General features: G+C 51.6%; 1 protein-coding gene across 3 annotated transcripts; it reads right to left on the bottom strand.

Annotated features, from left to right (window-relative positions):
- Nucleotides 1-26,778: 26,778 nt before the first annotated feature.
- TIAM1 (TIAM Rac1 associated GEF 1) lies at nt 26,779-128,167 on the bottom strand. Of its 3 annotated transcripts, XM_041400146.1 has the most exons (26): nt 128,093-128,167; nt 98,107-99,089; nt 85,797-86,244; nt 82,258-82,430; nt 78,446-78,670; nt 77,004-77,189; nt 74,492-74,638; nt 72,104-72,178; nt 71,482-71,652; nt 66,229-66,333; nt 64,120-64,201; nt 60,275-60,361; nt 56,757-56,978; nt 50,630-50,733; nt 40,329-40,508; nt 39,856-39,924; nt 39,507-39,632; nt 37,604-37,712; nt 34,690-34,869; nt 34,459-34,577; nt 33,615-33,723; nt 32,851-32,909; nt 31,105-31,207; nt 30,883-30,970; nt 29,912-30,084; nt 26,779-27,460 (listed from the first exon to the last, which is right to left on the bottom strand). In XM_041400146.1, the coding sequence occupies exons 1-26, from the start codon at nt 128,115-128,117 to the stop codon at nt 26,997-26,999; spliced, it is 4,812 nt and encodes a 1,603-aa protein (XP_041256080.1). In that variant the 5' UTR covers nt 128,118-128,167; the 3' UTR covers nt 26,779-26,996. The 3 variants fall into 3 exon arrangements, with proteins under 3 accessions (XP_041256080.1, XP_041256081.1, XP_041256082.1); XM_041400147.1 differs by lacking the exons at nt 50,630-50,733; nt 56,757-56,978; nt 60,275-60,361; ... (9 more) ...; nt 98,107-99,089; nt 128,093-128,167 and adding an exon at nt 44,088-44,300; XM_041400148.1 differs by lacking the exons at nt 50,630-50,733; nt 56,757-56,978; nt 60,275-60,361; ... (9 more) ...; nt 98,107-99,089; nt 128,093-128,167 and adding an exon at nt 44,088-44,300 and having other exon boundaries at nt 40,329-40,433.
- Nucleotides 128,168-142,518: the final 14,351 nt, after the last annotated feature.

The raw sequence follows: 142,518 nt of genomic DNA, 5'->3' as shown, positions 1-142,518 counted from the left end.
CTGAGCCAAAGGAGCATCCCTCTCCTCTGGGCTTGCAGGGTGTGCATCCCTGTCCCCAGGTCACCTGGAAGGGCTCCCCTTCCATGGGGTGCCCAGAGTGTGGGGCAGAGCCCCTTGGATCAGCCCTGGAAGCAACACTGCTCATTCCCCACATCAATCCTCTTGTCCCTGAGCAGGAGAAAAGGGTTTCAACTTCCAATGAAACACTTAAAACAGTCAGTCAGACTCTAGAGCAGGAGTGCTGTGCTCCACTAGACACCACAAACTGGGTTATGTTCCCACTTCAGCCAAAGGCAAAATCCCATTGATTTCTCTGGGGCTGGAGTTGCACTTTATTAATTGGTTGCAAAATTCTATTAAAATATTGCTGCTATTGATTGGTTTGGGTCATTCATTAAATCAGTTTGGCTGGAATTACTCATTTTTTACTCAGCTTTGTTTCTTTACATCATTGCTTATCACGGCCACATGATCTTAATGGGAATAATATAATTTAGCCTGTTTTAATGGGAACTGTGAGCAAATACTGTGGTTGTTGATATTCCTTATGCCTGTAAATGGTGCTGGTGTGAGTGGGCCTCAGCAAAAATCTCGGCCTGATTGTACAGAAGATCCCTGTATATAAAAAAAAATTAAAATACTAATAAATAAAATATTTATATATATACACCACAAGAGCCCTGTGGCAAGCAAGCAGTGTTTGTGGTGTGTGCAATGCTGGAAAAGAAATGCTGTAAGGCACGAGTGTGCTGCCTCTGAAAAAAGGTTGTGAATGAGTTTGACCTAAATGGGCTACAAAGGAAATATTAACTTCCCCTGAAAGGAGGATAATTAGGATGTACATAGAGAGCTGTGTTTATTCTCTGAAATAAGGGATATTTTTCCATGTATTTCAGCTTACCTTCCTTTGCTGGATCAACTCTTCAGGCAACCCTCCATTAAGCCTACAGTAAATCAATCCCTCAGTGAATGCTTTTCTTTTAAACCATTATTATCTTGTCTTTATTCACTGTTATCCCTTCTTTCCCAGGCAGAAAAAAAAAAAAAAAAACACCCAAAAAACCCCTCAGCTGCTTAACTCAGCTCTTCATTGCAACAGGCCAGAATTTCATACCATGGTGTAATCCCAGGCCCTTTGCTCCTGTTTGGCACACAAAATGTACCCCAAAGCAAGAGCAGAGCCTCACCACCCAAAAGCTATTCCAAAGGACTACAAAATAACCCAGGGTGCTATCAAAATGGCACAAAACATTACCAAAATAACCCAAAACATTGCCAAAATAACCCAGGGTGCTACCAAAATAACACAAATCATTACCAAAATAACCCAGGGTGCTATCAAAATAGCACAAAACATTACCAAAATAACCCAAACTACTACAAAAATAACCCAGGGTACTACCAAAATAACCAAAATTACTCTCAACCCAAGTTACTACCAAAATAACCAAAGTCACTATCAAAATAACACAAAACATTACCAAAATAACCCGAAGTTACTATCAAAATAACCCAAAGTACTACCAAAATAACTGAAGTTACTGTCAGAATAAACCAAGGCACTATCAAAATAAGCCAAGTTACTACCAAAATAACCCAGGGTATTATAAAAATAATCCAAGTTATTATCAAAATAACTCAGGGTACTATCAAAATAACCCAAGTTATTATCAAAACAACCAAAGTTACTACGAAAATAACCCAAGTTATTATCAAAATAACCCAGGGTACTATCAAAATAACCCAAGTTATTATCAAAACAACCAAAGTTACTACGAAAATAACCCAAGTTATTATCAAAATAACCCAGGGTACTATCAAAATAACCCAAGTTATTATCAAAACAACCAAAGTTACTATGAAAATAACCCAAGTTATTATCAAAATAACCCAGGGTACTATCAAAACAACCTAAGTTACTATCAAAATAACCCAGGGTACTATCAAAATAACACAAAGCACTACCAAACTAACACAAGGCACTGCCAAAATAACACAAACTACTACCAAAATAACACAAGGCACTACCCAAAATAACACAAACTATTACCAAAATAACACAAAGCACTACCAAAATAACCCAAACTACTACCAAAATAACACAAGGCACTACCAAAATAACACAAAGCACTACCAAAATAACACAAACTACTACCAAAATAACACAAGGCACTACCGAAAATAACACAAGGCACTACCCAAAATAACACAAACTATTACCAAAATAACACAAAGCACTGCCAAAATGACACAAAACACTACCAAAATAACATTCCCCAGAGCCCCCAGCCACAGCAGAGATTTGCCAGAGGCCGAGGCAGGTTGTCACTGCCCTGTTCTGGAAGAGCTGGAAGCAGCCAGAGCCACCTGGGACAAATGTCCCTTCTGAGGCAAATGCTCTGCATTGAAGTCATTTATTTAAAAAACAGCCATAAAAAGCCCCAAGCCCTGCCCTTGACGGGGCTGTGCTCATGCTGAGGGAGGGGAAGCCCTGCTGAGTCCCTGGGGTGTGCTGAAATCAGGAATATTCCACCTCAGCTCAGTGCCAGAGTGCCAGAGGCAGCTCCCTGCCATGGGGCCTCTGCTCCCAAAGCACTTGGGCTCTGATGCTCTGGGGACAGCCCTGCAGAGCCAGGGACAAAGCAAAACCTGCAGGACACAAAGGAGCTGAGCCCAAACCTGAAACAGCTCTGCAGGGGAAAAACAAAGCTGCAGAAGAGGGAGAAGGGAGTCCCAAAGCTGCCAATACCTCTCTGTGTGTGTGTATATATATATATATATATATACACACACCTGCAGACATTCCTGTGCTGCACATGGAGCTGTGGAACGAGCAGGGTTCCAGAGACACCCACGTGCTCAAAGGGCTGCACATTCAGCTCCTCAGAGTGGCATTTTGGCCACGTAGCAAATTGTTTTCCTCTGCAGAAATCAGCCATTTGCCTGGGATGGGAGTGCAGTGGGAGCATCGCTGCCCCAGGAGCTGAGAGAGCCAGACCTGCACCAAGAGTTTAGAGAAACACCACTTCTATTTAGGGAAAAAAAAACCAAAAACCCTTTAGATTTATGGCAAGAAGGTGAACTGCCCATTGAAGGGTCCTTGTCTTTCTTTTTTTCTTTCCTGGAAAATGCCAGGTGAAGATATTTGTGAAAACCAGAACAGAAACCATGGGTAAAAATCTAATAAAAAAACCCAAACAGGGAACAGTAAATCCTCTTTACAAATTCTTATAGCTATGAATGCATGCATGAAATATTCAGCCTAATCTCTGAATGTGCCCCAGCATGGGAAATAAAAACCCAGGCATAAACTAGGATACTTTTGTGGCAAAATTGAACTCCATATGTTGAGAGAAAACCTAATTTGTTCCACGGTAAGAGAACAATTTAGGGTATAACTAGCTGGATATTGAAATACAAGCCTGCTGCTATTCATCTGAACTCTCTTGCCTCCAGTTTTTCCCTTGCCATTTATCTCTCTTCAGAAGCACCAAGCAAATGCACAAGTGGTAAATGTGCCAGCTCGTTGGCATGTCAGGGATGGAAAGGGACAGAAGTGCCCTTTCCAGGGAGTATTTCCTGCTGCCCAGGTGTGTTGGTGTGAGTAAAACCATGGTTAGGAGGGGAGCCAAAGTGAGAAGCATTCTGCCAACCTCTCCACGTTCAGTTTGTCTTCCTTATCCAGCGACTCACCCCCCCTCTGCAGCCGGCTGCTGCCCATAAAAACGTGGAAAATGGGAAGGCAGGGATCCTGTCCTGCTGCTTCTGGCCCTTGTTGAGCCCTGGTTTGTCCTTTTGGCTTTCTGCTGCTTTGCCTGCTGCGATCGCTGCCGGGCGTCTGGCGCAGGACTTCAGGAAAACTGAGTGGGGAACACCTCTTGGATAGCCAGATTCCTGGAATCACAGAATAACTCAGGTCAGAAGGAGCCCCTGAACATCGTCTCCTCCACCCCACGCTGGGAGCCGTGCCCTTCAAATTCACCCTTTAGTCAGGGTCCATTCCCAGCATCCAAAATATCCCAGGGTTTCCTGGGGGGTTAAATCCTGCTCCTCCCAAGGAGGGCTCTGAGGAGAGCCTAGAAATGCACAGCATTTCCCTGCTGGAATGGATTTGGCAGGGTCAACACAGGAAAAAAAATGGAATTCTCATTGCAGGGCTCCACGGTCGCCACTCAAACAGCAAAGGAAAAGCTCCCAGCCCAGGAGAGCAAACAAACACTTCAATAATACACCAGGAGCATTTGTGTAACACTAACAGGGCACAAACAGCAGGGCTGGTCTCTCCCAGGGACTGATGGAGTTCTAATTCACAGGACACGGAAAATAATTAGCTGAGCAAATATAATTTAACCATGTTATTGATTAATTTACAGAGGCATTAAGCTTCCGCATAAATTAATGGTAAGATTGTGTCTGCATCAAGCATTCAGTATTTGTGCATTCTTGGAAGGATTAAATTTAAGTGCCTTATCTTGCTCAAAAAGGAAACGTGGGGAAATCTTATTTAATGTCATGAATTGCATCTGCTGGTTTGTAATTAAAACACAGGAAAGGGGCAAGTCAGGAATCTCATTAGTTGTTCTTCTCTGTATTCAGACAGGTCATTTCATCATGGGGAAACATCAAAAATGCCTGTGAGTGGCTAATTATGGCTCACTGTCAGCCACAGGATCCTGTTGGTGTGGTAGCAAACACTTATGTGGGAGCATCATTTCACTTTTCCTTTTTTCTCCCATTCCCACTAAATTAGGGAATGAATACCCCTGAAGTCAGTTCCCAACTTTTCTGTACACCCTGTGGCTTTTCCTGCTTGGAGCTCCCAGCTCTGCCCTCCTCCCCTTCCTCCTCTCCAGAGAGGGCACTTTTATTCTGTGTATTTGGACCTAAAATGTCCTAAAATGATGGGCCTGAAACATTTTCCAGGCTAGGAACAGGGACACATCTCCAAAACAGGATTTCTGCAGTGGCTGAAGAGCTTCAGAGGCTCAACTCCCTGAAGTCTGTGGCTCAGGGAGAGCTGAACCCTCAGGTGAATATTGCCTAAGCTGATGTGATTAAAAGTTTCCCATCTCTGCACAAACCCTGTCATTTGTGGCCCTTCTGCTCCAACCCACTGGAGGTCACACCAGCATATTACATTTCATTTTCTCTTCTAGCAGGTCCCCAGGCTTTTGTGTGCAGCATTCCTGACATTCTTGCTGTGCAGCTCTGCCCATCCCGGCTGACAGCGCTTCCAGCAGTGTGGCAGGGCAGATAAAAACCACTGCTTTGGCTTTTGTCCAAAGCCTGGGCTCCTGCTCCAGCCCAGCTGCCTCCCTCAGCGCCTGCAGAGAGATTTCACAGGTGGGAACGAGAGCAAAACTTCAGATTTACCTGCTTGCCTGAGAGTTCAGCAGGGAAAACCCAGGCAGGGCAGAGAATTCATGGAGAGCCCAGGTGAGAGCCCTGGGGACACAGCAGCAGCACCTGGAGCTGCTGGAGAGATCCAGAGGATGCCGTGGGGATGCTCTGAGGCTGCTGCAGGCTGGGAGAGCTGGGGGGGCTCACCTGGAGAGGAGAAGGTGCCAAGGAGAGCCTGAAGGGGCTCCAGGAGATCTGGAGAGGGACTGGGGACAGGGCATGGAGGGACAGGGCATGGAGGAGGATGGAGAAGGGCTGCAGAGGGCTGCAGAGGGATGCAGAGGGATGCAGAGGGATGCAGAGGGATGCACACCCGCAGTGGGGTGGTGTGGCACAGGCTGTGGCCCAGAGCAGCCACTCTCCCCTGTGCCAGCCCTCCTGGCAGGGCAGGGATGGCTGCAGGGGCTGACAGGAGGGAGCTCTGCTGTCACCGAGAGCCCCCGGCGAGGGCACACCTGCAGCAGGGAGCACGGCAAGCCCCGAGTGCCCTCCAGAGCCTGGCGGGGCTCACACAGCTGTTCCAGCTGTTCCTGCATCCCACCGAGCCCCCATGCCCAGGGAATACCCCGGGCTGGAAGAGCCACAAGGGTCACAGGTCCGGCTCAGGGTCACCTCTTCTGGCAATGCCAGCAAACCCCACGGCAATTATTTCAATAACTGCCTCCCTGAGAATCACTTTCCTCGGCAGATTTGGAAAAAAAGAATTCCCTTTTGGTCAAATGTCTTGGGCAAAGTCAATAGTGTTGGCTTCTATCACGAAATTAAAGATTAAGTGGGAAACAGGTTCACACCCATGGCAACTCTCATCTGTCTTGGTTTTGCATTTCTACATTTATATAAAAAAATATTTTTTAAATTTTATTCTATAAAACATGTACATAAATAATATATAAGTATATAAAATATTTTCTATAGATGCATATTTTAGATATATAATACATATATTACATGTTATATATAATAATTTATATGCTATATCATAGATAAATATATAATAATAAATATCTTTATTTATATATAAATAAATATATATGGAATATTTGTCTGCTTATTATTTATTTGTAAATAAATAAATAAATAAATAAATCTGTGGCACAGGACAACAACCAAAGGGAGGTGCTGGAGAGGGTGGAGGGGATGAGGAATGTGGGGAGGAAAAGCAGAGCCCTCAACTTCCCACCCCTTCTCTTCCCTCCCCTGCAGTGTCCCACATAATCCTTATCTAAATATTTTGTTCTGAGGCTGTGTTGCCTCTTATCTTCTTACCAAGGTTTTGTATTTGATCTTAATCATCCTCTGTTTAGCTTGTACCAGCCTCTGGCCTTTTCACATTTAAGGATTTTCTGTCTGCAGAAATTTCCCATTAGGAGTAGGAGGGGGGGAAATGTTTCTGTGATAAATTATCACATAGGATCCAACATTATATGTAGGGGAAAAAAAAAAAAAAAAAAAAGATAATGCCATTTTAGCATGAAATCACTTTCCTCAAGCTTAAAGACAAAGCAGATCGTTTCTTTTCTGAGGGATGCAGTTGGGATGGAGGCAGTGGAATGACACCAAGTGCAGCTCAGCAGGCTCCAGGCTCCCACCAGCAGCTCTGGGGGCTCGGGAGGGAACACCCACTCCAGGATTTCACCACAAACTGGAGAGGCAGCAGCAGCTCCCCCCTCACCAAAGCAGCTGTGAAAGAACATTATCATCACAGATCTCAAACCAGCCTTGTTTTTGTGGGCTGTTACAAATCCCCATGTAAGACTCTTGACGAATATTAATTCTCATTATCCCAGAACACCACAGATTGTGCAGTTAGTAATGAATTCCTCAGAAAGATAATCGGGATTTCATAGCTGCAGGGACCCACAAGAAAAATGGAGAGAGGATTTTGCAAGGGCTTGGAGTAGCAGGACACAGGGTACGGCTACAAAAGGAAAGAGAGTGGGTTTGGATGGGATTTTGGGGAGGAATTCACCTGGCAGGGTGGGCAGGCCCTGCACAGGGTGCCCAGAGCAGCTGTGGCTGCCCCTGGATCCCTGGAAATATCCCAGACCAGCTTGGAGCACCCTGAGGTAGAGGAAAACATCCCTGCCCACGGCAGGGCTGGAATGGGATGAGCTTCAAGGTCCCTTCCAGCCCAAACCAATTTCTGTCTCAGCAGAGGTAGCAATTCCTGCACTGAAATACTTACAAAAATCCACTGTGCAAAAGATTTACCGTGAATGCTGAGTCCCTGTGCTTCTACTCCCAGGAATTTGGCCTCGGCTTTCCTGGCTTCACCATCTTCCAGAGACCTCCTCCTTCCCAGCAGCCTGCCCCAGCTCCTGCCAACCCACTGGGAGAGGAAAAAAGATCAAAAAATCATTAAACCCCTCAGCCACCCTGGGGCTGAGCTCTGTGCCACATCCTCACTGCTCCTGGGGGGACGTGGAGCACCCTGGCACATCCTGGGAGCAGCTCCTTTGGTTTGGCTTTCCTGCAGGAAAAACGGACAGGGAAACCTCAGCAAGAGGGGATGGCTGCAGCCAGGGGGGTAAGGGCTGCTACTTTGGGAATTCCCTCTGGGAACCATCCTTTAGAGGCTGCTGCTTTGGGAATTCCCTCTGGGAACCATCCTTTAGAGGCTGCTGCTTTGGGAATTCTCTCTGGGAACCATCCTTTAGAGGCTGCTGCTTTGGGAATTCTCTCTGGGAACCATCCTTCCCTAACTGCTGCTTTGGGAATTCTCTCTGAGAACCATCTTTTAGAGGCTGCTGCTTTGGGACTTCTCTCTGGGAACCATCCTGTAGAGGCTGCTGCTTGGGAAATTCCTCTGGAAACCATCCTTTAGAGGCTGCTGCTTTGGGAATTCTCTCTGAGAACCATCCTTTAGAGGCTGCTGCTTTGGGAATTCTTTCTGGGAACCATCTTTTAGAGGCTGCTGCTTTGGGACTTCTCTCTGGGAACCATCCTGTAGAGGCTGCTCCTTGGGAAATTCCTCTGGAAACCATCCTTTAGAGGCTGCTGCTTTGGGAATTCTCTCTGAGAACCATCCTTTAGAGGCTGCTGCTTTGGGAAACCCTCTGGAAACCATCCCTTCCCTAAGAAGGAGATTCCCAAAGTGTCCCAAGAGAGGCAGCAGCTCTGTTTGCTCGTCCTGGCCAGGTTCCTCAGGGAGCCCTTGGGGATGCAGCTGGCTCCTGGTGGCAGTGCTGGCTGTCCTCCTGATCCCCAAAGCACCAATTATCCCCTCCCTGCTCTGCTCTGCATAGAGGAAAAAGGAAATTTTCAGCACACGGAAAGAGGAATTCCCACCCCGGTCATCAAAGAGCTGCACCAGGAGCTCCTGTCCCCAGCACCCAAATTGTCACCTCTTACTGTCATTGTCACTCCAGCGCTTTGTGCCCTTTCTGTATTCATGTTTTAATTGGTTGTGCTCGTATTTCACAGAGCCTCACACTGAGAAAAGCTTTTCCAGCCCAAGGCAGGAGTGTCTCCCGTACAAACTCCTCGGTTTTCTCCCCTGGGGTGTGACTGCAATGATATTGAAGTGAAAGGCAGCTCAGTGAGGGCAATTGCCATCTGTGTGTGTCACAAATTCCCACGCAGCACCTCACGGGAGGCTGCTGCATGGTCCTGGCTCTGCACCACGCCAGATATTGCTGGATTTGCTTCAGGGAAATCACTGCATTTTTTTATTGATGCAGTGTTAGCAAAACATGATGGAAGATTAGCTACATGATCACTGATGCCTTGGCCAACGCTGTGATTTTTGGTTTTTAATAAAGTCTGTTTTGATTAATCGATGCCAGCAACAAACCTCTCTCTGCATTTCAGGATTTATCTCCCAGAGCTTTGCACGGTGAGCACTCCCAGCTCCCTGCCAGTTCTGCCCTGCTCATTTTCACATGCAAGCCAGCTGGGCAGGGGGACCCTGGAGCCAGAGAATCATGGAACATCAGAGAATAATTGGGCTGGGAGGGACATTAAAGCCACCCAGTGCCACCCCTGCCGTGGCAGGGACAGCTCCCACTGTCCCAGGCTGCTCCCAGCCCTGTCCAGCCCGGCCTGGGACACTTCAGGGAGCCTGTGCCACCCTCCCAGGCAGGAATTCCTTCCCAAATCCCATCCATCCCTGCCCTCTTGCCCTGGGCAGCGGGAGCAGACCCCTCTGCCCTGCCTGTGCCCCCTGCCCAGGCTGACAGGAGCTCACACTGGGGACAGGGGACAGCAGGACAGTCCCCTCTGCAGCTCCATCCTGCCCCAGCAGTGCCTCCCCTCCCGCTTCTCCTGACAGGGGAGCCACCAGAAGGAAAATTCCTCCCTCTGGAGCTCCAGGGACCCTCATGAGGCAAAGCCTGGCAGCTGTGGGAGGCTGTGCTGGGCTCAGGGGTGTCCGTGGGCTCTGCAGGCAGCTCCCAGCCCAGGGATGCTCTCCTGGAGCCCCCGGGAAGCAGGAGGAGCGTGCTGGACCTGCTCCCTGGCTGATCAGCAGCCACCAAGCCCTGCCGGGCTCCCGGGAGCAGCCCAGCCCAGCAAACAGCTCCGGTGCTTGTTGCTGGTACGTCCCAGGGACGGGAACGAAAGGTGCCAGGCGTTTGCTGCTCTCCTCGCTCCTGCCAAAAGCAGCTCTGAGCCGTTCCTCACCACAAATTCATCACAGCCAAGAGGCAAAGCCCAGTGAGAGCCCCACGTCTCCCCCCGGGGAAGCACGACCCATTTCCAGCCCTTTTTTATTCTTAATTCTGCTTTTCTGCAGCCAGCCAGGCTGGGGTGGAGCTGTTCAGAGAGCCCCAGGTGAGGTTCCCTGCTCCCTGTGCACAGAGAGGGAAAGGGGGGAATCCCACAAAGGATGGACCATGGGCTCCCTAAGTGTGGAGCTCAAAAATAATAATTAGCAGAGGATGGGAATGGAGCCTCTTTCAGAGTGATGGCCTGGCTGGAGAGGCTAAAGGGGGTTGGGAATGAGAGGGAGCAGGGAGGATGCACACAGGGCAATTTCATCAGCCCCGGGGTGGAGGGGGCACGGCAGCTCCAGGCAGGGCAGTGCAATCCAAACCTGGCATTAAAATACCACCCGGGAAGCCAGAACACACCTGGGCACTTCGTCACCTGTTTCTCCAGACTGCTGGGTGCCACCAGCCCAAAAGCTGAGCCTCCCACTCACCTGGGAGGGGCAAAGAAGCACAAACACCTCGTCCATGTGCTGGAGACACAGGGGGCCTCGAGTCCTGCAGGAGGTGACAGGTTACCCCAAAATTCCCCGTCCTGGGCAGGGGGAGGCACACACGGGGCAGCCTCTGTGCCTGCAACAGGAAAAAAAACCAAAAAAACACTAAAAACCCTGTAAAAACAAAAACTGAAACAAGAAAAAACAAACTAAAACCGAAACGAGCAAAACAAAACAAAAACTGAAACAAGCAAAACAAAAACTGAAACGAGCAAAGCAAAACAAAAAATGAAACAAGAAAAACAAAACAAAAACCGAAAAGAGCAAAACAAAACAAAAACTGAAACAAGCAAAACAAAAACTGAAACAAGCAAAGCAAAAACTGAAACAAGCAAAGCAAAAACTGAAACTGAAACAAGAAAAACCAAACAAAAACCGAAACAAGCAAAATAAAACAAAAACTGAAACAAGAAAAAACAAACAAAAACCAAAACGAGCAAAACAAAACAAAATCTGAAACAAGAAAAGCCAAACAAAAATGGAAACAAGCAAAACAAAACAAAAACCGAAAAGAGCAAAACAAAACAAAAACTGAAACAAGCAAAGCAAAACTAACAAAAACGGAAACAAGCAAAACAAAAGAAAAACTGCAACGAGCAAAGCAAAACAAAAACTGAAACAAGTAAAACAAAACTGAAACAAGGAAAACGAAACAAAAACTGAAACAAGAAAAAAACAAACAAAAACAGAATCAAGCAAAATAAAACAAAAACTGAAAAAAGAAAAGCAAAACAAAAACTGAAACAAGCAAAACAAAAACTGAAACATGCAAAACAAAAACTGAAACAAGCAAAGCAAAACAAAAACTGAAACGAGCAAAACAAAACAAAAACTGAAAGAAGCAAAGCAAAACTGAAACAAGGAAAACGAAACAAAAACTGAAACAAGAAAAAAAACAAACAAAAATTGAAACAAGCAAAATAAAACAAAAACCAAAACAAGCAAAACTAACAAAAACTGAAACAAGCAATGTCCCACCAGGGAATGTCCGTGTCCAACCAGGGAATGTCCATGTCCCACCAGGGGACGTCCATGTCCCAGCAGGGAATGTCCATGTCCCAGCAGGGGATGTCCATGTCCCACCAGGGGATGTCACACCAGGGAATGTCCCACCAGGGAATGTCCCACCAGGGAATGTCCATGTCCCAGCAGGGGATGTCCCACCAGGGAATGTCCATGTTCCACCAGGGGATGTCCATGTCCCAGCAGGGGACGTCAATGTCCCACCAGGGGATGTCCATGTCCCAGCAGGGTGGGGGACAGAGGGTCATTCCTGGCTGGAAAGGGGCATGAGGAGCCACCCTCAGCTGCAGAGGGGCAGCACTGCACTGCCAGCTGCCGTGAGGAAGGCTGAGCTCCCTGCTGCACAGTGCCACTCACACTTCCACCTGGATAGCGCCCTGGATTTCCCCCAGGTGCCTCCAACCCCTCCTGGCAGTCGCTGGGAGCTGGCCTGACCTCCTGCCAGTGCCACCAGCTGTCCCCCACACACCAAAGAGCTGGCTCTGAACTTCAGAGCCGGGCAGCTTCGTGCCAGGGCTCCTGCAGGACAAAGAGGAGCTGTGACTTTTGCTCCCAGGGTTTTAAACCCAGGAGCTCGCAAGTGCAGGGGCCCAGCTCGTAGCCATTCCATCTTTTGGATGCTCTCTGGCAGCTTTTTGTTCTGCTTTTATTGTGCTGCCCAAAGCTGCACCCAGCTTTTGCAGCAAGTGACAGCAGGCAAGTGAATGAACCCGACAGAAAAAGCAGGAGAAATGTTTTTCTGTGCTTATCTCAGGCCTGAGAACAATTCAAAATTATTCTGGCTTCAAAGAAGCGCTGCGCAAGAGCAGCGGAGGAGGTGCCTTGACATGGAGCCCTCCCAGGGCAGTTCTCCAACCTCCTGCCCCTCCAGCACGGAATTTCAATATTTTATCTCTTTCCTGCCCTCAGGATTATGCATTAAGAGAAGGAAGGATCTGGAAGATTGTTTTCCTGTGTCCTTGCTAAGCTCCTCTCTCTCCAGCCTGATGCCCATATGGCCTGTTAATAAAGCAGCACCATGATTGAACAGTTTGCCTTCAGATAAATCCCAAAGTGAGATTGGCTGGGATAATGCTCCCTTCATTGGACGTGCCTGGCCCAGAGGGGCCAAGCAGCAAAACAAACAAATGTGGAAAGGTGGGAGAAAAATGCCCTTATAGACTTCTATAATAATAATAATAATAATAGCAATAATACTACTACTAACAATAGTTAAGAGCACAGGCAGCCTGAAAAGAGATTTAAAAAATTCAAGGTGCAAATAGGCAGTGGGGTCAGTTTGAGTTCCTGCTGGAGGGGAAAAAGTCTTTCCCCCACATCAAATGGCAAGGGTAAGGAAATTTGCCCTTTTTGCCCATTTTTTTGGGAATTACACTCCAGGAGTGCCATAAGAGGGATGGAGAGAGCCCAGGGCAGCTTCATGAGGAAACAGCAAAGGAGCTGGCTGCTGATTCTGAATTCAGAATTTTTACATTCTAAATTATTTTCCTTCTTTTTAAATTTTTTTTCTATTTTTTTCTTAATTTAGAATTTTTTTAATTTGCTGGTTTAAATTTATATTTATATAGACACAGCACAGGTGTGTTTGCTAAGAATACAACTGCAGCTCACTGGAGCAGCCCTGCAGCCCCAGCCTGGGCTCTCAGGAATGCCAGGAGCTGCTCCCATCCCTCTGGAGCAGCCCTGCAGCCCCAGCCTGGCTCTCAGGAATGCCAGGAGCTGCTCCCATCCCTCTGGAGCAGCCCTTCAGCCCCAGCCTGGCTCTCAGGAATGCCAGGAGCTGCTCCCATCCCTCTGGAGCAGCCCTGCAGCTCCTGGTGCACATTTGCTGTATTGATTACACAGCAGCCTATGGCAAAGCTCCATTAGCCAGCCACAGAGAGGCTTAGATTTTGGCTAAGGATTAATTTAAGAGTTTTTGTGTGATGCAGGCAAATCTACTTTGGCTTTGCAAGGCTCCAACATTCCCGGGTTGGAGGGAATTTACTGCACCAAAATCCGCTTTTCCCCACGCCCGGAGCGGGCACAAGAACATTATAAAGCATAATTCTCCATGATCTACTCCATGATCTGCCCCACTTCCAGCAGTGCTGGGCATTTAACCTCCCAGTTCTGCCACTGCCCATGCTTCTGTTTATTGCTGTTTCCAGCTTGCCTAAAAAGGATTCCCCGAGTTTTTTGTTGTTTTTTCGCAGTTCCATCTAAAAGAAGAAATGGCAACGCTGATGGCCAGAGAGGGATGCTGCCCATGGGGTCCCACAGAGGATTTCCACCCCTGCTGACTTGTCAGATCTTACATTTATGGGATATTTTAACCTGCAGAACCAGAAGGGCTTTGATACAGAGACTGATATTTCTGGCCAAAAACAACAATGGGATATTTTAAAAGTACCTGCAGTGGGAGCTTTCTTAGCCAGTCATGTTATGGCACACAAACCCAAGTGCTGCACTCCCAACTCCTTGATTACCTCTGGAACTACTTTTATTTTTCTATATCTTAAACTCTAAAACTCTAAACTTTCCTTTCCTTAGCTCCACATGTCTCTGCTTTAAACCACAAATCCACATTCTCCCTTCCAGCACCTCAGTTTGGGAGCCTTTTCCAGGGCCTCAGACCAAATCCTGCCTTTAATTCTGAGCTTTGGCTCACAGTCCCAAAGTTCTGAGAGTTCCCTGCATTTCAGACTCCATCACAGTCCCAATGTTCTGAGAGTTCCCTGCATTTCAGATTCCCTGTGGGAATTCCTGGGACCTTCCTCCCTGCACCCTGCTTGGGACACTTCTCCCAGGAATGGGAGCAGTTAGTTTGGGAAGTTTTAGTCAGTTTAGAGAACATTTTTAGCAAGGGTGTCTGAGAGATGTTTTGTCAGCCACCTTTGTGTGCCTTCAGCGTGGGGCTTTGCTCACCCTTTCCACGGAGTGCACCCAGACCTGGGCCCTGGCACCTGATGCCCTTGGCTGCTGCTGAGTTCTGGGGCCAGGCTGGCACCAGCCCCCCAAACTCCACGTGCTGTGGGTACCCAGTGCCAGCTCTGGGTGTTTTAGCACATCCCTGCTGGAGACAGCAGCACCAGTGTGTCACAGCCACATTTTCTGAAAAATCCCTTTGCCTGGGGTTTTTCTCCTGGGAAGCTGAGAAGCCTCAGAGAAAAAGGAAAACAATAATTACCTCATTTGCTTTTCCTCAGTTTTGCTCCTTTGGAATGTGTTTGGAGGTTGTTTACCCACAGTGATTGTTCCATTGGATTCTGCTGAGCTGTTTTCACCCTTTGGCCAACCAGTGCCCAGCTGTGGAAAGAGTCACGAGTTTCATTATTGTCTTTTAGCATTCTGTAAGCATCCTCTCTGCATTCTTTAGCACAGTTTAGTATAGCCTTCTTTAATATAATACAGTATCATAAATAATAAATCACCCTTCTGAGAACACAAAGCCAGGTTCATCCTTCCTCCCTGCCACGAGTCACCCCACAAACACGACAGCAGTGTGACACCCCAGCTGTCCTGCCTCTGCATCCCTGAGCTGCATCCCAGAGCTGCCTTCCCTCGTGCCCCACAGCTCCTTTCCCCAGCCCCATGGCCAGGGAGGAGCTGCAGACCCCCCCAGGAAGGGCAGGTGGGTTTTTCTCTGCTCACAGGTCTGTTCCCAGCACAGCAGCCTCCTTCTGTCCGTGCTCAGCTTCCCCCTCTGCTCCCTAACCCCCCTGGGAAGGGTTGGCTTCTGGGAGGTGCCACGCTCTCCCCAAAAAGACAGCAGCATTCTCCTCGCAGTAAATGGGGTTTCCAGGGAAAAAATTGTCCCCAAAACTGGGATTGAAGAGGGCTGAAGTGGATCCAGTGAACTGCATTGTGCTCTGCCCGAGCAGAACTTTGCCTCGAAAGATCATCTGGAAATTAATTCCGGTCCATACACTCAGTGGGAGCAAGAGCCAGGAGAGTCAGCCTTTGGAAATTGTGAGGGCCTCCATCAAATCATTTATTCCTGCCAAATGCACAGAGCAACTTCATTAAGGTTAAAAAAAGGGGCCATCACAGGCAATCGGGATCCCATTATTAACAGAGAAACGCATTATTCCAGTGACCCTACACCTTTCAGAAGACACAAAATTGTTTCTGCAGGCAGATGGGAAAGTAGCCTTTAATGAGTCACCTTTCGGCAACAAAGAGGGAAACCTAGCTGGATTTCAAGAATTCTGAAAGTTTTTTGGTTTTTTTTTTAATGTTGTAGTTTAAGAGAGTTTAAGACTTAGACAAGTCAGGGGTCTGAGGGACCCCCCTACAGCTGCTCAGCGCTGCTGCTTTGCTCCACTGATGCTTTCAGTTTTTGATGTTATTTTCTCCAGATTCTGTGCTGCATTCATATATAATTTTGAACTCCGTATAAAGCGTTAGCAAGCTCTCCTCACACTTCAGTCAGACAAAACAATCCTTTTCCAGCCCCAGAAGCAAGGACACCGCTGCAGCTTCAGCCCCAAAAAGCGTGAAAAATGGCAAATTGAAGAGAGCAAACTGGGAGGATGGGACTGCACCACCTGGAGCTGCAACTGGACAATGATCCCCAGTATGGAAATGGACCAAAACTTATAAAAGTTTTGAAAAATTCATGCTTGGTTGTCCATTTTGGGACCATTTTGGTTCATCTTGGGTGCAGCCCTGGCTGGGCTCTCGTGCTGCCCAAGGTGCATCCTTTGAAGCCATTTTAATAAATCCCTGCTCTATTCTGTAACTGTGCCCAGCCTCTGCTCCAGGCTCTGGGCTCCCCTTCAGGCTGTGTTTTACACCAGTGGCACTTTATCGGGCTGATCATTCAGCTTTATAAGAATCCCCTGGTATCAGAGTTAGGTTTGTCAAGTCCCTTATCCTCCTCGTGAAAGCAGACAGGCATTTCGTTGAAACAACAAATCCGTTATGTCAACACAATTAATTCTGTTCTCTGCCTAAAACATCCTGCAGAGGAACAAAAGGCATTAACTTAATATCTTTATCTAGTTGACAAAAAGCAAATTAGTTCAGAGGCTTTGATGTCGCCCGCGGTTTGCGCCAAGGAAAATCCTTCTTGTCGAAAATCCCGTTTTATCATCATTCTGAGAGGGGTCCAGCCCCTCCTTGTGCCTCCTGAGCAGGCACAACTCTGGCTGGGGATGTGCTGTTCATTCGAGAGGCTGCTCTGCCCCTGGGCCAGGGACCCTCTGGGCAAAAAAAAAGATGTTTGCTTTTACAAAAAAACTTTAGGTTTGCTGATAAATGAACTTAGACATTGAAAGACAAAAGAAACAATGGGGAAGAAAATCCCCTAAATTCCATAAGAATGAAAAATTAAAAGGGAGGGTTATGCATTAGAGGGGAAATCTTTGGCATTCTGGGAAGTTTGTACCTCTCAAGTACCGCAGACAGTGGGGAAAGAGAGAAGGGAAATGCAGCAGGGAAATTGGGATAAAAAGGAGGCTGCACCACCAAAAATTGGAGAGACCCCAGGGGAACGCCCCACGGCCTCTCCCTTTACTGGAATAAAGTGAAAGGACTCCTGTGCCTCCTCCTTGGACATAAAGCCCTGGTGTTGGTTTGGTGGGTCGCTTTTCCCAGCAGGTGGGATCCCTCCCTGCTCCTGCAGCCCGGGCCGGCCTTCTCCTGCCAACGTTGGATTCCAAATCCCTGCTGGGCAGGGGGCTCCGGGTTCCTGAAGGAGCCCAGCTCCCCATGCCCTGGGAAAGGCTCTCTCCTCTCATGGATGGGATTTTCCTGCAGCCAGCAGAGAGCAGAGGCTCAGACTGCACGGGATTTCTCTGGGGAATCACCCCAAGGTTCCCTGCAGCTCTGGGCTGCACCTGCACAGGGAAAGGGATTCATGTTCCTTCTTCTCCCTTTTCTCCTCAGCTCCTCCTGGCCCCGGGACAGGGTTTGTGCAGCTCCAGCCCCCATTTGGCCAAATCAAATCAGGAATTGCTCCGTGCATCCCCCGAGGAAAGGCTGCCCCAAAGCTGCCCCTCTGAGCCTCAGCTCTGCTGTGCAAGGCTCAGGGCTGGCTTCTGCTCCATGCTCAGCTCTGGCCCAGCCTGGTCAGGTCTGAGGCTCAGCAAGGCCGAGCTCAACCCCTGGGTTTCCTTCCCGGGAAAGGGAGGGACCACAGCAGCACCCCTTCTCCTCAGAGTGGGGACAGAGATCTCTCGTGAGGGAGACGAGCTTGGGAAGTGCAGAAATCTGGCAGCAGAACTAAGAGGTTCATTTCAAAAGGGAAAAAAACCCAAACCAACAAAAAAAAAAAAAAAAAAAAAAAAAAAAAAAAAAAAAAAAAAAAAAAAAAAAAAAAAAAAAAAACCCAAAAAAAAAAAAAAAAAAAACACAAAAAAAAAAATCCCAAAAAAAAACAAACCCCAGGAATTAAAAAGGTGCTTACAGTAAACACCCAAGGAAAAGTCTCCGACTCTACCTCCTCCTGCCTCCTCCTGCCTCCTTTCCCAGCGGTTTTCCCTGCTCTGAAGGCAGCTCCAGGCAATGCAGACGGATGATTGTGGATTATGAGGCCATCAATGCACTCCTGATGAGTCGTTTCTCTTCCATTTGTGACTGAGGAAAACCCAGCTGTTTCTCTCATTTTTTCCAAACCCTTTTTTGCCGATTTCCCCCGTCCTGCTGCTGTGTCAGGCTGGCCTGTGCTGTGCTGTGGGCACACACGGAGCCAGGGGGGCTGTGAGCACAGCAGGGCTCCTGGGCTTTCCCGGGATGCTGCGGGATCAGTTCCTGCGGTCAGGGTTGGTGGATCAAGCCTTTTTGTGACCCAGGGATGGGGCAAACGAGAGCTGTTTGAAAAGCTTTGGTTCCACGTTGGGTCTCGTGTGAAGGGTGGGACAACACAGATGTCATGATCCACACCACCACAATCAAACCCCAACTATTCCCTAATTACAGTGCACTGTGAGCATTTCTCGGCCTCTCAGCTTTTGCTGAATTCTCAGAACTTGGAGAACTCTCCACCAGCTCACTTCCCACACAGGCTCCCCAAAGCTGAGCTCCTGGTGGATGGTTCTGGATGGTTCTGCCCTCCTTGGGCTGCTGGCAGCTTCAATCCCCCAGCCAGCCTCCTTCATTCCCCTGCTGTCCCTATAAATATATTTGCTGTGAGTTGTTGTCCCCACACTCCCAAGGCACCAAATCCTCTTCTCACAGCCCCTGGCACTGCCAGCCGGTCAGGCTTGACTTTATTCCTGGCCAGGGTTTCTGTGTGTGGCTGACACAATCCCAGCCTCCACACGCAGGCTGATACACAACTCTCCCACTTATTTAGACATTCTCAGCAAAAAAGAAGAAATTCATGCTCATTGGCTCTAAATGACATCATTCTCTTTCGTTAATTAGTATTCTCTCCTCTATTGGTTGTTATTTCTCGCTCCTCATGTTAATGAATGTGTATTTTTAGTACCTTTTCCCTCCAAATTCCAGGATGTAGTGAGTCTCTTTTAGCATCTTCTTTACCTTTCTGCAAAGTGTCCTTGTGGGCTGTAAATTCCATTTTCCAGGTGTCCAATCCACCTTCCTCTGCCAGGCTTTGGAGCACATCAGAGTTAGTTCATCAAAAGTTAAAGTTTCAGTCATTCTGCCCATCTCTCATCTCTCTAAAGTAGTTTGTGACAACTCTGCTGAGAGTAATCTCAGGATAACACACAATTTATACATACGTTGGTTATGATTAATTAAAGCAACAGTTTTAAAAGGTAATTAAACCCATCACCTCCAATTATTTTTTCAAATAATTTTTGAAATTGGCACAGCAGATCACACCTTGAGAAATTCATTCTGCTGCTCAGAGATGGGTCAAAGGCCAGAAGAAAATGGGAAAGGGGGCAAAAAAAAAAAAAAAAGGGGGTGTGTGTGTGACTTTTTTATAACTTATTTATCATTGGAAGGCAAACTGCTCAGGGGTGACATTTGACTGTGGAATCCATTGTCACACAGTCCCCAGCAGTCCCCTCCTCTGTTCCTGAGGAGCAGGGATGGGGGTTCTCCTGTTTTTCTGGGGATCAGGGGGCTCTCCTCCTCTGCTCCTGTGCACCTGCAGCTCACAGAGCCAGGGTGCCACCAGGAGCATGGATGTGGAATGGCCTCTGCCAGAGCAGACAGGGAATTCCACGGGGTGAGAGCTGCTGGGCACATCCAGCCCCTTCTGTGGGGATGGCAGGGCACAAACACACTCCACAGTCCAATTCCTTTCCTAGGGAATGGCAGGACACAAACACACTCCACAGTCCAATTCCTTTCCTAGGGAATGGCTGGACACAAACACACTCCACAGCCCAATTCCTTTCCTAGGGAATGGCAGGACACAAACTCCACAGCCCAATTCCCTTCCTAGAGAATGGCAGGGCACAAACACACTCCACAGCCCAATTCCTTTCCTAGGGAATGGCAGGACACAAACACACTCCTCACTTTGTCTGAGAGCACAACGTGTCCCCCCAGGCTGAGCTGCACTGCCCTGGTTCCTCTGTGCCCACTGGCTTTTCTCTGCAAAAATCCCAGGACTGGGATACAGGAATTGGTGGCAGTGAAATCAGTGACTTCCCAAAGTGCCAAGCCAAACAAAATCCCCTGCCACGCTGGAGAAAAGGTGGATTTGTTGGAATGTATCTCACACAAACTGTACCTCTTTCTGTGTTTTGTCTTTAGAGGAGAAATCAAAGCTGTTTGCCCTCTGCAGATCCCAGTCCCAGGCAGGTGAGCAGCTTCTCCTTCCAGCAGGATAAATTTACCTGTGCTCCCTGTGAAGGCTGAGTGGGAAGAGCTTTCCCCAGCCACGGGCAGGCAAACTGAGCCACCAGCATCCTTTGGTTTGCATTTACTGCTGTTCCAATCAGGCTGTCAAGGAAACACTGAGCCTTCTGCCTTTTGTGGTGCTCCCCACTCCTGCCTCGATGCTCCGACAGCAGTTTTCACAGGAACTGGTGCCAGACCTCCTCATCCCCTTAAATCCACTGCAGCTCCTGGAAGGGCCCTTCTGCTGGCACCAAAACGAGAGAGCCACCAGCAGAAATTGTCCCGGTGGGTTTCACCAGCCTGAGCCCTGGGTGTGTGCCTGCATCCCTCACTTTCTGTGTGCTAACAGTCCCCCCAGGCCCAAACTCAGCTGCATTTCAACAAAGGGACAAAGTGACACTGTGCAAACACACACAACGTCCCCAGGATGTGCCACCAACAACCTGCAGGCACGGCTGGCTCTGGCTGCTGGAGGAGCCCTAGGGAGAAAATCCCAGGACTGGGATACAGGAATTGGTGGCAAACCTGACACCACAGGGAGTGATGCAGCCTCAGCTTGGTGGAACTGTCACTGCTACCTCCAAACACCCCCAGCTCCTCAGGAGACAGAGAAAAGCCCTTTCCCTCCTGTAAAAGATAAAAAAGTAGTGAAAGTGGGGACAGCCCTTCCTCGTCTCTTTTTGATTTCCTTGCCTTCAGGACCAGAGAGCAGGAATCCAAGAGGAAGTTTAATTGGTGTGCTGTGCTTCCCCAAAAAGATCTGCTCCACTCTCCAGGTGTAACTGCTGTTATTGGCAGCAGGAGGATGTCTGGCAGCTAAATATCCTAAATAAAACAGCCCTAACTGAATAAAACTGCTATTTCATCTTACCTTTAACAACAGCGCTTTCTCTGTTCTTTACACAGGAGACAGGCAAAGAAGGGTCGTTTAAAAATCTCTTCATTACCAGCTGCTCGTTTTCTCACGTCTCCTGAGGGTTAGAGGGAGCAGAGGATTGGGTTTTCTTATCTTTTCAAGTAACTTTCTTTTAATCTCCTTTTCCTGGAGTATTCCAGTGTATAATTCAGCTAATAGTCTGGTATTGCAGTGACCTCGAAGAGAGCTGATGCTCTCGCTCTGCTCGAGTCTTTTAATTTCATATTGGAGATCTGAAGGGCTTTTTTGGTGCTCTCCCAGAGCCTGTGGCAGGGGACAGAGCAGACTCTCTTAAAGTGCATTTCACCCAAGCTTTGTTCCACCTCCAGCACTGAGCTCATTCCGAGCCTCACCACCCCGACACAACCACAGAGCTCCTCGGCTCTCGAATGCCCCTTGAGGAGTTAATTAGAGGGGTTTAATCTCTGCTGAGATGAAGAGAAGCCGAACCCATCCCTGGAAATGACTTTCCCTAATGGAATGAGGCACAAAGCCACCGGAGGGATGGCACGGGCCGGTTCTGCAGCGCCAGCAAAGCGGGGGATGCTGCTGAACGCTGCCTGCCAGTCACCCGCTGATCTTGGGTTTCCTTGAGAGAGGAAAGCTCTCGGATTTCCCGGGAGCCGGGCGCGGTTTGCGGGGCAAGGGGGACGCCCTCCGGCCGCGGCTGGAACGGAGCGGGAGCGGCGGAGAATCCCGGATGTACCCGGGACAGGGACAGAGGGAGAGCATCGGCCCCGAGCGGGAGCGGCGGAGAATCCCGGGTTTTCCCGGGACAGGGACAGAGGGAGAGCATCGGCCCCGAGCGGGAGCGGCGGAGAATCCCGGGTTTTCCCGGGACAGGGACAGAGGGAGAGCATCGGCCCCGAGCGGGAGCGGCGGAGAATCCCGGGTTTTCCCGGGACAGGGACAGAGGGAGAGCATCGGCCCCGAGCGGGAGCGGCGGAGAATCCCGGGTTTTCCCGGGACAGGGACAGAGGGAGAGCATCGGCCCCGAGCGGGAGCGGCGGAGAATCCCGGGTTTTCCCGGGACAGGGACAGAGGGAGAGCATCGGCCCCGAGCGGGAGCGGCGGAGAATCCCGGGTTTTCCCGGGACAGGGACAGAGGGAGAGCATCGGCCCCGAGCGGGAGCGGCGGAGAATCCCGGGTTTTCCCGGGACAGGGACAGAGGGAGAGCATCGGCCCCGAGCGGGAGCGGCGGAGAATCCCGGGTTTTCCCGGGACAGGGACAGAGGGAGAGCATCGGCCCCGAGCGGGAGCGGCGGAGAATCCCGGGTTTTCCCGGGACAGGGACAGAGGGAGAGCATCGGCCCCGAGCGGGAGCGGCGGAGAATCCCGGGTTTTCCCGGGACAGGGACAGAGGGAGAGCATCGGCCCCGAGCGGGAGCGGCGGAGAATCCCGGGTTTTCCCGGGACAGGGACAGAGGGAGAGCATCGGCCCCGAGCGGGAGCGGCGGAGAATCCCGGGTTTTCCCGGGACAGGGACAGAGGGAGAGCATCGGCCCCGAGCGGGAGCGGCGGAGAATCCCGGGTTTTCCCGGGACAGGGACAGAGGGAGAGCATCGGCCCCGAGCGGGAGCGGCGGAGAATCCCGGGTTTTCCCGGGACAGGGACAGAGGGAGAGCATCGGCCCCGAGCGGGAGCGGCGGAGAATCCCGGATTTACCTGGGGCAGGGAGAGAGGGAGAGCATCGGCACCGAGCGGGAGCAGCGGAGAATTCCGGATTTACCTGGGACAGGGATACAGGGAGAGCATCGGCACCGAGCGGGAGCGGTGGAGAATCCGGGATTTCCCTGGGACAGGGATACAGGGAGAGCAGAGCACCGAGCGGGAGCGGCCACTCCGGTCCTGGCAGCGAACATGGGAATGGTCACTGCTGTTCTGGCTGCGGCCATGGGAATGGTCACTCCTATTCTGGCTGTGGCCATGGGAATGGTCACTCTGGTCCCGGCAGTGGTCACTGCACTCACGGGCACAGCAAGGACTGAGCCAGCCCAGCAGGAATCACTGGGATCACTCAGGAATGCCGGGGTGCCAGCTCTGATGAGCAAGGAAAAGCCTTCAGCACATCTGGGGGGAGCACACAGGGCTGCCTGACCCTAATCCTTACACTAACCCTTGCCCTAACCCCAATCCAAACCCTTACCCTAACCCCAATCCAAACCCTTGCCCTAACCCCAATCCTAACCCTTGCCCTAACCCCAATCCCAACTCCAACCCCATGCAGCCAGAGGAGCCTCCAGGCTCCCACGGAGGAAACCTAAGGAGCAACAATTCCTGCTGGACCAACCCAGAAGGCAGCAGAGCAGGTTTTTGTCCAGGAACTGAAGGAAAAAGCTGCCGGAACCAGAGCTGGGCAGTTGGGTTTAAAAGGCAGCGCCAGAGGCTCCCGGGCCCTGGGCACAGCTGATCAGAAGAGCCCGTGTCCCTCTCTGGGGGTCCCTCCATCTCCCCAGCACTGAGGCCATGGGCAAAATGCCCTCTCCTGCCACACTCTGAGCACCCCAGGCACTGACTCAGAGCCTGCCCTCCATCCATGGACAGCCTAGAACACATTTAGCATTCCATTCACACCTCTCTGCAGCTTTATGGATCCCAGTTTCTGCCTTTGATCTGTTTCCTGCAACGTTAATTAATTTCAAGCCCTCCTTATTTTTCAGCGTGGTATTTCTAATGGTTTCCTTGGGTTAGCAGTTTTGTTTCAAACAGTGTTTTCCCCAGAAGCAGCCCCCTTGGCTGCTGGGCCAAGGTGTGATGGCAGAGAGGTCATCTGCACCCTGCCAGCTGGGCATCTGGCACAGCTCTGCCGCAGGGCACACCCGGCTCTGGCCTGGCACAGAAACAAGGCACTGCTGCTCACCTCTCCAAACTGCCCAGGGAATTAACTGCAGGAGGATTTTCCCTCTGTGGTCCTCTGCTCCTGGCTGGTGGCAGCACAGAGCTTTAAAGTCAAAGCGTTCCAGCTGTGGAGCTGGCATCCCGGTGTCACTTGTCACCACTCGTGTGCTGCTTTCCTCTTGATGCCCTCACTCTGTCTTCTTCTCACCATTTCCCCGACTTCCTGAGGATCTGGATTAGCTTGACAAGCCAAAGACAATCCTGCCTGAAGCAGCAAACACTGCATTGCTGCAGGAAGTGCTGCACACACCCCAGCCCGTTTTAATGCCACTTCCCTTGTGTCATTTTTGTCATCCCCCAGAGAGTGCCGCCCCAGCTCCGTCTGTGGGTGCCCGTGCTCTCCCAGTGCTGTGCCCACACCAACCCCCAGCACACTCCCCCAGTCTGGGACTGGCCAAGGAACTGGCCATGGACAGACTGGGGAGCTCCTCCAAAGCAATGGGAATTCTCCTGGAATTTGCTGCTTTTTATCTCATTTTTGGAAACACTCAATTGAAGGATCCTTGTGACCAGCCTGGAAAAGCAGCAGGAATGGCTGGATGTGGGTGCCAGAAGGGAAATGTGTGTTGTCCCCTCACCAAAGCCTTATCCTGAGGGCTCCTTCCCGAGGTGGAAAAGCAGCAGGAATGGCTGGATATGGGTGCCATAAGGGAAATGTGTGTTGTCCCCTCACCAGAGCCTTACCTGAGGGCTCCTTCCTGAGGTGGAAAAGCAGCAGGAATGGCTGGATATGGGTGCCATAAGGGAAATGTGTGTTGTCCCCTCACCAAAACACTAGCAGAGCCTTACCTGAGGGCTCCTTCCCGAGCTGCCCCAGCTGGGAATGCAGGACCTCCTCCCTGGCATCACCCTTCCCACCTCACAGCCCTCCTGTGACAGGCTCCACATCACCCGTGGCCTCCACACACCACTCTCTGCAGTTTTTTGTTTTGTTTGTTTTGTTTTTTTTTTTCCTCCAGTATTTTATTTCCGACAGGCATTTACAACGTTCCATTCATAGAACTAAAAACATAAAAATAGACCTTCTTTCAGCTTATAAAAGAAATATATAAGAACCTTTGACATAGACATGTCATGACGTTATGTACAAGAGCCACGGTACCTTCCCAGTACCAGCCTTCCAGTATTTGAGTGCTGGCTGCATGCTCTGGGAGCAGCCCAGGACAGCCAAACCCTCCAGCACGCGGGACACCGACAGGTGATGGTACAAAAACAACCATGTGGTCATACAAAGGGGGTAGAAACTCCTCTAAAGCTCTTACGAAAAGAAACCAGGAGATAGCAAAAAAGTTACTAGAGAAAGCTTTCATAAGTCAAGTATAGTGCACCAGAAACCAGGGGAGGGAGGGAGGGAGGGGAGGATGCCAGCTGGGACACACAGACAGTGATGGATGTTTTGGGGAGAGGGGATAATTTTTGTTATGTTTTAAAATATAGTCAGAGTGGATTTTATAAAATATAATCCTAAGGCTATTATAAAATTTCAGGTTCTCAAAGTACCCAGTGATGTGTCAAACATCAATAGATACCAACAAAACAAAACAAAATTTCATATAATCTTCCTTTTTTTTTTTTTTTTTTTCTTTTAGGGGAGACTGCAATGGGGAAAGCTATATAAATCCTTTAAAAAAAAAAAAAGTGCTATTTTGTGTTTCGCATCTGGAAGTCTACTTAAAAACCACGAGATTTTAGTCACATTTTACCCTGTTTTAGATGTTTAAATGAAAGATTTAAAATGTTAAAGAAGTTTACCTGTGTAGAACTTTTTTCATCCTCTATTGCAGTGGAAAAGCTTTTATAAAGGAATTAAAATACACTAGTTTCACCCACGGTAGGAGAGTGGGCGAGGTCAGTTTTTTGGCCATGAATTCCCTGTCCCCTAAGCCCAAACTCTGCCAGAGAGAGAGGGGCAAAGGGATCTGTGGCTTGGGCACACCACAGATCCCTTTGCTCCACTGCAATTCAGTCACGTCATTTTATTTATTATTCTTTTTATTAGCTAACTAAACTCCAGTCTCAAACATATACAATAAACCTTTTCCTGAAGAAAGTTATACCTAAATAAGAGTTTCCAGTTCATATTTTAATATAAAACCACCGTTCCTAACCCTCTGCAAAAAGCTAGCCTCGTATCCTAGACGTGGAGCTACCCTAAATCTCTTACCCCTCTGTGCCCCTGCATCTCAGGTAAAATACAAAAAAATATTTCTTCAAGTGTTAAATTTGGATCTCTTTCAAGAGAGTTTGGCATCTTTACAAGAGTATGTAAAACTAGAGCTTCCAACATTGACATTAAATTAGACCAGCCACAGACCAAGAGGACTGAACACGACATAAATCCCAAACCTTTCCTCACACGTTCCTAAAATACATGGATATTCTCTTACATTTAGAGAGGGAAAGGGAGTCGGAACACTGCGACTGTACAGGTTAAAAAGGCAGTTTCCTCGTGAAGGAGATGAGCCTACGACCGCCGGCTTTCACGGCCACCAACCCCTGTCCTCGCGCTCCTGCCGGAGCCCATCGCCGCACAGAGGTTAAGACACCCAGAGTAACTCGTTTTCCAGTGATTACCTTCTCCCCGTGCTCAATTTCAGCCCCTGATTGTTTTAGAATAAATAAAATAGTGTGAAAGCCCTTGGTTAACGCAAGGCAGGACCTCAAGCTCGTTCGGTTCCCGGTTTTTGAGCGCTCGACGGTTGCCTGAAGCGCGGCCGCGCGGCTCGGGGACCGGCTGAGCTGCCGCAACGGCGCGTGCAAGTGTGCAATCCGCGGGGTCACGGGGGGGACCGAGGCCTTCGGGGGCCGCTTCAGAGCTCGGTGTTGAGCTTCCCGCCGGGCGCAAAGTCCTCCCGCCGCACCCAGATGACCTCCTCGCCGTGGGCCTCGGCGGCGCCGTTGACGGCGGGCAGGGCCGCCTGCTTCCTCAGCTGGGCCATCCTGGCGGCGTGCGCGTCGCCGGGCGGGCAGGGCCGCTCGGGCCGCCGGCCGCCCGCCAGGGACGTGGCCTGCAGCCGCTCCCGGAGCTCGCGCTGCGCCCCGCGCGCCGCCTCGCAGAAGTCGTCGTCGTCGCTCAGGATGTCGGTCTCCTTGATGTCCTCCTGCTCCTCGTACTGCGCCAGGTCGAACTGCTCCTCGACCCAGCGGTCAGTGTCCCCTCCCTGCGCGGGCTCTTTCTCGGGGCTGCTGCCGTGGACGGCCTCCGAGTCAATGGTAAACCTGTTTCGGGCCAGCCGCCGCCTCCTCCTCCCCAGAGACTTGCTCGGGGCTGACACTGCACACACAAAGATAAAACCCCACAGGTGTTTTACACACACACGGCACAACCCTGGCACAAAGCTAAGTCCTGTCTGGCACGCCGGGCACCGGGCGGGCAGGGCCCGGTCACTCCCGTCTCCCTGCGGCCACGGCTCCTCGGCTCGAGGCCTCTGCGGCCACACGAGGAGTTCCTGCTGCTCAGATCCACCCTGCCACAAATCATGGCCTCTGGACCAACCACGCCACAGATCACGGCTCTGGATCCACCCTGCCACAAATCATGGCCTTTGGATCTACCCTGCCACAGATCATGGCCTCTGGACCAACCACGCCACAGATCATGGCTCTGGCTCCACCGTGCCACAGATCACGGCTCTGGATCCACCCTGCCACAAATCATGGCCTTTGGATCTACCCTGCCACAGATCATGGCCTCTGGACCAACCACGCCACAGATCATGGCTCTGGCTCCACCGTGCCACAGATCACGGCTCTGGATCCACCCTGCCACAAATCATGGCCTTTGGATCTACCCTGCCACAGATCATGGCCTCTGGACCAAGCCTCTGGACCAACCATGCCACAAATCATGGCCTCTGGACCAACCACGCCACAGATCACGGCTCTGGATCCACCCTGCCACAAATCATGGCCTTTGGATCTACCCTGCCACAGATCATGGCCTCTGGACCAACCACGCCACAGATCATGGCTCTGGCTCCACCGTGCCACAGATCACGGCTCTGGATCCACCGTGCCACAGATCATGGCTCTGGATCCACCGTGCCACAGATCACGGCTCTGGATCCACCGTGCCACAGATCATGGCTCTGGATCCACCGTGCCACAGATCATGGCTCTGGATCCACCGTGCCACAGATCACAGCTCTGGATCCACCCTGCCACAGATCACGGCTTGGATCCACCCTGCCACAGATCACGGCTCTGGATCCACCCTGCCACAGATCACGGCTCTGGATCCACCATGCCACAGATCACGGCCCTCAACTGCTCCTCCTGAGCAGCGGGCAGCCAGCCAGCACCAAGGGCATCTGCTCAGCTCAGCTTCCCACTCGCAGCCCCTGCTGCCAGCACACCATAAAATCCAGCAGCTTCACACCTTGCAGGGGGACATTTGGGCCCAGAGCAGCTTTCCTACAGCTTTCCCAGGGGATACCTCAGTGCTGAAGATGCTGTGTTATTTACAGGGAATTACGTTCCCTGTCCAGGCTCTGCTGCTCTCTTCCTCATTTCCTCCTTACTGGGCAAGGACAAAACCAATCCCCCAACCCAGAAGAGCTGTCAGAAGTTCCTTCCTCAGCATCTACTCAGCAGCTGGCCCAATTAGCAAATTCCCATTCTCTGTGCCAGAACATCTTCCCAAGCAGGGGCAAATCCTGCAGGCACCACGGTGCCTCAGGGACACACACAGAGCTCTGAGGTTGGAGTTAGTTCCCCTGCACTGAGCAGCACCTCAGCACTGCAGGATGAGTTTATCCAGCTCTGCCCTGGACTTGAGGTCACATTTCAACATCCCTGAGCCTCACAAGGTGCATTAATTACAATTGCTCAGCAGCTGCAAATTTTATCTGTAGGGAGAGGTCTGGACTCCAAGGTGGGATTTTAATCCCTGCAGAATTCATCACACAAATGCCCCACGGAGCCAAACTGAAGAGGTCTGGCATCTCCAGCAGCACCTGACTGAGAAGCTGGGCTCAGCTGGTGCTGGTCTGGCCTGCCCTGGTCAGAGGAGGAGCAGAAAGCCTGGCTGTCTACAGTGCTGGATCTACTGAGCAGAACAAGAACAACAGACCAGAACAAAACACGCAGCGCTGCCGTGTACTCTGGGGTTGGAAGCAAATGTTTCTTCCCTCCAGCATCTACAGTTCTGAAAATGAAAACCTGCTTTGCCCTGAAGTCAACTGCAAAGGAAAATCCATGGTTTAGGACAGGCCATTACAAAAATAGGAGTACCAAGTGCATGCTTCTCCAAATGTGGGAAGGAGGAGCACGTGCCCTTTAGCAGTTGAGCTGGAAAGGCTCAGGTGGAGGACACCCACAGCTGCCCCTTCAAACCAAGCTCAGGGGAGCTGTTTTTCCTTGTGCATTTTAGTTCCAAAGTGCTCGGGTTATCTCAAAATTCTGTACATGCTCTTAAGGATCACACAGCTTCTGCTCTGTTCAGCTGAGCCCCAGTTCAGAGCCAGAGTGCACAGCCAATCGGTGCTGCCAGGAATCCCATCTCCCTTCCAGGCCACAAGCACTGCTCTGAAGCTGAGCCTCGAGTGCAAAGCAAGGTAAATAGAGGCAATTTAAGGCTCTCAAGGAAGTGAAGCATGGAAAACCAGCAGTTTTTACACACACAGGAGAGAATGCTAATCCTAATATACAAGTGACAGACACAACCGTGTGTCCTACAGCGCTGCTGGGGTTACTGGGATCTTGAAAGTCTGTAGCCCTACAGTACCTGCCCTGTTCATGGCTGGCCTTGCACCTTTTAGAGCACACAATCTTTTTCCACCAAAAGGAACATATTGCTGGGAGGAGGGCAAACTTTCGGTTTTAAGGAGCTGTCTTCTGTGTTTGTCCCGCAGGATGGAGTGCACTGCCTTCAGAAAGTCCTTCCTGTGCTCTGGAGAGCTGAAAAAGAGGTGGGAATACAAAAGGCAGAGTTACCCCTTGGGAACTGCTAAAAGCTGGCTGTAAATGAGGCAAATAAGGGCCAATTCTGTGATTTAAGACAGTGCAAATTGACTGGCAGGCGCTTCCCCAAAGAACTCTCCCCTGAAGTCAGTATTTTCAAAGCAAAGCTAAATCCATGGTCACTGCAGTGGGCATCCAAGGAAACCAACAGCCGGGTCATTAATAAAACACTCAGCCTTTCAGCCCTCTCGAGGTTTCCTTTCCCTGCAGTGCCACCCACACGTGGCTGTGTGCAGCACACATCCAGTGACCTGTGGTGCTCAGTCCATCTGTCCCTGCAAACACACCCCACAGCTGCACAGCTCCTGCAGCTCTTCCTAGAAGTAGGAATTGGCTTGGCACCAGCTCTGTTGGATACTCATGAACTTGTGTTCCGAGTTCTTCCTTGAACCCTAAACACACCACCACCACAACAATGGGTGTTCATTTGGGTGCAGAGGCTGGGACCTGGTGCCATGAAAGGAACCAGATGAACACAACACCTGCCATAAAGATCTAATGCTGCAGTTTAACTGGAAAATAGCAATAAAGCTTTTCCCATAAAGGTGCAAAGCCGATCAAGTTATTTTCAGAGGCTGTACAAAATTCTACCTTCCAGAAGTTACGTTTGAACACCCTCTCCCCACTCTCCCTAAGTGGCTGTTCCCAGATAGCCTCGAAGGACACACACAGGCAAGCAGGGGTGCAGAGATGCAGCTGTGAAGGAAAAAACAGAAAACAGGGAATCCCACTTACCTACAGCAGAGATGAAACGTCCTTTCTGGCCTGCCCTCAGACTCAGATTTGACGTGGACAATCTCACACACAGAATTGGTCTCCGCATCTAGAGGGAAACCAAGCAGAACTTGATGCGTGCCTTCACGGGTAACTGCAGAGCACTTACTGCAGCTGCATTTAGTGCCCAGTGAGGTGCAGGGCACGCTGCAGGCCTGGCAGACTGCGGCTGGGGGACATTACCTGCGCTGGCCAGCGCCCGCACCTGCAGCGCTTCCAGAGGGATCATGTGGCGGAACCGGAACGGATCCCAGTCTTCATAAATGGAGGCTCGGTGGGATCCTCCCTGCAAGGATTTCAAACACCGTCAGGAAAGGAGACGCCCTGGGGCAGGCAGACAGTGCTGTGCTCTGTGCTGAGGGCTCCCAGCCACAGACTGCTGCAATCCTGCTTTTCCCACCCCACACCTCCCTCGGGGGCCTCTCTGTGGGGACCTTGCTGGAACCTGGACTAAAGCAGCCCCTAAGGCCCATCAGCTCCCAGCAAGGCTCTCCAGAGTCACCCAGCCCAGCCCTGGGTGCACACACACTGGGGAATACATCAGAGTTCTGCTTTTCTTCCAGCCCTGGGTGCACACACACTCAGGAATACATCACAGTTCTGCTTTTCTCCCAGCCCTGGGTGCACACACACTCAGGAATACATCAGAGTTCTGCTTTTCTCCCAGCCCTGGGTGCACACACACTCGGGAATACATCAGAGTTTTGCTCTTCTCCCAGCCCTGGGTGCACACACACACTCAGGAATACATCAGAGTTTTGCTCTTCTCCCAGCCCTGGGTGCACACACACTCAGGAATACATCAGAGTTCTGCTTTTCTCCCAGCCCTGGGTGCACACACACTCAGGAACACATCAGAGCTCTGCTTTTCTCCCAGCCCTGGGTGCACACACACTCAGGAATACATCAGAGTTCTGCTTTTCTCTCAGCCCTGGGTGCACACACACTCGGGAATACATCAGAGTTCTGCTTTTCTCCCAGCCCTGGGTGCACACACACTGGGGAATACATCACAGTTCTGCTTTTCTCCCAGCCCTGGGTGCACACACACTCAGGAATACATCAGAGTTCTGCTTTTCTCCCAGCCCTGGGTGCACACACTCTGGGGAATACATCAGAGTTTTGCTCTTCTCCCAGCCCTGGGTGCACACACACTCGGGAATACATCAGAGTTTTGCTCTTCTCCCAGCCCTGGGTGCACACACACACTCAGGAATACATCAGAGTTTTGCTCTTCTCCCAGCCCTGGGTGCACACACACTCAGGAATACATCAGAGTTCTGCTTTTCTCCCAGCCCTGGGTGCACACACACTCAGGAACACATCAGAGCTCTGCTTTTCTCCCAGCCCTGGGTGCACACACACTCAGGAATACATCAGAGTTCTGCTTTTCTCTCTGAAGTCACTGTGCCAGCTGCCTTTCCCCACGCTGGCACCTCCAACCCCCCTCTGCTTTATGCCACGAGCAGGGATCACCAGTTTCCCTGTATCACTCCAGACTGTGCCCCCGTGGTAGCACTGCCAAGCCCAGCTTTAACTTGGAATCCCAAACTCCAGTGGGATCCCTGAGCCACTCCTGATGTAGCTGAGAGCAGCCAGCACTTGCTTGGTGGCACACAACAGCCAGGGCACTGTGTGAGGTGACAGACATTAATTAGCTTGCAGACACTCACACTGACCAAAGAATCTAAGCCAAGAGACACACTCACAGTGACATCTTCATCCAGGGCAATCCCACAGCAGGGAATGGATGTGACAAGCGTGGCAACAAAGGATAAAGCAATGCTTGCTGTGCTCACCCAGCTCCTCAGACAGCAGGGACCACACATGCCAGAGCACATTCCAGCTCCATGGCTTTGTGGGAAGCAGAACTCCACCACAGCCCCAGAAATGCCCACGGCATCACCCAAACAGTCCCTGCACACTTACCAGTTTCTTCTTCTGTTTGGAACCATCCTTGTACACGAGGACCACGGCAGTTTTGAACACTGGAGGAGAAAGTTAGAGACAAGAGCTATGGAGTCACAGAATCCAAGAATTCCAGGACAGCTGGGGTTGGAAGGGACCTCTGGAGATCACCCAGTCCAACCCCCCCACCAAGGCAGGGTCACCCAGAGCAGGTGACACAGGAATTTGGGGTTTTGGGATGTCCCCAGAGATGGAGACTCCAGGCCCTCCCTGGGCAGCTGTTCCAGGGCTCTGCCCCCTCCATGGACAGAAGTTCTTCCTCAGGCTGAGGTGGAACTCGTTGTGTTTCAGTTCATGGCCACTGCTGCTCATCCTGGCACTGGCACCACTGAGCAGAGCGTGGCACCATCCTGTGACAGCCCCTGGGGGTATTTGTGTGCATTGATGGAATATTTGTATGGATTGATTGGTGGGATATTTGTGTGGGTTGATGGATCCCCTCCCAGCCTTTCCCTGCCAAGAGGGACCAGGCCCAGCTCCCACAGCCTGTCCTCAAGAGCATCCATAAGGCTTGGGATGGGTCTCCTCTACTCCCAAGCACACAAACCTTTCACCTGAGCCAGGAAAACTACCAGAGAGCAGAGCTGAGCCCTGCAGCAAAGAGACAAGCCCACGTTTAAATTCCAGCCAGCCCTGGGAAGGCGATGCTCGGATACTTTCCACATCTGCCAAGGCACAGCTGCCAGTCTCCAAGGCATGTGAAATGAAAGTCCTGGGATACAAACCGAAGGCTGCCAGCTCAGGTTCCTTCTTCCACTTGCCCAGGGAAGCAGGAGGGTTCAGCCATATCACTGTGTTATGCAAGAGCAAGTCCCCCATGGAAAGGTCGGCCACCTGCCAACACCAACACATGCACAAAGACAAGGGTTGTGATCAGCTCAAGGAATCTGATGGCAGTTTGCAGCTCAAGGAAACTTGTATGAAGTCTAGTCCTGAACAAAATTCCCCCCAGCAAACTTCGGGAGTATTTCATCAGCTCACTGCAGACAGATGCATGCAAACCCTTAATTAATGAGCATACATTAGGGTAAGTTAAACTCAAGAGTCCAGCTCTTGGAACTCAGGGTCAAAACAAAACTTTTTGTTGCCTTTTGTTCCCCTTTGTCCATTTTTCTCCCTACCAGTTTCTTTGTGTTTTGCTGGAATATTTAAGCACATATTCAGTTTGGGGTGAAGTTTAGAGACTGCATCAGATGCAGTGGCCAAAGCAGCCCCTCCCCACAGCTGCTATGGCTCTTGACCTTGCCCCAAGGCTCCTCTTTGGACACCACATTGCTGGGAACACAAAAAGAAAGGAGTTGCCAGCTGCTGGGAGGTGCAGCAACCAGACCTTTGTCCTTACGGTGCTCAGAGTGACAAACTGAGGGCCATCCCCAGTTCAGGGGATGTTATCCCATCCTTCTACCCTCCACTCAGTGAAGTCTTAATTCACTTCAGTTCAGGTCTTCAGCTGAGCTGGGATTTATCTGTTTGCATCAGGATTTACTTCAGTGGCACAGCAGGAAAGGAAATTGGATCCAGTTTAACAGGCACCAAAATAACCCATTCCCCTCTAAATCTGATTGTTACCTCTTTTTTCTCCCCTGTTTGCTCCGCTATGAGTTGGTCAAACACTGCCCCATATTCTTCATGGATTTTCTGCATTTCATTAATGTGGCTGGCAACTTTGTTCATGGTTTTGATGGCCACTGGAAGAGAGACAGGGGATGAGCAAAAAGGAGTTTTCACCCTCTGAGAGGAAGGGATGGGGGCAGGCTCAAGAACAAGGTGAGCCAGAGGAAAGCGTGGTTAAGTCCTTACCATCAAGGTGATAATGCTCTTCACTGTCCACGTCAGTGAGAGCAAAGAGCTCCTTGAGCAGGAGGGGGTATTTGAGTATCCTCTGGATGGGTTTGATGAGGTAAGACTCCAGGGTGGAGGAGTGCTGCCGGCGCGGGTTCTGGGCGTCCAGGAACGCCTTGAAAGCAGTGTCTGTCTTGGCTGCCAGATTCAAAGGAAGCCATTGAGCAATGACAAACCATTACTGCTGCCCTGAGAAAGCAACTTTTCCAGGTTTAAATTGGTTTATCCGGAGACATTGTGTGAGGAAGCGCAGATTTATTGGGCCTGCAGAATTTGATTTACGCCCTCCAGGATTTGAGTCACTGCCACTCTCCCCGGATGTGCTATTTAGGATTTCACAGCAGGCATCCACCTCCAGCACGGGCAAGTTTAATTGCACTATCCATGACAGAATCTCCTGAGTGGGAAGGGCCCCACAAGGATTATCCAGTGCAACCCCTGGCCCTGCACAGACACCCCAACAATCCCCCCTGGGCATCCCTGGGAGCTCCTGGAGCTCTGTGGGGCCGTGCCCGTTCCCTGGGGAGCCTGGGCAGTGCCAGCACCTCTGGGGAAGAACCTTTCCCTAAAATCCAACCTAACCCTACCCTAGCACAGCTCCAGCTGTTCCCTGGGTCCTGTCCCTGGTCACAGGGAGCAGAGCCCGGGGCTGCCTCTCAGGAGGAGCAGGAGGAACTTCTGGCCTGGCAGCTATTTTAGAGCAGCACAAACTGTTTTAATCATCTCTTCCCTTTAAGCAAAGTCTCACTTTGGACATTCGTGAGAAGTCACTGCTTCTAAGCCATGGTGCACCCACAACATTGGCAAGTCTGGCTCTTGTTACCTCATTAAACCTCAAACTGCAGCACTGAGTCACAACAACCGCAGGAGCTGGTGAGAGGCAGGAGCAGAAATTGAGGCTAATGCACCAGATTTTGGGAGCACAGGCAGACTGGACACCTGACTGCCATCATCTTTTCTACTTGACTGCTATGAATTTACAAAATTGCCATTTTCTCTGTTGCTCCCTCCACTGGAGCACAAGGATGGAAGGAAGGAGGAGGTGGTATTTATAGACATACAAATTATTCAGTGCAGGAGCAATTCCACACAATTGCTTTTATTGGAGTCATGTCCCCTGCTGGGGTTGGGGGTTTTTTGCAGGCAGTCACCTGATTTACATAAAGTAACTTGAGTTTCAAATGCAAAAGCCACCTGCACCTCAGCTGAGGACACCCAAGTGACACCTGAAATACACTCCCAGGCTGTCGAAGAGATTTACCTCTGGAACAGAATTTTAAGTTCTGTTTATGCCATAATTCAAGCACAACACTTTCTCATTTACAAATACAGTCAGCAATGGAAAAGAAAAGCAAAATAACCAGATCTACCTGGTTTACAGCTTTAACATTAGGGTCCAATAAAATAATGCCAAAAGAAAGCATGGATGTGACTAGCAGCAAATAATTTATTTATGTATTCCACAGAGCTGCCAAGTATTCTTTGCAGCACAGGGAATAAAAGTTTACAAGCAGAAATGAAAAAAGGAAAAGTGCACAGAAAAAACCCAAAACCCAAATCAACCAAGAAAGAAAAAACCTCAACATTTTTGACTGCCAGACATGCAGATGTTGTTTGAAAAACCAGAGTTCCTCCCTCAATGGCATTGCTGCTACAACTAGAACCATTTGTTTAATGTCTTGGCCAAAAAGGAATGGCAGGAAGCCCTGGTAGCTCCCTGAGATTTACACTTCCACAAGGGAAAACATCCCTGCGAGGCAAGCTGGCCCAGCAGCCAGACCACAGGGCTTTCATCTCCAAACCAGCAAGCCAAGCTCTGCTAGGAATCCTGCCATGGAAGCTTCTCAGGCAAATTGGAGTGAAGGCAAGAGGAAGGAGAGAGGGCTGAAATATTTTGCCAGCTTCCATTCTCCCAGGCTGATCCACTCACTGGCTGCCAGTGTTCCACCACACTGGCTTCCAGGGATTGCCACCAGCAAGGATTCCTGGCACGACCTCCAGGAGGATGCAGAGGTCACTACAGAGCCAGCACTCCTGGTTCCAGAGCACACAGTGACCCCTCAGCACAGAGCCAGAGCCACGATGTGATTCCTGCTCAGGAAACCTTCCCAGTGCCTGGAAACAAACCCAACGCAGCAAGGGAGAGCAAGCAAGGGTGGGGAGAGAAAAACTGCAAGCAGGGTGAGCCAGCTCTTGAAATGAGCTGCTCAGGTGTCACCATGGGGTGCTCCCACAGCACAGAGCCCTCCAGGAGCCTCTCCAGACTGAATTCCCTGCTCCAAAGGCTGCTGGAGAGCAGCCAGGAACGGGTGTGCCCCATTCCTGCCCTCAGAGCTTTGGGGTGCAGTGACCAAAACCAGCACGTGGCTGTGACAACTTGTTGGATTAAGCCCTTTTCTGACCCAGAGATGGGGCAGCTGAGAGGCCTTTTAAAATCTTTGATTCCATGTTCAGTCTCACGTGAAGGGTGAGACAATACACATGTTATAATTCAGGCCATCACAATCAGAAGCCACCTGTTTCCTAATTACAATACACTGTAATGTTTCTTGGCCTCTCAGCTTTTGTCACACCACACTGTAAATACTTTAAAGCCTATTATCTAAAATTACCCCTCGTGAGTCCTACTACAATGCATCTTTCATAGTTCTTTTTCTCTAAAATATCCAGTCTTATTTACAACCTCATCCTTTAAAACTCATTTCTAGCTCCATTTCTCTCTCAACACGGTCTGTCCCATTCCATGGCATTTCTAAGTCAGCATTTCTTATCTCAAAGTTTACAGACACCTGTATACTATGTGAGCCTTCTGTCAGGTTTGAGAATTCTCTACAAATCCACTTCCCACAGCAACTCTGAAAGGGGCTCTTACCTTTCACCAGGACTTTGGGGACTTTCGTGTGGCTGGCACAGAAGGCACTGTACAGCTTGAACCTGTCAGCATAGTACAGGAAGGATCCACCCAGGGAGAACAACACTTTCTGGGATCAAAAGAAAAAAAAAAAAAAATTAGTAAAAAGGCATTTAGTTACTTTGCCTTCAGCCAGGTCATCTGAAGCTTTCATGCAGCTTTTGGAGGACAGGAGAATGCAGTTGTAGTGTGCTTGCACACCAAGACATCACTGCTGGAGTGAGCCCAGGGGAGGCACCAGGATGATCAGAGGGATGGAGCAGCTCTGCTGGGAGGAAAGGCTGAGAGAATTGGGATTGTTCAGCCTGGAAAAGAGAAGCTTTGGGGTGACCTCACTGTGGCCTTCCAGTGCCTGAAGGGATCCAGCAAGGAAGATGGAGAGAGACTCTTTATAAGGGGCTGGAGTGACAGGGCAAGGGGGAATGGTTTCAAACTGAAAGAATAGTAGGTTTAGGAAGGAATTCTGCCTTGTAAGGGTGGGGATGCCCTGGCACAGGGTGCCCAGAGCAGCTGTGGCTGCCCCTGGATCCCTGGCAGTGCCCAAGGCCAGGCTGGACAGGGTTTGGAGCAGCCTGGGGCAGTGGAAAGGGTGGAACCAGGGGATCTTGCAGGTTCCTGCCACCCAAACCATTCTGTGACTCCATGATTCACCCACCAGGAAACAGGCCCAGCCCTGGTGTGTGGATCCAGCCTCTGTAATCAGCATCATCAGCCAAGCCCCAGCCTGGAGGCAGCACTGACTGCACCTAAAACCTCAGCAATGGCCAGAGGCCACAGGAGGACTGGATATGTCTGACCCTGCAGTGGACCAGGGCACTGAGGAGCTGCAGGCAACACTCATCCCTCACAAACACACCCAGGGCTTCACCTGGAAATGAGGTGGTGTTCAGGGTCAACCACAATCCCAAAACATCCTGGGAACCAGACAGCACCTGCTGAGGGCTGGGAGCACACGTGGGCAGCTGGGGACAGTGAGGGGGAGAGGGGAAGCAAACTGCAGAACTGAAAGCACAGAAGCCCAGACTTCATTCACACCCAGCTGCTTTCACACAGGGCCCAGGGCAGAACTGAAAGTGAGCTCGGTGCAGGTTTGTGGGAAGAGCTGGGAGCAGCAGCACTCAGGAGATGGAGTTTTCTCTGGAAGGACCTTCACTGGCACTCCTCTCTTACAGCTCAGAGCACGCAGGGGCCAGAGGAACTATTATTATTATTACTACTCATCCTGTCCTTTACCAAGGTGAGTGGTGCTCAGAGCCAGAATTCCCCAAAGGAAAAACATTCCGTCATCTCCTTGCTGTGCCTCCACCACCAGTACCACTGCGTTAGACACAAAATGAAATCTGGCTCCACATCCCCCTGGGTTTTAAATGAAGTTCACAGAGCTGCAGTTGCCATTTCTACCTGTGGAGATGCACACCTGCTGAAAGGCAGAAGTGTTTGCCACCGTGCACTGAAAGAGGAAATACAAAATTCCATGTATTGCTCTGATCTGTAGCCCCAGAAGGCTTCTGAACATGAGACTTGTCAGGACAAGGATTTTATGTAACTTTCCATTTCTAGCGTTTCCTGACAGCTGAAGGCAAGAAATCTGGCAGAAGGGCAAGAATAGAACCAAAAAGCACATGGTTTCTTGTGCTCTATATGGCTAAATGTAGCATAAACTACAATTGCAGCAGGATGATTTTTCAGCAGCACCAGCATCAGTTGAAAATTAATCTTAAATAGAAGAAGATGCAGGTTTTTACATGAACAGTGGCAATAGCCAGGAAAATATGATGCAGAGTGTTAAAGGTTTCCTCAAAATCTAAACAATGAGATAATGCAAATAATGTGGTTTTAATATATGGAAGTGAACAATTATTACCTTAAATTGCTCAACTTTTTCAAGCTTTTCCAGGTCTGGAACCAGCCTTACTCCATCCTCCAGAGTTTTCAGGAACTCTACCTGGAATGCTACCATTTCAGTCAGGTTCCCAAAGAGAACATCCAGCTAATAAAAGGAGAAAAAAAGCAGAATGCTGAAAATATCACTTTGAGGCTAAACTGTGTTTTCTAGAACTGCAGCAATTCTCAGTGCAATTGTAAAACAACGTGATGTCAGAAAAAACAAGCTGCAGCCATTACTGAGCAGCACCTTGATGCTCCACTCAATCCATTATGGAAAGAAATGGAATTCAGTGAAATTGATTTCAGACAAACAAGGGTCAACATACCTCATCTGGTGTGAGGAAGGTTTCTTTCTGTAGAGGCTTCAGGTATCTCTCCATCAGACAATTTAAATCCTAAAAATTCAGAGAAAGATTCCCACGTTGGTCCCTCAGACTGCCTCTGGGTATTTACTGAGGTGGCAAACGATGCTCACCTGATCTGAGGACTTTCCCTTTTTACACACAACACGAAATTTGGATTTCACACAACGTAAGACAGGAAAAGGAAACATTCACACACTTCTGGCTACAAAAGCAGACCTCAGCAAGCAGTGACTGCACACCAGCTAAGCCTGAGAGCCGAGCCCTTGGAAACGCCTTATCTCCGTGGTCTGAGTGACATTTTAGGAGCAATATATTTAATACACAAAATACATTTCTGTCACAGAACTGGTTGCAAGTTCCCCAAGAGCTGCAGACATCAAGCCCAGCCAGAGAGCAGGAGAGCCTTGCAGGAGAGCTGAGGCTGAAGCCCTCACCTTGACGTAGGTGCGCTCGGTCTCCAGGAGCTCACAGATGACCTTCCTCAGCTTGTCTGCGTCCGTGAGCTGCCTCATGGTGCTCAGCTGGGGCCCTGCACAGTCCTGGGGGGGAGCACTGCAGTCAGAGGGGTTCATTTCATGCAGGCTGCGACAGAAAGCTGCGACCTGCTCTGTGCTCTTTGGAGAGAAGGGAGAGGAAAGAGCAGTGGTAATATTGGAAGTAAGAGCCAGAGGAACAAAGGGGCTGAGGAGGGTTTGCAGCTCAGCAGTTGCAGCTTGGGGACTTCTCAACAGGCACCACAAGTGTCTACTGTGTCTCTCTATGACTGAGGATAAAGAAAAAAAAAAAGGAGTTGCAGAACTCCTTTAATTAACTGAAGTGCTGTTCAACTCCATTCCCGGTCTCAGACACACGTGAATTTTAATTAAAACAGGCTCACTCAGCACTTGAGATTGACAAACTCACAGAGAGGCCCAAGAATTGGGAACCAAAAATGCCTGTGCAAACAAAACTCACACCCCAGCCGCTGGCAGTTCCCCAGCCGGGGCTGCAGCAGTGCTGGGAACAGTTCTGCTCACAAACCACTCAGGCTGGGCTGTGGGGAAGCACAGCCTCCCAGCTAAAGCCCCTCCAGGCTCCAGGCAGAAGCTCTCTGGGCAAGCAGCTGTGTCTGGAAATGTGCCTGGCAGGGTGAACTTCTTCCCCTCAGTGCCATTTCCCAGAGCTGCTCCACCTCCCTGCTTCCTTTAATATTTAATCAGCTGCCTATATAAAAAGCCAGTTATCCTCACTTCACCCCCTCGTGTTAGATCATTTCCTCCCATCTTTCATTGCACTTGAAGAGTTTGGAGCAGGAATAGTCTGTGGTGTCAGTGACGACAGCCCCAGGCTTCCAGGATTGCCAAGGCAGCCGTGGGCTGGCCCCATCCCTCCTGGAGACCTGGAGGGAAAGAGCTGCTCCAGGGACCACAGCTGATCATCCTGCCACAGGACCTCCAGCCAGGCTCAGTGATTCCCCAGCTCTGCCTCCACAGCCCCCCAAGTTCAGGAATTTCCCCATGGAAAGGGTGGCAGGGGCTCCCAGGCAGGTTTGGAGTGCCCATCCCTGGAGGTGCCCAAGGAATTCCTGGGTGTGGCACTCAGAGCTCTGGGCTGGGTGACAAGGTGGGAATTTGGCACAGTTTGGACTCCGTGGTCTCAGAGGTGTTCTCCAACATGGCTAATTCTGTAATTCTGTGGAACAACTGACCCAAAATCAGGCAAGAGAGCAGAGGAGAAAAAAACTAACAAAAATATTTTAAAGAGAGAGAGAGAGGGAGAAAATAAAAGTGCACATCTTCACCTTCAGTTTGGAGACAAAGCTCTGCCCCTGGGACATCACTTCACTCCCACCCACTGGTAGCTGTGATCTCCATGTTTTTTAAGCCATGCAGTCTGCTCACACAGGGCTATTTCCTCTCCATGCACCTACAATCCATGTTAGGACAAGGAAAGATTTCCACCCCGTGCCCTTAGAGGTCTCTTGGGGCTGCAAATGCTCCCCTGAGCTCCCAGTGCACAGCACATGAGGAAAGATGGTCTTTACACAAAGGATCATTTTCTTCAGGACAGTCAGGTAAGCCAGGAACTCATTGTAACTGGCTGTCTACACAAAAATGCCTTTTGGACACGCTTCATTCCAGGGAAAACATTCACCTTCAGTTTCTGAGGTTTAACTCAGATGTGGAAGAAAGGAAAGACATGGCAAGTTGAAGGCAGGAGGAAGCAGTGAGTTGGACCAGTCCACCTCCAGCTCACTCTGCTCCTGGCATGTGTCACTGAGATTTGAGATTTATTAATCTTAATTAGCCAGTAATTCCTGTTGTTTCTCAGCAAGGTTCCACCTACACTTAACGTGCTTCTAAGTATAAAGCCCACCCAAACTCTTGGATTAGATCTGCATCAGATTTCAGCAGGTGTGACCTTGAGCCCAACAGCCCCAAACCCAGCAAGGGCAGTGGGTGAAAGCCTGGCTGCAGCCCAGGTTAAAACACCTTCCCAAGCCCCCTGCTCTGCTGGAAGGCACAGAGAGCTGACAGCTCAGATGTGACCATCTGAGCCTGCAGAGACCCAGCACAGGCAGGCTTTTGCTCAGCAATGTCTGGCTTTGCTAGCACTCCTTGAGGCACACGTGTCCAGTGGTGTTTAATATCCAAATGTACAAATAAATCCAGTTCTAATGAACAGAGCACGATCTGGAATCAAACACCAAAATAAACCCAGTGTTTAAGCGGTTCCTGCCTGCCCCTCTGCAGATCCCCCCATCCTGTGCAGGCTCCTGCAGGGAAAGATGGGTCACCCAGAAAGAGAGAGCGAAAATCCGCTCGGGGCGTGAAACACCAGCTCAGCACTGAAGCTGAAATAACTCCCCGAGGCGTGTGCCGTGCCCCAGCAGGAGCAGAGACACCCATATGGCAGGAAGGAAGTGTGGAGGGCTTCCCAAAGCCTTATCTCCACTTGTGCACGCTCAATAAACCGCTGGAGGGCTGCAGCCACGGCCAGCACCGCCCTGCCCCACACCCCCAGCACAGCCACATCCACAAACCTGTGCTCCTGCTGCTCCGCTGACCAAACTGTGTGAGCACACCTGAGTGGGAAGGGGTCTCCTCAAGCCTGGGGGCTCCTGGCCACCGCAGAGCCCTGGCAAGCGAGCATGACGTGCTGAACTTTGTATCTCAGCAAGGGATGTAAGGCACTGGCTGTGCGTGTATAATCCTTCAGACATAAACCACTGACCAAGCCTGGGACTGGAGCAGATCCAGCTGCACCTAAACCCCTCTAATTTAGCAACTCAGAGGGTCCTTTCTGACCCTCATCCCTCAGTGGGAGGCTGCAGTAAACAACCAAGTGAGCCTCACCACCAAGCCTTGTTAAACCACCATCATATTGACCAGCAAACTTGGTTACCTCATCAGCCCATATCAATAAAAATATTGTGGTTTCTCTCCTAGAACTGGAATGTATGACTCCACCTGCAACAACTGCTGCGCTTCATCCCTGAGCACAATGCTCTCTACCCGGTATTCCCTTTAAAAAATCCATTTCCAGACACAAAGCAGGCACACACTGCACACGGGGGCTTCGGGGCACGGCTATTTTGGTGAAAACTCTCAAGCAGATTTCACAAAAACCTCTCTGTCCCCATTTTCCCAGAGATAGTGGATAAGCAGGGAAGGTCTGGAAGAGAAACATCCTTTTATCTCCCTGCACCAGCTCTGCCAGCAGTGACAATGACAGCACTAAACCAGGATTTCTCATGGGGAATTACGGCATCACACTTTAGGCACAATCCCGCAGGCAATCCCTTCAAAAAGCTGAAAATGAGTCTGAGGGCTGCCACAACTGGAAAGTGGAGTTCACAGACATTAACCCCTCCTCGGGAAGGGGCTCAGCAGAGGAGCCAAGCTCCAATGCTCCCCACGGAGGAGGATCAAGGACAGCCACAACCATGGGCTGCTGCCCGCAGAGGCAGCGCTGAAAGCCATTTCCTCCCGTGTTTGCCCTGCAGAGACACCCAGGTGCCGGGACATCAGCAGTGCACCCCTGGTACACCCTCCGAGCAGCAGTGCCCGCCCGAACAAAGCCCACCGAAGCGCATCCTTCCAGCAGCGCTGCCAGCGCCGCGCACGGCAGCCAGCAGCCTCCGCAGGGAGCGATCAAGCGCACGGCAAAGCCCCGGGCACCGCCGCCGAGCCCATCCCCTCGGAGCCGCTCACCAGGTACAGCATTCGGAACAGGGAGTCCCCGTCCCTGCCGGCGCTCTCGCTCCGCACCCTTCGGCTCCCCCTCCGCAGCGCCGACATCGCGGAGAGGCAGCGGGGCTGTCACCGGGCGGGCAGCGCGGCCCCGGGCCGCACATCCCCGGCGGCTCTCCCGCTGCTCCCGGGCTGCTCCGGCTCCTCCCAGGCACCCCGGGCTGTTCTCCTGCCCCTCCCAGGCACCCCGTGTTCTCCCGCTGCTCCCGGGCTGCTCCGGCTCCTCCCAGGCACCCCGGGCTGTTCTCCTGCCCCTCCCAGGCACCCCGTGTTCTCCTGCTCCTCCCGGGCTGCTCCTGCTCCTCCCAGGCACCCCGAGATGTTCCCGCCCCTCCCAGGCACCCCGAGATGCTCTCCTGCCCCTCCCAGGCACCCCGAGCTGTGCTCCTGCCCCTCCCAGGCACCCCGAGCTGTTCTCCTGCCCCTCCCAGGCACCTCGAGCTGTTCTCCTGCCCCTCCCAGGCACCCCGGGCTGCTCCTGCCCCTCCCAGGCACCCCGAGATGCTCTCCTGCCCCTCCCAGGCACCCCGGGCTGTCCCTCCCGGTGTGAGCGGGCAGGGCAGCGCCCAGGCGGCCCCGGCAGCCCCGGTTCCCTCCCGCGCCATCCGCTCACCGCGTCCGCGGGGTCCGAGCCGGGCCGGGCCAGAGCCGGGCGGTGCTGGGGAGGCAGCTCCGGCAGAGGGGCTGGGATGCGGAGGGCAGCCGGGGAATAGCGGGAATATCGGGAATATCTGGAATAGCGGCGTGCGCTGCCGGCGGCCCGGCACAGCTCGGCACGGCCCGCTGCCTGCCAGCCGCACGGCTCGGGAATACCAAGCAGCGCAAGGGACACGGCACGGAATGAAAGGAACTTGGAAGAGCCGGTTCTGCCGCTGGGAAAGCGACCCCGCAAATCCCCCTTTTAATCCTGTCACGTCTACTGCAGCACACTGGAGGTTTGGAGACTTACGCTGGTCTCGAGTAATGCTGCAGAGAGCAGCCGACCTACTTTTCTTGGAAAAAAATCCCTCCAAGAGGCAGGGCCTGCACACACAGAGCCCACCGACCACACTCCCCAAGCAGCACTGCTGCCAGGTAATGGGCCTTTACTGGCACAGGTCTGCAATTAGGAACAGGGAGAAACCAGTGTCCTGCAGCAATTTTACTGCTGACACTTCTCACAACACGTCCCCAGGTACATTCAAAGGACCACAACAGGAAAAGAAAATACACAAAGACTGATTTTGAGATTCGGTACAGCACCTGTTTTAGCCTTTGGCAAGCTGCAACATCATCTACAACCTGCAATTCATATACTCGGTTTTCTGGGTCCTCAATATTGAAAAGCCAAAATAATCAGGTCACCACCAGGGCAAGTAACCACTGAAGAAATTCCTCTGGTGTGAAATGTTTCTGATGTTCTGTTGAATAGAGGCTGGCAGAGGGGTATGCCCCCCCGTTTTACAAACAGCCTGAAATTCGGTGCTAGATGAAAATAAGCCAGAAAAGGTGGCAGAGAGCAAGCAGGCTGTTCTTTCCCCCACTCTTCTCCCTCCCAGCTCTCTCCTCTCCTTGGCTCCTACATGAAATGGGGACAGAAAGGAAAGGCAGAAGTCCACCCAAAAAAACAAAGTTGTAGAAAACCTCAGGCCAGGGCCAGCTGCCTGGTTTAAGGACAAGGGCCACACCTGGAAAGCGCCTTGCTTGCCACCCTTCACTGAGATGTCACCCAAGAGATAAGAGGTGAAATTAGATAGGGAGTGAGTCCAGAGAGCAGCAGCTATCCCACACCACTGACACCCCAGCCAGCCTTGGAGAAGCGTTTCCACTATTTTACCAGAACAGACACTCATCTTTCCTCATTCTATACAATGGAATCATTGCTTCGACAACAGCGACGGAGAAGAAAGCTCTGCATTACCAGGCCTTTAGGATATACAGAAGACAAGTTTCTCAGAAAAAGGGAGGGCTCCTGCTGCACCTCCAAATCCTTCAGCACCACCACAGCTCGGAGGCTTTTGCAGATTAAGAAGCAAAAGCAGCACTCCTAAGGAAACACACACCCACGTGCACACATGCTGGGCTGGGGGAAGGGACAGAGGCAGCTACAGACACCAGGAGGAGGAGGAGGAAGGACACATTCCAGTGCCTCCTGTGCCACACAACCCCCTGGCAAAGGCAGAAGGGCCCAAGGCCAGCTTTTGGTGGGATTTCCCCCCACTTACCTTCACACAAAGCCTGTGCTACGAGAGCAGGGGAAGGAGGCTGCGAGCACCTCGCTCCTCTCCTCTTCCCATCAATCATTAATGTGCCCTAGGATCTCTTTGCTGCCTGGAGAGCTTCCTGGGGAAGCTGTCCCTGTCTGCAGGGCTCCCTGGGCAGGGATGGAGCCCAGAGGACACCCAGAGGCTGCTCTGGGATCCCCAGCTCCTAACGCTGCCTCTGTGCTGGAAGGAGGGGAGCTCTGTGTTTACCTGGGGAGCTCTGGGGCTGGTGAAATGGGAACATTCCCCTGTGACCAGCAGCGAATGGATGGGAGTGCTCCTGCCCTGCTGAACCCAAAAAGGACAGAAAAATAAGGGAAGTCTCCCCTGAGCTCCACCATGCACAGCTGGGAGCAGGATGGGATAAAGGGGAAGGTGGCACGAGGGCAGAGCCTTCCCCTTGCCATGTACAGAAATAACTAACCCCTGTGGAACAGCCCTGAGGACACCACCTTAATCTTCTGTGCCATAATCCCAGGAGCATGGAAAGGTGTGGGAGTGCATGGGCAGGAAAACATCTTTCTTTTCCTCCTTGGCTTCCCATGGGAAAACACACACTGCAAGAATCCTTCCTTCCCATGCACATCAGCGTTCCCAAGCACACAGAAAAGCCAAGGGATTAGGAAAACCCTCAGCTGAGCTTCTTTTCTTCCCCACTAGCATACACTGGAATTTTCTACAGGCATTGCAGGATAATTTGGGAGTTTCTACAGTCAGCAAGGAAGGCACTGAGTACAGAGCAGGGACAGCAGCATCCCTGAGACTGCCAGACTAAGGATATTAGATGTATTCCATAGGTACTTGTGTCCTTCATTTGTGGTAGAACATTCAAGCAGATTGAAACAGAGGGAAAAACAAACAAAAAAAAGCCTCACTCCCCTTCACCCCCCACAAATACAGAGACATATTTCTGTATCCCAAAAGGGATAAAATTAACATTTCACAGCCAGAGAGACAGGAGCTCCTCCCGTTGGAAACCAGGGCTCCTTAGAGTCGGGAGTGACTCCTCCAGGATGGAATATTAAGCATTAAAGCTGCTAACACCCATTTCTCAGTTTGACTAAATCTGCTGAGCTGCAGAGCTAATCGGGTAATCCTCACGCCTTGTGCAGGCAATTCCAGCTCTGAGCACCCAGGAGCCAAGGGGCAAACTCAGCCTGTGGCACAGCTCAGGGCAGAAAGGCCTGGAAAAGCCAGGGAGAGCCCTGGCTCCCCAGAGCCACAGCCTCCTCTGCCAGAACACACTCTGCTCAGAGCACGGGAAAATCCCACGTGTTTACAGTCAGACACCCCAAATACCAACAAACACCTCCACTGGCTGGAGGAATTTACAGTTAAAAATCACAAACTATCAACAAACACCTCCAATTACTGGAGAAGAAATTCAGTTAAAAATCACAAACTATCAACAAACATCTCCACTGACTGAAGAAGAAATTTACAGGTAAGAATCCCAAAGACTCCACAAAGACTTCCACCTACTGGAGAAGAAATTCACAGTTAAAAATCCCAAACTATCAAGAAACATCTCCACTTACTAAAGAAGAAATTCACAGGTAACAATTACAAAGTATCAACAAGCAGGGCCACTGACTGAAGAAGAAATTTACAGTTAAAAATCAAAAAGTATCAACAAACATCTCCACTTAATGGAGAAGAAATTCACAGTTGAAAATCACGAAGTATCAACAAACATCTCCACTTAATGGAGAAGAAATTTACAGGTAACAATCCCAAAGTAGCAACAAATACTTCCACTTACTGGAGAAGAAATCATAAAGAATCATAAAGTATCATAAAGTATCAACAAACATCTCCACTTACTAAAGAAGAAATTTACAGGTAATAATCACAAACTATCAACAAGCACGACCAGTGACTGAAGAAGAAATTTACAGTTAAAAATCCCCAAATATCAACAAACACTTCCACTTAATGGAAAAGAAATTTACAGTTGAAAATCACAAAGTATCAACAAACATCTCCACTTTGGAGAAGAAATTTACAGACAAAAATCCCAAACTATCAACAAACATCTCCACTTACAGGAGAAGAAATTTACAGACAAAAATCCCAAACTATCAACAAACATCTCCAATTACTAAAGAAGAAATTCACAGTTGAAAATCCCAAAGTATCAACAAACATCTCCACTTACAGGAGAAGAAATTCACAGTTAAAAATCCCAAAGTATCAACAAACATGGCCACTGACTGAAGAAGGAATTGTTTGTACTTACAAGAAGAAGCTCCTCAATAAAAGCTAGAAACAAGCTGTAATCCCCTTCCCTGAGCATTTCATGTTTCCCTTCCGCGGTGTGGCTGTCAAGGACACAAGTCCAGGCTGGAGTGCCACAAGGGATCAGGAAACAAGAGGCCAAGGTCTTTTCCTTCCTTTCTCTGCAGTGGAGCAGCAAGGGACCAGCCCAGAGCTCACTGGTTAAAACAGGAGAGAAAACAGGCACCGAGGGGAAACCCCAACAAATCGAGATCTAACTCTTATTAACTGTGGAGAAAACCAGCTGTAAGCTCTCAGCATCACCTATATCACCAATACCTCAAGGCAATCAAGATAATCTCCTGGATTGTGCCTCAGAGCCACCAATCATCACCTGCTGTCACCACCAACCGCTGTGGAAAATCGATGGCAATTAGCAAGTCATTTGCACAAGCTCTTAGCTGTAGCTGGAGAGTTTTGCTTCAGTTCGAGGTGGATTGGCTGTGATTAGTTTGCAGTTAGAAGCCTGCGTGTGAGGATGCTACTGCTGTAAGGAAATACAGCTTAATTCACATTTGTACTAAGCCTACAAATCAAGAAAGAACAAGAAATCCTAACAATCCACGTGGTTGAGAGGAGCTGCTCTGGGGATGGAGGTGATAAACCAGCCCTTCTACAAACTGTGGGAAACAGTATCCCAGGTACTGGAGATGTGAACCCACCCTGGGAAAAGGGCATGGATCTGGCTGAAGAGGCAGCAGCTGATGCGCCATGACCAAAGCTGTGGCTTGTTCCATCCTGGATCATCCACAGACCCCTTCACAGATCCCATCCGGGATCACCCATAGACCCCTTCACAGATCCCATCCGGGATCACCCATAGACCCCTTCACAGATCCCATCCGGGATCACCCATAGACCCCTTCACAGATCCCATCCGGGATCACCCATAGACCCCTTCACAGATCCCATCCGGGATCACCCATAGACCCCTTCACAGATCCCATCCGGGATCACCCATAGACCCCTTCACAGATCCCATCCGGGATCACCCATAGACCCCTTCACAGATCCCATCCGGGATCACCCATAGACCCCTTCACAGATCCCATCCGGGATCACCCATAGACCCCTTCACAGATCCCATCCGGGATCACCCATAGACCCCTTCACAGATCCCATCCGGGATCACCCATAGACCCCTTCACAGATCCCATCCGGGATCACCCATAGACCCCTTCACAGATCCCATCCGGGATCACCCATAGACCCCTTCACAGATCCCATCCGGGATCACCCATAGACCCCTTCACAGATCCCATCCGGGATCACCCATAGACCCCTTCACAGATCCCATCCGGGATCACCCATAGACCCCTTCACAGATCCCATCCGGGATCACCCATAGACCCCTTCACAGATCCCATCCGGGATCACCCATAGACCCCTTCACAGATCCCATCCGGGATCACCCATAGACCCCTTCACAGATCCCATCCGGGATCACCCATAGACCCCTTCACAGATCCCATCCGGGATCACCCATAGACCCCTTCACAGATCCCATCCGGGATCACCCATAGACCCCTTCACAGATCCCATCCGGGATCACCCATAGACCCCTTCACAGATCCCATCCGGGATCACCCATAGACCCCTTCACAGATCCCATCCGGGATCACCCATAGACCCCTTCACAGATCCCATCCGGGATCACCCATAGACCCCTTCACAGATCCCATCCGGGATCACCCATAGACCCCTTCACAGATCCCATCCGGGATCACCCATAGACCCCTTCACAGATCCCATCCGGGATCACCCATAGACCCCTTCACAGATCCCATCCGGGATCACCCATAGACCCCTTCACAGATCCCATCCGGGATCACCCATAGACCCCTTCACAGATCCCATCCGGGATCACCCATAGACCCCTTCACAGATCCCATCCGGGATCACCCATAGACCCCTTCACAGATCCCACCTGGGATCTCCTTCACAGTTTTCCCAGGAAAGGTGGAAATTGAACCTCCTCCTCACCTTGCTCATCTTCTCGGCCTCGTCGGATGACTCCAGGTCCTGCGCTTCCGCCTCCTCCGGAGCTGTCTCAGCTGAGCTGTCGGGGTCACTGCAGAGGGAGTGCCCTGCCAGAGTAACACAGGTGTGAAAACACGGCCAGAGCTCCCCGAAATCCCCAGGAACAGCTGCTGCAGCCCTGGAGCTCCCATGGAACACCAACGCCCAGAGGCAGCCAAGGAGGGCTTGCAGACAGGTGTAAAAACAAACAGGTTACGACCACACATCACTTCCCTGGCAGCTACAGATTCAGAGATAAGGCTAAAATGTCACATTCACGTCCTGACATCCAGCTTGCACTGCCTGGCTGGTGAGCAGTGCCAAGGACCTTTCCAGCCCAGTGGTTTCACGTGGAAACTGGGAGAATGCAGTTCTTGGTGCCGGCCAGCCTGCCCTGCCCACGTGCGACGTGGTGATTGCACTGCCTGCATTTCTGGCCTGACACAGTCACTTGCTGAGGAAACAAACCCAGTTTTAGACCTTTTTAGGAGTCAGGAGCCAACGTTCAGCTGCTGTTCAGGCAAGCTTTTCGACCCCATTATTAAAAATGAATTGCACGACTGTGCAAGATTTCCTACTTTGTTATGTCCAGAGGTAATCTGGAAAAGCCAGAGTTCAGAAATTTGGAAGTAACTTCAGAACAAATTCTGATGGAGCCAAGTTGGGCATTGATGAAATGGAAAGGACATAAAAGGTAGCTCAGAGCTCAGGCCCTCTTCCAAAAAGGGAGGGCCTACCTTGGAAAAAGATGTGCCTGGAGGGGTTGTTTGGCATCACAGAATCTATCTGAAGAAGTGTTTTTTCTCTAAGAAGTTTGGTTTTCTGAGCCTTGCCCAGATTTTATCAAATCTCACTATCAGCTTTCTGCTCTCCCTATTAACTTGTGAAAAAGAATGTTCAAGGTGTCCATTTAAAAAAAAAAAAAACCAGAGAAAATAAGTGTGCCTTAATCTGTGTGGGGCAGACTGTGTTTTTTCACTGCAATTAATTTCCCTCCTCCAGCAGTGTGAAATGCACCTTGCAGCTGTTTCTCAGCCCAAACCAAGGTAATAATATTTGTTCAGTTTACTTTTAAGCCACCCCTTTTCCTTTTCCTGCCTGCCAAAGCCCCATTTAACCCGTTTCCTGCACTTCCAGCCAGCAGACAGGGATCTCTCACAGGAGCAGACACACAGCACGTGTGCTCAGGCTGTTGCTGATGCCTTTGGCCAGCAGGGACCTGAGCAGGTTTATCTGCTGCTCGTTAAATGCAGCCAGAACAATAAAGCTGCACGTTCCTGCCCCACTTCTGTCAGGATCGTTCCATCACCTGCTTTTTGCCTGGGGATCCTTATTTAGCTCTGCCAGGAGAGTGAGCGGGCTGCTTTCCTTCCTGCTGGGCCACTGCCATTTGCTGCCTTCACGGGACATTCAGGAATTGGAAGGGGAAATCCAAAAAAGCAGCAGGAAAAGGGGGTCAAGCCCTGTGTGTGGCCCCAGCACAGGGGGAGGTCACAGGAGCCCCTCAGCAGTGCCACACCTGTGACAGTGTGACCAATGCCCATTAAACAACTCCAGCTGTGGCTACAACCAGCACAATGGAAGGAAGTTTTCCATCACTGGAGCAAAGGTGCTGGGGCTTAAAGGTCTGGAAAATCGTGGAAAGCTTCAGCACCAGCCCAGCACTTGGCTAGAATTTTCCACATTTTGCAGGGCTGGCGTAACTCAAGGTTTTAATGAGAATTCCACAATGTGTGCTACCTCTCTTAAAGCCTCCTTCTCGCTGCCAGTCTATATATTTATTTCTTATTATCTATACATTTATTTCAGTGCCATGGGAATAAATATCCCGAGCCAAGCTCTGCCAGCTGCAGCACAAAGCTCCAAGTGTGCACCCTGCTAACACAAAATGCACACCAGGAATCCTGCACCTCAGTGCCTAAGCTTCAAAAAACCCTAATATCATCTATTTGGGCAGTGTAAGAGCAGCTTCCTTAATCCAAATGCTGCCAGGGAGGAATGGCCCTGTAATGACAAGAGAGTGCCTCACTGAAGAGACTCTGTCATTAAATGCACCATTTTTGACAGGACTTGTTAGGGAATGGCGTCATGGATTAAATTTTTATTTAAGATGGCATTTCACCTATAAATCTGCAATAAAATAGGAGTGTGTCCTTTTTTCTTCCTTGCAGAAGAATTCTGGTTAGCTCTGAAACACTGAGCTATGAAAGGAGCGCCCTGGGATGCTGGGGATGGGATTTATTTCCATGGGGAAATCGGGAACGCCAGCCTTGCCTCCTGTGCAGGACCAGAGGCCGCCAGAGGGCGAGGCAGCACCGCAGCAATTTGGGGAACTGGGGATGAAAAATGAAATTTTATCCCGAAGCCCTCCGGTGGCTGCTGCAGGAAGTGCCCCGGAATTGATACATCAAGAACAAGAAATGTGCTACAAGAAGCCTGAAATCAGCCCCGTGAAAATAACCCTGAAGAAATGAGGGTCACTGGTGGCCTCAGCTGGTTCCGAAATCCAAATTACTCAGCCAAAGGGGGGCTGTGAATGGAATGAAACGAGTGGAACGAGGATGGAATGAAAACCAGTGGCTGTTCTTACAGTGCAGCAGGAGTTGGTTTCAGTTTTACAGCATGGATTTAGCCTGTGTGTCAGCAGCTCCAGCCTCTCTGAGCTGCTGCTCTCTGATCCCCAAAACAACAAACTCCCTAAAACACCCAGCTGTTCCTATCCAGTAGACTGAAACACCCTTTTCACCTTTTATCCATTCTGCATGGTGATTTATGAGCTTCACTTGACCCCCATGCTAAAGATCTCCAAAATCCAGGGGCAGGCAAAGCCTAAACCCCAGGGACTGCCCCACACTGAAAGAAGGGAGTGAAACAAATAAATGTGGGTGCTATTCCCATTCCCAAATCCCCTTCCAAGAGCAGAGTACCTTCCTGATGGCCTGGGCAGGTCCAAGGCTGTGCTCCCAGCTTTCAGCTCTCATTCCCTGCACACAGGGGAGCAGAACGCTCCTCGTGGGGAGGGCAGACAGACCCCAGTGACCCTTTCAGGCCATCAGGAAAACCTGCTGTGGGGCTCCAGACACAACCAGAGCTAATCCTCCTCAGCCAAATTTATGCAGGCTGTGTTACAGGAGAGCACCAGAGCCAGGAAGAGCAGTAACAGACGAAAGGAGCAAAACCTGTGGCTCTGCAAAGGCAGTGCAGCTCCACAGGGAAAGCATCCATCGTGCCCAGGAGGGCAGCTCTCACATCAAGCACAGCCACAAAAGCCAAGGGCACTTCCAGAACAACCTGCCAAGCCAGCACAGCGAGGAAACCACGGCCACAGAGCTGTTTGCACTTCCAGCCCCCAGCTCAGCACGGGCAAGGGAGCTCCAGGGGATGGAAGAGCTGTGAGAGATGGCAGATGTAGCAGGAGCTCTGGCAGCTCCCAGAAACACAGCCCTGCTTTGCTCCTCTACACCTCCCATCGAGCAGCAAAGCACCTTTAAAAAAAAAAAAGGTGACACTTATATTTTGAAAATAAACAATATCATTTGCCTCACACAAGAAATAAAATCTATCCTTTGCTGCCTTCACAGCTGAAGGAAGCAGATAATCCAGCATAGAGCAGTGCTGGATTCCTGGAGAAGGGACGTGCCCACAGGTGCTGGGTGCCCGCTGGCACTGCCACCCTGCACAGGGGGGCTGCAGTGCCTCGGCCACAGCCTGAATCTGTGTCCTAGAAACAAAAAAAGCACTCAGCAGAAATCATGGAGCTCATCTGCCTGGCCAGGCAGGCTGCCTGCAACCAACAAGGACACGAATAAATAGGTCAGTGGGTATTTCATACTTGACTGCTCTCTGCAAGAAGCTGTGGAGCCAAGAACAAGAATCCAAGATGAACAAAAATCCAAGGTAACACCACAATATCCCAAATACCTTTTTAAATGTCATGTAGGTAATGGATCCCTGACAAAGCACAGGAGCAGGAAAAGCAAGGCTTCAGTAAAACACAGCAGGAAATGGGTGGGGAAGATCAGCTGCCTCCCAGTCACACACTTGGGTGCAGAGCCTTGATTTCACTCCCACCTCGGGCTCAGCCATCCCAAATTATTTCATGTGGCAGCTACAGAAGCTGCCAGGGACACCTGCACTCCTCCTGCTGGCTAGAAGAAATATTCCCCTCCTTTTGAGGGGGACAGAGGCAGATCCCAGCCCGTTCCCTGTGTTCAGAAGGGATGTGAGTGCTGGGAGAGCTCTGAATACAGAAATGCCAGCTCCCAACCCTCTGCTCCTCAGGGAAAAGCTCAGCTACAAGCCCCAGCACTCAGTGACAAATCACAAGAGGCTGGTGAGAAGCTGCTGCTGAGCAGCAAATGGGGGCATCTTGTGGCCAGCTGTGAAAATGTACAAGACTACCTGGATTTTCCAGCACAAAAGCCTAACTGGGAAGGCTTCCATGAAAATTAAAAGGAGAAAATTTCATGAAAATGTTGAATTTTAATTTCCTGTGTAGGTTTAGTCCACGTCTTACACGAGGCTGCCTTTAGCAGTCCCCTCAGAAGGATTTGCAATAATTTTGTGTGGAAGCTTTTCCTGCTCCCTCTTTTCCACTTGCTGTGAATATCACACTCCCCAAAGCCAGCCTCAGCTCAGAACAGCTTTGATTACCCAGAAACTACTTCATCCTGGCAATCCCACTGATTTTTCCTGTATTTTAAGTGATCCCAAAAAACTGAAGCAAGAGGTACCACCAGTGTCCTCTTCTGCTGTCAGACCTAGAGGAGCCCAGAGAAATTCAGGAGCCAAACTTGTGGCAAACAATTCCCAGTTGCTATGGATTGATCTCCTGCCAGCTGGGCAGTGTGGTGAGCAGGAATGTCCCTCCCCAAGGCACTGTGCTCTGGGGTCACCTGCATATGTCAGGCTGTAATGTCAACCCCTAGGTTCTGGTGGTTTAAAACATCCCTGCGAGTTATTTGTGCATCTCACCAAACACACAGAGCCCCTGTGCTGCTGGCTGACCCCAGAGAGGTGACTCACAGAGCCACAGAATGTCCTGAGCTGGAAGGGCCCCACAAGGATCATCCAGCCCTGCCCTGCACATTCACACCAACAATCCCACCTGGAATCCCTGGAGCAGTGTCCAAACGCTCCTGGAGCTCTGTGGGGCTGTGCCCATGCCCTGGGGAGCCTGGGCAGTGCCAGCACCCTCCAACATCCAACACAAACCTCCCTGGCACAGCTCCAGCCCTTCCTGCCACTGTCCCAGGGGCAGAGACTGGAGCTGCCCCTCTGGAGGAAGCTGCAGACCCCAGTGAGATTCCCTCAGTCTCCTCTCCTCCAGCTGAACATTCCAGGAGCCCCCAGCTGCTCCTCATGTGGCCCCTCCAGACCCTTCCCCACCCTCGTGCCCCTCCTTGGGGCACTCTCCAACAGCTTGAGACCTATTTTATGTTGTGGTGTCCTAAACTGCACACAGAATGCTTTAACTCTTCCTCCCCTTGCCACACGTAGATCCTGTGGGCAAATCCAGAGGAAAAAGCACCTCCTGAGCTGCCCAGATGGGAGCTCTTGGTTCTGGGACTGTCCTGGGCCCAGCCCCAGGACGTGGGGTGCCTGTGGTGATGACACAGGTGTCACAGGCTGATGGCACAGCCATCCTTCCCCCTCACTCACTGCCTGGCTGCAGCTGCCAGGGAGAAAATAATTTATAAAAACAGTGGGTGCAGGCAGAGAGAGAGAAGGCAGAGAAAGGAAAGGGAACTCCCTGAAGACAGAAGTCTGTGCCTGCTGCCAATCCCAATGGCAATAATGGCCATCAAGCACAGGCTCACACCTCTCTGCTGTGTGCCAGGACTTTAGTCACAGAGCCAAAAACACTGACCCTGGCACCTGCTCCTCTGTAAGCAGAAAGTGACACAGCCTGGCCAAGAGCTGGGAGCCCGATAACCTTTACACAGTAAGCCCAGCTTGGTGCTGGTATTTTAAAGGTCTTTGCCAGGGTAAAGGGCACCCCTGCGAGCCCCCGGGACCCCGTGCCCAGCCCGGGCTGTGGCTCCCCTCCCTCCCAGCAGGGAACGGGCACCCAGCAGTGCTTGGGCCGTACCTTGGCTGCCCGCAGGGAAGGGCAGGGCGCCGTCCCCGGGCTCCGGGGGGTTCTCTGGGCGCCGCGGGGGCTGGCCCAGCCTCTGGGGCTCCTCGGGCTCGGGGTGGGTGCGCACGGCGAGGCTCAGCGAGGGCTGCAGCAGCGCGTCCTTCAGCAGCGCTGAGTCCAGCTCCTCCGCAGCTCGCTGGTTGATCTGCAGCACCTCGTCGCCAGCCTTCAGGCCTGTGACAGACACAGAGCAACGGGTCGCACTCGCACGGACATCAGGGAGCTCCCAGGGTGTCTGTGCCTGGATGGAATCGTGAACGACTGCAGTGACGCTGAGACGGCACGGACATGGTGAGATCTGCTGCCTGGCTGCTCCTCCGGTGCCACCCCAAGGGCAGAGTGACAAGTCCCTTGTCCTGGATTGCTAACAAATTGTATTCTGTTTGCCATCCGTGTGGCAGCTGTCTTCTGTTCAGTGGGCAGTTTTCCTTATCTCTTGCACAATCACTCCTCCCTCTGGGGGGACATCTGCTGATAACATGGTAACAGGCCATGGAATGTCACTGTGTGGCTGATAAGAACTACAGCATCCACTGGGAGATGTGAGCCCAGGGGGAGGAGCCAAGCATTCCTACCTGGATATAATCTGGAGATTTTGGAACACCAGCACGGCTTCTCCACTGGATTTCCCAGAGGAGCAGCTGCCTCTTCCACTGGATCTTCAGAGGAAGACTACACCTTTCTGCAGGATCCCTGCTCCAGTAAAACCACACCTGACACTCCAGGAGGGCTGCAGCCACCATTCCAATTGGACTGCTGCCAGCACCCTGACCCACAGGGTGTCAGGTTGTGTTCTGACTCTGTCAGTGTTGTTTTGGTTCACTGCGTTGTTTATTTTATCCTTTTCTTTTCTTCCCTAATAAAGAACTGTTATTCCTGCCCTATATTTGTTGCCTGAGGGCCCTCTTAATTTAAAATTTATAGCAATTCGGAGGGAGGGGCTTTACATTTTCCATTTCAGGGGAGGCTCCTGCTTTCCTTAGCAGACACCTGTCTTTCCAAACCAAGACATCCCTCACAACGTGCCAGCAACAACTGATCCCTTTTCCTCATGGCACAGCACTGTGCACACTGCACCCCCAGCACAGCGACCCTTCCTGAGCGCCATGGCAGCACAGGGCTCCTCAGAAGGCAGAGCTGAGCCCTGCTCAGCCACTCATGGCTTTTTCAGCTGCTTCCAGCAGTTATTTATAGCAGCAGCGCCCCAGGGAGAAGGGGATGTGCAGGGAAGCAGCTGACTCCCCGGGATGCTGAGGGCAGCGTGCAGCCCTGCCAGGTGACACGGCAGTCCTGATCTTCCCTGAGGTGACACAGCAATCCTGCCCTTCCCCGAGGTGACATGGCAATCCTGACCTTCCCTGAGGTGACACAGCAATCCTGACCTTCCCTGTGGTGACACAGCAATCCTGACCTCCCCAAGGTGACAGAGCAGTCCTGCCCTTCCCTGAGGTGACAGGCAATCCTGACCTCCCCGAGGTGACACAGCAATCCTGACCTCCCCGAGGTGACACAGCAATCCTGCCCTTCCCCAGGCCCAGCTGGGCCCTCCCTGAGCAGCAGCAGCGAGCTGCAGAGGGGTTTAATCCCAAATAACCAGGGGCAGGCAGGCAGCAGCACAGCAGCGACAGAGCCCGGCAGCTGGAGCATCCCCATCTCCATCCTTGCCTTCACAGGGATGACAGCTGGAATTCACAGCAGCCACAGAACAGGGGTGACCATCCCTGACGTGTGCTGGCACCCTGAAAGCTGCACAAACCCTCCAGGAGACAGAGTGCTGACCCACACTGCAGGATGGAGCTCCCTTAGGAAAATGGAGATCTCCCAAAATCGTGTAATTGTGCCCAGAAACTCCAGTGTGGTGTGCAGTTTCAGGGAGAATCAAATGAACTAGATAGAGTAGCTACAGAGTAAATGGACTGTAAAATCATAGCTGAAAGAAGGACAAAACAAGGCAAGTCGAGCATTCTGCATTATTTAATTTATTCTACTTAGTGATTCTGTGGCATTATAGTAGCACACTAATAGGCCTGCAACCATAAACACTGGATCTGGGCTTAATTTACTCTTTGCAGTCTTTGTTTTGGATCATTTGGGATAAAGCCTCACATCTATCTCAGTGCAACCAAGGTGCTCCCATTCCAATAGGGAATGCCTGCCCTGCTAAGGCAGCCCAACAGAAAAAAACAAAAGGATAAATCACAAAAATTACCAGGAGGAAATAAAAGTCTTCTAATTGGAGGAAAGACTGAAAATGAAATGCAGCATCTCATCTGAAGGAGGGCAATGCATGTAAACAATGGGAGGCACAGAGGGTTTTCCTGCCTTCCCGCTGCTGCCCCAGGGAATCTTGTCCCAGTGTCCTGCTCATACAGAAGTGCCTTTCCAGGTCATCCCTGGGCAGCCATGCAGCCGTGAGGTGCCTGTGCTTGCACTGCAGCCCCGCAGGAGGCACTCTGTGCTCACACATCCATCCCAGCTGCTCTGCCAGCAGGCACCAACAGCAGCCGGGGCAGCCCTGAAACCCCCAGCCACTCTCTCCCAAACCCACTTTGCTGCACACAGGAGCCCACAGGGTGTCCCTTCCCTGTGGCAGCCTGGCACGGAGCCCCCCCAGCCCTGCCCTGGGCTTTTGGCAGGATATCTCTGCTGTTAACCAGGGAATGCTGAGGGGCTGAGGGACAGCAAGAGTCTTTTCACGTCCAACACACACCCCAGTGGGTTTCTGAGGCTGGGGTGCACCTCCAGGCTGTGCCCCATTCCCTGACCACGGTTCCTGCCTGCACTGTGCCCCTTGGGCCCCTCATGACAACCATCCTGGCCAGCCCCAGCAGCCCGGGTCACAGAGCTGCCAGGGCAGCTCTCCATCAGCTGGGCTGGCTCAGCATGGTGCCAGGGTCAGCACCAGGCCAAGGGCTGCAGCAGCCTGGGGACAGCAGCCTTGGGAACAGCTTTTGGCAAGGGCCAGCTGCTGAATAAGCTCTGCAAGGCCGTGTGAACCTGGCCAAGAGAGCTCCTGAGGACTCTGCGCACACCAGTGGCTCTGCAGAGATGAGGATTTCTCACCCCTCGTGGTCCCCATGCTGCAGCTCACAGTGTGGGTGGGCTCCAGCTGCCTGTGCAGCAGGGAGGCAGTGCATGGGAGATGCAGTGCTGCGCAGCACAGGTGAGATGCAGTGCTGTGCAGCACAGGGGAGATGCAGTGCTGTGCAGCACAGGGGAGATGCAGTGCTGCGCAGCACAGGGGAGATGCAGTGCTGTGCAGCACAGGGGAGATGCAGTGCTGCGCAGCACAGGGGAGATGCAGTGCTGCGCTGGCCTCAGCTGGGAGAAGCTGCACTGCAGCAGACCCTGCTCTGCCTTGGGACAGGCTGGCTGTCCCTGCTGCCCAGCTGAGGGCAGGAGCACTGAGATGTTTTCAGTGGATTTATGTGGCAGTGGCTGAGCTGGGAGGGCTCTGGGCAGCGTTTTACCTTTCTTGAAAGCCAGGCCCGTCTCCTTGACGCCGTTCACGTAGAGCCGGCGGATCCCCTCCTCTTCCACCGAGGACAGAGAGAAACCTGGGGAGACAGCACGAGTGCTCAGAGGGAGCCAGCCCCTTCCAGGCTGTCCCAGGCACCTGCCCTGCAGCCCGGGCTGTGCTGTGAGCAGGCAGGAATCCCTCCCCTCTCCCTCCCCTCAAGCCTTTACAAACACAAAGGCAAGCTCAGCAAGGAAAGTGGCTCCAACAAAAACCTGAGCTGAATTTCTGAGTGCATACACCAGTTATCTGCAGACATATTTGAGGACACCACAGCTGCAAAGCCTTGGAACAGACCTCCAGCTCTCTTGCCATCAAAGGTCACTCCAGGAGGTTCTGCTGTTTGCAGACCAAAGCTGCAGAGCCGTGGTTTGGGTCAAAGCTGGGAATCCCAGAGGCACGGCTGATGTGCCACCCCAAACTCAGGCAGGGCACAACACCCCTGCTAGAACAGAGTGCTGACCTCTGCTTTTTGAGATTCCTGTCTGTAGAAACACCCCTTTTCCTTTGCCCCCTCTGCTGGCACACCCTGCCATGTGCCAAGTCTCTGGCACACGTTTCATGCTCACCAGAGACCTGCAGAGCACTCCTGGAGTGGAAGTGCTGCCACAGCCTCATGCTAAACACTGCAAATGGGACTGGGAGCTTTGGCCTGGGGGATTTGGGGATTTTCCTGCCATTTGTGGGTGACACAGTAAGATAACAACTGAAAAGGAAACACGACTGTCAAGTGAAATGCAGGTTGTTTATTTACTGTGGAGAGTTATCTAAAGCAGAACATTTGCCTTTCTGAAACTTCATTACTCCCCAAATGAGTGCAGGCAACCATTTGCTCTCTCTTTTTCTAGAGGCTAGAAAAACATTTACAAACCTCTGGGGGGAGCCGTTTGTTTTGACATGGAACCAGCCACCAGCCAGGCGGTGCAGATGTGCTGGGAGCCTATCCTGACTTTAGGACTCCTTTCAAACTGATCCTTATGGCTGAGAGTTATTTTTTCGTCCATGATTTAAAAATAAAATTTAAAAAAAGGAAGAAGAAAAGAGGGGGAAGAACGTGGCAGCTCAGAAGTGAGAAGCATATGGCCTTTCATGACTTACTGAGCTACTTGGAAACTGCCTGCGAGCTACTGGGGCTGAACCAAGTGAAATTGGTGAAGCTCACTCCACACTCCAGCTCTGGCACAGAGAAGAACCCTCCACTAAAAGAGCAGCTGTAAAACAGAGCAGTTATTGGCTGTCATCACCACAGAGCCTACCTGGAAAACCCTGGAAGAACAGCAGAGTGTGCCCAAGGCTGCAGTTTGAGTCAGCACAAAGCACCAGCTCCTAAGAGCCCTTTTCCACTGAAATGCTGTTTTGGGCCAAACTCCACACATTAAAAGCAGGCTGAGGGGCAGCTCAGGCTCTCACTGGGGAGAGATCAGCGTGCCCAAGCAGCCCAAGCTCCATCTCTCCTACAAGGAAAGGCTGAGAGAACTGGGGTTCTTCAGCCAGGGGAAGAGAAGCTTTGGGAATGCAGCTTTCCTGGAGGGAGCCCACAGGAAGGATGGAGAGACACTTATGACAAGAAGTGACAGGATGAGGGGGAATGGCTCAAACTGAAAGAGTGGGCTTAGATGGGATTTTGGGAAGGAATTCCCTGGGAGGGGGGTGAGGCCCTGGCACAGGGTGCCCAGAGCAGCTGTGGCTGCCCCTGGATCCCTGGCAGTGCCCAAGGCCAGGATGGACAGGGCTTGGAGCAGCCTGGGACAGTGGAAGGTGTCCCTGCCATGGCAGGGATGAGCTTTAGGGTCCCTTCCAACCCACAAAATTCTGGGATTCTGGATTCCTCCATGAGAAAACCTCTGCCTCCTTCAATCCATCAGGCCTGAATGCACACATAGTTGCTTCTCAATTCATCCTTCAGCCATACCCATAAATCCTGCACAAATTCTGCACAGACAGCAGGATCTCCACAGCTGTGACAGTGGCTGGACCTGGAGTGCCAGTGCTCTCCCTGCCACGCACCCAGGTGAGAAACACCTCAGCCTGGTGGCTGTGCAGTGCACACCCATGGGACAGCAGGGATTGCACTTCCATCTGCCTGCCTTCCACAGGGGCTCCACACAAGACAGGAAGGGCAGCAGTGGGTGGCAGCCACAGTGATTGCATAACCTGGCACTGCTGCCAAAAACATTACCATCAAACTGTGCAGGGACTCTGGAACACGGGTGGGAAGGGATGGGTGCCGACCCAGGCACAGCCTTCTCTTCACTGCAAAGTTCTGGTGGCAGGAGAACAAAAATCTGCATCTCTGAGTGCACGTGGCCTTGAACAAATCCACCTCCAGGTAATCCCTCAGCCCCATGGCTGGTGAACATGCCAGCACCTTCCTGATACACCCACCAGCTGGAAGCCAAGGACTCTTACTGATTTCTGCCCTCACAGCCCTGGCAAAGAGAAGAGTACCACCAAGAGGTGAGAACATCTGTGCTCAGGCATCAGCAAAGAGAGATCCAGCACTGGCCAGACCCTCCAGGAGTGCCTCTCACTGCCCCAGACACACTGCTGGGAGCAGAAACTCCACAGAGTGCTCCCAGGTGAGCTCTCCCTGAATGTGGTGCTGGAATGAGGTGATCTTTAAGGCCCTGTCCAGCCCAAAGTGCCCCAGGACTGTGTGATTTCAGCACGCACTCGTCACTGGATGAGCACACAAGGAGACACATACAGACCACAGAAATCCTTCTGAACCACACTTGGCTGTTTTCCCTCAATGAGAGAAAGGTCAGCTTTTTTTGGGGTGCTTTGAGCAGTCCCTGCTGCAGGGTCAGAGCACTGCCCAGCTCCATAACACACCTCACAAGCTGATCTCATCTCACAGAACATCACAGTGCATTTCACTTTTTTTTTTTCCCATTTATCCCTTAGAAAAAAAAAGAAGAAAAAGAAAAAAACAGGAGAGCCCCAATTCTTGCAGTGCTTTCAGGCACTGCATAAATATGAACCCTGAACCACCACTGGGCTGGTGAATATTTCTTTCTTAGGCCTTCAGTATTCCAGCCCCAGCCAGTGCCACTGCTTTGCAGCACAGCTCAATATTCCAACGGCCTGCAGCTGTATAATAAACAGTTTGGGGATGCAGAATTATTCTAGTCATTAAAGCAGAATATTTAGATAAACGGCAAAAAGATGCAGATTGGCCTCCTGTGGGGGGTTGCACAGATAGCTCTAACATCCACTCCAGACTGTAATTGCCAGGCCAAAGGGCCAACTCACCAGGCTGGGGGGCTGGAACCTGGAATACCTGAAAGCTGACAGTATGAGCTGCACAGAAATGAGGGATTCTGCTGAAATCACACGGGGGGCTCTCCCCTGCTCGGTGTTTCACACAGCTCTGCCACGTGTCAGGTCCTGGCTCAGGTGTCACATCCTCGAGGGCTGGAGCATCCCTGGGACACCCTCGGGCCCTGGAGCCCACCTTGGGTGCCCCTGGCAGTGAGAAGAAGCCCAGCAGCCTCTCTGGAGCTGCCTGGCCACAGGACTCAGTGCCTTGTGCCCCCAGCGATGCTCCAGAGGAGGGGGCAAGGAGGAAGCAGTGAGGAGGAGGAGGAGGAGGAGGGGAGCTGCAGGGCCCTGCAGGCTGTGGGCAGCCCAGCACAGCCCCCAGCAGGGCAGCTGAAGGCTCCTGTGAGATGTGGCTCAGGAATCAGGAGTGCTTTTCTCACTGCTCAAGAGACCTTTCAGGTGCATGAGCAAACAGCAGGAACCTGCTAGAACTGACTGGGGAGAAACAGCCAAACAAGGCAGGGAGCAACTCACCATAAATATCAGAGGATGCATCAGACTTCTCCATCTGAATGTGCTGGGTAATTTTCTGACAGATTTCTATTTCCTTGTACAGCTGAATAGAGGGGGGAAAAAAAACAAACACAAAAACATGTTACTGTGGGAGGACACGTCCATTGTAATGGTTTGGAACAGATTTTTGTTTTTTAATTACAGGCAGAAGAGAGGGACTGTGGTCATTATTTACCAAACAGTTTCTCTCCACCTGTGTAAGAGGCATTAGCAGTGTCACTCAGCTCTGCTGTTAGAACACAGCTAGAGAGGAGGATGCAGTGTTTTCCCACCCCCACCACAAAACAGAGCACGCAGCTATTTCCCTCAGTCAACAACATCCTGAGAAACACAGCTTCTGTTCCTGTTTTCCTGATTTACAGGTAGCAATAGCTTAATGTTTTATATTATTTTAATGAAGACATTCTAGGAATTCAATTATTCAACAGCATTAAAATCACAAGGAGTGTGATTTTGTTTCTTAAATACATTTCTTCATTATCAGACTATCAGATTTGCTGTACCTCAGCCTGACATTTCACCTTTAACACCCCGATGTTTATTTGCACCAAGGAAAGCCCCCAAGTCTTTGAAATGGTCATTAACATCCTTCCTGGGAGACCGGCACAAATTCACACCTAGGCATCAGCCCAGAAGTCCCTCCATGCAGCTGCAAATCCCTCAGCCTTTCAGCACTGGAGTAACAAACCAGCCTTTGTCTTCGGAAAAAATCACAGCCTCAGGTGAAGGAGAGCCCACAGGTGAATATTAATTCTGTTTACGTGCTGCTGTGAGCGAGTAATAATGCAATTCGCAATAATTAACATTTTGAAACTCAGTGTTTGGACTGCAGTATTGACTATTCCTTTAGAAAAGAAGAGGAACTCGTTTGCAAAAGGTTTTCCTGATAAAAATGTAATTTTATCTCCTGCTTCTATCAGCACTGCAAAAATCAGTATTACAGAACAGCTACAGCCCCACAGAAGAAACTCCATGCTCTCCCCAAACAAGCCCACAGAGAGGAGCAAACACAGCAAGTTTTCTGATTTAATATCCCCACACCAGACACCATCCTGCAGCACCCATCTCTACCATTCCCTGCACAGTCCCACTGACAGAGTTTTGGGTTAATTACAGCTTTTCAGAATAAACAGTAAGTGATCACTGTCAATCCAACACCCTCTCAACACAAGACAAGTCCCCAAAGTCCTTCCAGACAACGACAGCTAAAAGCTGTCTCCTCTGAGCTTTAATTTTCCCCAACTCTTTCACACTTCCCAGTCCTAGCACTCCTCTAGCACTTTCTCACTATTTTTTGTTGTTGTTGTTGTTGACAGCATTAATGGAAAATCCTAGAAGTCCTTTGCTAAACGAGCAAAACCTCCATAAGTAGCGAAGTTTTAAGTTTTATAAGTAAACCAGCCACCAATGAAAATGACCTTAAAAAGGTTTACAGCACGCCTGTGTAAAATCACAGAGTTAAAGCATGACACTAATCCTGTTTGGTCTTTTTTTTTCTAATCTGTCATGGCAAAATTCCTTTGAAGTCTGCTTTCGAGATGAGCGAGATGAAAACAGCCAGCTGAGGCAATTAGGGAAGAATATTCTCACACATAACTCCAGACCTTCCTGACCTCAATCTTTACCTTACCATCAGGAAAAGAAACCAAGAAACACCCAATAACTTGTGTATTTTCCCCCTCTTGAAAACTCAGACAGAATCTTTAAAACCTCCGTGGGCTTTCCCCTTCTTGAAAACTCAGACAGAATCTTTAAAACCTCCATGGGCAACACGAACAGGAAAAGACAACTTGGAGGGAAGTTAAGCTTCAATGTACCTCAGAGTGACTTCCACACGCTGCCTGTGGCCATCCCTCCTCCCTCCCCCAGACACATCCAGGCACAAATGTGAGCTAAACACCAACACGGGATGAAAGGTTCGGAGAGATCCCTGTGCTGAAGGCCAATTTGCTATGGTCTGCAAAGCGCCACAATCGCAAAGTGAAAAGCATAACTCTGCGTGCTGCAGAAGGTCAGATAAACACTAATTAACAGCGTCCTAGCCTTCATTAGCCCAGTGGGCAGCATTACCAGCTCATAGATCTCCTCCTCTGGCTTTGGCACGTAGAAGTGGATCTGGTTGTCCAGCAGGAACTTCAGGCGCAGGTAGTGAGCGGAGCAGTCCAGCTGGTGTGTCTGCAAGAGAAGGCAGCCTTCAGACACAGCAGCACCCCTCCCTCACAGCAGACCTTCCCCACCACCTCTGCCTGAAAGCTGAGCAAGCCTGGTGCTCCTGCTCTCCCCCAGGAATAAGATCCGTGCACCCAGCGAGGGCACTCCGCTGGCCGGGCATTCTGCTCCCTCCCAAGGCATTCCAGAAATAAGCCCATGCTGGAACAGAAACCTCAGAGCACACCTCTGGACAGAAGGGTATCTAACTAAATGCTCTGCTAACAGAGCAGAATAGAGAGGTGTTCTCTGTTTGGCTTTTTTTAGCATCTTCATAATTTAGCACGTAAATATGATGTGGCAGATTTCAAAAGCAAGGTTAATAAACACCAAAAAAAAAATCAGTTTGTCCTCTAAATTCCAAGCAGCTCAGGTTACAGTGGCTGGAAGAAGCCAAGAGTTGCATCCTGGATTGCATCCCAGTGGAAACAGGTCACACCATTTTAATGAATTAGTTATAATTAGCTGAGGATACAGCATTTGGTCTGGGAGATGTTAACGACCTTTTCTCAGCATGATTAATAAGGTTGATTTAAGCAGAGGTTAATGCAGTGTGTAATCAAAACACATTACAAGTATGATAAACACAAAGGATATCATCCAGAAGTTACTTTCAAAGTTCCTAAACTGAACCTAATGAGAAACCCCGAAGTGATTCACAGATACAAGAGGTAAATTCTCCTCACTGTCACTTCTAAAATCCCACTATTAAAGGCTTTTATACCTCAGCCTTTTCATTTTACCCCAGCAAATTACCAAGGTTTCTCAGGCTGTGCTGAAAACAATGGCTTATCTGAAAATTCATGCAAAAGCATCCTTATTCCCTGTTTGTCCTGTTTTCTAAAGCCTGGCTTTTCCTGTTCCAGCACTGAGGTGATGAGCAATGTACCTGTGGAGAACTTCCCACCCTAATCCTCCAGCAAACACATGGAGAACAGGAAACGCTCTGGAAAGTCTGGATTAGCCCAGGAGTAAAAAAAGCTACCAACAATAAGAGGGAAAACCAAAACAGATCTACTGCTGCACTCTGCACAGTGCTCTGTTCAAAAATGTCCAACCCAAAAATCAAATTATCCTTGGATGAAATGAAGTACCTGAAATGGAACAACCTCTGTAATGCAGGCAAATTCCCAGTTAATTAAATAATGACTGAAATCTACCAGGGGCCAAAAAAAAACAGCTGAATGTTGGAGATATCCTTGCTCCCTCACTTTTATTTTCTGGACAGCTTCTTGCTTGCTTTTCTCACTGATTACTGCTGTTTTCAGTAGCTCTGTCTTTACAGACACTCATACAAACTCCTCACAAACTAGAGGGAAGCAGAATTGCCATTAAAGGTTCAGAAATGACACAGAGGAGTCCTGGGTCACTTTCTGGCCAGCTTAGTTAACTGTCCCTGGACACAGAAGTGTCTTAAACAAAAACACAGAGAGGAGACCTGAACCCACGGAGTGCATCCATCCCCCATGTCTGGGGTGTCCAGGGCAGGGAATGGAGCTGAGAAGGGGCTGGAGCCCCAGGAGGGGCTGAGGGAGCTGGGAAGGAGCTCAGCCTCGAGAAAAGGAGGCTCAGGGGGGACCTGGTGGCTCTGCACAGCTCCTGACAGGAGGGGAAAACAAGGACAGGAGGAGAGGGAATGGCCTCAGCCTCTGCCAGGGCAGGCTCAGGGTGGGCACCAGCAGGAATTTCCCCATGGAAAGGGTGCTCAGGCCTTGGAACTGCCCAGGGAGGTTTGGAGTGCCCATCCTGGAGGTGTCCAGGGAAGGCTGGGACATGGCACTCAGTGCTCTGGGTGGGGACAAGGTGGGCACTGGGCACAGCCTGGACTCCATGGTCTCGTGGCTCTTTTCCAACCTGAAGCATTCTGTGATCCTGTGAAAAAGGAGCCTGGCAGCCTCCTCCCCCTGCCCCCAGAGGATCTCCTCCCTGTGTCCTGTGCCCGAGGTGCTGTGCTCATGCTGCTGCTCAGGGTGGGCGACAGTGCCAGCTGTGCTGCCCAGCCCCATGCCACCACCAAAGCCCAGGGCTGGCACAGAGACCCATCCACAGCCCACCAACGTCCTGCCCTTGGGGAAGAGACCCAAGGGATGCTTTCCAGCCTGCCCAGGCAGGCAGAAATCACCACCTGTGATGGATTTATCCAGTCTGGGGCCTCAGGCAATGGGCAGAGCATCAGCTGAAGACAAAACTGGGTAAAACAGTTGTATTTAGAGCCAAGCATTTCTTCCAACAAACCCCATCAGCCCAAGTGGATGCCATCAATCCAGTACACTGTGATCCCATCCAGGTCAGGAATGAGAGTCCCAACCACAGTGCACCCCATTTAGCTAATTAACATCCTACAGCTGCCCCAGGGCTGTGTCTACCTCAAAATCTGACACTGGTTAAAGTGTTTCAAATAGGGCCATGATGTTCTACTGAAGTGAAAGGAAAAGGTCCCTGGAATGTGGACACAGCCAGGCTGCCCTAAAAGCCAAACCATTAACCCACTTTTTGTTGCTGGGAGCTGCATCCATGTGTGGGAGGTGGGAGCAGAAACAGGGCAGCTTTAATATGAATATCCTTTCAAGACCACCCAAAATACCTTTCAGCCGTCCAAATCAGCTTCTTGGTTTATTTATTTCTCTCCTAATAACTCTGGCTAGGTCTGGACTAAATTAAGCAGCTAACCCCATTTAGAGCACAACCCGACAGCTTAACCAAGGTGCTCAACAAGAAGAATTTACAGCCGGGCTGGGATCCCATCCAAGAGTCTCCAAGTGCCACGGCGGGCTGGCACACAAGCCCAGCTCCTTTCTGGCCAAGGACAGGGCCTGGCACGTTCTCCCAGCTTGCTGGGGGAGACCTTTGTGGCAGCACCACAGGAACGTGGCCATCCCACCGCTCCTGCGTGGCCCCAGCTCTCCCAGCAGGAGAACACCAGCCCAAAAGCAAGGTAAGCCCCCAGAGCATCAGGCTTAACTTCTCAGAGGCTCTGAGCACAACCCCAGAGACCTTGGGCTATCTGCTCCTTGCCCCTCACGCAGGTCCCTTTGAAAAATGTAAATGGTGAGGGGAGAAAAACACCCAAACCATTCTTGTCTCACTCTTTATGCAGTCAGAAGACAAAATGCCACGTAGTCATGTGGGCTTGTTTTTCACTGCTATTATCTCCATATTGGGATTTGGTGTTATTATCTCCACACTGGCTCTGCCTAAATCCGTATACAGAGTGTGATTTCCTCCTCCATTTTAAGACATACCATTATGCAAATGTTAGTAATGCATATACATTTGTTCACACTGAGCAGTGTCATCACAGAATCACAGGATGGTTAAGATTGGAAGGGACCAACTATTTCCTATCAGCCACAGAAAGCAATTTAATGCACATACACTGAGTTTTCCTGCCTTGCAAGTGATGTTGCTAGTTACATCTGAGGAGAAATCTTTGAGAAACCACTTTAAAAATGCTTTAAACACTCCTCCCACCAATCTTGAATCATAAAAGTGTCACAAAGCATCCTCCAAAGCCTAACTCGCTGTATAATAACAAGCAGCAATGTTAGCATAGGAACACATTTTCCACAATGACTTTAGTGCATTGAACGTTCTCCAACAGAAGAATCAAGCTCAGTTTAGCAGCACAGATTTAACCACATCTACAAACATGAGGAGGCTGATATGAAATGTAGAGCTTGAAATGTTTACTGTACCAGAACTTGACTGGTTCTCAGATGGCAGATGGCAAACTGATGTGAAATGATGTGGATCGGATATTAAAGGGGGGAAAATGAGCTGAATGCAAGAGACAGAAGAAAGAGATTGATTATTAAATGCTACAGAAAAAAGGCATCTCGACAGTGTTTTTCAGGCTGAAAACTCTTACAGAAAGGAAAGAAACAGATAGTAGCTCTTGAAAAAACACTCACCAACCTCCCCTTCTCCCTAAACACCCCCACCCAGTGAGAGACCAGACCCTCAGCAGGCACCTGCTGAAGCCACGGAGCTGACTCCAGCCAAGGATTCAGTCCAGCGAGTTAACCATCCTCCCCCAAAGGAGAACATCATTCCTAAAAATAAATCATTGCTAATAATGTGTCACCCAGCTTCCCTGTTATGACTCTCTCCAAAAATGTCATCCTTTGCTGAAGACAAAGCAGAGCTTTCACAAGCTGCAGCGCACCTGGCAGAGCGATGAGCGCACCGTACAATTACTGGAAACAAATGCCTTTCTCTCACCTTCCCTCTCTTCAAAAGCACATGCAACAAGCTCTGAAAGTCCCCAAAGTTAAGCTCTCAACAGTAATAAATGTTTTCTTTCCTCCTGCTGTTGTTGTTGTACAAAGCAGCCTCACTTTTCAGAGCGGCACGTGACAGGAGTTGGGTCTCGCTCGCTCAGCAAACACACATTATGCAGCTGCCAGAGCTGAAAGCCTGTGTTTAATTCGTCAAAGTTTCCAACTCTTTAGAGATGTAACTCTTTTTAATGGCCCAACATCTCTGATACTTCATCTGGCAAAGAGATCCAGGTGGTTTTCCTTCCCCCCCACTCCAATGCAGATAAAAGCTTCCCCCTGTCCCCTCTGCCACCCACGCCAGGCTGGGTCTGGCTCTGCACTGCAAGCAGCAAACACAGGCACCTTCCCCCCTTCCTGGGGCTGCTGCTCTCCCAGTGCCAGCCCGAGGGCAGGGAAGGAGGGATGGCTCCTGGGAAGGTCACCTCAGCTGCCTGGCTGCGGGAGGGATGCAGAGCTGGGGACACCAGGGGGGCTGCACCACCACAGTGTGGGGCACCCGGGGGCTGGGAGAGGGGTCCCACACTCAGCTTGGTGCCACTGCAGGGACAGGGGATGGCTGGCCCTGGGAAAGGCAGCAGCAGGGGCACAGCCAGCGTGTGAAGGCACTTCCAGGCTCGTGCTCAGCAGCCAGAGGGGGGGAAGGCAAACCCCAGCCTGCTGCCTGTCCCTGCAGTTAGCTCCAGCTGCAGGGAATTCTCTGCTGCGCTCCCGGCCTCAACACCGCAGTGGAATTTGTGGTTTTCACCCAAAACACCGCTGGTGTCCCAGTGCAGGGCGGTCCAAGCAGTGGCACACGAGGCTGCAGTGATTTCCAGCTGCCCCAGGGCACGTTTACCTTGCAGATCATCTCCAGCACGTCCCTGGAGGTGTCCCCAGGCCGGATGACTGTCAGGGCAGGCTGGTTGTTGGGCAGGCAGAACCACGAGGGCGTGAAGTACTCGTGGACCCAAATGTCACAGTCGGGGTTGTGCTGGTGGACGCTGCTCAGGGCCACTTCTTTCTCCCTCTAAACAGACAAAATCCATCATGACAATGCCAGCCCAACACGGCTCCCTCTCCATCAGTAACTAGTGCATTACGTGCTGCACCAGAGCTCTTAGAGAGAAGATATTTTGCTCCTAAGCACAGGCTGAAGGCTTGTCAGGACAGGAAGCTGCAGTTTTCCCTGTGCAGGGTGGAGTGTGCCTCCTGTGCCACCCACACAGCTACACTGCTGCAGTGTGCTTCTCCTGGGCTTTCACCCTATGGCTACTGGGAATGCTAGGAATGCAACAACAAAATAGTAGGGATGAAAGCAGATTTGAATTTAAAACCGAAATGTGCAGGGTTTCTGGGCAAACCACAACAAAACTGTCGTGGGTACTCCAATGCTTAGAAATGGCAAAATAGTAAATATTTGTATTTATTCTGAATTTACTGGCTGCAAATGTGGGGGAAGGAGGCAGCTGGGGTTTTACCTTGCCATCCGGGACTGTGTCATCAAAGATCCCTTCGAGAGATTTCTTCACTGAATCCACTCCTTCTCCAAAAACCTGAGGAACAAGAGAGGGGATCTGCTTTAAACACCAACGTGACTCCCTGTGCATAGCACATGCCACGGGCAGAACAGCCTGTCTCACATCCAACATTCAAACTGAGAAATACAAACAGCCATCTCCAAACACACTGCTTGCAGAAATGTCTCATTCTTGTAGAAATTTGGGATGGGGAAAACCTTCTTCAGGGTGGGTAAGTCACATCCAGCAGCCCCTCTAACCTCTTTCTGCTCGAGCCTGTCATCCAAAACAAGAGCAAGGAGGTGTTTTCAGCAGAGAGGGGATCCCAAACACCAGGTCAGCTCACTCCAGGTGCCATTCCCTAAATACAGGAAGCGCTGTCCTGTGTCCCCCACCCCCATTCCTCACCAGGACCACTCCTCCTGAGCACAGGTGTGGCTTTACTGACACAGACACACCTTTGCACCACTCTGTCCAGACCTGGGCCCTCCACCAAGGCTTGCATGGCAGAGACCTGTGGGACCTCTCCAACAGTCCCTGCCCCTCTGCTGCAGATGCACTGGAGAAAAGGAAAATAGCAGCCTGATGGAAGAGAGGGTGAGAGGAAAAACAAGCTGGTACAGGAAGATTAGAGGCCACTTCTGCTTGGAGGTCTGTCCTGATTTCTTTGGTGGAGCTGGACTGATTTTATTTCTCTTTCTGCTGCTTTTCTCCACAGTAAAAGTGGGAAATGAACACTTCCCCACCCCTGCCAGCGCTGAGGACTCAGAAGGGCTCTGCTTCTGGCTGGATTTGAAATGACCCTGCTGCCAAAACGTACTCAGCAAACACTGAGGCACAAGGCAGTGTAACCCATCTCTAATGAAACAGGAGCTGGTAACCCAGCACGAGCAAGAGAGCCAAAACCAACAGGATTCCATGCAGGAGGAATGACCAGACAGGAATATTTGCAGCATCCACCCCAAACCAGCACAGGGCTGCATCAGAAGGGCAGGCAGGGTTGGTGCTGCAGCAGAACCCAGTAATGAGAACTGAAAAGTTCAGTTTTATAGCTCCACACCAGCACAGCTCTAGGATCAAGCTGCTGGGCTGTTAATTATTGCCTGGCTAAAATGAAGCAGGGACCAGGCAGGATGGAAAAGGTCTCTGCCTTTTGGGGATTTACAGCTGGTGGCTCCCAATAGGCAACACTTTGCACAAGTGAGGAAAATGTGTTCAGGCACTGCATTTAGACACTCTGCTGCTTCCTGAAAACCTGAAATTTTTACAACTCTTTCCACAATTACTTTCCTGTAACCTGGAACAGAATCCCTCTCCTCGCCTGTGCTGGGGAGGAGTGAGGGGGGCAGGAGCAGGGGAGGCAGCGTGAAGAATGCAATTATCTCCACTGAAAGGAAAAACAAAAGTGGGGGGAAAAAACAGGTCTGAAAACACAGCACAGGCAGGATCCCAGCTCAGACAAGGGATTTGGGGCAAGTAAATACAAAGCAACGGCATCAGCACAAGGAACTGGGAACGTGCTCTTGGAGCTGCATTCCAGCCAAGCCCTGGGCTTCTGCTCAGCCTCTAAATATCAGGTGAACTTTCAGTGTCTCGCTCCAAACAGGCTCATCATCCTCTGCTGAGCAAAACAAAACACCCGCTGCTGCTGGAACAGACAGCACAAGAAATCACAGGGCACAGAACAGCGTGTGTCCCCAGCCTTCCTCCCCACAAGAAGCGAGAGAAGAGAAAGAAAGGCAGAGCCTACATTTCCTGCAATTAGATGAGGTATGGCTCTCAAAAAGTGAAAGCTGCAATTAGGGATGTTTGGAAAGAATAACAAGGAAGCACCTTCCTACCACACTGGAGCACGTTTTCTAGAGAAAGATCTGGGCAGTGACTGGGTGGAAACTGCACAACTTCTGCTTTCTTAAAAATCTGGAGCAGAACAGGGAGTGTCCCAACTAAATGCAAAGCTTCTTGTCACTTCAGGAAGTTTCCACCAAACTCAGCTACGTTTAAATCATTGTACACTCATCATTTTAAATTAAAAATAACCAAACAAGTCTGGATTGCTTTGGGGTTTTTTCTCTCCAAAGCTGTGTCTGTTTTACACTGCTGCTTTGTTGCTCCTGAGATTAGGGAGGCCACCTGCAGGAAAAGCAGAAGGAGCAGAAATACAACAACAGAATTCAGCTAAAGAAAAGGGCAAATTCCAAGCCTTTGGTAGGAGCTGCTGTGCCCTGATGTGCAGCTGCAGTCCCTGGTTTTGGAGGGGATGAGGAATGCCATGACTCTGCGCCGGTGCGAGCTGCGTTCAGCCCGCTACCAAACCACCCTGCGAAGAACACCTCCCCAAACTCTTACCTGGTTAATGCTGGGCCTCCCCTGCTTCTTCTTCGAGGTAGTGTCCAGCCCCCAGAGAGAAGAAAACCTGCTCCTCCTCTTGCTGGCAGACCTGGACATGGCCTGTGTCCTCCTCCTCACTCCCGACTCCCCGGTGCGCGCCGCCACCTGTCAATGGCACGCGGCTTCAGCCCCAGAGCTGCAGCCCCCCAGCACACAGCCCTCCCCGCTGGGGGTCTGGGAGAAAAGGCAAATCCCATGGCAGCCCGGGTTCTCACTGCTGGCACAGCGGGGATGCTGCCAGGCTGCTGCCTTCTCACTGCAAATCAACTCATTTCTGCCAACATCCAGTGCCAAATATTGAAATGGATGGTGCACACCACCTCCGTCATTTTTGGTATTTAATGGAACATATTTTGAAGGAGCCTAACCATCATCAAGCAAAACCTCAACACCAGTGAAGGGTTTGGGGTTTTTCTTTTCTTTTCTTTTTCTTTTCCTAGAAAGGTTTCAAAGCTGGACATGTGAAATCTGAGATTTCCAAACTTATCTGTTGCTTCCCAAAAACCCGGTCTTCCTCTTTGCCCTTTCCTGTGGAAACACTCTGGGCATCCTGGTGCTGACTCAGGAGTGCAGCAAGGCCAGATAAAGGCTTGCAGGGAGCTCATGGCATTTAAGCCTGCACTTCCTTAAAGATAAGTGACATCTGAAGGATTGAGCAAGGCACAGGAAGGGGAAAAGTGAGCTGAAATGACCCTTCCCATCAGAGCAGTGTCAGCTGCTCTGCAACAAAATGCCCCGTGGCAACAAGAGACATTGCCTTGACTGAGCCCAGCTATCTGGGGAGCTCTGGAGGAGAGCAGTGGGACATCACTCAGGGCTGAAGAGTTCAGGCCCAAAAAAACAATCTGTCAAAGCAGATTTCCCACGTGGAGGTGGCCTGGGGAGAGGAGCTCCTCTCCTGCCAAAAAGGGAGCGGTAGGGAATGGCAGGGCACAGACAGACAGACAGACCCACCCTGCTGACTGCACCTCCTGGAACACCTCAGGGCTGCATTCCCAGAGCAGCAGAATGGCCCTGGGAACAGCCACGTCCCTGAGGGATGTCCCCAGCTGAGGAACTGGAGGATGCAGCACGTCCAAAACTACAGTGGGATGGACAGAGGGAGCTGTGTGAGGAATGGGGGCTCTCCTTGGGAAACGGGGGGAAACCCAGCAAAAGGAGAACTTCACCACCACAGCAACACCTCCATGTCCGCAGCCTGGACTGCGAGAGGCTCCACAGCTGTACCTGGACATTCATGCAGAGCCACCTGGGCAACTCAGCACATCCTTGGATGAATGTACAGAGCAACACCTTCAGGGGACTTGGGCCATGGAATCACAGAATCATTTGGGATGGAGGGGACCTTAAAGCCCATCCCAGTCCACCCCTGCCACGGCAGGGACACCTTCCACTGTCCCAGGCTGCTCCAAGCCCCATCCACCCTGGCCTGGGACACTTCCAGGCATCCAGGGGCAGCTTCTCTGGGTAAATTCCCTTCCTGAAACTTGAGTTAAGGCTCCTAACATGAGGCTGCATTTCCTCACGTTCCTGGGGGCAAAGGAGGACATGAGAGTTTGCTGAGAGGAGAAGAAAACACGTGTCTCTTCCAACACAACATTTTCCAAACATATTTTTTCCCTTGGCTCTCCAGAGACACCAGCATGAAGAGGCAGACTGTTTTTCAGGCTAACGCTCAGTGCTTTGCTTGATGTGAAAAAAAAAAAAAAAAAGCATAAATGCAAATTACAGCCCGCCACTTAAAAAATATAATAAATCCACCAGCAATTAGCAGGATGATGACGCTAATCTTTTCATATAGGAAAGAATAAAAACGCCCCTGACTGAATTACAGCTCTGCATTCAACTGAAGGCTACAGCTGACATCTACGAGACAACAGTGGAGCTCAGCTATTTCTGTGAACCTCCAGGAGCCCAAGCCGAGACTACAAGAACTTGATTCAAATTCGTTAAGACCCCACCGCTTTGCAAAACATTTCTCTGTACTTTTAAGAGCTGAGTTGTTACAGTACTTAAATTTAAACGATCATGACTTTTAAGAGCTGGGCTGTTACAGTACTTAAATTTAAACAATCATGACTTGTAAGAGCTGGGCTGTTACAGTACTTAAATTTAAACAACCATTATTTGCCACACCATAGGCAGCACATTTGTGGAACATCAAGTGCTGATGACCAGAGACCAACTGGTCGGTAGCTGGAATAATTGGAATAAAGTCAGAAATGCCCAAGAAGGTCTCAGCCAGCACATGCTGAGGGCTTCAGAATGGCTCCCACTGACTTCGTGGGATGTGTGGATCACTCCTGAGTCTGCGGACACTTGAGATGAGCCTAGATGTGTTTCTGGCGGAAATCCCAAATGACACATCTAGGACAGACACAGCTCTTCCCCAAGGCCGTGGCAGCAAGCAGCTGTTCCCTCAGCCAGCAGCATCTCCTGCAGGCCAGCTGGCAGAGCCCTGCCCACTCACCAGGGCGTGGAAGGAGGACACGGAGAAGATGCCCAGGCGGCCCATGGCCACCTTGGTGGGGCGGCTGGCGAAGGCCAGCAGGCGCTTGGGGTTGGGCAGCTCCCCGCCCTGCAGGCTGGCCAGGTAACAGCGGTACCGGAACAGGTCCATCTGGAACTGCTCCAGGTTCTGCTCCCACACGAAGATCTGCAGGGGAGAACAGGGAGAACAGGCTGCTAAGAGCATTGGAAAAACTCCCGGTGACACACCGGTGCTGATCTCACCCAACAAACCCCGACTGCTGATTTTCCCCATTCCCAACCCACCAAAGGATGCAAATAGCTAAAAGAGTTTTGATTAGATGGAAAACAACTTTTTCTACGTTTGTGGCAAAAGTCTCCTCCTGGGACAGCTGCCTCTTTGATACAATGCTAATTAACAGGATTCAATTTTCATTTTTAATTTTCTTTGTATTTCCAGGATTCTCTGCTCAGCAGTCCCTTAAGAGGCTTCTTTCATGCATCAAGAGCATCTGAGGAACCACAAGAGCAAACCTCACCAAACTCCAGGCACAGGGCATCCTAAATCAGCAGCCACAGCAGCAGCAGCTTTGCTGTGAGCAACAACAGAGCTTGAAAAAGTGCCATGCACTGGGGATAATTAATCTGATCAGTGGAAGAGTGCTGTAATCAGCCTATGGAAGGACTTATTTAAATAATTCAAATAGCTTATAGGAAACAGTTTCAAAGCATGCAGACAAACTCAGTTACATAAAGAGAGAGACTGCTCTGCCCTCTCACTGTGACTGACAGCTTTGAGTGCAGCTCTTTAGCCTCTCCCTCCCTTTTCTCCCCCATTTCCCCTTCTCACGGGCTTCCAGGGGGTACAAACCCCTTTAGCTGAGCCCCAGCCACTTCCCCCCATGCTTTGATTACAGGCACACTTGACAGCCGTGGTAGGAGAGCTCCAAATGAGGGAAGCAGCAGCCGTATGTTAAGTTTCCCAAAATAAGGTGCTGCTGCAGCAGCGGGGGAGACATCTGCTCGAGGCTCTCTCCTCCTGAAACCCAGCCATGCTGTCCACTTGAAGGCAGCAGCAGCAGGCCCAGGGGAGCCAGGGATGCAGCCACGGGGTCAAGGCAGGCCCTTGTGACAAGAAGAAACCAGGCATGGCTTCTTCAGCCCAGCTGCCAGCAGAAGCAGCAGCCTCTGGCACAGTGAAAGCAGCAGCAGTGTTTGTTGGTGTGTGAACAGCTGCTCCCCAAGGCATCCTCCATCCATGGCCTGGCAGCCTCCTGCTATCCAAATCTCCTGGAGGCCAGCAGAAGACAGCCCGTGCTGGACCTTAGTGGAGCAATGGTGCAGCTAAGGCAGCAGCACAGCTCCCCTGCTCCCACCTGCTCCACGGAGCTTGGATCAACCTCTCAAAGGCCTTAAACCCTCGCTAGGGACTTTTGAGCCTACCTGATCCAGTATGGTCTTCTTCTTCTTGGAGTCTGTCACGGAGGACAGCTGCATTTCCCCCATTTTCTTCATCTTCTCGTCCATGTCGATCTTCTGCTCCAGCTTTTTGATCTCAGTCTTGAGCAGCTTGAGCGTGTCCTCCTTGTGGTGCTGCCGTGCCACGGCGGTGGCGCAGGCTGAGTGGATCGCCGTGATCCAGTTCTCCAGCTCCGTCTGGCTGCACGTCTGCAAGGGGCACAGCAGCTCAGCATCCTCCTCCAAACCCACTGCAGATTAAACTCCAAGGAGGTTCCTCTCCCTTTCATCTCGAGATTCAAAGCCTTAAATCCACTTATATATACCCCCATCATCCCTAAGCAGGACATGTTTAACTTGGCACCAAGCACTTGGAAGGACACCTCTATGCGTGCTTTGCAGCTGGGGGTGCTTCCCAGCAAGGCCTCAGCAATGACCTCCCTGGCCATCATTTCCAGCTTGGCATTTAACCGTGGTTTTAAACTGCAGCTCCTCAAGGCAGGGAATGCACCAGCGCTGTGCTCTTCCCAGGATGGAGAGCTTTCCTGGCATGCAGAGTTAACAGTAAATTAATGGCAGCAAACGTGACCATGAGTATCAGTGGCTTTACTGGGGTGCACAGACAAACAAGCTTTCTGTTTCTGAAGGTCCCAAAGCACTCTCTGAAGACACCCCTGTTACCACTAAAGGCAGGCTCATCCTCGCTTCCACAGCTCTGCACTGTCCCTTCCCAAGCATGGATATGGCAGTTTGGGAAAAGGGAACATTTCTCCTTGTTGAAAGTGCCCAAGGCCAGGCTGGACAGGCCTTGGAGCAACCTGGGACAGTGGAAGGTGTCCCTGCCCATGGCAGGGTGTGGAACTGGATAATCTTTAATGTCCCTTCCAGCCCAAACCAGTCCATGAGACACCAGGCTGGAGCACAGGACACCAGTACTACTTTCTGGAAGAGAACTACTCTGATTAGAGGCTTTTGACACAAAAAGAAGAATCTTTCCAGATTCTTCTTTCCAGATTTTTGAATAAAGGCAACATTCTTAGGCCTTTTACTGACCTCCATTCCTTTTTACAGCAGGTCATGAAACAAACTTTGCAGCCAGCTCAGGGTTGCAGAGGACTTTGTGTGAGCGTCAGCCTGTGGCAATAATCACACTGGTATTTGGCTGGAAAAGCAGCAAGGTGCCAAACCACCTCGTTCTAATTAAACTTTCTGATGATGCCTGATCTATTAATAGACAGCCCAGCACGACTTCTCCATTTGCTGGAGAAGATGAGGAAGGTCATCTTCGCTGAGGTCACAACCAGCAGCCAAGGATGAAGCTAAGGAGGGCTTTCCCAGAGAGGCCCAGCTGGGCTTCACACTGCTGCTCCCCAAACTCTGGGACACAAATGTGTCCCAGAAAGACACCACTTTCCTCACTCAGGCTAGAAACAGGATCTACTGCAGAAGGACTGAACTCCTCCTTCCCAAAGCCCTTGCCTCCAGCTGGCACTGCCCCCAGGATGTGGCTGAGAGTGGCCAGGCTCTCTGCCCAGGCTGCAGCACCTGCAAGCTCCCATTGCACTGCTGAGGGCACTGGAACCCCCCTTGCTGAGGAATGTCTGCTGGAAACACAGGAATTATTTGCCATAACAGCAGACATTTTGCCCAGTCAGGTGCTGAAACCTCATCCCCAGCACAGAAGAGATCAGCGCTGGACTTAGAATGAGCTTTGTTAACTCCTAGCAAAATCCTAACAGCGTTTGTTATCTTATTAAATTTCAAAGTATTATCTGCATACCATTAGATTCATTTTTCTTTTTTGATTCCTGGGAAGAGGGAGGGAAAAAAGGGTCTGGAGTGGATTTTACCCCCCTTGAGTTGAGCAGGGATGGGAATGGCTGCCCTTCCCGAGGGGAAGGACACACCACCAAGCTGCGAACACCTCGTGGTGCCACAAGCTGCTGTGAGCTGCTGGCACACGCGTGTGCCATGTGCCAGGGTTTGTGTGGGCACAGCCAGAGCTGCCTGAGCCACGTGGGAGGGATGGGATGTCTCTGGCTGCAGTGCCCAGGGTGTGTGGGATCCCTGCTTTCCCTCGCACAGCACACAAACAGCCCCTGCAGGGCTGTGCCTCCCCTTGCCAACCCCTGCTGCAGCTCTGGGCTGGCTGTGGGGCACAGCAGCCACTGCTCGGAGCATCCCCTCCTCCTGCCCTGCTTCCCTGGCAGAAGGCACACATCACACAACGTTTCTGCCAACAGAAATGACTGGGTTTTGCTTGAAAAGGCTCCGTTTTGCTTCCTCCCTACACAAACACCTTCCTGAGGCACAATGACAGCGGGGTCTGGGGGAATAAGCTTTGGGGTGAGTCCGGGAGCCCACAGAAAAAACACAGAGGGATTCTTTGTAAGGACATGCAGGGACGGGACACAGGGAGTGGCTTCTCACTGCCAGAGGGATTTTGGGAAGGGATTCCTCCCTGTGAGGGTGGGCAGGCACTGGCACAGGGTGCCCAGAGCAGCTGTGGCTGCCCCTGGGTCCCTGGAAGACTCCAAGGCCAGGCTGGACAGGGCTTGGATTAACATGGGACAGTGGAAGGTGTCCCTGCCATGGCAGGGGTGGAACAAGGTGATCTTTAATGTCCCCTCCAACCCAGGCCATTCTGTGGCTCTATGATTCCCTCTCACCTGGAGGAAGGTCTCCAGGTGCCAAAATACTCATCCCCTTCCCAGGGAAAACGTGAAGGAGAGAGGGACAGGGCAGTACTACAGAAGGAAAAATCCTGTTGAGGTGGCAGAGAAGTTAGTCCACAAAAAAAGATGTTTTTTTTCAATCAGACACCCAATCCCTCCAGGAATCAGAAGGGCTTTTCTTTTTGCACCACTTTGAGAACCCAGCCCTTTGCAAGGACCTACAATACAGTATAAATTTAGTTTTTTGCTCTGGAATAGAGGAGAGTGTTGATGTGGGGACACATCCTGCCCCAGAGTAGCTTCTGGCTTAAGAAGGAAAGAAACTCCATTGGAAAGAGAAATGAAGGAATTCCTCCATGAAGAAAACTGAATCACAAGTGGAGGAAATGCACTCAACCTCAGCACGTGCTGCCAATTGCAAATAACAGAATGTCCCACCCCACTTAGTGACAACTTGACATAAGAAAGGGGATGGCAACCTAAAAATCACTCAGGGAAGCAGTGGTTACCAAATGACAGAAATCTTTTCAAGTGAAACACATCAGCTAATCTATGGTCTTTGATGAAAGTCCTGGGATTTAATTTTTTCTAAATGTACCTAGCGAAATTGAGACATTTCTATTTCCTGATTTAAAACCAAAGCCTGCACTTCCAGTATCCTCTGGGGCAGCAGCAAGGTGTGTGAACAAAGGGCTGCTGGATTTTGCAGCCCCTCCAGACATCCCCTTGCACTTCCAGCTGCTCCTGCTCTTGTCAGCCCCCCGAGCCTCCCTGCAAGGCCCTCCTTTGACACAGAGAGTGGCACAGCACTTTTAGTGCCCAGCTGCATGTCCTGTGGGGTGACTGGCTTGGTCTATGTGTTCCAATCGTGCTGCCCAACCACTTTTTGCAGGGATGCAAGAGCATTTCTCCATTCTTTGCTCCAGCCATCCACACAAGAGGGGTCCAGCCAGTTATTAAAAAAGCAGATTTGACACCGATCACGTTCACCTCACGTCCTTCCTCTAGTGCTGCCAAAGAAAACCCCAAACCTCCTGCAGCCAGCAGTACTTCCCACCCACCTCAGCCACAGCTAGATGCCCTCCTCGCTGGGAGGCAGAAAGAAACTTTGCAGGAGCCAACCTGGAAGAGGAAAGCGTCGCCAAGGGAGTTGCTGAGGCAGAAGACAAAGTCCTTCTTGGGGTGCTCGGGCACGGCCTGCACGATGCTGTTCTCCACCCAGACGGCGTGCTTGGGGATGCTGTTGTGGTCGATGCCAGACCTGCCGTCCGTCTCGTAGAAGAACAACGTGCAGCCTGCAGGAGACAGCGAGCAGCACCTTCAGGGGCTCTGCTGGTTTTGGTGAGCTGTGAGCCCTGACCCCGGGCTGTTTGGCTCACCCTGAGCTTTGTTCTCTCTGGGACTGCCAACGCAGAAAGTCACGGGCAGTAAAATACACTCCCAGATGAGAAACGTCATAAGAAATCACCAATTTGGCGTTGTCCATGGCCACCCCACCACGCAGGGCGAGATCCTGGTCCCCAGGGGGTGACAGCCAGCTGGGAGCAGACAGGCCCCCGGGCATGCCCCAGCCTCTGCAGCTGCAGCTCCCCCAAGGCAAAGATCAAGCCATTTAATTACTGGATGCAGACAGCAACTGGAATTAAGTAGCTGGGATGAGCTGTGCTTGCTGAAAAGCAGATGGACAAAAAAACTTAGCTGGGGCCAGCAAACAACCTGCTCGGTGTTACAAAATGATCTTTACAATCCTCCCCGGGAAGGAAAACAAAGTGAAGAGCAAGGGTGCAATTTGGGAGATTCCAAAAAGAAAAGGGTCTCCTCCCCTCCCACCTGCCCACACTGCCTCCAGTTGTTTACAGGCTGGCACGTAGTTGCTGTGCCACTACTGGAAAGGGATGCTCTGGTCACTGGAAAAGGATGCTCCAGCCTCACAGAAAACAATTTGCAGCCAAACAATGGCTGTTCACTTCAAAGCCCGGTTAAACACTGCCAGTATCAAGGCACAGCAATCCAAGGAGTTAACACTCCACTTGAGCCAAAGCACTTCAAAACAACATCACTCCCCTGCTCATCCTTCCCCTTTATTCCCCCAGATGGCCCTTTGTTCGCCAGCTCCTCACAGCAAGACCTTCCTGCCCCCTCCCAGGAGACCAGGGCTGCCCCTCACCTCCCTTCTCCTCTCCCCCTTCCCCAGCCCTCCAGGACCCCAAGGAAGAGCTGGCTCCAAACTTTGCCGCTGGCTTTAAAATAGCGCTGCAAATTAAAACAAACAAGCTCTCTAGGAAGAGCTCTCTGCGGGGAGGGCAGGGTTTGACCACTCTGAGCCTTCTGGGTGAGCCCACCCAGAGCAGGGGACACAGCTCTGCCTCTGCTGGCCCTGGCCACAGCACAGCAGAGGGAGGCTGGTCCCAAAGCTGGGGCTGCCCGTTTCCCTGCTGATGAAGCACAAGATGAGTTTATGAGCATGTGCTCAGCAGCAACTGCAACAATCCAGAGAGGAGAGTCTGTGGCCCAGGCAGCTGAGGAGGCAACAGGGCAGCTGGGTGCCCACCATGGGGTGGGTGACACGGCCAGAGCCACATGCCAGCATCGGTGACCAACCACAGCTTCCCGTCCACCCCGCAAACGTGCTGCAACCCTGGGTGTTTGTACTCATGAGGCACCTCTCGGGGAAGGAGAGGTACAGGAGGGATGCAGAGCATGGCACAGCCCCTGTGTGAACACCAGCCCCTGCCACCACCAGCCCCCCAACTTCGTGTGCCTGCAGGGGCACACAGGTACTCACCCAGCTGTCAGCAAGCCAGGGACACCTTCTCCAAGGGAACACCCAGGTGGTGCCAACAGGGCTCCCAGCAAGGCATGAACCCCACTGCTGTGCCTTGGGGTGCCTACACACGTGCCATCACTGAGCCCATCAGCAACCACCACGTAAAACCTCTGGAGAACAGCAGGGCCACTTCCCCACACTTCATGTCAACTGAAGGTCACAGCAGCTTCTCTTAGGAGTCCCTGGTTTGGCCACCCTATAGGACACACCCATGCCCACTCTCCCTGCCCCTCTCAGTGACACCCAGAGTGCCCACCTGGGTAAACCCATGCCCACTCTCCCTGCCCCTCTCAGTGACCCCCAGAGTGCCCACCTGGGTACACCCCTGCCCCTCTCCGTGACACCCAGAGTGCCCACCTGGGTATACCCCTGCCCATTCTCCCTGCCCCTCTCAGGGACACCCAGAGTGCCCCTGTCCCTCTCAGTGCCACCCAGAGTGCCCCCCTGGGTACACACCCCTGCCCCCCCTCCCTGCGCCGCTCAGGGACACCCAGAGAGCCCACCTGGGTGCACCCATGCCCACTCTCCCGGCACCGCTCAGGGACCCCCAGAGTGCCCCTGTGCCTCTCAGTGAAACCCAGAGTGCCCGCCTGGGTACACCCAGGCCCCTCTCAGTGACGCCCAGAGTGCCCACCTGGGTACCCCCATGCCCGCTCTCCCTGCACCGCTCAGGGCCACCCAGAGTGCCCCCCTGGGTACACCCATGCCCACTCTCCCTGCACCGCTCAGGGACACCCAGAGTGCCCCTGTACCTCTCAGTGACACCCAGAGCGCCCACCTGGGTACACCCCCGCCCACTCTCCCTGTCCCTTTCAGTGACACCCAGAGCGCCCACCTGGGTACACCCCCGCCCACTCTCCCTGTCCCTTTCAGTGACACCCAGAGCGCCCACCTGGGTACACCCCCGCCCACTCTCCCTGTCCCTTTCAGTGACACCCAGAGCGCCCACCTGGGTACACCCCCGCCCACTCTCCCTGTCCCTTTCAGTGACACCCAGAGCGCCCACCTGGGTACACCCCCGCCCACTCTCCCTGTCCCTTTCAGTGACACCCAGAGCGCCCACCTGGGTACACCCCCGCCCACTCTCCCTGTCCCTTTCAGTGACACCCAGAGCGCCCACCTGGGTACACCCCCGCCCACTCTCCCTGTCCCTTTCAGTGACACCCAGAGCGCCCACCTGGGTACACCCCCGCCCACTCTCCCTGTCCCTTTCAGTGACACCCAGAGCGCCCACCTGGGTACACCCCCGCCCACTCTCCCTGTCCCTTTCAGTGACACCCAGAGCGCCCACCTGGGTACACCCCCGCCCACTCTCCCTGTCCCTTTCAGTGACACCCAGAGCGCCCACCTGGGTACACCCCCGCCCACTCTCCCTGTCCCTTTCAGTGACACCCAGAGCGCCCACCTGGGTACACCCCCGCCCACTCTCCCTGTCCCTTTCAGTGACACCCAGAGCGCCCACCTGGGTACACCCCCGCCCACTCTCCCTGTCCCTTTCAGTGACACCCAGAGCGCCCACCTGGGTACACCCCCGCCCACTCTCCCTGTCCCTTTCAGTGACACCCAGAGCGCCCACCTGGGTACACCCCCGCCCACTCTCCCTGTCCCTTTCAGTGACACCCAGAGCGCCCACCTGGGTACACCCCCGCCCACTCTCCCTGTCCCTTTCAGTGACACCCAGAGCGCCCACCTGGGTACACCCCCGCCCACTCTCCCTGTCCCTTTCAGTGACACCCAGAGCGCCCACCTGGGTACACCCCCGCCCACTCTCCCTGTCCCTTTCAGTGACACCGAGAGTGCCCACCTGGACACCCCCCTGCCCATCTCCCCGTACCTTTCAGCGACACCCAGTAGTGCTTCCACTTCCTGCGCGTGGCCGACTCCACCTTCTTGTTCTTCTTGTGCACCAGGAAGTTTTTGACGGCCAGGGCGCCGGCCTTGCGCACGGTGCCCTGCGCGGCGCTCAGCAGGATGTCGGACTGCCCGGGGGAGCTGAGCGTGCCGCTGCTCTGCTCGTCGCTCAGGGCCGAGCCCGCCTCCTCCAGGTGCTCGCTGTTGGCCGTGCTCATCTCCAGCTCGCGGCGGAAGTTCTCGTAGACGCCCTGGCGCAGCCCGTCGCCCGCCGAGCTGCTGCCGCTGTCGCTGCCCACGAAGGCGCGGCCGGCGGGCGGCGAGTAGCTGGCCGTGGTGGCGTTGGAGCGCCGCGACAGCAGCTCCGTGTCCGTGGCAGCGCCCTCGATGCCGCTGTCCGTGAACTCGCTGCCCTCGCCCGCGTGGACGTCCTGCTTGGGAGAGAGACACGGGGTGAGGGGAGAGCTCGGCCAAGAGCCCGGGTGCACCGCGGTTTTTCACGCCTCCATTTTTGCTGGCGATGGAAATCCCTCGTCTCTTCTTGTCCCTAAGGCAAACAAGTGGAGGAAAAGGTGGGGCGGTGACAAACAGGCACTGTCCACCTTGGAGAGAAGGTAGAGGAAAAGGTGGCATGGTGACAGACAGGCACTGTCCACCTTGGAGAGAAGGGTGGAAGAAAAGGTGGCATGGTGACAGACAGGAACTGGCCACCTTGGAGAGAAGGGGGGAAGAAAAGGGGGCGTGGTGACAGATACTGTCCCCCTTGGAGAGAAGGGTGGAGGAAAAGGTCGCATGGTGACAGACAGGAACTGGCCACCTTGGAGAGAAGGGGGGAAGAAAAGGGGGCGTGGTGACAGATACTGTCCCCCTTGGAGAGAAGGGTGGAGGAAAAGGTCGCATGGTGACAGACAGGCGCTGTCCACCTTGGGGAGAAGGGTGGAAGAAAAGGTGGCGTGGTGACAGATACTGTCCACCTTGGAGAGAAGGTGGAGGAAAAGGTGGCATGGTAACAAACAGATACTGTCCACCTTGGAGAGAAGGTGGAGGAAAAGGTGGGGGGTGACAAACAGGCGCTGTCCAGCTTGGAGAGAAGGGTGGAGGAAAAGGTGGCATGGTGACAAACAGATACTGTCCAGCTTGGAGAGAAGGGTGGAGGAAAAGGTGGCATGGTGACAGATACTGTCCACCTTGGAGAGAAGGGTGGAGGAAAAGGTGGGGGGGGTGACACACAGATACTGTCCACCTTGGAGAGAAGGGTGGAGGAAAAGGTGAGGGGTGACAGACAGATACTGTCCACCTTGGAGAGAAGGTGGAGGAAAAGGTGGCATGGTGACAGATACTGTCCACCTTGGAGAGAAGGTGGAGGAAAAGGTGGGGGGGTGACACACAGCTGCTGTCCACCTTGGAGAGAAGGTGGAGGAAAAGGTGGCATGGTGACAAACAGCTGCTGTCCACCTTGGAGAGAAGGTGGAGAAAAAGGTGGCATGGTGACAAATAGCTGCTGTCCAGCTTGGAGAGAAGGTGGAGAAAAAGGTGGCATGGTGACAAATAGCTGCTGTCCAGCTTGGAGAGAAGGGTGGAGGAAAAGGTGGCATGGTGACAGACAGGCGCTGTCCACCTTGGAGAGAAGGGTGAAGCTGCCCCATGCATTTCCCTCCAGTTTTCAACATTTAGCATCTCACAGCTCCAGGGCTGTACTTCCCCGACTGCTGCAGGAGTCCTTGTGGGTCCAACACTTTGCCTTTAGGGCATCTAAGGCAAGATTCCTTTCTCCTGGAGACAAACAGCTGGAGGAAAAGGTGAGGTGGAGGCAGAGCTTCCAGCACAGGTTAGGAAAGACCAGTCCCGCATACACCACTCCAGGTGGTGCCTCCACGGCCTTGGCAATTTGGAATATAAGATGCAGCATCATCTGTTTACATTAAGCCAAGTTAACGGTGCTAAAGGTTTTGCAAAAGGAGAACATATGGCAGCAAAAACTGGCAGTGTCGAGAAAAGCAGCGCCCAACCTACGCGTTTTGAGGAGAAAACATTGATATTGTGCATTCACACCTACAGCTGAACACACATTTCAGACACCCCAAGGCTGACCTTTGAAAATTATGCAACCAAAAAGGCTCTTATTTTTCTTTTCCTCCTGACAGGTTAATGTGGCTGAGATTATTTCTGTTCTCATCACAAACTGCAATGATGGGCCATGTGATGCTCCCCACCAAATCCCACAGACCCTTCCTGGTCCCCAAGAACTTGCAGTGCCAGGATCAGAAGAGACAAGAATACAGACAATTGGAGCAAGACAGGAGAAAACCCCACTGAACTGGGGTTTTGAAGGCTGTGACTCAGCCTGGCCCCTGCCACAAGGCTCATCCTCCCAGGAGATGCCCATCACCACTTTGGTATCTACAGGCATCTGTAGCAGATTTCAGAGGACGAATGAAGGCCAAACTCTGTGAATAGAAACAAATATTTTAGGTACTTGAGCAAAGTGGATTCAAAGAAGCGAGGAATATGGCCAACAGGAAGGAATTTCAACCTCAACCTCTCCTGCAAGAGCAGCTACTTCTTGATTCACAAGTTAAAAAAAAAAAAGGGGTCTTTGAGAAGAGGTAGCAGAATGGAGTATTTATTTTGAGAGAAAACAAGCTTCCAGATGTTGGTTCAAGCACCAGTTTTCTTTGTATCCAAGAGCAGCTCTGTGGAAACAAAGAAACCCTCCATCAGCTCAGCGTGAAACCATCCTCCTGCGGAGCAGGGGCTGCACGGAGAGCTCAGGGGCAGGGCAAGGGCTGACTAACTTTCCAGGCATTAATTTGCAGTGGATGGGCCCGCTCTTTACAAACACCGCTTCCCCAGGGACGCTCGGAGTCCAGCTGGAAGAAGCAGCACTTCCTTCCCCGCTCAGGAACGCAGCCCCGCTGGCCCTTTATGTGATTTATTTATTTATTTGTGTGATTTTTGTGATTTAATGCAGCTCACGGTGACAGACGGGCTGCTCCGGCCAGGCCCTGCTGCTCCACGTGGGGATGGGCTGAGCAGGGTTCCTGGAAGGACAGCCCTGCCCCACCCAGAGCAGCGCTCACAGCCACACGTGCATCCTGCTCTTCCAAGGTTTTGGGAAGCCAATTTCCTTCACACTGACAGGCAACGGGTTTAGACTGGATATTGGGAATGAGGTGGGTGGGCAGGCCCTGGCACAGGGTGCCCAGAGCAGCTGTGGCTGCCCCCTGGATCCCTGGCAGTGCCAAGGCCAGGCTGGATGGGGCTTGGATTAACCTGGGACAGTGGGAGGTGTCCCTGCCATGGCAGGGGCGGCACGGGATGAACTTTAAGGTCCCTTCCACCCGAACAATCCTGTGATTCCATGATTCTATGCTCTACAAAAAGTACACAGTTAGTTCCAAAATCTTAGCCGATGTAACTTTTAGGAAGCATATCTCATGCTCTAGTTAAAATGAGTTGATTTAAGAAAACAAACAACTACCAGAACAGACTTGAGGGAGACAGGATTTGTAAGGCTACAGCCTGTGCAGATGACCTCGGTGAGACATTGTTTTAACTGCATCACTTTCCCTGTCAATAACTGGGGCTTATACTCTGTAACTAACGTATGAGGATGTCAGCTAACAAAAAAAAAAGCAGTTTATAAAAAAACCTCAAAAGTGGAGAACTCAGAGTAAATATATTTGTTACACTTGCTCATAAGGTAGCACATTTTGCAAAGATCTCCACAATCTTTACCACAATGCAAGTGACAGGCTGGACTCAAAAGATCTTTTCAGCGTAATGCTACAGCCCTGCCCCTAATCTCCCTCTGCTCCCTGTGCTCCCCTTTCCACTCCTCAACACCCCTTGTCAAAGCCCTGTGGGCAGCCCCCTCAAGGCCTTTGGCAGGAGGAGGGTCTGAGCAGATAAGGTGGGAGCAGCTCAGAGCCCGGAGCTGCCAGCACCGCTCTGTCCGAGTTATCAAACGAAATGTGGCTGGAGGGAGCCTCGTGTGCCCTGGGAGGAGATCAGGGCTGGCTTAGGAGGGTCCAGGGCTGGCTTAGGAGGGTCCAGGGCTGGGGTCAGCAGGGCTCAGGGCGTTCTCAGAGGTCTCTGCAGTGCCAGCTCACTCCCATCCTCGGGGAGGGAGAGCCCGGGAGCCTCGCAGCGCCGCACCGAACGCGCTCGGCTCGGGGTTCTGCACAAAGCACAGAGCCTTAATGCTGTCATCCCACAGAAACCTGCTGGGATGAGGGGGGAACAGTCCCAGGGCAGGAACAAACCACAGCAGGGGTTGCTGAGCACAGGCTCCACTCAAGATCAGCCTGTGGACAGCGGGGAGAAAGGTAAGTGCAGGGTAGGGGCTGAGGAAGGGAACTGAAGGGGCCCTGGGGCTCTGCTGGGATGGGGAGATGTGGGAGGCAGCAGCAGAGCTCCCACTGGGATCTGGATCCCTGGCGTTGCCAAAGGGCTTGGAGGAACAGCACCATCCTGTCCCTGAGGTGCCCAGGGGCTGTGAAAGGAGGCTCAGCTCACAGTCCTGAAGGGAAGGAGGAGGGAGAGGTGGGATGCCCAGTGCCACAAGATCAGCCCTGGAACGAGGACCACAGCGAGGACCACAGCGGGGCTGAATGGGGCCATTGTCACCAACAGGGCCACATGCCAGGGCAGCCCTAGGAGCATCCCAGTGCAACCAAGTGGAATGAGTTATCACAGCCCCATCAAGGGCAGAGAGCAACTGAACTGCTGAACCAAGTGGGGAAAGTGCTGCTGCAAGCATTAGCTACCCACTTAAATACAGGGCTGTTTCTTCACACCAACACGGGGTTTCAGGCAGAACAAGCAAAACAAGGCAGTGGGGAATAGAGCTGTAATGCAAAAGTTACATCGGGCTAATGTACCTGGTGCTGTAGCTTTGGCATATGCTCACGTGGTACTCATACCTCTGCAAGTCTGCTGCAGCCTTATCTGGTAAATAATTTTAGCTAAATTTAAAAGATAAACAGAAAAAAAAAACCCTTTGCTTCAGGAAAAATGTCTACATTCAGCTAGCAAAAATCAGGGGAGGAGCTCTGGGGCTGGTTCCAAGTGTCCCCATGTTGAACATACCTGGTACTGGCTCTGCTGGAAGAAACCACAGGATGGGACAAGCCTTGCCCAGCTCTGGCTCATGACTGGGCACACTCTGAGTGCCTGCAGGGGCTGCACTTCCCACCAGCAGCCCTGCCACAGACACTGGCTGAATCACCCTCTCCTGCCCCACCAACAGCACTGATTCATGGGCACTTCCTTTTAGCAGGAAAAATCTTACTTCCATAAATATGAATAGTTCCTCATGGCTAAAACTCCTTTCTAAATGAACCACTACATTAAAAGTACAGCTGAGTGGGGGTTTGCCTGGGAAGGGGCTCCCTCCAAGCCAATGCATACCCTTTGTTCCCTGTCCTGTTGAGCAAGAGAGCAATCAGATGCTCACACTCAGCAAGAGTGATTGCACACAACCTGTCTGGCTGCTCCTGAGGCAAGCACCACAGAATACATTTCAAATGGGCCAGCAGCCTGATGGTTTGCATGCTTTTATCTGACTGGTGTCCCTTTGAAGCTCCTATGTGGAGAAAGATTGGCCTGATAAGTGTTTTTCCTTTCTTTTCAGGACTGACTCTGCCATCATTTGATGGTCAAGGTATGGCTTGCTGCAAATCCAGACTGAATCCTTTCTCCACAGTCACAGTGAAAAGCAAAAAAATAAATCTAAAGTGCAACTGAAACCTGAGTGGGAGAAATGGTTTGATTCCTGCTTCTGCACTCACTGCACTGGGGCAGCAGCTCTTGAGATGTCTGAAAGAGTCAAAATTTTTAAAAAATTAAATTTAGAAAAAAACAAAATAAACAAATCCCTCCATGTGCCATTAAAAGCTGCTCAGGTTAGTTTAATAAACCAGCAGGTTTGGCTCATGGTTCTCTGAAATCAAATTTGCCCCTGACAAAAAGGGACTAACCCACACCTCCAGACACTTCTCCTGGCAATAAACTCCAGCCTTATGATGAAAGGATGAATCACAGTCACAGGTGTCTGGGCAACAATCCCTGGGAAAGTCTCGGGGCTAAGCTGTCACCTCAGCTCTGGGCACCAGGCTGGGCAGCACTTTTGGTTCACTGATTCCCAGATGTTTTCCAGCCAATATGTGGGCCCTTGCAGAAGGATCATCCCTGTGCCTCCCCAGGGAATTCACCTTTCTTATCTTAGGTGTCCTAAAGGCAAATCATGGACCCACAGGGACTCCTGCAGCAGTCAGGAGAGCACAGCCCTGGAGCTGTCAGACATAAAATGTGGAAAATGAAATCGTCCCCACCAGCTCCTCCCTGGCTTTTGAGGGGTGCTAAGTCCATAATTCCATGAAGGAGAATCCAGCCCTAATCCCCTGTTGCAGCGTGGTCCCTGCCTGCAGCTGCCGACACCTGCACAGATCTGAGGTGAGTTCCCAATTTCCATCCCCTCAGTTCTGGGGTGCTGCAGTATTTAATGCCTCTGTTCCCAAAGGACACGCCGAGGGACCCCCAAATTTACCCTGCTTTCATCCCAGGACCACCCAGCTGAAGAAGTTTCTAGAGGAGCTGAGTTAACCATAAACTAATAAAAGCAGCTCGAACTGCGCTCGAGCTAAACCAAGGGCAGCGTGCCATCAAAATCCTCCCAGTTAAATTAAAATACAGGGTTGGGTTACTTTTTGTTTGCTGAAGCCAAGAAGAGGCAATTCCTCCTGAGAAATGCAACGGAGAGGGTAGAAATGGGGGACAGCTGCTGGAACAGCAGCTTGAAACCCAAACACCTCAGCTGGGAGGAGCTCACCTGAACCACCCGGGAAGCAGGGAAGTGCCTGTCAGCAGGGATGATAACCAGGCACAGCACCACACGCTGGAACTCTCTGAAAAGGAGCATTTCAACGGAGCACTTCCCTGGAAAGGAGCACCCCTGCAAAATGCATCCCTGTAAGCGAGCACAGCCCAGCAAACAAGCAGCTGGGGTAACCTGTCTGCGATTTTGAAGTGCAAAATACTTGGAACTAAAACCGTGCAGGGTGTAGAGCTTCCCAGATAATACAGCTATTGCCAATGTTGTTATACACACTTCAGATGTATATATGACAAAGTCCTACTGTTTAAAAAAACATGCCTGAGTGGAGCTAGATCAAATATCAGGGCTGGTGATTTGATTTCCCTTGGCCTCCGGCCGAGAGCGAAGGAAGAAAAACAAATTAAGGTCTTTGAAAAAGTATCAAAATATTTGCCAGAGAAGACCAAAACACCAATTTTCACATGCTCCTTTCCCTGACAGCACTGGGGCAGAGCTGTGTGCTCTGAAGGGAGTGACTATTTGCTTTAAACTATCCCGACTAGGAAATACCTGATCTAATCTCCCCCATCTGGGTGACAGGGCAGGAAAGACCTCTGAGTCTGGCTCTGGAGCTCTCTGTCCCGCTGAATCCCTCTCTCTTCCTCACCGAATCCACTTCCAGTCAGCCAGGCAATAAACAGCTCGTTTGGTCCCGACATTCCAGGGCTCTGGTCATTCTGAGCTGCCACGCAGGACCCAAGATGTGGATCCCGAGCAGTTTGCCCCTGTGCAAAGCTGGGCTGCCCCAAAACCAGTGGTTCCTGTTTCCCCCAGCCCTTCCTTGCCCTGGGGCTGAAGGCACAGATATTTGGTTTTGCCTGGAGGCTCAGCAGGCTGACCAGCTGAGCCCTGCTCCTCGGTGGGATCCAGCCGAGCCAAAGGGTCCCATTCCCAGCTTTTGGGATTGGGAACGTGGCTCGGGCTACACCTGAGCCCTTGGGAACAGCCTCTGTCAGAAAGGGACTGGGATCAGTGAGCCCACACCACAGCACCCTGCTTTCAGCTACTCACTAACCTAGGTGCCAGCAATCATCACTGAATCCGTGCAACTCTGTCTTTATTTCCTTCCTCGATCCCATCTGCAGTCAAACAGCTCAGATTAAGGGTCCATCTGACAAGGAATCACACCTGGGCTGGAAATAGCCACGTTTTCCAGACTACAGGCAGCATTCCTCCAGAGGAGCAGAGCTCCAGCTGCTGAAGATGCTCTGCCTGGAAAAGCCATGGCTGAGGAGGGCTGGAAGAGCAGGCTGGAAGGCCACAAGTGCTCTGCAGAGAGTGAACAGGATGCAGTGGAAGCCAGAAGCAGAAAATGATTTCAGAGAAGAGAATCCATGGGGGACAGGTCAACTTGAGAGCCTTGGATGCAATCCTTGCACAGGAAGGCTCCAAGCTGTAACCTGCTGGCTTTGGGAAAAACGCCCTGAGGGAAAATTCACCCCAAACCCTTTTTCTGAGCAGTTGCTATTTGGGGAACCAGGTACTGGGCTGGATGGTGCTTCTGTGGGACTGACCCAGTGCAGTCCTCTTCCATTTTGGGATTATATCCTCTAAACCACAAAATGATTTTGTGGCAAAGTTTGACACAACTTAAAAGCAAGTGTCAGCTCTCTGGAGTTTAGCCATCCTACAGAACATAATGGAACACTGTAACCAGTTACAAAATTCCCTGAGATAGTAAAAAAATAATATCAACTGGAAAGATTGTCTCATTTTAGACTGGTTTCTCTGTACATCCTGATCTAATTCCCACAAACCCACTTGGTTTCATCTCCTGCATATTCTGCAAAAATTTTAATGCAGGATTTTTTTTTTTTTTTTTTACATTTGAGATCCCAGATTTCTGCAGGCTACCTAGAGAGGCCTAAAAATAGTAATAAATGTGCAAATTGGACAAAAGGGGATTTAACAGGCCAAGGACATGGCCTGGGGCTGGCGCTGAAGCCAGCACAGCTTCCAAGTGAGTCAGGCAGGAAGCTTGTTCCTTCCCCCCCACTCGGCTTCACAAGGAATATGGAATAAGGAGGTGGCAAGACAGGCTTGGAAGGGGCACAAAACCACACCTCAAGGTTTTCATCCCTTAATTCACAGAATCACAGAGGGCTGGATTGGGAGGAGACCTTAAAGCCCACCTCATTCCACCCCTGCCATGGCAGGGACACCTTCCACTGTCCCAGGCTGCTCCAAGCCCTGTCCAGCCTGGCCTTGGACACTTTCAGGGATGCAGGGGCAGCCACAGCTGCTCCGGGAAATTCCCTCCTTGAAATGTCAATTAGGGCTCATAACAGCAGGCGAGCATGGGGTACATTTGTCTCTGAATGTCTAGAAGGAGGATGAGGAGGAGGAGGAGGAGGGAGTCTCCTGCAGGCAGATGTTTAGCTGCCCCAGGACACAACAGGGCCGCTAAACAAAACGTGGATCCCACAAAACAGGCTGCAGGATTCCCGGGGATCTCACAACCCACAGTCAGAACAAGCTGTATCCAAGCGGTGCTCCCTCCCTTCCAGGAAAAATGGGAGCAAATGGCAGCCAATTAAGGCCTTTCCACCCACACCCCATCAGCTCCAAAAGCCAGAGAGATCCCAGCAGAGCTCTCCGGGAAGCCTGGCTCGGCAGAGCTGAACCCTCAATGGCACAGTGCTGGGAAAAGCAGAACTGCTGCGTGGGTGCCCCAGAGCCACCCTGGGAGCACTAATCACTTGTGCATATTGAACACAATTGTCTCTCCATGGGAAAAAGCTCCCTTCCATTACTGCAGAGTGACTCCCACCGTTCAACTGGAGGTTTAAATTTGGACGGCGAGAGATTTTCCTCCCTGTTTTTGGTGTGTTGTGTTTTTCACTTTAATGTAAACCACGTACTTGCAAAGAACCCATGGATGAGCATTAGAACAAAACACGTGCAGCCACGATTCCGGCATCTTCTTTCTGGGATGCATTTTTCCAGGACAGCCCAGAAAGCACAGCTAGTGAGAACCTGCAGCAAATTTAACTTACAGAAACCAGGGTGGTGCTCACGAATGCAGCTGAGCATGCCATGGAATGATGGCTGGATTTGGGAACCAAACACCAGGGCCGTGGCTGTGCTCTCAGACTCACCCTCTTCAGGAACTAAACTAGTCAAAAGTCACCCACCAGTGATCACCAGGCCCTTCCAGCACTTCTAGCACCAGGGCAGCTGAGACTAAAGAAACAGGCAGATATCCCAGCTACAGCTTGCCAAAAAGTGGGAAAAAACTCCCCAAACCACTGGCAAACAGAACCCCGAAGTCTTGTGAGGCCTGACAACAAGAATCTGGGCAGAAACTTCACTCCTGGCTAGGAGAATCCATTAGGTGACTCCAAGGAGCAGTGACACCTCACTGGCCCGGAGGCCAAGAGGGAAAACTGTGTCCAACACCCCATTACAGCTGGCCCTGGGTCACCTTTGTGTGGTGGCCTCGTGGCCCTAAGATCTAACAATTATTCTGTGGGATTGGGATGGGGGAAGCAGTTTAGAAGGCTGGCCAAAACACACATTTATAGCAGGAAGTGTTTTCCAGCACGAGGACACACATGGCAGGCTCCAGGGATATGGGCTCATCAAGGGTGTAAGGATAAAAGTGCTGGGATGGCAGAGGGAACCAAAACTGCCCCAAAGGTGCCCAGTGCCAGCTGGCACAGGCCAGCACAGTGCCAAGGAGCACAGTAAGAGCAGGGCAGTGGCACAGCCTCAGCCCCCAGCACACCCCACAGCAGCAGTGCCAAGGAGAGAGGAGCAAAGTGTGAGACACTGCTGAGAGACCTGGCACAGACAGACTGGTCACTTCCCTCCCCTCACCCCATCCAAAGCCACCTCAGCAGGAACTCCTTTCACTTTGTGTGCAAATTCGGACTTAATTTCTGCCTTTTCAAACACATAATGGCAGTCATTTCCCTAAGCTTGCTCAGGCTAGGCAGGGGCTGACATGACTTCATTTCTGACAACTATCTTATACTTACAGGACGCTGCAGGGATTAGAGACTTGGGAGGAGGAATTTTGACCTTTGCCAAGCTTTAATTTTGTTGAATTTATCCATGGTAATAATCACTGCTAAGACTCCTTACAGCCATCATCTCCAGTCTCGGGAGATCCGTCTAGTGAAACCAGCCCCACGAAATAATTTCCCTGGGTATGGCTGAGGCCTCACAAAATACTGCTTAAATTCCAGACTTTCACTACATGCCTCAGAGGAATCTTCTGAATGCCAGCATAGGCACCAAGAAGAAAAACAAACGCTTGGCTGTTCATCACCAACTCTATTCTCTTTTTCCTTAAATACCCTCAAAAGCAGGCTGCAGGCAGCAGTTGCACCCAACAATCTTCAGGAAAGCTGTTAGGTCCAAAGCTGCCAAAACCCATCTTTATTTTTTTTTCCTTCTTGTTGTTCTCTAGGTTTTTATCCTGCACTGGCACACCAGAGGCTTTTCACCTCCGAGAGCAAAGAGCTGATTTTGAAGAACAAAGCTGCTGTTGTGGGACGCTGCAGCATCTGTTTCAGCATGCCAGTTTTATATTTAGCAGCAGCCCATCTCCACAGATCAAGCACAGCCAGGGAGTCCCCGAGCAGCCCCATCCCAGCACGAGTTTGGGCAGGGTTTGGAACTCCTTTCTGCCCTTCTCTACAAGTCACCTGCCACTGAACTGCCAGCAGAACCATTGCCTGCAGCCTGAGGCAGGAACTCCCTCAGGCAGGACAGGGAAAAGCAGGGAAACATGTAAGAAAGCCCCAAAATCACAGGCCTGGTGTCTGGAGTGCAGGAGGGCACCTGAGAGCAAAGCTTCTCTCGAGTCTAGGCTGTCCCTGGCTCAGACAAGCAGCATCTTCCCCATACATCTCCATGCCCCAGCATTTCTCAGTTTACAGCAGGCCTGGCAGTGCCAGCGCTGTTTTGGGGAGATGTTTTGCACAGACACCAACATCAGCTAATAAGAAAAGTGAAATTTCAGCCCAAGTGAGTGTTTAGCATGGAGGGGAAACACTAACAGGTTTCTTCTTTGCCTCCAGCCACAAGTGCAGGCAGGGAAGGGCAACAAGGAGGGAGGGCAAAAGGGGGGACACAACTCTGCAGAGGAGCGATCAGTTTTGGCAGCTACCCTGGAAAAAAAGGAACCATCAGCACTGCAAAGCACGCAGGGAAATCTTCTGCTGGCAAATGCACATTTCCCCTTCTCAGAGGCAGTGAAGAGTCCAAAAGGTCCAAGGAGAGCTGCAGATAAAGAAGGGACAGTGATGGAATTGAGCCAGCTCTGGAGACCGGCTAGTTCAGCTCTCTCCTGGACACAGTCGTCTGCTCAGAAAGGGGTGTTGAAGGAAAACACGGCCTGGGAGAACCCAGAAAACCATCTGTAGACCCAGCCCAGCAAATGCCAAACCACAGAAGAAAACCGCCTTACCTGGGTGGTTTTCGCCCTCCTGCCTTGCATGCTGCTGCTATGGCTCATCTGGGGGTTGGAGGCCCCTTCGGAGAGGCAGTGGGACTTCCTGCAGGGCAGCGTGTTGTAGTTACTGTAGGAGGAGGGCGCGTCCTCGGCGGCCACCGAAGCCATCTTGTGGCTCCCGAGCTCCGGGACGCCGGACGCCAGGTTCCGGCAGTACCCTCCGAAGGCGTTGCGGGGGCCCCCGTTGACGGCGGCGCCGGGGGTTTTGGGGGAGTACAGGTCACTCATGGAGTTGGCGCGCTGGCAGGCGGCCAGGGGCTGGGGGCCGCCGCCGGCCTGCGGGCCCCGCGCGGCCTCGGCGTCCTTCTCCTCGGCCAGGCCCAGGATCTCCTCGTTGCTGGTCAAGTGCTCCTGGCTGAGGTCGGACAGCGAGAACTCCAGGCTGTCCTCGCGCCAGATGTCGGCCGACTTGGAGCGCTTCTTCTTGAAGCCGGCCGCGTCCGCGAAGGCGGAGCCGTTGGCCGCGTAGCGCAGCGCCCGCCCGGCGCCCTCGGCCAGGAAGGGCGGCTCGTCCCCGTAGAGCCGGCTCTCCTCCGAGTCGGGCACGCTGTGCACGGAGGCGGCCGTCAGCACCGTGCTGCTGTCCACGCTGGGCGTCACCGACGAGTCCGTGTGGTAGGACACGGGCCGCAGCCCCATGTCCACGCGCTCCACCCACATGGCGCTGCCGAAGTCCTCCAGGTTGGCCTCGGGGGCGAAGGGCTCCAGGCCGTTCTCGGCCAGCGACTGCGGGATGCTGGGCGTGCTGCTGGAGCGCGTGCTCACCTCGGAGTTGCGGTGGGCGATCTTGCCCGAGGAGGCGTGGCGCGTGCGGCGCGAGGCCTTGCCCGAGAGGCGCAGCGAGCGCGACGTGTGCTTGCGGCCCAGCCCCGGCTGCTTGTCCCCGTAGAAGGCGTGCTCCACGCTCTGGCTCTCCGCGTTGCCCATGGCGTCACGGTCTGCAGGGACACAGCGGGCACCGTTAGGGCAGGGAGGAGTGTGGACATCCCGATGCAACAGCAGCCGCTTGTTTGTTTCGTTAATTACCGAGCCCCTCCCAAAACCTACACCGCGGATTCTTGCGGGGACTGCCGTAACTGCAGCAATAACCCCACAGATTAATTAATTAGGGGAGCCAGCGGCTGTACAACAAACCTAGAAATACAGTTAAATCAGAAGGCAGCCAACAGCCAGACAGCTCTGCTGGTGCAAACCAGGAGTGCAGAAGAGCAAAGGACTTCACACCCAGGAGCTCGCTGTGAACTGGAACCGGTTTAGCACCACCGTGCCATCTCAGCTCTGTGCACATTCACCTGACCCTCAGCATCGCCGTTCCAGCCAACAAACTCAAAAAATCAACAGCTCCTGTTTATCTGCAGGTAACAGATGCTGAAAAGCAGAGGGATGTACACCTTTAGCTGAGATTTCACCTTTTTTTTGGCTAGGAACTGCAAAGCGAAGCACCAAACAGCAAAGTACAAACCCACCCGTTTGGCAGCGAGCTAATGACAGGTTTGATTTCTGGAACAAAAAAACTGTGCAACATTAAGCAGGTACGGAGAGTCCCCCACAAGAAAGCCATATTATGAAAAATAAATTAGCATGAGTGACTCAGACTATACAAAAATAACCTCTCCTTCCCACTCCCTCTGAAGCAGATAAGCAGATCTGAGCTCTTTGATCTGAGCTGGAACGCAGGGACGGGGTTGGTGTCCCCAGCCCCAGCCCAGCCTCCTGCATTATTCAGCTGTGCACGTCCCGCCGTGGAACAGGTTTCCCATCCAGGAGGTGGGAGTGATGATCTGATTCAACCTTGGGAAACACTTTGAGGTCTGTGATCTCACTCAACAAATGTCAGAAATATTTTATCAGTAGTATTGGGTCCTTCCCCTCTGGCCTGACAGCAAGAAGAAGAAGGAGGAAAGTAAATGCCAAAGTTCAAAATCAAACAGGAGATCCTGAATTACACACACAAGACAACTACATAGAGAAAAACACTCCATCAGTCTGGAAAAGAAATTCCAAGACAGAACTTCTTTGTTTTGAGGCATTTCCATCAGTTTGGGTTGAAAATAGAAAAGCTGCCCTGACAGTAAAATAATCTGGAGTTTTTAATTTCTTGGGGCAATTTCCTCTCCTTTGCCAGGATGCTGGTGGGTACTGCACCAGACGCTGGCAGGATGAATGCAACCACGTATTTTCCCTCACTATCTAGACACACACAATTGCTGCTGCACAGAAGTGAATCAGCCCCACACAAACACAGGGAAAGTGAGGAACTGATGGCAATAAACAACAGGACAGCTGAGCTCTGCACTGACACTTCTGACCACAGCAAGAGGACTGTGCCTCTGCTCCTGTGCCCAGCAAAGCTGCTCATGGCTGAGGCTAGAAGTCTGTTCAGTGCTGGGGCAACAGACAACACCATAAATATCTGGGCATTTCTGCATTGAACATAAATACAATTGCAGGTGAAGTAAACTACAGAGGAAATGCCCTACATCTACTGAAATGAAAGGCAGAACTCCCTTTGGCTGCCATGACTTGTTTAGAAAAATAAAAGCACTGAATAAAGGGCAGGTTTAAATCTTAAAACAAAAAAAATCAAAAGACAGCTTTACCAATCCCTAGACAAGGGTTCATTATCTCCCAAGAGCTACAGCTCTTTGATACAGACTGAAAAACAATCAGCCAGCTTTTGGCTATGTAACATTTTAAAGCACAAAACCTGCATGTTCTCTTCTGCAGATATCTAAAACAAGCCCTCAGTGCTCCTGTCCTGCAGCAGAAACCCTCTCAGGGCAATGCTTTCCCTGCTTTGGTTCCTGCTGACCACACTTCCATCCAGGGGGGATTTCTACTGGCTGCACAGCCATTTATCCCCAGCCTCCAGCCATCCATCCCATCTCCAGCCATCCCTTCTCACCCTAAGGAGAATCAGCAGTTTTAAAAGCCCTCTTGAAACCTGCAATGCTTCTTTACCTTCCAGCCACACCAGGCAAGATTTCCTCAAGCCAGAAAAGCAACAGGACCACAAATGGGCTCGGTGAGGAAAGGAGCAGCAGCTCAGGCTGCATCCTGTGAGGAAATAACACTCTCCTGGAAGGAGGGAAGTCTTCTCTTCACAGAAGGAATGCTCAGGGAGTGATTTCACACAATGAAGTATCTGCTACAGACTGGCAAGAAGTGTCAGACTTCAAAGAGCCGACCCTTTTTAATTCAGTGGGTTGGCGCTTTGGGTGAGGAGTTTGCAAATCCACAAGCGGCTGTCAGCGAGCCCCCACCTCACCCCTGAGCCCTGGAAAGGCCCTGCCTAATCCCGCTGAATTCCCAGCTGCAAGGCTGCAGGAACGCTGCCCAGTGGGTGCAGGAGGACTTGCATGGTCCAGCTGCAGCCATGCAAGACAGTGCCGTCGCCCAAGGTTGTCACCATGTCCCCCGGCACAGGCAGGACACAGCTTGGGTGGGACAGTCAGCCCCACCAGGTCAGGCTGAGGGGGGTCCCCTGAAAGGGACCCCCCAATCCTCCCTTCTCACCCCATTTCTGCCTGCCTTCTGCATTGCTGGCTGAGCATTTCCACCAGCTACCCTGAACCAAACCAAGTGCTGTGCAGCAGAGTCCACTAAAACAGCAGAAAATAAATCTAGGGGGGGAAGAAAAAACAACAAAAAGAAGAGCTTATTAGTTAATTTGTGCTGAGCTAGCGAGCTGGCCTGGCACTGCCAGAGGCAGCACAAGGGCGCCTGTCTGGGGACACAGTGGGGACAGGAGGGGACCGTGCATCTGGAGAGTGACACCTCCTGGTTTTTTGGCAGCAGGGAGCTGAGAGGTGAGCTCAGGCAGATGTGGAAAGGCAGCCTGAGAGGGGAATTGGCACTGCTATAGACTCCAGCATCCCCAGCGAGCGGGAGCTGGGCAGGGGAGGGGAGCCCCAGCCTCCCTCTCCCACAGCAGACACCCTGGGGCAACAGCGTCTCAAAGTGCTCAGCTACGACTGCCAGATGCTGCCTGTCTGTGGCTTAACTGCATTTAGCACACTCAATGAAAAAAATCTGTATCAAATTAAGAAAATGAGTAATGTTAATGGGAGCTGCACGCAAGTGCTGGTAGGACAAAGGCTCCCCTTGTTAGCTGGGCTGCCAAACGCAAAGGCCACCATTAAAGACCCATCAAGGTACCACCAGGATGTGACACAGATCGAGTGTGACACATCTCCATGCTTTAGGCAGGTCTGTGGTGGTGTCAGGAATCTGCTGTGAGTGACCCTGAACCTCGCAGGATCAGCACGGGGCCGCGCGCTGCGAGCGCAACTGGCTGGGCGTTTTTCAGCAGAAAATGTTGATTCATCAGAACCCAAACTTTTGTGGGAATACAGGGCCTCTGATGAAATCTCTCTCTCTCTCTCTCTCTGGGAGGGAGAGGCTTGAAAAGCAAAGCAGGGAGACAGGCACGTCTCCTGGAAGAGGCACCAGCGCCCTGACTCAGGCGCTCGCCGAAGACGCACGCGGAAGATGCAGATCCGTATCTGCAGCCCGAGCCAGGAAAACGAGGGGTGGCAACTCCTGCCTCCACATCCCCGAAGAGGTGGCCATGCTGGCCCTGCTGGGAAAGGTTTTCTCCTTCCCAGAAAACCTGCTCCTTCCTGCTTTGGTGCAGGGAAAGTGTCAGAAATGTGGTGACTTCAATAAAGTCACCTCTAAGCCAGCTTGCACATCAAGAGACAGACAGAGGGCTGATAAATGATTTCTGAAAGTTTAAACTTCAGACTGACATCAAGATTAGGCTGCCAGCAGGGAGAGCATGAATTTTGCAGGAAAAACAGTGTTCCCTACACTGGTATGTGGGAAAAGCAGACTGACCTCTAGCTGAACTGCTGAGGTTTTGCTGGATGACTCTTACATGAAACGGTTACACATAAATTATATCACATTCTAGATGACCACTGATGATGGCCCACTCAGAGAACATAGTTTCCTTTAAAAACAGTAATTTTCCTTCCTCTTCCCCTACCCTGATATTAAATTATTTCTTAAAATAATTACAAAACCAGAATACTCATTTCAATTAAACCTATGTTACTAACTCTTGAACCTGCAAAAGGTTGGACCACCAGATTCCAGGAGCATATCTGAAAAATACTAAATTTCCAACCTAATTTGAAGCACCTCACAAGACAACAGATTGCAAATTTAAAATTAGATTCTAGTGGGAGGCCCTGGTGACAAATCTGTATTTTTCTCCTGGAGCGTAGCTCGAAGGCTGTGAGAACCAGAACAATGATCAAATCCACAGCGGGCAGTGAGCCTACAGAAATAAACTTCTGCTAAAATCTGCCAGCCAACAACAAAGATTTTCACTGAACTCACCAGAACCACATAGAAAAATGTACAAGACTAATAACCGAGTGTGAACACACACATTTAATTGTAATTAAAATCTGCTTTTTCAAAAGGGCAACAGAGAGGCTGAAATTCCACAGAAAGCCTTTGAGTTTCTCAGAAACTCCAGCGGCGTATTTTATTGTTTTCACATCAGAACCTCTTCTTTTTTGTGAGCCGCTCTCACATGCGTTAGAGCACGGGATGGGCTCCAGAAAGGCAGTTTGAGTAAGAGGAGCAGGGAGGGAGGAAGGGATGTCAGCAGGAGCTGCCCCTGCGCTGCCCAGCCCGGGTACCCAGCCATGCAGCCTCACCAGCCCTCCCCAGCAGCCAGAGCACAGCCAAGCCCTGCAGAAACACACGTGTACCTTCCGAGGCAGTCCCGGTATCCAGCGCAACCTTCCCCCAGAGAGCTGTGGCATTGAGAGGTACAGAATTGCAAATGACCCCAAAAGGAGCAGTTACTGGGACTGCAGAAGCTGTCAGCACCTGCCACTCAGCGGCTCCATTACTCCCGCGTCACAGGCTATGACTACATGCCAAAAACCTGGGGAGAAAGGGGAGAAAAACAAATCAGACAAAGCAGGGAGGGCTGGACAGGAGCATCTTCTGCCGGGGCCTGTCATCAGCACTTACCTAAGGAGCACTGGGCAGCACGGCACGGAATGCTGTGCTCAAACTCGGATGATGAAAGCTGATGGTGGCAGAATAAATGAGAAACCCCGTCAAGCACCGCCAGCCCCGACCACGGGATGTGGAGAGTTCCTCTTCCCAACCAAAATCCCCCCCAGACTGTAACCTTGCCTTGCTGAGGCCGCTCTGTCTCAGCTCAGGGCCAAAACCACACCTGCGGCTGAGGACCACCTTCCAGCACAGCAGGGCTGCACTTCTGGCAGCAAGGGGAACCCAGCCGCCCAGGAGACGCTGGAAGGCCTCGCAGGAGACTTCCCTGCAGACTGTCTCGGTTATGGAAAGGGCAGTTTTCCAGGCAGGGATTTAATCTCCATTTTCCAAGGGCGAATCACACGTTGGGGCAGAGCATTTACGTCTGGTTTTGTGAGCAAGGGTTCTCGGGTTAATTGTGCTCACAAAGGCACAGATACAAGAGACCAATCTGTGTTTGCCAAGACCTGAGACAAGTCCTTAGGACAGCCCTCAAGTCAGACACTGAGCTCACGTGGATGCCAAATCCCAGCCCTTTCCAGTCCTGGCACCACTCTGGAGCTCCCTTGCAAGGAGCCCAGCTCTAGTCCAGGCTTGGGAGAGGCAGAATGCATTCCCAATCCAGCTCTCACTCAACTCCCCCTTCTCCCAGCCAAGGACCAGCACTAAAACATCACCTCAACACAGCACAAAAAGTTGGGAGAGTTATAAACTTCTCCACAGGTCCCAAGGAGCAAAAACCTGGGGAGGGATTACTGCTGCCCTTCGTGTTCTTGGAGCTGCTTGGTGGAGAAAGTGTGATCCTCACTCTTGGCTGGATTCTCAAAAGAGGTGAGAGTCACTGGCTCTTTTTAAAATTAAAAATATTCTCATTTTCCTTCTCTTCCTTCATGTTCCCTTCTTTGCTCCTTACCTCCCCCTCTTCCCCCAAGCTGTTGGTAGAGATCTGAAAAGCAGTTCATGAATTGCTCAGGAGCTGGCAGAAATTAATAAAATGAAGCTCATTTATATTGAAATGGACTCATTATCATGCCAGCTGCCAATAATTTCCAAGAGGGGAATCTTGCTGACAAAAAAGGTCCTACAGGCAAGAGGCTCCCCACCTGCACCCACCACACAGGGAGCAACCCTGCCAGGAGCATTCCTCACCTCCCAGCAAAGGGAATTGTGACCATCCCTGTTCAGATCTGCCTGCTACTGCCTCAAAAAAACCTGCCCAAAAGAAGAGCAAAACAAACACAGCCCAGCATTCTGTCAGATTTTCCACCCTGACATGTCTTTTGAGAAGTTTGTAACTCGGTAAAATCTGCTCCAGGGTGACACAAACTCTGGTCACTCTGTGAGAAACCAGCTCCAGGGCAGCCCGACCCACACACACCTGTGCTCCTCCAGCTAAGCCCCTTCTCTCCTGGCAGTCCTTTGTTAAAAAGGGGATGTTTACACCTGGATCCTGCATTATCCAAATCCTCACGCTGCTCTGGCCCATCTGAAGGGCTGGCAACATCCTTTGCCACTAGCAGATGAGCACTGGGCACCACAGCTCCTCCGGAAGGCAAGGATTTATCATTACCCATCCACTCTTTCCTGAAAAGTTTTGCTCCCATTAACTTTTACACCTCAGACAGTCTTTCCTAAACTAAACCAATTCTGTACTGTTCAAGAAGAACTTTTGTTTTTTGTACTTTGACATGAATATGCACTGGAACAGTCCTCAGTGTCCTGGTTCATTCCAGGAGCCCAGGCTCTGCCGCCGCAGAACTTCTGGAGATCTGAAGCAGCCTGCAGCAAAGCCTTCCTTCCAGAAAGGTCTTGGAAGGTCCAACAGAGCAAAAAGTGATGCCCACGCTCCTTGTTCAGGAAGGGCTGAAGCAAACTGGATCTCAGCCCCATCACTTCCTTTCCAGCACAGAGCCCTTCTGGACACATTTGCTCCCGTGGATGCTGGCCAAGGGAAAAGCTGGCCAGTGACCCACCAGCCTGTTCTCAGGGAATATGGACAGTTATAAACATCAACACGTGGAACAATTGATCTGATTTTTTTTTTTTTTTTAAATCAAATAAAGATTTTCAAACTCCTACACTTGAGACAAAACATCCCCTGTCAGCACTGAGTGCTCCCGACACGTCCCTGGTGCGTGGAGCCAACGCCTGCACACGTCAGTGCAGCTCCCCGTCCTTTGAAAGGCTGCAGGCAGCACAGCTGTATTTACTGCACAGCCACACAACAGTGCCTCCAAAATCCAGGCCAGCAGCTCCCACAGGGCTCATCGTGCTGCCAATCCCGGCCGGGGAGCGCAGGGAACCTCCACGCATGGATTCAACGCAGAGCAGGGAAGCAGAACAGCTGAAAGGAGCGCCTTGTTATTCCTCACATCTGCTACCTGCAACTCCAGGTACAGCAAGGAGCTCTGGCTTCCACGTGCTGCAGCAGCTTGCAATGCCAAGAGACTGGAGAAAAATCCAGCACACCTGTTTTCTGTTTGCTTGCGGACACTTGACAGGAACATTAATGGATGAAAAATATGGAAACTGTAGCTTTCTATGAGCCTCCTTTCCAAAGCACAACCCTTCCTTTCCAGAATGAAAAAAAATCAGTATGCAAATATATCCCCTTGTCCAGTGAACAGGAAAAGTTGGCGAGAGGGACGACAGCTCCCTTTCAATTCTATTTTTGCTTTTTCATTTTATGAGGCATTGTTTTTGTCAGATTTCAAATGCAATCAGTTGGTTGTTAAGTAAATCTTTATCCAGTTTGGAGAAGCCCTCTATAAAGCTGCCATCAAGCAGGATGTACATACAGAGACAGGAAGCAGTAGGCATTCCATACAGAAACCATTCAGTATCCATCAGCAGCTCTGGGCTGTATCCCCCACCCACCATCCCAGTTCCACACCACTGTAACTCCAGTGTTTGATCCCACCTCCTGAAACGGACAATCAGGCCCTTGGTTTGTGACTGGAGGCCACATTTTGTTAGTTAATAGTTAGTTAGCTAACATGACTGCTGCTGAGGTCAGCCCAGCCTATGCCCTGCCCTGAGACCCAGGTAAATGCTCTCCTGTGCTCCAGGGCTCTGCTGGCCTGGCAGCTCTGCCTCTCCCCATCCCATGTCCCTGGGCTGCCCTCTGCAAAACAAAACCCACAGGAGAGGCAGCATAAAATATCCTGAGCTGGAAGGGACCCACAGGGATCAGAGTCCAGCTCCTGGCCCCGCACAGACACCCTGACAAGCCTCCAGACCTTTCACCAGCCTCGTGTCCCTCCTAGGGATGCTCTTCAATAGCTCCAGATCTTCTTGAACTGTGGTGCCCAAAGCTGCCCCACCCTCGAGGGGAGGCTGCAGCAGTGCTGGATCCATGGATGGATGGATGGATGGATGGATGGAGAAAAGACTGCTCTATGCCCAGATCTTTGCTCAGAAATGCAATTCAGAAACGCTCTGAGCTTCCCCATTCTCCATCCAGACACTGAGCCCTGAGACCAACTTCAGAGGATTGCAGAAGCTGGTTGACTTTTAAAGCAGTGAAAATGAATGACAAACGTGCTCCTCTCTGTGTTTTCTTCCTATGACATTTAAAACGCCATAGAAGCCTTTTGTTTGTGAGAAAAATTAATTTCAAACCGAGCGCTGCTTGTAAGAAAAATGCATTTCAAATCCAGCATGGCATGTACTACCTGCTGAGGAGAATGGCTGCTCCTGCAGCTGGAGTGTGCCGACAGTGACCACGCAGGAAGGTCAGGGATCCATCCATCCATCCAACCCCAGGAATGGGCAGGTAGAGCTCCAACTGCAAAACCTCTTTGCAAGCGTCTCGCTAGCGCGCAACCTCCGCGTCTGTCACGGCCGCGAGAACAACGCTGGTGATCCTCCAGATGAAGAGGAGGGCAGAGAAAAATAAACCCACGTTCCCTTTGAGCAGAGCTCCTCGCGGGGAAGGTGTGGGAAGGCCTGCTCCTCCAGCTGCAGCACCGCCCCTACGACAATTCCCAAGGGAGGGAAGAAAAGGCAAGAAGAGAGGAAGGTTCGGCGAGAGACTTTAGACCTCCACAGAGGCAACAGTCAGCCATCCCCAAATCCCTGCTAAAGGAAACAAAACCAGGAGCACAGCACCAAGGAAGCACCGTGGGGCCTTGGCAATAAATTAATCAAAGAGCAGAGCAGGTAGCCCAAGGGAAAGCCCCCTCTCCAGGGTTTCTCTATTTATAGAGGGGATGTGAATAATTGACACGGTTGTGGGTTTGTTTGTTTTTCAATCATTTTTACAACTATCTGAGCATGTTTTAACTCTTTCTCCTTCCCTTCCCTTTTATTTTTAATGGTGGGAAAATCCCCCTTTCTGCCCTGGGGGGGAATCTGCAAGGTTGTACACGTTTCCAGCAAAGGGCAGAGCAGGGGAAGGATTCTAATTTCAGATCATCAGACATAAGCAAATCTATGGGAAGCCACGAGGGCAACTCCCTGGAGCCTGTGGGGCAGACTAAGCCCAGCCACGAGGAACTGCAGGGAAGCAGGAGCCCACTTGGCCTCCGTGGAGGCTCTGAGGACTGCATGTACATTTATACGATACTTGAAAAATGAAAAGAATTCCCAAAATGCAGCTGAAATAAAAAATAAGGTGCGGCTTGTTTATTTACCTTTAGGTTCTATGTTATTGTTATTACACTTAGCTTAAAAAGGGCTTTCTGCTTGTGCCAAATGAGCCGAGAACTGCTGATACACAGCAAGGGTGGGACGTGCCAAATGCACTCAAAAGATTGAGAAGTAACAAGAAAATGTTCAGGCCAGGAGACAAGAGCTCCAAATGGATCTGTGGGAGCTCTCGCTGTACAGCCAAGGAGTGGGACCTTGCCTGCACAGAAGAACCACCCAGCACCACAGGCTCCAGCAATAAAAACTGAAACCCTTGGCTAGAGTGACCGACGAGACAGGATGTGAAGGATTAAAATGGTGTGGAAAAAAATTAAGGGCAATAATTGTGGTAGGGGGAATTGCAGAGGAAGTGCTTGGTGTATCTCCTCATTTAAGCACTGAGGTAAGTAATCTGATTTTCAAGCAATGCCAAAGACCTCACACAGATCATTAAGATGGTGCCTGAGATATGAAGAATCTAATTTTAGATACCCTGACTTAAGTACTAGGGAGGGATTCCAGAGGTCTGTGGAAAAACCGGTGTGAAATACAACTCGGGCAGATCAGCAGAGCTTTCCCTTTCTGGTCCCTCTCCCTGAGGGAGGGTGAGGAACCTCACTGGGCACCAGAGCTCTGTAAACCTCCTCAATCACTGCTTCAGTCAGGAGAAAGGACAGCACAACAACTTCCACAATAAGAAAAAGGACTGAAGCAAAGGATGTTGTTTGCAGATGACAGCATGCCTCGCACAGGTTTTGGCACCAGGATCTCTCTGTGAGCTCCTGCTTTGAAACCAGCACCACTCAAGACTCGTCCTTCACTGAAACTGCACTGGGCTGGGGAGGCCAGCACTGCAGGGAGGGCTGGATTCCTGCTGCCAGGCTCCCCAGAGCTCCCTTCTCTCTGGGAACACAGTGCACAGAGACCCAGCACAGCCACATCCCAGCGGGAAAGGGTGACCAAGGAGGAAAGCTGTGTCCCACCAGTGGAAAGCACGCACTGAACATCCTAAATTCCCAAAACCAGGGGGTTATTGCCTGGCATGTCAGTGCAGCACAGACAGGGCTCTCTGCTGGGGCAGGGACAAGAGAAGATGCTGACACAGCCACTCGGCCAGGCCCAAAGGCAGGACTGCCCACAGGACCCCCACCCTCCTCCTGCTCCCAGCGCTCCTGCCAGAGACCATGGGAGCAACCAAAGGAGCCCAAGCTTCCCAAAACCCCAGGGGAATCCTGCCTGCTGTTTAAGCAGAGCTGTGCCCAGGTGGCTGCTGTGCTCAGCTCCTGATATCAGCCCCAGCAGAGCAGCTCTGCCATGGCACTGCCCTGTCCCTCCAGACCATGCACAGCTCAGCTCCTTGGCACCAGCTGACACTGCCAAAGGTGAAGGCAGCACTCAGGTTTTATCTTGCACGTCCTGGCAGAAGCTGATGGCTTCAGCTGATCTGGGCTGACCGGTTCCAGTCACGACTTGTCCCTCACAGCTCCTGACGTGGGTCTCCCCCAGGGAGGGGCACACATCTCCAGGGCCACGTGGCTGGGTGTTGCTTCTTTAAGGAACAGGGGACAGAACCCATCCATGAGGGATGGAAATCCCAGGAGAAGACACCCTCGGGGCTCAGGGGGTGAGCCCCCACCCTGGGAAGGGAGCAGAGCCAGAAAAGGGATGGATCAGCAAATGCTCTGGAGAGGAAAAGCCAGAACTACCCAAAGCCAGGGAAGGCAGCTCAGGGTGGAAAGCTGATACCCATCAGCTCTGAGTGTGGCCTCCAACTGAAATGAAGGCTTTGCCTCCTTTTCCATGGAGTGCATGGGGGGAGAGGCATGTGAATTACCACATCTGAGGTTATCAGGAGCAAAACCCAGAGTTTAAAACGTGCCAGTCAGCAGCAGCTTTCAATCTGCATCCCAAAACTATGAGAGACGCAACCACAGGGATATGGGAAGGAATTTTTATATTAAAACCTGTGGATCAGGATCCTGCCTGGGACTGCAGAACAAGTGATCCCAGCAGTGATGTGTCCATCTGTCTGTCAATGGGATGTGAGCTGGGGAGCACAGCTGAGAGATGAAACCGGGAATGACACGGGAAAAAACGGGAATCGGAATTAATTCTGCCTGCTGCTCTTGATCATCCCTGCAAGAAGATGACCCATTTTCCAGAGGAGGAAAGGCAGAAGACACCTTTCCAGGAAACTGCTAGTGGAGCTGAAGATGACAAAAACTGGCACAGGAATTATGATCTGCATAAGAAACTTTGCACAGAGGTTGTGCTGAGGAGAGAATTACCTCACTCAAGTCTTTTCATGTTTTCAATGCAGACACATAAAAATGAAATGTGCTGGTGACTTGTGCTGAGGACACAAAGCTGGGAGAAGTCAGAGCACAGAACAGACCTTTTGTCTCATATTGATCCCAGAGGGCCATCAGCTCCTGTGTGTGACAGAAATGCCAAGAAAAGCAAATGTAAATCAAGGGATGCACCAAGCAGGACTTGCCCAGCAGAAACAGCAGTGACTGATGCTGCAGAAGACACTGAGCTCATCTGGAACGTGCAATCCTCACCGTGGCCAAGGTTAACACAGACCAGACACCTTCAGCAAAGGCAAGGCCAAAGCGAGGCTTCACTCCGAGAGGAGTTGGGAACAACAAAGCTGCTGTCAAATGGAACACAGGCAGAGAGGCAGCTGAGCAGCCCCAGAGCACCCAGCTGGGGGTTCAGGGGCTGAACACTGCCCTGGAGCCCTGAGCAGCCTCGGTGAGACCCAGGGATCACAGCTGCACAGAGGGACAGAGCTCGTCCTTCCCAGCCTCAAGCTGCTCCTGAGCAATAGGAAAAAACCAACAACAAATCCTCCACAGCTTGGCAGCACCACGGCTGGTCCAGTCCTCCTCTGGCTTTGCAATCTGTGGTCAATCAGAGGGGAATGTTGTTGCTGGCAGGAGGGAGCTGCCTGTGAGTGGTGCCAGGTGACCAGCTGCAGGGCTTGTACCTGTGAGCTCCCCACATCCTGCACAGCACACTGCCAAACCAGCTTCAGCTCAGCCCTTCCCTGAAAATGACTCAAAAAGCAGTGCCAGAGAAGGAGCAGGGAGACATGCTCCAAACCCTAGTGGGAATGTTTCAGCACCAAACCCTAGTGGGAATGTTTCAGCACCAGGCTCTCACTCCTTTCTGTGCACTTACTGCTGGCTATAGCCACAGAAACAAAACACTGAGCTCAAGTATGAAGAAGTGGGAATTTATTTTTTAGGCATTCTAAAATATGTGTCAGGAACGCAAACTCCTCATAAAACAACAGCTATGCCTGCTCCAAATGCCAGGTTGGTGAGGTATCAGCCACACCAGCAAAGAGAACCACAGTAAATCCAGCCAGCACTGCAAGGAGTGACCATGGCACTCAGTGCTCTGGGCTGGTGACATCAGGCACAGGTTGGACCCCATGACCTTAGAGATTTTCTCCAACCTGTGACTGATATTTTCAGCAGCAAGTGCCATTCCATCATTTCAGTGCTTCACTTTTCCAAAATAACCCTGCAAGAAAAAAGCCAGTTTCCTCTTTACATTTAAAGAGCAGAAGATGATTTTAGTGGCTGCCAAAGCCACGGGTGTTTTCTGTGGCATCATTCCCAGCCAAATGAAAGCAAACCCTGGAGCAGATGCACACTCAGTCTATCTGTGCACACACTGACCAGTCACCTTGCCTGTGCTACAAGGGAATTACCCACCCACCTGAGCTCACAACAGCTCCTGAATGGCTTCTGTCCCCCCACAGAGCCACCTCCAAGCTGCAGGGACATCCAGCCTTTCCCAGGAACTTCCCAGCACTGCTTTTGTCTGCACGCACACAGCCCCCACTGTGCTACTGCTTAAAGCAACTTTTACTCAAAAGGGTGTTAAAAATAACACCAGGGACCAGGAATTCCCTCTTGAAAGACACTTCTCCACCCTCCTGAGCCAAGGCCACCAGGAGAGGTGACTCTCCCATGCCTTCCACTCCACCAGCAGCCACAGCCACGTCTCCACACTGATCCTACAGACCCAGGCAGAAGCAGTAACTATTTTTGCAGTGAGTGGATGCACCTCAAACACTGCTGCCATTTTCAAGGGAAGCCCTTCAAAGAGGGGACAACAGAGAGAAGCAAAGGACACATTTACAACAGAGCTAAACAAAGACTCTGTGGTTCTGCACCAGCCCTTGCATCTCTTTTTGGGAGGCAATAACCTTTGTGCCAGTGCAGGGTTTCACCTTGAACTTTTGTGCTCTCTACTACAGAGTCTGCCCTACAGGTGCTCTGGAGACCTCTGGATGTTCTGCCATCAAAGAGTCTTGGTCTGAAAAGATCTCCTCATCACACATCATTGATGGGCTGTACATCCTTTCAAGTCACCCATGAGCAATATCAAAATATTTCAAATGCAATTCCCTTCCGTACTTGTCTTCTTAGGTTTTTTCCACCACTTTTTAGAGCTGACGTACCTACATGAAAAGAGGGGGAAGAGGTAAAAATCCCCGTATTTTGTACTTTATTATTTACAGTTTTATAATAACTCCTACAAAACCTGTCTCAAGATGTTATTCCCTGTACATTAAAGGATCAAGGACAGCTCTGTGCAGTGCAGGAATCAAAGCACAGCCTCCACTCTGGGGCCAGATCTACATCACAAATATTTGCCAGCGCAGCCCTATCCGCTGCTGCGCTGGGACACGACCTCTGACTGAGCCTGCAGAGGCCACTGCAATACGGTCACAGCAGCAAAATGATGACGTGACTTACAGTGACACGTCTTTCTTTAAGTCCCAAAGGAACCCCAGCTCAGGACAAGCTCCTGCAGCAGCAGCGCAGCTTCGCTGGCGTGACGCAGCAACGCAAACGCTGCCGGTGGAGTTTTCCCGAGGGCTCCCCGTCTGCGGGGCTGCAGCAGGGATGGGCAGAGGCCAAGGAGAAGTGTCTCCCCGGCTGCAGAGTGCTGACTGCAGCCTTTTCTCACCCGGGGAGCTGCCGAGCCCCTGCATGGGGTGGCTGGGAACAAGCCGCCGCGCGAGCGCCTTCCGCCCGCGCAGAGCGGCTGCCCAGCACCCTGCCCGCCAGCCACGCTGGGAGCGGGGCCAAGCTCCCTCCCTGGGCTCTGCACCTGGCCCCCGAAGGAGCCACGAGGTTTGGAGAGGGGCACGTGGAAGCAAAAAAAGCTCAGGCCGGCTTCCAGCATCGCGGCGGGACGTCTCACCTCGCCTCGCGCACCGGACGGTCACAGCGAGAAGGAAAAGGCCAAAGGGAGCAAAGAACGGGGAAATCTCACAGAAACAAGATGTTATTTCTCTGTTTTCCACAAACCATTTCTTCAGGGGTCAATTTTAGGACCTTTTCTTTGACTCACAGCCCCCTCAGGCTGTCCCTGGCTGCAGTGAAGGCTCCTTCTCCTCTTCCTCCTCCTTCCCTTCTCCCTGCTGTGCCCCAGGACACCCAGCAGAGCCAGTGATGAGAAGGAGGAAAAGGAGCAGGAAGCACAGGCAGTTCTCTGCCATCTCCCAGGTCACAATCCCCATCTCATTTTCCCATTAAAACAAAAGAGTGCCCTTCAAAAGAAGCTCACAATAAGCCCTGAAAACAGCCTTGTTAACAACTTACATATAATTTTTTTAAATACCTGAAGTTCTCCCAGCAAAGCACCCAAAAAGCAGCCAGATACTCTCCTCCCTCTGCAAAAAGTGCTCCTGGATCTGAACTGCAGGAAGCCAAAGGAAGGCAGCACAGGCTGGAGAAATCCATCCCTCCTGGTGCCATCTGTAAGGCTGCAATTAGCTACCAGTACTTCTGTAACCCTATATAGTGCTGCACACAGAAAATCCATTAACTGGGACATTTTTGTGGGATTTCTGTCAGTTTGATTGTTCCAGAGGCTTATATTTATAAAAGATACAAAAACCTGACGGGCTTCCTTTGTTCAGTGTTTCACAAAGATCCACCAACTTTCAGGGTTCAATTCCACTATAATTATTAGATTAGTAATTATGTAAACAGGCAGTAAAGCCTTTTTTAAGACAATAAAAACACTTGCAGAGTAACTTAATGTTCAGAAGCAGAGCGCGGCTCCTCCAAGCACCACCCGAAATCCCACGGCACCAATTAATATCGGGATATTGTTCAGCCTGACCATTTACCAGCACAACAGGTCACCAGGGAGGAGTAATTCAAACCAGCCGTGGAATAGCTTTGAAATGAGACAAATAAACTACTACAGGGATGGCTGGGATTGTGCTTTGAGGCCCATTTCCACCACCCCCATCCCCTTTGCTTCAACCTGAGGAGCCAGGATGAGCTCACTGGGCGGCAGGACAGGGGAAAAGGGAGCACTCAGCACAGAGCTCATTCCCTGGACGGCGTGGTGGGATGGGAAAGGGGACAGCAGCAGGCACCACGGTGAGGAGGGCACAGGGATGTGGGTGTCATGGGGAAGAGGAGAGCCCCCCGAGCACCTCAGCCCTCCCCGGGACAGGGCTGTGAGCACAAGGAGCCAGGCACTGAGGTCTGGCACGTCCTCCCTCCGCCCAGCTGTGGGAAAGGAGAGAAGCGCTCCATTATCGCTCCTCACACAGGCTCTAACATGCCTCAACTTATTCTCTGCCTCTTAAAAAAACCCAAACAAGCCATGAAAAGGAATGTATAATCACCTGGCAGGCCACCTCTCTGCTCCAGCTTGCAGGCTCTGCCCCGCCACGTCCTTTTCCCAGCCCAGTGTGACTTGTGAAATATTTTGCACAATGGGCACCTCCAGCTTTACAGGGAAACAACTTCCCAGCCCACTGACAGAACAGGCTGAGGGCTCCTGACATGGAGGAAGCATGCCCTGATGGGATCTGGACACGGAGGTGAAATTAGGAAGAACGAGTGTTTGTTTCTGCAGGAGATGCAGCAAACTCTGGCAAAACCCAGCCCGTGAGGCAGCCAAGATCTGCAGGACGGGAATCACAGAACCATGGAATGGTTTGGGTTGGAAGGACCTTAAAGCTCACACAGTGCTACCCCCTAACAGGGGCAATGACACTTTCCACTGTCCCCTCCAAGCCTGTGCAGCCTGGCCTTGGGCACTCCCAGGGATCCAGGGAAGCAAAGGGATTGCAGTTACTCCTCCCAGCAAACAAAAAGGCTGGAGAACTCTGGGAAGTTCAGTGTCTCTGCTCCCAGGGCTCAGCAGGGTTAATAACCTGCTCCTCTCACAGCCCCCATGTAAACACACAATTTTGGGGCACAGGGCCAGCGCTCTGAGTTCGTGTTCCATAGTTCCATTTTAGTTTTCCTCCTTAAGGCCTGACTTCCAACTGCCTTCTGAAAAGGAAACAAGTCCTGGACTTGTTTGAACAAGTGGGCAACACCTGCTCCAAGCTTTTGGCTTTGCTGCATTGTCTGGGATTTGAGGTTTGTTCTTTAAAGCCCAACCTAACTGGCTTAGGAGAAAAAAAAAAAAGAAAAGCCCATAACCAGTTTCAGGAGTAACAGAGAAAAAGACTTCATTCATTCCAATCCTTTGTTTTCAGGAAACTTACCCTGACGTTTCTTTGCCAACACATGAGGAAAACTGCAGAAAATGCAAACACAGGCAGGATGGTGCTTCAAAGGGAGAAGGTGCAGCCCTGCCTTGGCTCCAGTTTCTCCTGACCCAGCCTCTCTTCTGGGATATTTCTGTATCAGAGAGCCCGTTTTACTGGAATCTTAACAAGCAGGGAAGAGCAGGGCAGCATCCTGCCTGCCAAGTGTAATTTGTTTATGCAAGATTTCCAGAATCCATCTTCTCCTCTGCCCCAGAAACACTCTGTACACTCAGAAGGAAGATGCTGAAGGGTGATGATGGGAGAGCTGGGCACAGCTGAGTGCTGCTGGAGTGGGAATGCTCCCAGGAGAGTCCAGGGATGGTTCCACCCCAGCTCTCCTGTCACTGCAGTGCTGCTCTGGAGTGCTTTTCCCAGAGAACTTCCAGGTGGAGATTCATGGAGACAGGAGGACAGCTCCCAGTCCAGCCTGCCAGCCAGTGACTTCAGCCTAAACTGAATTAGGAACTGGGAATCCCACAGGAATTGGGATCAATCCACACTGCTTGGAGGTTTTCTCTGCCTAAACACCATCCACCCACGTCAAACAGACAAGAATTATTTATCTGTCAGGGCTGATTTTACCCAATTAATTCATTAAGGAGTTGGGGGGAATATTCTGGAGAATGCCACATGCTGTGAGCAGATAAATAACATGTCCCACTGTAGATGTTTCCTAACTTAGCTTGTATTTAAGGCAAGTAATAAATAACAGCACTGAACACAGTTCTTAACACCAACATAAAATTTAAAAAACCAAACACTGTCTAATTTTGTTGATTCCTTTGCTGTGCCAGCTGTAATAAATTGATTGATAAATTCCCACAGAAAGGATATCATTCATAAGGCCCTTGCATGCCTTTGCTGGGACAATTTTTAGGGATGTACTCAGCAAAAGATGATGCACAACAGGTTATGTGCACCACAACGGGTTGGGATTTGCACACAGGGAAGAATTAATCAAAATAAATCCCATTTACTATCATGACAGCCAACTATAAATTTTAATTTAGCTGAAGGGAAACCAAATATTGACATCCTGGACTAGACTGGCCATGAAGTTTGACTGATGTCACACAAAGCTAACCTGATGCTTAAACAACAACAACAATTATTAAGCTGTTAGCTCCATCAGCCTTAAAATGTGAAAATTTTACCAATATTTTCCCAATCCATTCAGGTGAAAAAATACATCAATGCAAGAGCCATCCAGCTTTTTCAAAATTACAGTGCCTTTCATGAAAGAAACCAGGAGCAACGCTACCTGCCAAGTCAGTAAACAAAATTAGAACTAGAAGAGTAATAAATTCCATTTTTAATCAGGGAAAATGCCAGAAATAATTAAAAACTAATACCCCTTGTGGAAGCCCAGCTGAAATATTTGCTGATTTAAAATTAAAATGGTCTTGCATTGGCCTAACAAAGAGTTACGTTTAGAATATTTTCAAAATTAAAAGCAGCACAGCCGACATGCATCCACCTCCCTGATTGCAGAGGGAGCCACAGAACAGAGTCATCTGCACAGGGCTGTGGGAAGCTGAGGCACAAACGGTCACTTAGCCCAAATTCTCAATTTCTCAGCTCAATTTCTGTAAGAAACCCCGAGAACCCAGCCCAGGCACGAAAGCCTCCCGCTCCTGGGGATCAAGCTGCTCACATCCATCTCCACGTAATCCTCTGAGCACCACTGCAGTGCCACAGTGGGAATTAAAGAACAGCTCTCCAGAGCAGCCATTGAGATAATCACACCAGCCCGGGCAGGAGCCGGCCAGCTCCATCCCTCCCATCCCCATTCCCAGGGAACAGCTCGTGCCAACAGGCGGCATTTCAGATAAGTGCCGCTCTGTGCTGCTGGATAAACCTGTCTCACACAAAGCTGGGCCTGGGGAAGCCCGTCCTGCGCCGTTATTCCCGTGGAATGACCCGCAGTGCTCACACAGGGGGGGTTCATCCCTCTGTGTTTCACCCACTCAGCGTTCCCAGAGAGCACCCGGCCCAGATGTGGGGGATATTCCTCACAGGAGGACAGGGGTATTTAATGCTGAGGGCCCTTTCTCCCCCACCCAGGTTTTTAAATTCTAGAGATTCAGTTCAATTGCAAGGCAAGGATTTCAGCGTGCAGCACTCCAGCTGCCTGACAGCTTTAGTGGGTTACTCAGCGGTGAGGCTTAACCAAAGCTGTGTCTGAGAAAAGAGGTGCTACATTAGGGCTCTGCTCTTCAACCCACTTCCAGGGATTCACAGGCAAGAGCCTGAAATCTCCCAAAGCCCCTTTACGGCCTGAGAAGTTCCTCTCCTGTACCACTGAAATAAAGCCAGACTAAATCACAGAATCACAGAATGGCTTGGGACCTTCAAGATCATCCCTCCACCCAAGTGAGGCGCCATGCAGGGGACATGGTGGTGACAAATATCTCCTTAGACAGCAGGGGCTGCGCTCAGCACGGTGCCACTCCATCAGAAAATGTCACGGTCACATTTTCTGGAAAATCCCTTTGCCCAGGATTTTTCTCCTGGGAAGCTGAGAAGCCTCAGAGAAAAAGGAAAACAATAATTATCTGACTTGCTTTTCCTGCGTTTGGCTGCTTTGGAACCTGTTTGGAGATTGTTTACCAACAAGTGATTGTTGAATTGGTTTCATGTGAATTGTTTTGACTCTTTGGCCAATCAGTGCCAAGCTGTGTCAGACTCTGGAGAGAGTCACGAGCCTTATTATTATCTTTTTAGCCTTCTGTAAGTAACCTTTCTGTATTCTTTAGTATAGTTTAGTTTAGTATTCTTTAACGTAATACAGTATCACAAAATAATAAATTACCCTTCTAAGAGCATGGAGTCAGATTCATCATTCCTTCCTTCATCTGAGAATCCCACAAATACAATAAGAAAAGGCCTCTAAAATCAAGTGAAAGGAGTCACATGCACCTCCAGAATTTGGCTGCTACACAGACCTGTGGGACCCACTCAATCACTCTGGGATAATGTTGCCATAAATTGTAGGTCAGGCATAGTGGAATACAAATCCCTGGCCTCTGGCATTCCTCTGCTAGGTTTAAAAAGAGAGGTTGGACAAAGATAATCCTGTTATTGCTCCGTCAGTTTTACTAGCAGAGACTCTAAATGTGAAATTTGGTCCAGCTTGAGCAATAAAATCAGATTTTCATTTCCAGGCTCCCAAGAGCTCTGGCTGGGAGCCTCGGCGAGCTCCAGGAGTTTGAGAACTCGGGGCTTTTGGAAGCCCTCGGAGCGGGGAGCAGAGGGAGAGCCTGGAGAGGCTTCCACAGAAAGGGATTGAGTTTCTGAGACCCGGGGAGCGCTCTGCCACGGAGCTCACGGCGACACGTGGCGCTGCCGTCTGCCGCGAGGAGCGGGAGCTGCCAGGGAGGCGTCAAGTCTGTCCCTTCTGTCCCCAGCTACGCGGGGACGTGACTCACATCCCGCTGCAGGCTGAGCCAGGCAAGGCATCTCATTGCCATTTAGACAATGAATCAGGAGCTCTGCGAGCAACACAACCCCGACGAGGTTTTGTCTTCCTGCGTTCAGATCCAGATCTTATTTTTGAGAAGAATTTGATGAAAGGGTAGTTTTATATACCTGCTGAAAAGGTTTGGTCCTTGATTCCTTCTCAGCAGTATTACAGGCTGCCATAACCTCGAACCACAGACCTACAGAATATCCTGAACTGGAAGGAACCCACGAGGATTGAGTCCAGCTGCTGACCCTGCACAGGACACCCCAACAATCCCATCGCATTCCTGAGAAACACCTGGATGCGTTTCACTTTTTCCATCAATAATCGAGGCCCAAAGCAGGTTACAGAAAAGTCAGGGGAAGCAACAGGTAGGCAGAGGTTTTGAAAAACTGCTGCTGCTCCCTTAAGTGACTCATTTTGGGGTTCAACAAGCAAAAAGTGCATTAAAATTTCAAAGGGTTCCTGTTCAAAAATAGCTCTGCACAGCTGGAGTGGCTTCAAGTGAGATGCACACTCTGATGAGCAGGTTCAAGATTGCTCTGAAAGAGCTAAATATCTGCAATCTTGTGTGAATGCCAGGTGAGCTGTGCTCCTCCTAAAGCTGCTGAGGGAGCACGGGCTGGGCAGTTATTTCAAACACAGGGTGATCACATCAAACCTGGGATAAGCACAGCACAGCCTGAGCAGGTTCTGGGGACCAGCAGGATGAGCCCCTCGACCTGGGAAACACTGGAGCTGGGACTAGGGCCCATCCCAGTGCAAGGGAGAACGTGCTCACAGGGATGGCAGGTCTGTGTCCTAGAAAGGAGGCTGGCTGGACCCCAAATCAACTCCAAGGGCAATCCCTCAGACTTCTTGCTCCCCTTGTAGACAACAGCTCTCAGCAAAATGCACTGGAAATGTGCAGACCTCAGGGCAGGCTCAGGCTGGACATCTGAAGGAATTTCTCCATGGAAAAGGTGATTAAGCATTGGCAGGGGCTGCCCAGGGAGGTCTGGAGCTCCCATCCCTGGAGGTGTCCAAGGAAAGGCTGGATGTGGCACTCAGTGCTCTGGGCTGGTGACAAGGGGGACATGGGGCACAGCTTTAACCTGATGACCTCTGAGTTCCTTTCCAGCCTCACTGATTGTGGGATTCTGTGATTCTGAGCCTGAGGGAAGCCCCTGTGGGATACCATGGCAACTCCTGCCTCCCCTGTGAGCAGGGAGCCAGCTTCACCACTTCAGCCAGAAGCCTGGAAAAGCCTCCCCCCAGGAAAAGCCTGGAATCCCAGACTGCTCATGCTGTCCCCACAGCTCTGCACAGTTTGGTCTGCAGGAGTTATTTCTCCTCTCAATATATTGATTAGCAATTCTGCCTGCCCAAACATGAAGGAACCATGTGGGTCTACTGGGCTCCTTCAAAGAAGGAATCCAGTGATTTGCCCTGCACAATTGTCCTCAGCACCAAACAAACATTTGCTGCAGCACTTCTCGTCGATGCTCTGCGTTGCTGAATTATGCAAGAAGAGCACATTCCACAGACACACTTCCTATGGCTTGCAAGATGGATCTGTGCTTTACACCCAGGAGGGCTGTGCTGTCTGCAGCAGCTCTCCTTGTGGGACACCATCCACCCTGACCACCTCAGGAGCTGCCCAGGGCCCTGCTGGATTCAGCTGCAGTTGTATCCCAGAGCTCTGGTGTGGGCTGAAACCAGAGCTCCACAGTCACATGAGGATATGTGAGCCTGGGTCCAGGGGCTCACACAAAGCTGGAGCTGTTTTTCCTGTCATCACTGTCATCATCAGACCTGGGACTGGCAATTATTTCGTTTCCATCTCTCTGGTGCTGACGGGGGAATCACTGTCCTGCCTCAGGCAGCAGAACAGCCCCAGCTCCCATTTCCTGTGGCACCCAATAGCATCATGGAACCATGGAATACCCTGGGCTGGAAGGGACTCACAGGGATCACCCAGTCCAACTCCTGGCCCTGCACAAACCCCCAACAATCCCACTCTGACCCTGAGAGCCTCGTCCAAACCCTCCTGGGGCTCTGGCATTCCCTGGGGAGCCTGGGCAGTGCCAGCACCTCTGGGGGAAGAACCTTTCCCTAAATCCAACCTAAACCTGCTCTGGCACAGCTCCAGCTGTTCCCTGGGTCCTGTCACTGGCCCCAGAGCAGAGATCAGTGCTACCCAGCAGTGGAGCCAGGTTTCTGGCAGGCACTAAGTGGGTCAGCCTCCTGCTCTCCAGCAGAACTCAGTGCATACCTGATGAGATCCCAGTCCCTGCAGGGATTCAGAGAGCCCAGGCCCTCTGCCTGACCTCCAATCTGCCCAAACCTTTACCCTGCTCAGTGCCAGCCTCTCTGTGCTCCCTACCCAAACCTCTGCCTGGAAAAGGGTTCCCAAGGAGGACTGCTGGCAAACACAAGGTTTCTCCCTTAGCTGTGAAGCCCCGTGAGGCTGCCAGCACACCTTCCCTGCAATGCCTCTATTTCCAAACAATCCAGCCCCTTTTCCCAAAGATGCAGCCCGAGCCCTGCAGATGGATCTACCCTCAAAGCCACACTCCCAAAAAAGCCTTGGTTCCTCTCTCCTCTTGCCCAGAAGCACAAACCAAGGGCGCTGTGATTTTCTCATGGCCCCAGACAGTCACTGCCTGTTCCCTGCATTGCTTCACCACGTTTGGAAACACAGAGTCAGTTCCTGGAGCACCTACATGGCTGTGAAACTCTGCCCTTGTCTTGCCTCAGCCCTGCTGCACCAGGGCTGGAGGGCACATGTCAGCAGAGAGGCACTGCCTGAGCCAGTGGGAATGGACCAGGGGCTCCCAGGGGTATTCCCAACAGCTTCTCACTTTTCATGGAGCTCTGGACATTTGTATGAATTCCCCAACTTCACTTAAAAAAAGTGGCTGCATCTTGCTCCTCCTCAAAAATCTCTTATTCCTTTTAATTTCCCTTTTAAAAAACTCTCCATAAACTCCAAACTTCAAGGTACACTCAGGTGACCATGCCAGGCATAAAGACCTGTTTGAAGCAGTAAACAGGAGCTGAAATGTCATGGATTCATTCAGGTGCCTCTAGGAATGACAGCTCGAAGGAGCACATCACACAGCATGACTTTCCAAATTTTTAAAAACCAGGCTGGTAAATTACAGTGATTTATCACTCCACAACAAAGTACACACACACACAAAAGCACTTCCCAGAAAAAGATTACCAAGCAATCATCCAGATGTTACTAACGCATTAAGATTAATTTGGGGAAAAAAAAATCAGCAAGGAACTGACTCCCACAGGCTTTTTGTTGTCATAAATTTTATCCTGCAACTTCCAAGACAACAGAGTTCTGGACTGTGCCTCAAGTCTCCCTGGCTGTGTGTGTTTCTGCTGCCCACCTCACAGCTCTTACAGCAGCACCCTCTAACTCACCATGGGGGACCACGAGAGTCAACAAAAACGCAACTTTCCTCCCACTTCAGAGAAAAAAAACCAAAAAACACAATATTCTCATTGTTGCAAAGGAAGAAAGAAAAGGCTCCTTTGTTACTGCTAAAAACAGCACATCAGTCATTTTTCACCAGAACAACCTTTGGCATGTGTTACACATCACCTGCAGCCAGAGGATGCCTGACAAGGGCTCTGAGCCACTGCTGAAATTCCTGCACAGACATCACCCAGCCATCACACACCCCTGGAAAACGGGAGCACCCCAGCTCCTGCCCAGGGGCCTCTCCCCGGGGATCCCCTCACCAGGAGGGGGGCAAACCACTGGCAAAGGGAAGGAGCAGCTGGGGAAAGCCGGCAGGATCAGGCACAACCTCTGGGCTGGGTCTCCCAGGCTCCTGAGCCAGTGGAGTGCCCATCCTGGAGGTGCCCACGGGAACACCTGGACCTGGCACGCAGGGCTCTGTGCTGGTGACAAGGTGGGCATCGGGACCAGCTGGGACTGCTCGATCCCAAAGATGTTTTCCCAGCTAAAAGATTCTGTGAGGTGGCTGCATCCAGCAGCTTCCCAGCTCCTTTCCCAACAGATTCCCAGCTCCTTTCCCAGCAGCTCCCCAGCTCCCTTCCCAGCAGATTCCCAGCTCCTTCCCAGCTCTCTTCCCAGCAGATTCCCAGCTCCCTTCCCAGCAGATTCCCAGCTCCCTTGCCGGGGTGGCCTTGCGCAATGGGGAGCCTTTGTCTCCATCTCAGTGTCTGAGGGCCTGGGGCACACTCTGAGCACACCTTCCCCACCCAGGCTAATGCAAACGAGCAGCAGAGCAATTCCCAGCTGGGAAGCAGGCGGCAGAAGGTTCTTTGTTCTCCCTGTTAGAGGGACTGGACTGGGACACTGTGTGCTCACCTGGGAGAGCAGGACAGCGGGGTTGCTGAGTGTTACAGCAATACACGAAGCCAAGCTGCTGTGAGGGTATTTCTGCACTGCCACTGGGCAGTGTGAGGTGTGGAGGGAGATCCTGGCATCCCCCAGAAACACAGGAAGAAGGTACTCATGCAAAACCTATGTATTTCCCTTCTTCTGTCCAACTTCTGTTATCACAGAGACCCCAAAACCACTTTCTGGCTTTGGACAAAATGCTACAGGAGAAGTCTGGCAACTTCCCCAGCTCTGCCCTACACTGCCCAAGTTCAGGGAGCCTCATCTTTGGAGGGGGACAACAGCTCCAGCACTGGCTGAAAGGAACATTTCCCTCCACACTCAGGAAAAACACCTCTTGCATAAAGACTCTGCTATTCCAGAGCTGGTTCTGCACTTATTACCCAGTGTCACATCCCCTCAACAAGTGACTCATTCTACTGCACCTCACAGGAGAAACTGAGCCCGTCGCTTCCAAACTGTTGGGAAGGGAAAATGCAAATAGAAATGCAGAGCAGCTTTCAGAAGAAAACAACTGTTTCTGCCTCTTCAGAAATGAACACGACTGCTCCCAAGCCCGTGGCTGCCCACTGGCACCCCTCTTGCCCTGACACCCACAGAAGAGCACACCCAGTGTGGCTTCCACATTCCTGTGTCCCCATGGCGGATTTTTGGGCAATGTCCCTGCCTGCAGACACTGGTGCCCTTCCAGCAGGATGTACGTGTGCAGGGTGGTTTGTGGTCAGCCCCAGATGAGCTTCCAGAGCTGCTGCTCACTCCCTGTAACTCAGGGGCAGCTCTGGCAATGCCAGGTGATGCAGTTCACCCCGTACCAGCCTTGCTCAAGTGGCACCACGGCACATTTTCCGTGCTCCTCCTAACAACAGGCACACAGCTCCTGCAGCCCAGAGACTGCCTGGTCACTTCTTAAACTCTGTAACATCACCAGGAGTCTGGGCTCCTAACTACCCCTAGGACCATGGAGTCATACAGTTGTTAGAGCTGGAAAAGACCTCTGAGACCATGGAGAGCCACCATGGGACATCTGTCTAGACACCACCAGAAAGTGCCAGAGTTGAACCACTGCTGTTTTGCCAATCTCCAGCCTGCCAGAGCTCACTGCTGGGAAAAGCAAAGGCAGAAAGCAGAGTGGGAACTGCTGTGGCTGCTGGAAGCAGGGAGATTCCTGAGGCAGACCAGGAGCAGAGCTCTCCCTGGGCTCAGCCTGCAGGTCCTGCCTTCCCTTCCCAGATCATTCCCCTGCTTGGCTTTGCGAGGGCTTTCCGAGCTGCCTGAGAACATCACATCCCAGCTCTCAGGGAAAGCCTGATTGGAAGCCTCAAGAAGCAATTACACTAAAAGCACTCTGCAGTGAATCAAGCACCTGTCTGGCAGCCACAGCCCGGCTCACGGGGCTGTGCCTCTGGGACACGGCACGCAGAAAGCCTTCACACGTGGAACAACACCACAGCTTCCTGCCCCTGTGAAGAAGGAGGGGCTGGCAGCTCCCACAAACATCCCCCTTCCTCAAGCCCTCTGCCTGCATCCCGCTGGGAACACAAACACGCAGCCGGGAGCGGGGCTGCTGAACCAGGGAAAAGGATCTTCGTGTCTGCTTCCAGCTCACTTAGAATTTGAGATGTCACAACCAATAAAAACTCCATTCTGGTCCTAGAAACCCCTCACTCTTGTGACCTATGCCTCGTGAGGCACAATAAAAACATGAACATCTACGTGGTAACTTCTCCTTTCGCCCCCTGCTTGTGACTCAGCCGGGCTAATCCCATTCCCGCTGCTCTGCGTTCTGACCTCCTTAAACAGCCCCATGCGAGGATGTTAAAACACTCTCGTCCATAAATAATGTATTCCCCTCATCCAGCAATGGATTACTGGGCCATAAAACTCCCTGCAATGCCCTGCACAGTCGCCAGTTTAACAAAATAATACCCAGAAAGACACATCAGTGGAGTCTCATCCTCCTCCTTGATGAACTCAATGCCACTGTTACTTCTGCACTGGATTTTTCTTTACAATTAATTATTTAGAAGCTGCTATTTTATTCCTTTTTTGCCCCCCATCAAAGAGCCTTTAATTTTTTGAGCTAATAACCCTCACAGCCGGGAGAAGACCAGCACTGGGGAACTCATCAGAGCCAAAGGGGAGCAGTGAGGTCTCGCCTTGACGCACACAGTGAGGTCACAGTTTAGACCCAAGCCAACCTGTTGGGAGCTCCCACTGCTGCCACCTCATCCTCCTGGCCCAGCTTTGGGCAGGAGGATTCCCAGGCATTCCCTGGAGCAGTCCAGGTCACTGATCCTGCAGGGAAGTAGCTGTTTTCCTGGGGGTTCCTTTCCAAACAGCCATCGCCTATGAGTCAAGCCACAGTGTGTAACTTCATTAGAGACAAACGAGTCTGCTCCAAACGCTGCTGCCTAATAGACTCACTGCCACTGCAAAATCAATGCTTCTTCTCAACACCAATTCCAGCAGGAGTCCTACCGCTGATTTCCCAGAGCAAAAGCACTAAGCCCAAGCAAACGCTTAAATGATGCAAATTTGCGGTTTGGCAGATTTTTTTTTTCTGTCAGGCATTTTGGAAAAATAAAGCATTTCTGCCTCAAAACAGGTCAGAAACCAGACGGGCACCCTTTAAAGAGCGAGTTCCCCAGGAAGCACAACCAGGCCTGCCACATTCGGGCACCCGATCCCTCAGCTCCACGTGCTGTGCTGAGCACAGCAATTTTCCACACCTTTTCCATAACGCACGGATCACTTTTAACTCCGAAAGGACGGGGGAAAACAGGCAAGCCAGTGGCACCCACCAAACCTGCTCGCTTCGTTCCACAGCGCCGATCACGTGTGGAGATGTAAATCCCTCCTGCAATATTAAAACACCTTCCGAGGAGCCAACAGCCAGCTCGGCAACGGGGCTCTGCTACGCGAAAAAAAACTCTGGGAGCGCATTCCCAACAGCTCCAGAGTGACTTAACTCCCAGAAAAAGGCATGCATTACCCTTTGCCTCTGCCCGGGAGGATTACTCACAGCTGATGGGTCGCAGGGCTCTGAGTCAGGGCTGAACCCTGCCCGTGGCCCTGGGGAAGCAGGAGCCATCCCTGACATTGTCCCAGCAGCCCTGGGGACAGCAGGGCGGGCTGGGGAGCCGGGACAGGGCCAGGAGACAGCGCTGCTGCTGGGTGCTCAGCCCCGATGCTTAGTCACAGTAATTGCAGAGCCAGGGCTCTGTGCTCACATTTCCTGTCACCGACCCAAGAATTAGGCAATTTAGATTCACAGATAACGCCCGGGATATTAAATAACTTGATAAGCCATCGCTGAAGGAACCGGGAGGAAAAGGAGCAGCTCCGTAGGGACGAGGTTCCCCCAGTCCCGGCTGCGCGGTGTTCCCAAATCTTTGGGAAGTGTGAGCCCCCCCAAAAGGCAGCGTTCCCCCCTCGGGGAGCAGCACTGCCCTGCACAGACACCCAACAGAGCTGCAGTCAAGTTGAAACCTTTCACGGGGCTCATTTTCAACAATTAAAGAGCATGGCAACCTGTAATTACGGAAAATAAAGCCAGACAGCTGGAGAAGGGAACATCTCCAGTCAGTAACACGATACCACATTTTCTCTCTTAGGGAATTCAGCTATGAACTCCCCAGCTCCCATTCAATCAGCTCGAGCCCTCTGAGCAGCACAAAAACTGGAGAAGCAAACAGTGCCCGACACACGCAACTCAGGGAAAGCAACACTTCTATCCACAAAATACGGGAATGGGGAGAGGAGAGCCCTCCCGGACACACAGCTCAGACAGCCCGGCGGTGCTGCACCCCAAACCCATCTCCCCAGCTCCGTGCGAGCCCCAGGAGCCGGCAGCCCGCCCGAACCTCACCGCTCATCATCAGCAGCACAAACATCTTCTCCTTTTGTGCTTCCCGAGCCCCGGCTGCCGCTAGCAGAAAGGAGGAAGCGCCCGCATTTCATTCCCCGGCTGCTCCGGAGTGGGTGTAACTCGCCGAGTTTCACGCTGAGATGAGATGGGTCAATTGGGTGTGTTTGAAGGTTTGGGGTTTTGCCATCCCTCCCTTCCTCCCTCCCTCCGTCTCTTCCTCCCTCCCTCTCCTGATTAATTCCTCCCGTCGCAGGCTTCAGACGAGCTGCCACTCAGCCCCGCTGGCTCCCGAAATCTGAATTCCTAGGACATCCCTCCGGGCTGGCTCTAACTCACCGGCGCTGCGACAGGAGCCAGGAGCTGCGTGCCGGGAGCACGAGAGAGGCTGGCTCCCGATTCCAGGCGCACAGCTCCCCATTCCTCGGGATTCTGGGGGGGTCGCAGGCACCAGCTCACCGGCAAGGCAGAAAATAAAACGTTCCGACCTAGCCCGTGCCTTGTGCCTCTGCCCTCCAGGCTTTCCCTGCTCCCTGTGGGATGGTGCTTCTGGAGGGGACTCGTTAAAAACACCCCCGCAGCTGCTCCCACTCAGCTGCCCACAGGTGCACAAGGGTTTCCAGGATCGGGAACTGCAGGGAATTAGAAATTACATCGATCTGGTTTTACTTAATTCCTACTTCCACATATCTGTCCCTGGATTAAGATTTGAGCAGCAGCATCCTCCAGACCAGGGCTGGCTAATGGTTGCTATAAATAAGAAATACCAGCACAAAACCCAGCCCCATCTGTGTTTATCCCCCAACTTGGCTCTGCACCACGTACATGGGACAAGAAAAACAGGTATGAAACCGCTCTGAAAAAGAATCAGACAGCACAGTAAATATCCTTTACAAGCAGAAATCAAATTAATTAACAAATTAACATCTACAACTCTGCCTGATGCTTCACACATACCGACTATTGAGCAATGCCCCTGCCTTTACAGTCCCACCCTCTGCAACCAAGCATGACCACAAGCTGGGAAAAGGACAGAACCACGAGCAAAATAATAAAATAAAAAGGCAAAAGGTACGTGCAGGAGCCTGGCTGTGACCCAGGGCTGGACATGCTGCTGGGACACCAGAAGGATTTAACAGCTGGAGTGAGGCTGTGGGGTTCCACAGCCCGGGGGCTGCGGGTGCAGAGCAAGGGAGGAGATGATTCTATTTTGGGACAGGGACAAGATATCAGAGAAGCCATTTGACATGGCACAGCCATCCTTACAGCCCCCGTGACCAGGAACAGGAGCGAGCAGCGAGTCTGAGCCCACTTCAAACAGCACCTTGGCTTTAACTTCTCATCTCAGATATCTCCAACAGATCCACCCACGCCCAGCACGAGGTCCCCCGGGACCACAAGCACCAGTGCTCCACCTGGACAGCAGCAAAGGCTGAAGGAGGGATGGGATCAGACACTGGCCTGGGGAGCACTGAAAAATCCTGGGCACTATGGTGAATTTGAACCCCGAATGAGCCAGCCAGCAGCTCCCACTGCAGCACAAACACACGGGAGAGCAGCTTCCAGCGCTGGGAACTCGCAAACCCCGAGCAGAAGAGCAGGTTTGGTGAGCCACCAGTGACTCAGAGGGCGACGGGGGCTGCTGTGCCTGCCCGCGGCTCCACTCGGGATCGGCCGCCTCCGGCCCGCTGGAGCAGGGCACAGCTCCCACACTGCCCAGGGATGGCTGCCGCCGGAGTGGGATCGCTCCTGTCCAAGTGGGATCGCTGCCGTTGGAGTGGGATTGCTCCCATTGGAGTGGGATTGTGGCCATTGGAGTGGGATCGCTCCCACTGGAGTGGGATCGCTCCTGTCCAAGTGGGATCGCTGCCGTTGGAGTGGGATTGCTCCCATTGGAGTGGGATTGTGGCCATTGGAGTGGGATCGCTCCCACTGGAGTGGGATCGCTCCTGTCCAAGTGGGATCGCTGCCGTTGGAGTGGGATTGCTCCCGTTGGAGTGGGATCGCTCCCATTGGAGTGGGATCGCTCCCATTGGAAGGGGATCACTGCTGTTGGAGCAGCATTGCTCCCATCAGAATGGTATCGTTCCCATAGGAGTGGGATCGCTCCTGTCGCAACAGGATCACTGGCATCGGAGTAGGATTGCTGCCATCGGAACGGGATCATTCCCATCTCAATAGGATCACTGCTGTTGGGGTGGGATCGCTCAGGTCGCAATGGCATCGCTGCCATTGGAGCGGGATCGCTCCCGTCGGAATGGGATTGCTGCCACCGCAACAGGATCGCTCCCATTGGAATGGGATTGCTCCCACTGGAGTGGGATCACTCCCATTGGAACGGGATTGCTCCCATTGGAGTGGGATCACTCCCATTGGAACAGGATTGCTGCCATTGGAACAGGATCGCTGCTGTTGGAGCAGGATTGCTCCCATCGGAATGGGATCGTTCCCATAGGAGTGGGATCACTGCTATCGGAACGTGATAGTTCCCATTGGAGTGGGATCGCTCCCGTCGCAATAGGATCACTGGCATCGGAGTAGGGTTGCTGCCATCGGAACGGGATCATTCCCATCTCAATAGGATCACTGCCGTTGGGGTGGGATTGCTCCGGTCGGAACAGGATCGCTGCTGTTGGAGTGGGATCACTCAGGTCGCAATGGCATCGCTGCCATTGGAGCGGGATCGCTCCCGTCGGAATGGGATTGCTGCCACTGCAACAGGATCGCTCCCGTCGGAATGGGATTGCTGCCACCGCAACAGGATCACTCCCATTGGAATGGGATTGCTGCCACCACAATAGGATCGCTCCTGTTGGAATGGGATTGCTGCCACCGCAACAGGATCGCTCCCATTGGAATGGGATTGCTGCCACCACAATAGGATCGCTTCTGTTGGAATGGGATTGCTGCTACCGCAGTAGGGTCGCTCCCATTGGAATGGGATTGCTGCCACCACAGTAGGATCGCTCCTGTTGGAATGGGATTGCTGCCACCGCAACAGGATCGCTCCCATTGGAATGGGATTGCTGCCACCGCAACAGGATCACTCCCATTGGAATGGGATTGCTGCCACCACAATAGGATCGCTCCTGTTGGAATGGGATTGCTGCCACCGCAACAGGATCACTCCCATTGGAATGGGATTGCTGCCACCACAATAGGATCGCTTCTGTTGGAATGGGATTGCTGCTACCGCAGTAGGGTCGCTCCCATTGGAATGGGATTGCTGCCACCACAGTAGGATCGCTCCTGTTGGAATGGGATTGCTGCCACCGCAACAGGATCACTCCCATTGGAATGGGATTGCTGCCACCACAATAGGATCGCTCCTGTTGGAATGGGATTGCTGCCACCACAATAGGATCGCTTCCGTTGGAATGGGATTGCTGCCAACACACTAGGATCGCTCCCATTGGAATGGGATTGCTGCCACCACAACAGGATCGCTCCTGTTGGAATGGGATTGCTGCCAACACAATAGGATCGCTCCCATTGGAATGGGATCGCTCCTGTTGGAGCAGGATCGCTGCCGTCGGAGCGGCCTGGGCTGCCACAGCACAGAGGAGGGACAGCGCTTACTGCCACGGGTCACTCACTGCACTGTCTGCAGTGAACTCACACTCAGGGGGCAAAAGGCAGCACCAGCCTTCTGCTGCCAGTGCCATCTGCAGCGGGGACGTCTCTTCCTGCTACCCAGGCAAAGCCTGGGCATGGCCAGAACTCCCAGGAAAGCATGGGCTGCTCTAGAGCAGCTTGCAGAAAGCTTCAGACGTTGGTGTAACCACTGGTGGGTTGTAAATCACAGAATCATTTAATTGGAAAACACTTCCAAGGCCACGGAGTCCAACCTGTGCCTGATGCCTACCTTGTGACCAGCCCAGAGCACTGAGTGCCACATCCAAGAATTCCTTGCACACCTCCAAGGATGGGGACTCCAAACCTCCTTGGGCAGCCTCTGCCAATGCCTGAACTCGTGTTCCATGGAGAAATTCCTCCTGGTGTCCAGCCTGAGGCTGTTCCCTCTCCTCGTGTCCCTGTTCCCTGAGAGCAGAGCCTGACCCCCTGGCTGTCCCCTCCTGTCAGGGACTTGTGCGGAGCCACGAGGCCCAGTGCAGATCTGCGAAAGAAAAGCAGTGACTTCCCCTGCAATCACGACCCAGCAAGCCACAAACAGCAATCCTAACGCACGGAGAGAGACCCACGGAGGGACTGCTGAGTTGTGCAGGATCCAAGAGAAACGAGATGCTTCCTGCAGGGAAGTGTGGCTGGGTGAGCAGGGAAGGTGTGGAGCAGCCCGAGCAGGAGCCCCGGCGGGCAGTGCCAGGCTCTCCGCTGGGGAGAACAGGCGCTTCCAGGCCTGGCCCTGGCTCCCGGCCCCGCTGACGCACCGGGATACACCCTTTTGATGTGGGCTTCCTCCGAGCTTGTGTAAACAGCCGTGCTCCCTGTGCCAGCCAGGAACTACCAAAACCTGTTGGGAGACAGCCCGGCGTGCTCTGCCCGGAACGGCATGGAGACAGCCAGGCCAGCTCCGAGGGGGATGGCTGCAGGGAATGGCTCCTCCAGCAGCTTCCAGAGGCAGCCATGAGCTCAGCCCTGGAGCAGGGCACAAAATGACCCTTCCCTCCTCAGCTGAGTAATGACACCACTGGGGAAAGTCTCTTCTCCTTCCATCCTTGTGGCAGGATGAATCCCACCAGTCTGGAGAAGATTTAGGTCAGACCTCAATGGGGGATGCAGCTCCTCCTGAGGGGCAGCTCTGATCTCTGCTCCCTATGACAGGGACAGGTGCCAGGGAACAGCTGGAGCTGTGTCCATGGAGGGTCAGGCTGGATATCAGGGAAAGGCTCTTCCACTGCCCAGGCTCCCAGAAAATGGGCATGACCCCACAGAGCTCCAGAAGCATTTGGACACTGCTCTAGGGATGCTCAGGGTGGGATCGTTGGGGTGAATGTGCAGGGACAGGAGTGGGAATGGATGATCCTGGTAGGTCCCTTCCAACTCAAGACATTCTGTGATTCTGTGAACTTTGCAGGGAGCCCACAGGCTCTCCCAAACATTGAGCTGAGACATGGAGATCCCACCACAGAGCCCAGAGGAGAAAGGTCCCACAACACAGCACTTCTCTGTGGTGAAAGGAAGGGAGACACAGTTCAGGTCTGTATCCTGCATAAAGGTGTTTTTATCAACCCTAATTAACATCCTGGGCCTCTCACACCCTGGCACACCTGCCAATTAGCACACATGAGTTAACATCATTTTAAGAATGGATTAGCACTTGGGGCAGAAGAAGGGGAGTCACTTCAGCCCAGTGAGTCACCCTGAGCACAGCAAGAAGGTGAGACACGAGGAGCATCTGCTGCACTCACACAGCGCTCTGCAGACCGTATCTCCTTAACTAAGGCTTACTTTACAAAGCCAAGGTGCTTCAAAAATTCATGATTGTATCTGTCTTATTTTTCACCTGCACACAGGTGGCCTTGGAGGAGCGTTCTGTCTCCACCATCCAGACAGGTGGAGCCACTCGGGTCCCTCTGCAAGTCACGGAGGAGTCCTGAGGTGATCAGCACCCCTCGGATCAAGCACCTTTCAGGACACGACCTGGGGCCTGCCAGCCACTAAGCATCCCTCAGGAACATCCCCAGGGAACACCAAGGAGCTGATGTCCAGGCCAGTTTTGGTGCTTCTCCAAACATCCCACAAGCACAGATGACGCTGGGCACACCTCACTGGGACACTGGTGCCCTTTTCCAGGGAATCCTGGAAAAACTGCAGCCCTAACACACATAATCTGGCCTTCAAAGTTCCCTGTGGATGATGTGGCCAGGCTTTCACCCTGGGATCCCACTCTTTGTGTGGGCTCACACAGCTGGCAGGAGCAAAGGGTTGTCTCTGTAGCAGGGGACAGTTTGACTCGAGCCATCTCGTATTCAGTCATAAACTGAAGAAGAAAGCTGACTTAGCTTGCATTGTTGTGGTTTTTTTTTTCTCAAACTGGATATCTGTGAAGCAGTGCCTCACAAGAGGGCACTGATGGAAAACCACCACACCACCACCAGAATTGTTTCTACCCCCTCCAACTGATGTTTAACACTGCCTGCCTTCACTTTGTCCAATAAAAACCTGCAAACCAACCCCTGGCAATTACAGAACATGAATGCCATGAAAAATTATACTGGGTTGAATGTATCCACACTCCCTGCTATCAGAAAGATTTTCTCAGCCTCGTGTTTCTATTTGGGATTAGGAAGGGAGTTGTGAAAGGCAAGTATTGTTCAGTCACAAATAGTTCCCTTTCAGCCTCTGCAGAAGTCAGGTAATGAATTACAGGAGGTTTTTTTCCCTTTGGAGAGGTCAGCAGATATATCAGCTCCTGGGAAAGCTGATCCCTGTTGTTTGGCTACAAGGGGAGCTGAAAAAGGCTCCTAATGAGCTCCAGGGAGTGGATGGTGGCAGCGAGCCAGCACCTTTGCCTGTGAAACCAAGACAAGTGACAAGAGGCAGGAACCACCTCTGGCCCAAGCACAAGCTAAAATTTAAGGTTTTGGCTGGCAGCTCTCACACCAACGTGGGCACTCTGCTTTGCAGACACCCAAAGAACCTCCTGAGCTGGAAGGGACCCCCAAAGACCATCCAGCCCTGCACAGACACCCCAACAATCCCACCCTGGGCATCCCTGGGAGCGTTCTCCAAAGGTTGGGCAGAGCTTAACAGAACAGGGCCTGCTTCCTTTTCCCATGGGAATGCTCAAGGAGGAACATTTTATTCAAGACCTCTAATGTAAACACCTCCTCTCACATATTTTTTTTAAACCAGGCAGTAGCTGCTGTCATTTTCATGCTGCGTTCTGACACACTCGCACCACATCCCTGCCAATAGTTTTAATTTCATTGGAAAAATCAGCCCTGAGCGAGAGTGACAAGCTGCACGCTGGTGACGAGGCTGTCAAGTGATGGATAATGTAGGTTTACTTCAGCTGTCAAAACTTTTCAACGCTAAAAATAGGTATCACAAGCTTCTGGACTCACTGCACTGAAGCATTAAACACGCAGGATACTGACACCCTCAGAGGCGCCCAACGCCACTCACAGCCGAGTAAAACCAGCAACGTGTGACGGACAGCAGAGGTCTCGGAGTTTTACTCATTTGGAGGAGGGAAAACAACACACCACGGGATGAAATCTCTCATATCCACCTGGCCAAAGCAAAGACAAGATGCTGCACACACGCCTTGAGACAGAACAGCACGATGTGGGATGCAAACCTGGGCAAAGACAGAGAGAAAGAAAGGGAAAAGCTGAGAGAGAAAATCCTGTACCCTGTTATCCCAGCTCTTGATCCAGGTCCCACAAAAGGGAGGGCAGAGACCTTCCCCACAGCAGTTCCTCCTTTCCTGCCCTTCATCCCTCACCTGCCCCTGCCCAGCAAGAGAGGGCACAGAGCTGTGAGGCTGGCAAGGATGGGAAAGCAGGGAAGAGCAGGGGGTTTGCCAGGGGGATGAGATTTCCATGGAAGGGGTGAATCCTCCCCAAGCAGTGACCATTGATGGACCCCAGCCCAGCAGCTCGCCAAAGTGGCCAGTGGCTTTGTGGGTCAGGTGGGATAGGAGGAGGGGGATAAGAGGCACCATTTACAAACCATATCCAGCTTTTTTCATTCCCTCTGACGTGCTGGGGTGACAAGCACAGGCAGGGCTGTCCCTCCATTAGGCCAATATTTATGGCAGAAAGAAAACGAAGTGTCATAAGGAATTACTAATTAGCTGTTACTGAGGCAGCACTCTGATGTGCTTTGTAAATAATTAGCAAATTAACTTTCACAATGCTCTGCAAGGCAAGTACTACTTGGGGAAGTGCTGCATGACCCCGATGGAATAAAAAAGACAGTTTGGGCAGATTGTTCCCCTGCCCTGGACAGCTGCAGAGCTGCCCAGACACAGGGGGACATCAGAGAGGAAGGGAGAAAAGGAGGCTCAGGGGGACCTTGTGGCTCTGCACAACTCCTGACAGGAGGGGACAGCCGGGGGAAACAGGGACAGGAGGAGAGGAATGGCCTCAGGCTGGGCCAGGGTGGACAGCAGCAGGAATTTCCTCATGGAAAGGGTGCTCAGGCCTTGGAACTGCCCAGGCAGGTTTGGAGTGCCCACCCTGGAGGTGCCCAAGGAATTCCTGGTGGGCTGGGGACAAGGTGGCCATGGGGCACAGCTGGGACTCCATGGTCTCAGAGGTATTTTCCAGTTCTGTGATTCCATGATTCCTCATGTGCTGGAGGCAGGAAATGAGAGGGGGAAATGCTCTCCACTCCCAGCAGAGCCAAAGAAAACAACTGTGAGCAGCTGCTCCTTCCCTGTCCATCCCATTCTACCTTCCAGCCGAGCAGGAGGGCTGCCACAAGTGTCCTTGCTCCCTCCTTCTCCCCCCAGAGCTTCCTCAGGGAGCAGGGACCAGAGCAGCCCCGCAGCCACCTCCTCGTGTCCCTGCCACCTTCCCCTGCCGTGGGGGGCTGACTGGCACCTCCAAACCCAAGTGGCTCCCTCAGCAGCTCCCTGCCAAGGGGTGGGAGCAGGGAAGGGAGGGAGGGAGCCCGGGAGGAGGGCAGGAGCACCAAGGCTGCCGTGCCTCCGTGCCGGATGCGCGCTGAGGAAGAGGCAGACTCGCGCTATTTTAGATGTGCTGCATAAAAATAAAAGATGCTGCTTGACTGCACATGTTCTCATTTTTAGAAAACAAGCTCCAATTTATTTCTTCTATTACAGCCAGATGGTTTAAAAAGAAAAGAAAAAAAAAAAGCCAACAAATCTCCCCTCAATGTCACCTCAGTGCAAAGAAGCCCTGACCTGGTTTCAACCTCGGCGGACCAGAGCAGGGCACAGGGAGCACACTGTTAGCACCTCTCTCGGGGGGCCCTGACCCCACTCACAGCCTGACCCAGAGCCCTCCGGGGTGAGCAGAGATCTGCACCTCAGGTCCTGCCCAGAGGGCCACCAGCACTGACTGTCCCAGGCTGACTCAGGGCTGTAACCATTACAGCAACTGGCCTGACCACATGTCTCTGCTCTGTGTCCCAGTGCCTTCCTGCTCCTCCTTTCCCAGTCACTCGTTCTAAGCTGCCTTGAGGGGGCTTTTTCCCTTTTAAGACTCCCATCAAGTTAGTTAATTGAAAGAGCAACACAACCTTCTATGAAAGTAAATGCTGATTTTCAAGCCTCCCTATTTATCCTCCCCTCATTCAAAGCCATGCCACAACATCCCATATAATTCCATTTCCCTGTATCTGTTTGCCAGCGCTGTGCTGCTCAGGAGGGACAAACCTTTCATTTCAAAGCACAGTCTGTACCCATCTGTGGCCTCTGTCAGGCACCCACAGTGGTGCACCATGTTTCAGTGGGACACAGGGAATCACTGGCACAGCAGCTGGGATACACCGAGATCTCCACCACGGAGACACAACCTGGGATCAGGTTCTCGGGAGAGGCTGAGCCTGCTCCACCCTTGGGAGGTTTTCAAGCCCTGCCTGGAGAGGAGCCTGGCTTGGTCCCAGAGCTGATCCCACACGTCCCTTCCCACCTGACTGACACGGTGACCCCCAGCTCAGGGGAACTCTCCAAACAATTCCCAAATGCCCAGGACCACCCGTGCCTGGCAGAGAGGACATGAGGCAGAGATCTCCACACCAAGGGGAGATGAGCTCTGCCTTGAAGCCTCCTCACAGCCCATGGAATGGCAGGAGCTGAGAAGCACGACCAGGGAACACCTTTAAGCAATGACTCTTCTCCATGGCCAGCAGGACAAGGAGAGGAGAGGCAGGACAAGTGCAAAAGAAAAGCATGGAGCAACTGGAGGCATCTTCTCTGAACTGCAGTCAGAAATTTTTGGCTATCTTTTGGTTCCAGCACAATTAAAAGAAAATAAAGAGCCTCTTAAATCTTGTTCCAAACTGTTTTTTGGAGCAACCCTGACAGACAACAGCTGCAGCCACGGGTTACACGTTCATCTCTGGAAGGGTTGCTTTAGGGTCTCACCTGAGCCTCCAGCTTCTGGTGCCACTGCTGTGTGACCTTGCCCTCTTGCTGGTACAAATGTGAGGCTGAAGGCTCAGAGAGCCATCACTGCTCTGAGTGATCCCTGAGACTGAGAGTTCATGCACAGATTAACTTCTTAAACAAGCTCAAGGGCAGAGACCTGGTCCCTCTTACTGGCAAAAGCCTTGCATTCTGAAAACCGTAATAGTTCCAGAACTGCTGATTACTTTTCCTCATTTGTCCTTTTTTTTTTTTAAAGTCCTGCCTGTTCCTCCTACTTCTTATGAGGCTTTTCAGTATTTTTCTGTTACTTGAACGCTAAAGCCAGATTTAGGATTAAACACAACATTTGGGAGGTGCACTCCAATGCTGCCTGCTGTCACTGCTCCAGCTGTAAGAAGGAGAGATATCAGGGCAGATCCTGCTCTGGGTAAGTCTGTGTGGCCAAAGCTGTTTTCCCTTTATTCTGTTCCCCCACACACGCACACAGATGTGATTAATGCACGGGGCATGGGATGGCTAGCGGTGGAGAGGCATTAAAGTTGCAATAAATAGGCAGGGAGAACAAGAACACTGCAGAGAAAGAGCAGCTCAGTTTCAGGGGCTGCACTGATTGCTCAAAAGCAGAAGTGTGCTGAGGCATGTCAAGAATGCTGGGCTTGGTCACTTGGAGAAATGACTTTGATAAGGTGGCCCACTTCCCCCAGAGCAGCCACGCTGGGGCAGAGCAGGGAACTCCCAAGCACAAATAACCCCGTTCCTCATTTTGGGGTTCTGCAGAACCCGCCCGAGCTCCCCGAGCTGAGGCCAGCCCAGCTCAGAGGGCGTGAGCATCCCTCCCCTCCCATTCCAGTAACACACCAAGCTCAGAGCTTCCTGCACAGAGCCCTGGGAAAGCAGAACCAGCACAGGACAGCCCAGCAGGTCTCCTGCACGCTCCCCACCAGGGCATCCCGCCGCACGGGTGATCCACGGCCTCTCCAGGAGGAGCCTCCTCTGCCTCCCTCTCCCCTGCTCTTACAGCACGTGTCCCCTGGGACATCCTTGCAGGACACAGGTGGAGAAGCTCTAAAAGCCACAGCAAAGCAGCACAGCCCCACAGCTGGCAAGCAAAGCTTAAACCAAGGTGTCCATCTATTACTGGACTGCTCTGATGACACTACTGGGACAACAAGAGAGCCAAACAGGCTCCAAGACGCCTCCTTCCTCCCCAGACCGCTCCAAAAATGACCACATCGGGGCTGCCACATCCTGCCTACCTCTTCCAGCAACCTGGCTCCCAAAACACAGCTGGCCAAAACACCACAAGTTTATTTCCTGGCAATTCTGGCTCCCTGAACCTGCTCGCTGCGCACTGAGCAAAGCCCCGGCGCTGCTGCAAGGAGGGGAGAGGAACACATGGCCCTGATTCAAAGGCCAGCTCAGGCTCAGAGCCACCTCTGCACCACTGGGCAGGGAAGCACGGGAGGGAATTGGGGCTGGAGTGGGTGAACCAGGTGCACAACACACGGGTTACGCTCTGGATCAGTACCTTGGGCTGATCCACAACCACTGGCCCCTGCAGGTGATTCAAGCCAGAAGTGCTCCAGACTTGCTCTTACAAAACCATCACAAATGGTATGTCCCTCCCAAAACTGGGAAAAAAAAGGCATTAACTTCTGTGTTTGCCATGGAAGAAGCACCAGGTTTCAGGGCAGCAGCCCCTGTGGCGCAGTCAGTATTCGATACAACAGAGTGGCAGAGAAGGGAAGTGAAGTGGAAGCCTCTCCCAGAAAATAATCTCCTGTTATTTTGCCTTAAATGCACTGTAGTTTATGTCCTCAATAAAAGCCTGTGCATATCTTTCCAACTTAAATGTGGATTGGAACCTCGGGATTACTGCCCTGGCAGAATTAACGTATTAGACATAAAAACCATAACATTTCATTATCCATTGTAAACCACATGTGCTTTCCCCCTGGGGAGACTGGAAATATCACCCAATTTCACCATCATTTTCTGCTAACTGGCTGCCCTGCCACAAGCTCACACACTGGCACGCTCACTTTGATGATAGAGCAGACCTCTGGTTTCATCCTTCCTCCTTTATAATGCTGACATTTTTTTAAATCCTGTTTTTCTGTTCTGTTTTTGTCTCTGTGAAGGCACCGCACTACAAAACCACTGGGCTGGAAAAAAAAAAACAAACTTGCCCTGGAACAAAAAAAACAGCTCATATTTGTCTAGCTGGAAACATACCATAACCTGATGTCTGGAGCAAGGGTAGAAGGCAACACAGAGGCAAGAAAACCTCAAACACAGCAAGGCAAGAAGACTCAGACTCATTTTTGGGCACAGTGGGGTCTGTGGTCAACAGCGAGGCACTGAAGGACAGAACCTCGTCTCTCTGCAGTTTAAACTCCCTGTACTCCTCCCTCTCACTGCACACACCACAGATTTTGTCTGTCTCTGAAAGGTCGGAAGCGAGGAGCAGCACAGCCCCCCAGGAGGAACGGGCCAGCTGGCAGCAATTTGGAGTGACCACACAGAGGAAGTGTGGGGAGGAACAGGGGCCAGAGAGGAGCCTTGAGAAGCCTGGGTCACCCTTGTATTGCAACTTCCAGGCTGCCTCAGGGAATCTTTCTGTTTAATCAGTTTTGTATCTTTGCAAAGATTAGCGACCAACTGTCCCGATTTAGTGCTGCCATGGTTCTGTAAACATTCCTGGACTTGCTTGCTGGGATAAAACACGCAGCTGCTGATAACATAAACATTTTGCTCTGCATCTCCAAGAAGTGTGAACGTTTTTCTTCCCAAGAGACCACTCGTCCTGCTCTGGAGGCTGGGGGCTCTGCCCAGGATGGACAGGGGAAGGGGAGGTGAGCAGAGCAGGAGGAGGCTGGGCAGGAGGTGCAAACACACACCTTCACCAGAGGCACCCCAGCCCTTACTCACAGGAGGCTGTCACAGCAGTCCACGGGACCAAAGGGAAACATTGGCTGTCCCACGGAGCCCCTGGAATGAAAAAGGGAGATTGAAAGGTCAGCTTGAAGCATCCACGTGCACAGAGCTGTTCAGCTGCCTGAGCCCTGAAACACACCTCAGCCAAACTCCAGCAGCCAGGCTTTTCTCACTGACACCACCTCGACCTGTCAGTGCAGGGGGGAAATAATTCAAATCCAAATTCCTCCTCACTGCTTGCCAGAGCCACAAATGCCAACTGAGGCGGTTTCCCTTCGCTCTGCGGTCGGTCAGCTCAGACACTGAGGGCTGCAGGCAGCATCTCCTTGTTCTAAAGCATCTCCTTCCTTGGGCCTTGGGCTCAGCTAGCTGTGCCCCTGCCACGGAGCTGCAGTTTTACAGAAAGCTTGGCTCCCAGCTCAATGCTCTCAGCAAAATTAGCTCAGGGTTAGCGAGGATCTCACAGAACAATAACCTGGAAGCACTGGCAGAGGTCTCAAGTAGCAAAACAGAATGTATTTAAAAAGAAAATCCCTAGAATGCCTGCACAAGGAAAGCAGCAAAAGGTCACTTATCCCCAGCAAATACCATCCCCAGAGGCTGCTCAGAGCTCGGAAACACGAGTGCATTGACATCTGCCATCCAGCAGAGATTCCCTATGGCTCTTCTCCCTGACCAGGGCTTCCCAGCACCTCAGGATTTGTGGGAGGCAGAGCTTGCTGACAGCTCCTTATGGAAAATGCTTGTTCTCCCACACCAGGGAAGTGGGAAGAGCAGGGCATCCCATGGCCAAGCCACCAGGAGACACTGGCAGCTCCAAGGGCTGGGGATGATGTAACACCATCAGACATCTGCCAAAGAAATAAGCCAGCTCCAACTTGCCTTGCTCCAAACCTGCACAGCAATTTCCATTCCAGAGCAGGAGCTTGTACTGGGGCTTAATAGCCTCTCCTATACATCCCTTTCCACAAGGAAAATCTGTGCCCACAGCTCCAGGAACACACGTAATCCTTGTAAGCAGATGTCAGCCTCCAAAGTTGGGAAAACGACTTTGTTCTTGGGGATAAGGGAATTTAAAATGCAAGAACTTGGAATGTCCTGATGAGTTTGGTAACTTGAACCCCGGGAGGAAACACCTGCTCTGTTTCATCCATCCATAATTCCATGGGAATGGCCTTTTGCTCACTGACAATCCAGCAGCCAGAGAGATGGGAAAGAGAGGAGGGAGCTGCCAGGAGCCAGCAGCCCCATCCCACAGCACAAACACTTCCAGGGTCCAACAAACCCAACATGAGTTCCTCCACCCAAACCCCCTGCAGGGACCCACTCACCCCAGCAGGGATTTGGGGTCACAGCTACGCCTCCCCTCTGCCAGCCAACAGCACAATTCCCCAGGTTTTTACAGCAGGTCAAGTATGGGATCTCACAGGGAAAAAGAGGCACAGCCAGAAAAAAGGGATTTTCCTCA

This window comes from Onychostruthus taczanowskii, unplaced genomic scaffold (genome assembly GCF_017590055.1).
Source record: "Onychostruthus taczanowskii isolate IOZ18803 unplaced genomic scaffold, ASM1759005v1 scaffold172, whole genome shotgun sequence".
Taxonomy (NCBI): Eukaryota; Metazoa; Chordata; class Aves; order Passeriformes; family Passeridae; genus Onychostruthus; species Onychostruthus taczanowskii.
The sequence above is the reverse complement of the archived record's forward strand: the minus strand, read 5'-3'. Positions and strand labels throughout refer to the sequence as shown.

What these genes read in the sequence shown, in the direction of transcription:
- TIAM1 (XM_041400146.1), bottom strand. Translation starts at nt 128,117, where the DNA reads ATGTTTGTGCTGCTGATGATGAGCG. An exon ending in TGTCCTCCTTCCACGCCCTG is followed by an intron (nt 74,639 to 77,003) that starts GTGAGTGGGCAG and finishes TGCCATTGACAG; the next exon opens with GTGGCGGCGCGCACCGGGGA. An exon ending in AAACAGGGGAGAAAAAAGAG is followed by an intron (nt 33,724 to 34,458) that starts GTAACAATCAGA and finishes TGGTGTTGGCAG; the next exon opens with GTGGCCGACCTTTCCATGGG.